Raw genomic sequence first — 144,179 nt, 5'->3', positions numbered from 1 at the left:
GCTGTCATTGTTGTTCTCCAGGTGGAAGTTGAGGTCCCCTAGGAGGATGTAGTCTGGGGAGGTAAGGGCGTGCGGGCTGACGAAGTCTGCGATGGCTTCGCTGAATTGTGTGCATGGTCCAGGGGGTCTGTAGATGAGGGTGCCTCTGAGGGTAGTCCTGGGGTCGGTGTGTATCTGGAAGTGAAGGTGTTCGGCGGCGGTGAGAGTGTTGTCCGAGTTGGTCGTGATGCGGATGGTGTTTCTGTGGGCGATGGCGATGCCTCCTCCGGTCCGGTTGGCGCGCTCCCTCCGGGTGATCTTGTAGCCGTCCGGGATGGCTATGGCAATGTTGGATGGCTGAGGAAGCGTTCATCCAGGTTTCCGTGAGGAAGGCGATGTCTGGTGCTGTTGTGTCCAGGAGGTTCCAGAGTTCGACTGCGTGCCTGTGGACGGAGAGGGTGTTGAGCAGGATGCAATTGAGCTGGCTGTTGCTGGTGGTAGGCTTGGCGGGTGCAGGCCCTGGACGGAGGCAGGTGAATTTGCAATCTTGGCAGGTGAAGGGTCCGTGGGTTCGTTTCGGGGTGGCTCGGTAGCAGGCGGGGTTCCGGCCGGCGTTGAGTGCGTAGAGGGTGGCGGCGTCGTAAGTCCGTCGAGCTCCAGGGTTCCTGGCGCTGGGCGCGGTCCAGGCGCGGAGGGCGTAGACGGGCTTGCCTTTGGCGCGCCTTCGGCGCACATTCGGTGCGCCCGCTGCACGTGAACACTGCATGTACGAGTGGACTCCTCCATAAATGGCAAAGTGGGAGGGAGGAGCAGCTGGGAGGCGGGAGCGGGGTGGCAAATTGGAAGGGGCACTGAGGAGAGGGCGCGAGGCCGCAGGGGAGCAGCGGCGGGGATCGGTGAGCGGGGAAAAAGAGCCGGAACCGGAGGCCAAGGGAGACAATCAAGAGACACGGACAGGGAAAAAGGAATTGAGGCGTAGCACAGAGCAAACCTAGAATCCTCAGCTGCAGGAGCAGTGGTGATTCACGGGCAGGGAGGCGCGCGGACTACAGGACCCAGAGTCCTGCGGGAGCAGCGGCGGACCAGAGAAAGTAGCGGCAGCAGCTAGGGGTACCTGGGAACACTCGTGGGGGAGTCTGCACAGCGTGTGGAGTGACCTGCCCTGAAGCAGGGTCAGGGGTCACAGATCACCGCTGCGTGGACTCCTCCATAAATGGCCAAGTGGGAGGGAGGAGCAGCTGGGAGGCGAGAGCGGGGTGGCGAATGGGAAGGGGCACTGAGGAGAGGGGGCGGGGCCGCAGGGGAGCAGCGTCGGGGATCGGTGAGCGGGGGAAAAAGAGCAGGAACCAGAGGCGAAGGGGTGACAATCAAGAGACACAGGCGGGGAAAAAGGAAGAGAGGCATAGCACAGAGCAAGCCCAGAATCCTCAGTTCCAGGAGCAGCAGCGATTCACAGGCATAAAGTCGCATGGACTACAGGACCCAGAGTCCTGCGGGAGCAGCGGCGGACCAGAGAATGTAGCGGCAGTAGCTGGGGGTACCTGGGCACACTCACGGGGGAGTCTGCGCAGCATGTGGAGTGACCGGCCCTGAAGCAGGGTCAGGGGTCAGCTATCTGTAGGGATCTTGCCCATCTTGCCCAATCTAGTTGATGTGTGATATGCTCTGTGCAGTATCTTAAGCTGAATGATCCTGAATCCCGCTCATATTGCAACCTTGCTTGGGTATCTATTTGCTTCTTTCCAATCTGCGTCCTCAATGATTCCTAAGTTGTGCTGTCTTTTAACTGAACTTAACCATTCAGGGTAAGTCTTGTGTAGATCTGAGCTATTGTGTGTCTATGCAGGGGATGTCAAGATCCTATATTCTAACGGAGTTTTATCAGGCAGTTCTCCCAGGTGTGACGTGTTTGACCAGAGCATGCCTCACCTGGAGATACCTAAATCCCTGGGAGTCCGCTAGGCCGAACTGCTCACGGAGCTCTTCAAATGATAATAAACAGCTCGGGCATTACAAGCCTCCTACCCAGTGCTTAATTTGAGCCAGTGGTGTTGGTGCTCTGCACCTGCACGTAATTGTCAACACCGGCACTTATGTCAGCCTGCCACATGGTGGCACCGTTTATGAAGTTTAGAGATTTGCAGAACAGCAGTTATTTAATGATTCAATATACATTAAAACTACCTATGCCAGCAGCTTCCCTGGGTCCTGCTCACTTTTCTGCTGGGCTCCAAGGCCAAACTATGGCTTACGTCTCATCAGCTCTACGACCTCACCAGCTGACACAGCAACACTTTTTACCCACTCATTTCCTGCTCTTGGGATCATGCCTGGGTCTTCCTTATGCTCTGCGACTGCCGCCAAGCTCCAAGCTCTAGTCACGATGCACTCCTCAGGTTGCTTTGAGTCAGTGGCTTGTGACACTTTCTTGGGCTGGTTTTCCCCATCCGTGCACAGCAACAGTTCTGTAGTGAGCAAGCCGGCCACTACGATACATTGTATGAACACATACCACAGGGGCTGTGCAGAGCTCCGAGGGTATAAATAAAGGTGAGTGGAATCGCTCTGGATTCTGACACGTTACCACCATAGTGGAAAGACAACATGAGAAAAGTAAAAAACAAGAGCAACCACAGAAAGGAGAGAAAGGGGAAGGCATCAGAAAGGCAGCAACAAATAGCAAGAATAAAAAATAAACTAACTTAAAGGAATATTACAAAATCTGACCTTAAGGTACATATCTAGCACAACAAGGACATGCTAGAAGAGAGACAGCAATACTGAGTTGGCCCTAAAATGTCCGTACAGGATGTGGGAGATCAAGTGCAACCCCATGAACAGTGTTCTCAATCATCACTACCTGCACTACCTCCTTTCAGTCAACGCTGACCCTGCCACTGATGCGCCAAGATTGAGAAAGTGGATAGGGAGGCTGGAGAAATACTTTCATGTGGTGCGCGAAACAGATGGCGCTGGGAAGAGGTCAACCATGTTACACATGGGAGGGGATGAACTGTACGACCTCTTCCTTGACGTACTGAATACTGGCGATGATAATGACTTTAATACGATGGTAGGAGCACTCAATCAATACTTTGATCTGCAATTGAATCCAGATTATGAACACTTCAAATCAAGACAAGTTCGCAAGCAGGAAGGGGAATCTGTAGACATGTTTTTTGCGCGTTTGCAAAAATAATCCCGCAGGTGTACCAGCACCAACAAGCAGGTAGAGATAATGGCACAACTGATCCAAGGAAAGAATATAATTAAGCTGATCCTTCGCCAGCCGGGTATTTCACTGGATGAAATCCTGATACTGGGAAGATCTCATGAACTAGCCAACGGGAGGGCGAGAGAAATTGAGTCTGTTCTAGCCCGTAGAGCAGGAACACCATTGCATTCGTGCCCTCTGAAAGTCATAAAGAACGGGTGGACGCTATCCGAAAGGGAACGGGCCAAGGCAGAGGAAAGTACCTGGCCAAAGCTACACAAAAAGTGTTCGGAAGCTATGGGTTCTAAGGTCATCCCCTAAAGAATTGACCAGCAAAAGGAAAGATGAGCCTACAGTGTGGGATACCAGACCATTATGCAAAGGTATGCCCTGGAGATTCAAGACAGATAAGTAGTGGAGGAAAGTTCAAGAGAATCGGGAGAGTCAAATTTGTATCCGGCACAGAAGAAGAGCAGGGTGCAGCGGCCGTGGTGAGCCAACAAATGCAGAATCTTAAAGAGGAGGAGGGCGACAAAGGTGAGGTATTCACCGTATCCTTCTCAGGACGACAAAACCAAAAGAAGAGACATCCACCCATGTGTAGAGTGAGCGTGAGTGTTGTACCAATAACAGCTCCTATTGACACAGGGACATCTATTTACATCTTAGATGCAGAGCAGTATCAGCATCTGGAACTGCATCCGCCCTTGGTTCAGACCAAAGCAAAGATATACAACTACGGAGGGGCTACTCCTAAACCTCTCCAAGGAGTTATAGAGGTGGAAGCGAGTCATTGAACAGCAAAACTGCAAACAAAATTCTAAGTCATGCAGGAGAGTGTAGGCACTTTGATAAGATGTCATACAGCCGAGGACTTAGGGCTAGTGCTATTCGCCAAGCAAGTACACCTGTCTCATGCAGTGGAAATCTTGGCAGAATTCCCAGTTATTCGAAGGATTAGGATGTCTCCAGGGTGAAATTACATATTGACAAAATGTCAAACCAGTGGCCTTGAAACATCAATGGGTATCATTTCACCTGCGGCCGCTGGTTGAAGCAGAGCTGGACTGACTAAAGAAAGCCAGAGTGCTTGGAAAGGTGTCAGGACAGACTCCGTGGGTGTCTCTGTTTGTAATAGCCTCAACATCAAAGCAGCCAGAGGCAATAAGGTTGTGCGTGGACATGCGCCTGCCGAACAAGGTTATAAAAAGAGAGAGAAGCATCACCCCAACAATTGACGAGATCGTGACAGACATCATTGGGCCAAGTGATTTTCGAAGGTGGACTTCAACTCGGGGTACCATCAACTGTTCCTTGACGAGGCCAGTCGATACATAACCACATTTTCCACGCATGTGGGGATGAGGAGGTCCACCTAAACGGAATGTGGGGAATTGATTAATAGACCTGGTCGTAGGCCTATCCAAGAGAAGGAAAGCGCTGGTGTGAAGTCCACTTCTGGGCCACACGTAGCCAGCTGGAACCAAGATGTCATTAGTTGGGCGGGAGCAGAGGGTAGAGCCCTGAGTTGGGAGGAATCATGGGGCAGATAGATGACTTATGGAAGGAAGTACTGGCGACCTGGGAGTGACAGTGAGTGACCCGCACACTCCTACCCAGGAGGTCTAGGTTTAGGAGGGGAGCGGCGGGCATAGATTAGGCTAGCACCAAGAGGGACACGTACACATATTCCTAGATGATGGATAGGTATGCGGCTGATTGGAGATTGGTGATTGGAGATTGGGAACCAATGGGGGAACCCCCTGGGAGACACACACTGCACGGAGTACACTGCTTACTGGTTGAGAAAAATATACACATCCTCAGAATCGATTGCTACACTGCCCCCTATGTACGAAGTTTTGTTTGATTGTTTAAGTTTTATAAAATATGAGTGAAATAGATGACATCACCAAGCCCTGGTACGAGGCTGGAGCCACCCACAGTGACGGGGAAGAGAAGAACAGGATAGGCAGAGTCCAGGGGAGAAGTAAGCAAATTTAGACTACTGGCTGGTAGGCACATTGGAGGTGGGAGTATTTACGCCCAGGGAAGGGATTTGCAATATTATGTTTTGTCTGCAGGTTGAATTGGTATTTGGAGCTGCCTAAGCAATTGATAAGAAATGTAACGTAAATATCTGAATAATGTGTTTGTGCAAATGTGCTAAAAATATAAATGTCAATAAAATATGTTTAAAAAAATATGTGGCATTGAGGAGGGTCAAGAGACTCAGTTTTAGGGTATTCTCCACAGCAGAGGTTTTCCAGGGCCCGATCAGAGAATTGTTGTCCCTGCTTATGGGAGTAATCAATGCCAATGTTGACGTGCTAATATTTTCGGACACATTGGAGAAACATTGCGCCAGGTTGAGAGCCAACTTAAAGCGATTCATTGAACAGGGGCTCACGCTCCACAAGAGTAAATGCTCATTCTACACCAACGAGGTGGAGTTCTTTGGCTATCGATTTTCAAATGGAGTCTTTCAGGTCGACCCATTAAGGTTGAGGCCATTCAAGTAGCTGAGATTCCCGAGAACTCCACGAAAATGTGCAGTTTCCTAGGAATGGTCAACTACTGTGGAAAGTTAATTCCCCAGTTGGCAACACTTTTGGAGCCACTGCGAGCGTTGACCAAGAAAGACACAACGTGGGAATAGACAAGTGCGACAGCCCAGTCATTCAAGGAAGTGAAGGGAGCACTGCTTCGAGGAGCTACTGTAGCATATTTCAAACCGGGAGGTAGGACGGAGCTATTCATTGATGCCAGTCCGGTGGGGCTAGGAGCTGTCCTGCTACAGCAAAATGAAGAAGGAGAGTGGATGTCCATCGAATACGCAAGCAGAGCATTGACGGCGGTGGAAACCCAGTATGCCCAGATTGAACGGGAGGCTCTTGCAATCAGATGGGCGCGTCAGCACTTTTACATCAATCTGTGTGGACTCAAGTTCAACGTGATTACTGATCACAAACCCCTAGTACCATTATTCAGTGATCAGCAAGGAATGGACTGCCTCGAATTGAAAGATGGGAGGCATAACTGCAACAATACAACTCCGATATTTTTTGATCAGCCAGGGGTAAACAATCGGGCTGATTACTTCTCAAGACACCCGCTGGCCGAAGAGCCAAAAATGCAGAAAGAAACGAATGGAGGAACGGAAGACTTTATAGGCCACATCACCGAAAGTGTCTGTCCTCGAGCCCTGTCCATCCCAGAGCTGGTGGAAGCAACTCAACAAGAGAGCTGCAGAAGTAAGGTAAAAGAGGTGCTAAAAGCTAAAAGGTGCTAAAAGGTGGAAGGATTTCTTGAAAGGGGTGAGTGGCCTCATTGATGAGGAGTGAGAAATTTGAATGAACCTGTGGCGATGCTGTGATAATTTGAGCGAGAGCTCGGAAGGACTCTTACATTTTGTAATACTGAGGAGTTTGTGAGGACGTACATTGGAACTGGCCGATCAAGGACATCAGGGCCTAGCAAAGATCAAAGCACAGCTACGGTCGTAAGTCTGGTTTCCAGGAATGGATAGAAATGTGGAAGAAATTGTGAGGGGTTGCCACTCCTTTACGTTCACAGGAGCAGAAGTGGCAGTGACCCCAATCCTCGATGAGGAGCCCTGCGGCAAGCCGTGTTAAATGGTAAACAGGGATTTTGTGAGTTTTCCAGATGGAAGACTAACGCTGGTAGTGATAGACAGCACCACCAAGTTTCCTGCAGTTGAGCTCATCTGGTCTACGGCATTTGAGTGTGTAAGGCCTTCTATAGAAAAGATATTTGAAATGCTGGGTGTCGTGTTAGCAGTGGACACACCAAACTCTGGACACAGGTTAGTGATTGTAATCCTCTTTTTATTGGTTGCACAGGAGCGGTCATCTGCACGTCTGTCCTCTGGTCAGTCCTGGTTCTGTGTGTCGTCCTTCCTGTCCCCTAACCGGATGTGGTGTCCGGTGACCTGGTCACCTCCCTCATGACCCACAGGGTCCTAGCGTCCTCCTGTCCTGTTGCCCTATCTGTCGCCTGTCTGTCGGGTCACGACACTGGGACTGCCAGACGAGATTGAAACTGATAATGGAGCACCATTTCAGGGTCTGAAATTCAAGATATATTTACATCAGCTCAAAATTCGACATAGAAAAATGACTCCCCAGTGGCCTCAGGTCAATGGGGAAGAGGACCGATTCATGAGGATGCTGAACAAAGCTTTAAGAATAGGTGTGGGAGGTGATTTGGAAGTGTGCCTACTCCGGTTTCTGAGTGTGTATCACCAAAGGCCACATTCCACGACAAGATGTGCAATGAGTTAACTCATTATGAAGAGACCGGTGAGGGATTTAGTTTCAGTCAGCTTTGAGTGGTTGCCTGCAACTCTTAACCTGGACGAAGCGCAAAGCAAAAGAAAGGCAACCAATGAGTGTCTTGGAAAAGAAGGAATGCCAAGGATTCTGAAATGTGATTTGGAGATGAAGTTAAACATCCTGGATTGAAATTCAGGACTCCGTTTGAAAGAGAAACATGGGAGGTAGAGGGAATTAAAGCAACCACGATCACAGCCAAGAGGGGTCAATTGTTGCTGTCAAGAAATGCTTTGATAGAGCGCAAACTGAACAAAAATGCACGAGTGCACCATAAGCACATGTTAGTTGCACAAATATAATAAAAGTGCCTGTAAGTGTTGAAGATATATTCGCCTATACTTAGATGTGTGTAGTCAACATAGAAAATTCATATAGAAGTGGGATTGATGCAGAATTGTGTGGAAAATGTATTCTTATTAGACGTGATTAATCATGATCCATGTTATGTAGCTGCTAATAGAAGAATGTCATGCTGCAAGGTATCGAAGGGAGCAGGCCTTATGGCCAGGGCAGAATGGTTTAGAAATGAACGCTCATACATGAACGTGGATTGCACTAATGTTATAGTGATTTTATTTACTCGTTAGATTTATATTTCCTAGAAGTGTTTTCTTATTATTCAAGCATAAGATGCTAACATGTTATTTTAGTTTAACCTCGGAGAAAAGAGTTGTAGGCCTGAAAGGAGAAAAAGGGTTTCTTATTTGCACGTGCTGATACATGTCGAGTTGTATTGAGAAATAAGTTGCAAACTTCTGTTACAAGTCTACGAGAATGGGATTCGAGCTGCGGATGTCTGTCTGCAGGTGCGAGGGGGTTTCGATTAAAAGTTTAATGAATAGAGCTCTGTTCGTGTAGACTGGTACAGACATGGAGGAGGATTCAGGAATGTTTAGGGGGTATCAGCGGGCCGGAGAAGAGCCTGAGAAGCAAGGTCAACGCTGAACACAAGGCCCAGAGGAAGATCATCATGGAAAAAGCCAGAATCGACATCACGTGAGGGGCGTCTCGTGAGGGGCGTTTCAAATGTAAACTGTGTTTTTGTATTAGGGTCAGCACCCCTGGGTGGAGTTAGAGCAGATGCCTGAGGATCCTTCAGAGAGCGGATGGGTAGGCAGAGAAGGGTCATGACTAGAGATCATAGGTTTCACCCAGAGACTAAGAGTGAGTGACCTTCTCAGGAAGTCATTCACAGCTGACACCTTTTGATAGGTTGGGACCTTGTTAAGTAGGGATACCATCTAGTACAGGGTAGGGACAGCCTAACCTGATTCTTTCCTTCCTTTGTAAATGTCGGATAGATCGCAATTCGTGTCTATGCTTGCATCCCTGTTGATCCTAGAGCTAGTTCTAGTAGTGTTCTTTGCTCGCCTAAGAAACTTCAGAGAACACATGTTTATATTGGTGCCCCTATATCTTTTGAATCTCGTTTTGAGATGCCTGTATTTGCAGTTATCAATGACTCTGTAATAAACCTTTAAAACTTAGAAGTAGTCTGTGGTTTGTCAGAGTCGAGCCCATTATTGATTCAACTAACCTGGTATTGATGCACTTTCTTTCCTCAATGACAGGCAATAAAGGTTCAGTCGACCAGAACGGGGTTTAGATCTAGAGTGATAAGCTAGAGATCTAAAATCTCGCCCTTCCAGTTGGTAGCTATAGAGGATGGTTGCCTTCTTGAGGAAGGTGATCTAGGCCAGGTTAGATTACCCCAAGGCCCCTAGTGATCGATGATCGGAAGAACCGCCCGCCGAAGAGGGTGCTGACGGCGCGAGAAAGAAACACAGCAGTAACGGTCGAAAGTGAGTATAAAGGGTCATGCGTGTTAGATTGCGGTGTTTTTGTGTTGCTTCCATGTTGTAATGTTTGGCGGAGTTGAATGCCTGTAGAGTGACTGTGGAACAGGTTGTGAGCGCGCGCAACCGGTGCAAATCTTAAGTTCAGAAGAGAGCTTAAGTGGTTCGGGTGTATCGGACATCCAAAGTAATTGTCAACCAAGTGTGAAGGGGGTCATGAGGTACCATTGATCGCCCGCAGGACCGCGATAGGGGGAACGTAAGAGTGAGCGTGTGAGTAACGGACGCTGGTCGGAAGTTACTGTGTGTAAGTAACCTATCAGAGAGACGATTGCCCGGAAAGGCATTTCGCCAGTTGTGGTGACAATTACAGATAGACTGTGGACGTACAGTCAAGAAAAGTGATCGCTTGGTCGGAAGTAGTCATTTTTCGGTGTATGAATGGGACGCATGCGTGACCGGGAGACGAGCTGAAAAAGGAGGGGAACTGCTGCGAGAGGGAGACGAGTGACGTCAGGAAGTGCCGCGCTGGGATTGGCCGGCAAGGGTGAGACTGCGCCGTAAGACAAGTGACGTCAGCAAGTGCCGCGCTGGGATTGGCCGGTACGGGTGAGACCGCGCTGTGATAGGCCCAGCTAGCGAAGCCGCGCTAGGATTGGTAGATTGTCACCAGGAAGTAAACAGAATAGCGAAGCAGGAAATTGTGCGTTTAATCATGAAATGTTTTAAATGGATAAGAGCGGCGTTTAAGAGAGAGAGGCGGAGATCTTATGATGGGGAAGAAGCCCCGCCGGAGGGTACGCCGGCAGATTATATGGCAACGAGTGTTGGGTTGCATACTATATTGTGGATTTCAAATTGGAGTAAGATTACAGAAGGGAATGAGAAACTGACGTTTCCAAAGTACGGGACGTTTAGATTAGAGGTACTGCATAGATTAAAAACAGTTATGACCGCAATGAGACCTCTGCCTAGACCGACCCAGTTTGAAGCCCTCAATGCATGGATTAGGGCGGCGCACGAGAGAAACCAGAACAGGCGCCAAGAAAGGGTGAAAAGATCGGTGAGAGCAGTACAGGATGCCAAATGGGATGCGGATGCTAAAAGATGGAGAGTGCATAACCTTGTAGTAAACAAACTGTACCCAGTGATAGAGGTGGCGGGAAACAAGAACCCATTCGAGGAAGATGATGAGAGCGAGACAGAGGACAGCGTGATAAATAGGTTGCTAACAGATAGGCCACCCCCGTACAACAGGGAGACAGAAAATGCCGAGCCCAGCAAGGAAGGAGGGGCTGACATAGGGGAGTATAGACCGCTTCCTAGCATGGATTGGGATCCCACTGCAAGTAAAGTATTGCCTCAACCTGGTCCGGTGCAGAGGGTAGTCGGAAGGTTTGTGGTACAAAGGGCGCCAGAAACGGAACGTGCCACATCCTATGCATTACCAGACGCCCTGCAAGTACCTGTCACTATAGGTCCTATAGTATCGATATATGACCCAGAGAGAGCCAGCGGGGAGGAACAGGTACGAGTGGACAGGGAGAGAGCAGAAATGATGAGGAGGGACGAAACGATCAATTCCCCAAGACAGCTGCCAGGACCAAGAGATTGGAGTACCCCAGTACACACAGCAGTAGATCCCACGAGAGATCAGAGGGGCCCGAGGTGGCCGACGGATCTGAGGGGATCAGGACCGAAATCCTTCCAGGAGTTAAGAGAATACCTGAAGGAATGGGATGCGACAGTAGAGGCTCACAAGAGCCTGATAGCAGCGGAAGCTGAAGGGGAAAGCCAAGATAGCAGAATCCGGACTCACTGCGGGGCTGGCGAAAGCAGTCTGGAGTGGGACGGGAGGAGCCAGGAAAATAGAGAAGGTACTTGTCGCTCCAGAAGCGGAGGTAGACCAGTAGTGGAGAACAGGAGCCAGGAGTGCGGGGGGTGTCCTGTCCCATTCTCAGTGAAGGGGATAGGAGAACGCAAGAGTACAGGGACAGCTTTAAGTGTACACCCCATACGTCTGGCAATAGCGGGAAAAATGAAAGTTGCGAGAGGTCTCGCCATGACCCCTGTGATCACGGACATGGGCGTAATCCAGAGGATCTGGGGAGCCGAGAGGGAGCTTACCAGATATTGAGCGACACTAGACAAAGAGGAAACAGCGATAGGCTGGAGAACAGCAGAGAGTCCTATCATGGGGCCAACGAGAACAGACAGGAGGGACAAAATGAAAGTGGGGGAAACAGGGCAGTGTTTCACCACCCTCCAAGGGAAGATGGCCGAGCATGGGACTTAGAAAGATGGGAACAAGGGAGGACTCCCCTTAACGCCCCTGAGCCTAGGCGTAGGACTCGGAGCTGGGATGGGAGGGAGAGCAATGAACACCCTAGGAAAGACACATTGCGAGCCGAGATAAAAGCAAAGAGACTTGATGTCGCCAGTTTAAGAGCAGATCTGGACGACATGGTAGATGGTACCTTGCCTTTGGAGAGAATGGAAATGTATGAACAGGACGAAATACTGTTCATGGCAAAGGACGTCACTAGGAAAGCGAGAGCAGCACATGAGAAATTAGTCGAATCGGCCGGAAAATACATGGTAGACTTGTCAAGGACCAAAGCATTACAGGGTAACCACAGGCTACATTATTCAGATCAGGACCTAGATGAGATAAGGACAATCGGATTAAAAACACACATAAGGGAACTGATCACTGGAATAAGGACATGGAGAGCACTGGATAAATGGGAGGAAAGATGGTCCAAGAAAGGGACCGTCAGGAGGAGCATGCTTGGGATGTCCCCAGAGGGAGGACTGCAGAAGATAGAGGCATGCCCTTTGCGTGAGGTTGCAAACAGGAACTACGTGCATGTGCCCTCGAGTAGGGGGGACTTAGCTGCCTTTACCAACTCTTTTCCTAAGTTAAGGGAGAATCCAGTGGAGTGGTATAAGCAGGTAGAGAGGTTCGTAAAAATCTCCAAAGTACTCTGGATTGACCTGAACACTCTGTTCGATATTGTAGTACCAGGGGACTTGTGGTCAGCATGTAAAGTCAGTGCTGAATGGCCCACATCAGAACCAGAGAGAGATGCACAGACTAATGGGCCGTCTGAGACAGTAATGGCAAAATATGAGAGAGTGATGACGTGGCTGAAGGATAAGGTGCCAATGCAGGACATAGATTGGGTCAAAATAGATCGAACTAGACAGGAACCCAAGGAGACAGTCCATGAATATTACGAAAGGTTGCTGAAGGCGTTTAAACAATATAGCGGGTTGGACGTAATGGATCCTAAAGACATAGGGCAGTTTGTGTCCAAATTTGTTTTGGGCTTAAGGCTGGAAATTTGTTTAATGATTCAGCAACACTTGATTTGTTGGCAAAATAAACCGTTAGATGAAATTCTGAGATATGCTAGGTACTGCAGTGATGAGATAGATTCAAAAGCCAAGAAACTAAAAGAAAAGCTGATGGTGGTCCAGATGCAGTCAGCTGGTAAGGGTGGACAACAGCAACAGGGAACAGGGACTGGGGGCAGGAGACCTAATAACCAGAACAAAGGAAATGAGGAGAACTCTAACTTCAGACCTAGGGTAGATATTGCGACATTGAAAAAGACGACCCGGTGCCATCAATGTAACAAGGTGGGACATTGGAAACGCGAGTGCCCCTACAACGTTGAGATTGGGGAACTAGAAATAGAGGAGGAAGAGGTCCAGCACACTCCAGGAAAAGGGACAACAGCATACCAAGGAAAGGTGGTCAAAGGGGGGACCCCAGCACCACGAGCCCAGTTCCCTCAGCCACCCAGGATAGCGACAGGGGGAAAGACCTATAGACAGATGCCTCTCTTCGTGGGGGGAGAAGAGTGTTACTACGTTGATCCCCTAACGGGACAAAGGGTGGAGAGAGAGGACTGTACCCTCGGGGCCGCCTTAGAAATAGATCAAAGGGGACCATACGTTGAGGCCGAAGTGGCAGGGTGCCCCACGACTTTCTTAGTAGACACCGGGGCCACTCGATCCACGATAAGATCAGCTGTAGTTCCAGGCCTGCCAATGTCCGGAGAAACCATTCAAGTGGTGGGGGTCGCCAACAGGAGAATAACAAGCCCACTGACAGAACCAGTGCTAGTGAAAATAGGGAAATACAGTGATGAGCATCAGTTTGTGGTTTGTGATTCTAGTCCTGTATGTCTGTTAGGAAGGGATCTATTGTGCAAGTTAAATTGTACAATATATTGTACACCGCAGGGAGTGGAGGTGCTGACTAATGATGATGACGCTGACTTTAAAGTCGCAAACTCAAGAACATGCATAGAGCTGTATCCCACTCTGACAGTGGATGAGCTCCCCTGGGACTTAAGGGAGACCGTGATACCAGAAGTATGGGATTTCACTGGGGAAGAGATTGGACTAGTCAAAGGAGTGGACCCAGTGAAAATAATAGTGAAACCAAATGCTGAGTTTCCGAGAACACCTCAATACAAATTGACACCAGAAACGATTGCAGGTATAAAACCCGTGATCGAGTCCATGATTAAGCAGGGAATACTGAAGGAAATCGTGGGTAGTCCATGTAACTCCCCGATTATGGGTTTGCAGAAACCAAGTGGGAAATTCAGAATAGTGCAGGACCTTCGAAAAATCAACAACATAGTTGTCTCATGTTGTCCAATGGTACCGAATCCATCAGTGATATTGTTTCAGATACCGTTCCAAGCCGAATGGTTCACCGTGATAGACCTTTGCCAGGCTTTCTTTTCGATCCCTTTGGACGAGGACAGCCATTTCCTTTTCGCCTTTAAGCTGGAAGGTCGCGTATTAACATGGTGTCGTATCCCACAGGGGTATACAGAGAGCCCATCGATCTTTAACCAGCTTCTGAAGAAGAATCTTGAAAGTCTAGTACTGCCCCAGAATTCGGTTCTGGTCCAGTACATAGACGACCTACTTGTCGCGTCAGAAACTGAAGAAGCTTGCAAGGAGGACTCCATTGCATTGCTAAATCACCTAGCAGTAAACGGACACAAAGTGTCTCCGAGCAAATTACAGTACTGCCTGACAGAAGTGCAGTATTTGGGGCACAGGATCGAAAAAGGAAAGCGGAAGGTGTCACCAGACAGAATAGAGGCGATCATGAAAATGAACGCACCTAAAACCCAGAGAGAGGTCAGGATGTTCCTAGGGATGGTGGGTTATTGCCGACAGTGGATAGCGAACTTTTCACTGAAAGCAAAACCCTTGCAAAAACTGACGCACAAGGAGGTGAGCGATCCGGTACCATGGGACAAAGATTGTTTCATGGCGTTCCTGCAGCTGAGAGAGGACCTGTGTCGTGCTCCTGCTCTGGGAATGCCTGATTACGACAAACCATTCTTGCTTTACTGTTGTGAAAGAGAGGGTTGTGCCTTATCAGTCCTGGTTCAAATCCATGGGAATGCCCGTAGACCAGTTGCCTACTTCTCGGCTACCTTAGACCCAGTAGCCGCAGCGTTGCCCGGATGTCTCAAATCCGTTGCTGCAACGGGTGTCAGCATTGAGCGTTGTGAGAATATAGTCATGGGACACCAGTTAGAGGTGTATGTGCCACACTCTGTTGAACTGTTGATGACCAGGACCAAAACACAGCATCTGACAAATAGCAGGCTCACGCGCTATGAGCAAGTCATTCTTGCTGCAGAGAACGTGACCCTCAAGAGATGCTCTGTTTTGAACCCTGCTACATTGATGCCACTTCCAACTGACATTGATGATGACGAATGTACAGACCACGATTGCCTCGATGTGACTGAACTATGCACCAAACCGAGACCCGACATTGTGGATGAGCCACTGACTGACCCTGATGAAGTTTTCTTTGTTGATGGCTCATGTGTAAGAGACGATGTTGGGCAGTTGAGAGCAGCCTATGCTGTTTGTACAATTACTGGAGTAGTGGAAGCCGCATGCCTGGAAGGAGTACACTCTGCTCAGGTAGCTGAAATTATTGCATTGACGCGTGCCTGCCTGGCAAGCAACCAAATTCGAGTTACCATATACACCGATAGCCAATATGGTTTCGGGGTAGTTCATGATTACGGGCAATTATGGTCTCAAAGGGGTTACATGACCTCGTCAGGTTCCCCCATTCGAAATGGAGAGTTCGTGCGCCTATTGTTAGAAGCTTTGCAATGTCCGGCAGCTATTGCCGTAGTGAAATGTACCGCGCACACAAGAAATCAAGACTTTGTGTCACAGGGCAACAGGTACGCGGATGAGGTGGCACGATACTGTGTCGAGCAGGGATACTCTTTCACGGAGGTGGAAGTGGGTGGAATCAGTGTAAGGACTGAGTTAGCAATGATATTGGAGACTGTAGATACTTGGGACGAGTTAAAATGTGCACAAGAGAATGCACCCGATTTTGAGAGACAATCATGGGAAACTGCAGGATGTGTGGTGGGAGACACAAATTTTGGGGTTTCATCCGATGGAAGAGCAGTGTTGCCAAATGAGTTGGTGAGCCCAATGGCGCGACAAATACATGGTCCAGTACACCTAGGGAGGGACGCTATGCTGAGAGTATTCAGACAAACCTGGTACAACCCTAAGTTCAGAGTAGCAGCCGAAGCAGTGTGCCAGCGTTGTGTGACCTGTCAGCAGCTGAACATAGGGAAAAGAACACCAGTTGCATTGAGTCACATAGGGAGGTCTGGAGGTCCATTCAATCGAATGCAAATCGATTTCATCGAAATGCCAAGGTGCAACCGCCTTCGATACGTGCTGGTGGTTGTTTGCATATTTTCCAGATGGGTCGAGGCATACCCTACACGCAGGTGTGACACCCTCACAGTAGCTAAGTTATTGCTCAGGGAACTCATTCCGCGCTTCGGGGTACCGGCCTCTTTGGAATCAGATAGGGGAACACATTTCAACAGCGAGCTTGTGAAGATGATTTGTGCAGCCCTGAACATAGACCAGAAATTGCATTGTAGCTATCGACCAGAAGCTTCGGGAATTGTGGAGCAGATAAACGGCACCATCAAATCCCGAATTGCCAAAATGTGTTCATCAACGTCTCTGAGTTGGCCCGATGCCTTGCCATTGGTTCTCATGAGCATCCGTAGTACCCCAGACAGAAGAACGGGACTATTGCCACATGAGGTGTTAATGGGGAGGGCAATGAGATTGCCATCAGTACCGACTGCAGCCTTATTGAATATCACAGATGATATGATCCTGGACTACTGTAAGGGTCTGTCTGACGCCATTCATTCTGTGTCCCTTCAGGTGCAGGCTGCCGAGGTCCCGACGAGCCAGGACTTGTGTCATGACTGTGCCCTGGAGATTGGGTACTCATTAAAAAGCACGTCAGAAGAAGCTGCCTAGATGTCCGCTGGCGTGGGCCCTACCAGATCATCCTGATATCGAACACTGCTGTGAAGGTGGGAGGTCTGCCCAACTGGATCCACGCGTCTCATACGCGGAGAGTTCCAGCACCTCTGGAAGAAACAGCTCCTCTCTCGGATGTAAGTCCAGCTGCGGACAGAGAAGCCACAGAGGGGGCCAGTCAAGCTGTAGAGGTGCGAGAAGAAGCTGAGAGTGTGTCTGACCAAGCTGAGGACGGTCAGTACAACAGTGAGACCGACGACGCCACAGAAGGAGGAAGTAGCTGGGAGTACGAATCAGACGCGGGCCAAGCTGAAAGTGAGCCCGAGAGAAGCAGAAGGACAAGGAGCGAAGGGGCAAGGCGTAGAGAGGCTAGTTGGCCCCAGAGGAGGAGGTCAAGTCTGAGGTCAACTCCAGAGAGGACTCTTGCTCCTGTATCCGAAGACTCAGATCCGGACTAAGGTGCCCTGGGCGCTGAAGCAGCAGGTCCAAGAAGGTCGAGGCGAGTACGCGTGCCTAGCAGAAGATACGCCACTCCTGAGTGGACATATCTGGCGACAGATGTCTTGGGAACAAACGACAGGGAGAATTAGGGCGGTGCTAGTGGCCAATGTTGAACCCATCATCACAGTAGAAGTACAGCTGTTGGTGCCTGGAGTCGAAACAGAAGGGTCACTAACGTTCAAAGTCCCCAACCCTCCCTACCTGAGCAAGTTAAAGCACATGTTCTTCACCGAATTGCAATTCCCCGACTTTGGAACAACGATAACAAGTCATGAGGAACACATTCTTCGTTTGGAACTGTTGAACTATGCTATCCAAGCCGCTGGTCCTAGCCTCATTGTAGATGCTTAAAGACTTTGTAAATAAACAAGAAGTAAGAAGATAACCTAGCGCCTAGGAATGCAGAGAAAACTTAGGGGTTTCCTTTAAGTGGACGGAGAAGGGCTAGGGTTGTCTGAGATAAAGCTCAAAAAGACTTTTGCAAAAAGAAGATTGCTAGCTTCCGGTTGTGTGGTTCTAAAGGCTAAAAAAGAAAAAAGACTGTAAAGGAACTCATGAGAAGGAACTTTGTGTTGAAAAAGAGAAAGGAATCATACCGCCTGAGGAACATGGAAGCCGGTAGCCCGAACCGCAGAGCCAAATGTATAAAAGGCACACTAATAGTAGGAGTGATACTTCTTATAGCTTTAGTAGTTACTGTATCATATGTAGTGGGACACGAGAGTGAGGCAGGGGTACCAGACACAAAATCTGCAGTGACACCAAAACCCACTGCTGCTGGTAGGAAAGGCGAAACCGAACAGGAGAAAGCGTTATTAGCAGCAGAGGCCCGCAGGTTACACATGGATGAGTCCCAAGGCGACTATAGGTCAAATGCTTATGCCAAATTATTATATGAGTATGTAAATGCCATGGAAGTCAAAGACTGCTACGCCTGTATGCAGCTGCCTGCGTCTGTAGATGAAGGCATTAGGTATCATCACCTACCCCTGACTTATGGCATCACCTGTAGCTTATTGCTTAGCATATTTTATGGTAGAGATAGTTTTGAGTATTATTTTTCTAATTATGATTCAGTGTTACCTGAGGTCCCCAATTATAAACAAATGAATAAGTGGGACTATTATAAGAGTGAAGACAGATTGGCCAAGTTCTTCATTCCTTGGGATACTCTAGATACTTCACATGCCCGCAGAAATAATCTGACTTGCAAAGTGTCAGAAGTTGAGAAAAAGTTTATAGGGCAAGTGGATGATCGTTACAGAAGGCAAAAGATTCTGAAGAAATCAGGACAGTGGAAGACAGATTGGACCGAGGAGGAGAAGGACCATAAAAGAAAGGGTAGTAGTGGTCCTATAGCTTTAGATAAGACACAGAGAGGGAAGTTATGTCTTCACAGAAGCAAAACGTACTACGAAAATGTATTCGTAGGGGAGGTCAGTTGTGAACATGCTTTTAGATTAGAGTATTATACAAAAGACTTTTTGAAGGGAATGCAAGTGATTCCAAATGTATATTTTGTCTGTGGAAGAAATGCCTACGTGAGACTACCTGACAACTGGTATGGATCATGCTATTTGGCCATTGTCTTCCCCAAAATATACCATGCTCAAGACTTAGAGATCATAGAGGGCAAGGCCTCGACAAGAGGAAGAAGAGACGTAGGGGATGCGGAACTAGTTGGAGATGTATTTGGTGCTGCATTTCCTATTTTAGGACTGATCCTCAATGACGTCAAGATTAGAAGACTGGCTACAGTCGTAGACAGGTTGTCTGCCAGTACTGCTACATCCTTAATGCTGGTGGAAGGCGAGATGCAATCGATAAGGGCCATGGTGCTTCAGAACCGTCTTGCGTTAGACGTTCTGCTAGCAAAAGAGGGCGGAGTCTGTAAGGCTTTGAAGGTCCAGGAATGTTGCACTTACATTCCAGACAATTCGAAACCTCTGGAGAAAGTTATCATGAACATAACTAACATTCACAAAGAGATCGAAGACCTGACGAAAGTAAATGTTTGGGAAAAAGTGGGTCATGGAATGGGTGAAGTTGGAGGTTGGTTCGCCAACATAGGGAAGAGCTTTGTATGGTACATACTGAAACCTATCATCATAATACTGATCTGCGTGATCGTGTTGTGGGGATTGGTGAGGTCGTACCAATGGTACAGATCAAATAGGTTGGAGAGATCCAGGAGAGAACAGGAACGAAGATTAGCTGCTATGCAAGACAATCAGTACAAGAGTCTGAGGGCTCTAGAAATGCTGAAACGAGAGAGGATGGCAACTAGTTCAGTTTGAATTTTTGTGATGACCACGAGAGGTCATCAAAGGGGGGAACTGATAGAGCGCAAACTGAACAAAAATGCACGAGTGCACCATAAGCACATGTTAGTCGCACAAATATAATAAAAGTGCCTGTAAGTGTTGAAGATATATTCGCCTATACTTAGATGTGTGTAGTCAACATAGAAAATTCATATAGAAGTGGGATTGATGCAGAATTGTGTGGAAAATGTATTCTTATTAGACGTGATTAATCATGATCCATGTTATGTAGCTGCTAATAGAAGAATGTCATGCTGCAAGGTATCGAAGGGAGCAGGCCTTATGGCCAGGGCAGAATGGTTTAGAAATGAACGCTCATACATGAACGTGGATTGCACTAATGTTATAGTGATTTTATTTACTCGTTAGATTTATATTTCCTAGAAGTGTTTTCTTATTATTCAAGCATAAGATGCTAACATGTTATTTTAGTTTAACCTCGGAGAAAAGAGTTGTAGGCCTGAAAGGAGAAAAAGGGTTTCTTATTTGCACGTGCTGATACATGTCGAGTTGTATTGAGAAATAAGTTGCAAACTTCTGTTACAAGTCTACGAGAATGGGATTCGAGCTGCGGATGTCTGTCTGCAGGTGCGAGGGGGTTTCGATTAAAAGTTTAATGAATAGAGCTCTGTTCGTGTAGACTGGTACAGACATGGAGGAGGATTCAGGAATGTTTAGGGGGTATCAGCGGGCCGGAGAAGAGCCTGAGAAGCAAGGTCAACGCTGAACACAAGGCCCAGAGGAAGATCATCATGGAAAAAGCCAGAATCGACATCACGTGAGGGGCGTCTCGTGAGGGGCGTTTCAAATGTAAACTGTGTTTTTGTATTAGGGTCAGCACCCCTGGGTGGAGTTAGAGCAGATGCCTGAGGATCCTTCAGAGAGCGGATGGGTAGGCAGAGAGGGGTCATGACTAGAGATCATAGGTTTCACCCAGAGACTAAGAGTGAGTGACCTTCTCAGGAAGTCATTCACAGCTGACACCTTTTGATAGGTTGGGACCTTGTTAAGTAGGGATACCATCTAGTACAGGGTAGGGACAGCCTAACCTGATTCTTTCCTTCCTTTGTAAATGTCGGATAGATCGCAATTCGTGTCTATGCTTGCATCCCTGTTGATCCTAGAGCTAGTTCTAGTAGTGTTCTTTGCTCGCCTAAGAAACTTCAGAGAACACATGTTTATATTGGTGCCCCTATATCTTTTGAATCTCGTTTTGAGATGCCTGTATTTGCAGTTATCAATGACTCTGTAATAAACCTTTAAAACTTAGAAGTAGTCTGTGGTTTGTCAGAGTCGAGCCCATTATTGATTCAACTAACCTGGTATTGATGCACTTTCTTTCCTCAATGACAGGCAATAAAGGTTCAGTCGACCAGAACGGGGTTTAGATCTAGAGTGATAAGCTAGAGATCTAAAATCTCGCCCTTCCAGTTTCATGGTTCAAGAAGGCCAAGAGAATGCCGGATTCAGGTGGCGTTCTGGGGTAATAGATGTGATCAGAAAGTCCAAGCATGTTGAACCCAGAACTGGAGGCCAACGGCGGGGAAGAACACGATGGTGAGAGGGATCTTCAACTCCAACGTGAGCTATCTCACTTGGCCAGAACTGAGGGATCTCTTGAAAATCAATCACCCTCTTGCCATTTACTGTTCTGAAATGCTGTGAGGTCATATAAATAACGGATTTTATGCACATACAATCCAAATTTTATTCTGCAGAAAACTGGTGGTTATCTTTTTTTGCCTAGAGTGAAAAAACACATTTACATCAGATTTTGCTTCACGGCAGCCCCTGTCTAAGCATGTTTCCATCGTAGAAATGTGACTTGCTATGAAAAAAAGCAGTCAATAAAACTCAATCTCAAGCCGCTTGATAGACAATCGGCTCGTGCGGGCACCTGTCAAGTTTCCATCAATGGTGCTTGCTCAGACAGGCTCTCAATTTGATGGTGAGCGTCCCGCGTGCTGGCAGAGATACTGACCGCAGCTGTGTACAACAAGCATAATCCAGCCAGTTCATGTATGCAATACTTAACATTTTATTGACAACAACCCTAGTGAAATCCACATCTCAGCGTCATGGATGCTATTTAATTATACTTAATAGTCAGGATTTCTAATCGAGTCAAACAGTTGTCACAGGCATATCCGCGGATCTGTAATTCACATTTTGGGATCCCCACAAAGCTGTCTCTGCTTTCTATCCTTCGAGGTTTATAAATTAAATACCATTAAATCAGATAATAGCAGCGCCAGTTATTTGTAGTGAATTAAACTGATAGTGTGATATTAATTGCTTTACTAAAACAATGGGGCAGATTTATGTCGGACTTGCGCCACCGTTGCGTCACGCAATGGCGGCGTAAACGTGGCGCATCATTGCGACCCATTTACAACGTGACGCATCTAGGCAGATGCGCCAATTTGTAAAGCCCTGCGCCAAATGTGGGTGTTCCAGCGCAGGGTGGGCGTTCCGGGGCAGGTGCGCCTTCCAAAAGTGCCTGCGTGAAATCTACAAGATTTCACTCAGTCACTTTTAGGCTAATGCTGCGTCAAAACCCTGCGCCTGCTTGAAGCAGGTGTAGGTCTTGACGCAGCATTGTTAAAATGGGGCACCCCCGAGCCTTGCTGGAGCTGCGTCGTGCTTGCGACGCAACTCCAGCAATGCGCCACCTTTACGGCACAGATGCGTCACACATCTGTGCCGTTTTTGCCCCATGGTGCGCCGCATTGTAAATGCGGCGCACCATGGGTGGCGGAGCTGCGGCGCACAATAACTGGTGCATCCCTGGGGATGCGCCAGTTATTGTAAATCTGCCCCTTTATGTTGTTTAGGAGTAGATGGGGACTGCACTTGCCATCCCTGTGCTGCAGCTGGCACCCTAGCTGGACATCTTGAGCGCCTTGAGACCCTCACGGGTGAGTAGCATGCTTTATAAACCCCTGATTGATTGATTGATTGATTAGGTTTGCCACTTTTGTGCCAGCCACACATTACACCAATCCATAACATCTCTTGCAGTGAGTGTGCAACATATTAGTATCTACTTTTCCACCTGTCAAAAAACCTTAGGCAAATAATTCTCAAGATACTTTCTTTTTTATCATAAAATACATTTCAAGCACTCGAGGGTCTATCGCGCTCTCAAATTCTGTGTTTTTTCTCTCAGCCATTCATCTCTTATAGTGTTCTCTTCCCACTTCTCTCTTTGACCCCAGCCCTCTCCTCAGCTAGCAATGCATTTCCTCACGTGTATTATTTCTAGTTGTCCTCTCACCCCCTCCTGCTTGTCTTCTATCAATTCTCCTCTTTTCCTCGACTACATTTCCATTTCATGCTGGCATCTGTTTTGTCATCAGTTTCCTCACTTGTCCTTTTCTTTTTTCCACCTTGCCTTCTCCTTTAGTATTTCTTTACTTGTTTCTGTCACCGTTCATTGTACGTTCTCCTGTTCCTTCTATTTTCTTCATTTTACATCTCTCATTCGCAGCCTTTCCTTGTAACTCCTCCCTCCTCTCTTCTCAGTCGCAGGTTTAATCCTCCCACCCGGCTATGCAAAAGCCTACAAAGAACCACAACATTTATGGTGTACAGGTGTAAATTAGACATGATCGCCTTTTTTTGCGCTGATGCTTAGGGGGTCTGTGCATTTCTTTTTCTCATCTTCAGTGTACACACTAACTCAACAAATCTCTGAGTTGCACCAACATGGTCTGCCTACAGCAGGGCTCCGAAAAACAGGACAGAAATTCCCTCTGTGATTTCTGAGCAGTGCTGTCAGCAGGACATGAACTAACCAGTGCTTTATTTATGCCAGTGGTTTCTAGTGCTTAGGACTGACACTTAGGGACCGAATACAATGTCGGTCAGAAAGGCTCCGACCGACAGTCAGATTCTCCTGAATTGTGTCAAATCCCTTCCGACCTGCTTGGTCGGTTTACATTCAGACAGTCTGATTACAATATTCACGGTCGGAAAGTGAACTGTGTCGGTCGGACCCACATTGTACAGCCCTATGGACAGCGTTTCCGACCTCGGGATTACGATGTCGAGTTCCAACAGCCTTTCTGAGTCGGATTGTCATACACGAAAAGACTATCTGAAAGTGACTTTGGGGGCGTCTGGCAGGGGCCCCCTTCATCCTGAGACCTCCGGTTGGTGGCTGAGGGAGTTGCTAAGGGATCCCCTGCGACAGGGTGTAGGGTTTTCCGCACTCCATTTCCCCATAGGAGCCCGTGTTACAGCTTGTTGTCGGGAAGAACATGAGCTCCCAAAGAAAACAATAGGATTCAAACTGAACAGTGTTCGGTCACATCGTAATCTGTCGGGCAGAACAGCCGACCACGAGTCGGTCGGTCCCGATTCCGAGACGATGTCGGTCGGAGCCTTTCCGACCAACATCATAATCGGCCCCTGAATCATCAACTCCCGTACTTATAGTGCAAACTCAACCCAAAGGTATTGAAGTGCTTTTCATAAGCACCAGTTAAGGACACATTGATTTTTGATAGGCACTGGGATATTAAGTAATTTGCCCAGAATCACTGGAAGTTGAACCTGCGCCAAGACTCGAACCTGGTTGCCCAGCTCCAAAGGCAGCAGCTCTGGCCACTACACCACATCCCCCACCCCAGCTGTAGGGTTTCATGGTTAGTAGTTAGTTCTGGTATAGGTGGTGCTAAGGGGAGCAATGGGCTGGTGCAAGTTTCGTTCCGATGGAAGCACCAGAACTAATTTTTTTTACAAAAACGAACCACTGACTAACTCGAGATTTTTAGAGTTAATGTTTGCGCCGTAGACAGAAAGAAGAAATATAAAGACCCACTCTACATTGGCCCAGCAAATGGGATTGTGTTACAGCCCCTGGATTGCGGACAGTGGGGTTTGGAAATGCATGAATAATGTCAGAATACTTTGGCTGACTACTGTGTGGACGAGAGAAACACCAAGGTAATCTTCTCCCCATCAACCTCAGTAGCTCCACCCACCACCATTCCTCGGGCAGCAGCACTTAGAATAGTGTGCTTGCGGGGTAGCAGGTAGAGGTGGGTGAGCTTGCACAGTACTAGGAAGAGCTGAGCCAGAGCCGAGGCAAGGGTCTGGCTCGGATCTTAGAGCCCGTTCACGAGCCGAACCCTGGAAATGTATGTTATGTAATCATATAACAAACATCATGTAAAATATAAAAACACCTCTTCAAAATTCAAAAAAGTATTTTGGCATGTGAAAGCGTGACTTTAATTTGTCACGTTATAGCATTGTACTGCAAAATACTTATTAAAAACTTTTAAGCATGAACCATTAGTGACCAAAGAGGCAAGACAGTTGTCCTGTAAATGCTGTATGCCGTTACATTAAAGACTATTAAATCAAACACAATCCCCCACATGCATCAAAGTATTTTGGAATCGCAAACGGTGCGATTCCTTAAAATCGGCCGTTTGCGATTCCAAAATAGCTTTTTGGAATGCATCATTCAATTTTAGAATTTGCATCATTTTTGCGATTTCTAAAATTGCATTTGCTTTTAAGAAATCGCAAATATGCGATTTCTTAAAAGCAATGCATGAATATTTTTCAAATTGCGAATTCGCAATTAGGGGGTTAAATTTACCGAGTGGTTGAACCACTCGGTAAATTTGGAAAAAGGTGTAAAAATGCTTAAAAATGCTTTTTTTAAGCAGTCATGTTACGGACACACATGTCCTTAGGACATGTGTGTGTGTAACATGATGCGAAAAATACATTTCAGGGGTGCAGGGGGGGTCCTTTGGACCCCCCCCTGCACCCATGAAATGCATTAACAAATTGCGATTTTCTAAATGAAAATCGCAATTTGTTAAAGCCTTCCCATTGATCCCTATGGGCCTTTTGGCCCATAGGAAACAATGGGAAGTGCGAATTCGCACTTTGGAATTCGCATAATATTTGAGAATCGGTAAAAATTGCGATTTTTACCGATTCTCAAATATTTTGCAAAAATGTACATGCATCCCATTTTGCATTTCCTAATTTGCGATTCCCTAAAAATCGCAAATTAGGAAGTGCAAAATGAAACATTGATGCATGTGGGGGATTAGGTTTTGTAGGACTGGTATTCTTAAATCACAGATTTGAAAGCGCTTATATAAGCAATAAAGAAGAAAAAAGAGTTTTGCTGAAATAAAATATTTACCTAATATCACTCCATTTAAGCGGTAAGCCATGATTCATCCAGGTTTTCTGGTTTCATTTTGTAAAAATCAGCCACTTAATGGGTATCTATTTGTATTTCCTTTTTTATGTAAATGCATTATTTTAACTCTTTGTGCATTTTTTTGCAGGTTTAATATAGCACATACTCGACACGAAGGTATTGTAGCGCTTTACGTGCGCACCAGTTACATTATTCCAGATCACATTAATTTTTTTAAAGGTATGGGAGAGTACATGATTTTGCCCAAAGACTGAGATTTGCACCTGGTTTCCCTGTTCCAAAGTCAGCAGCTCTGGCCATATTGTAACATTTTGGGTAGAGGTAGGGTGGCAGGCAGAAGTCATTTGCAGGCTTGTCTCGTTATGGACTCGAGGTTACAAAAGGAGCCCGAGCTGATCCAAAGCCAGGCTTCACGCTCGAGTCTGGCATGGCCTTTCAGTGGCTCGCCCACCTCTAACAGCAGGAATATTTGCAGTGATTGGAAAGATATAGTTCTCTGGTGAAAACAAAGCTGTACTCCATAATTAGGTAATATCAACTTAGAGGCCCTACTGAAAAGGTCTGAAGAAAAAATCGCATTTAGGAGGGTAGAAGTACATCAATGCAGGTATGATTTCAAGATGAGTCAAAACAGATAGATTCCCTTGCGTTGTATACACAAATAGCTAAAAGTTAGCTATAGCACAGAACAATTTTATATCACACACATTAAGAATATAAACAAAATTAATATTAATAGTATTTAACAGTTTATTATAGTATAAAAATAGCATACGGTACACTTCTAAATAATATCCAAAAACAGATTAAAAACAAATTTGAAATTTTGTGACCTGCACAAAAAATACAAGACAGACAAAACTAAATTGTAAAACGTGGGACTTGAGAGTTTACAGAGCGTATATTCACAGTAGACTTTTCAAACAACCCTGGTGTTATAACCTTACAATCTTATATACATCTGGGAGAGGTGCGTGAATTATACATGGACTTGCGTCGACGCGTTTCGGTGGTTGAGTGTGTGAATGAGTACCACCTTTATCAAGACTGTTGTTTTCGTTGTCTGTCTCACAGATGGATCTTCATCGATCTCCTAAGATAGATATACATGAGATTAGATATCTAATTTTCCAAACAGGGTAACTCTGTCTGGTAGAGAATTAATGCTTATACTCTTATCTAAGCAAACCATGTGATATGGAGAGTAACTGTATACATGCCTAATATCTCAACACATGGAGGATCTCTCTACATCCAAATTCCAAACTGCTTTGTTTGAATGCCACTTTGAAACTTCGTACTAAATAATGTAATCTGTTTAGAATTGGTAGCCCACTAGATATATTCCAGGGCGGAACCAATACTATCTTGAAATTAGACCCTCCTTAGTTAAAGTAGAGTGGCCGGAAGCATGCTGGTTGTTTAGACAAGATGTTGAACCATGTTAGTTCTGACTAGGGTATTTGTTCAAGGATATGGACTGTTTTTTGAGATAGGAAGAGCTAATTACTAAGCTAGCAGGTATAAGCATTGGAATAATGCTAAACAACCAGCATGCTTCCGGCCACTCTACTTTAACTAAGGAGGGTCTAATTTCAAGATAGTATTGGTTCCGCCCTGGAATATATCTAGTGGGCTACCAATTCTAAACAGATTACATTATTTAGTACGAAGTTTCAAAGTGGCATTCAAACAAAGCAGTTTGGAATTTGGATGTAGAGAGATCCTCCATGTGTTGAGATATTAGGCATGTATACAGTTACTCTCCATATCACATGGTTTGCTTAGATAAGAGTATAAGCATTAATTCTCTACCAGACAGAGTTACCCTGTTTGGAAAATTAGATATCTAATCTCATGTATATCTATCTTAGGAGATCGATGAAGATCCATCTGTGAGACAGACAACGAAAACAACAGTCTTGATAAAGGTGGTACTCATTCACACACTCAACCACCGAAACGCGTCGACGCAAGTCCATGTATAATTCACGCACCTCTCCCAGATGTATATAAGATTGTAAGGTTATAACACCAGGGTTGTTTGAAAAGTCTACTGTGAATATACGCTCTGTAAACTCTCAAGTCCCACGTTTTACAATTTAGTTTTGTCTGTCTTGTATTTTTTGTGCAGGTCACAAAATTTCAAATTTGTTTTTAATCTGTTTTTGGATATTATTTAGAAGTGTACCGTATGCTATTTTTATACTATAATAAACTGTTAAATACTTTTAATATTAATTTTGTTTATATTCTTAATGTGTGTGATATAAAATTGTTCTGTGCTATAGCTAACTTTTAGCTATTTGTGTATACAACGCAAGGGAATCTATCTGTTTTGACTCAGGTTTAATACCCTAATTCCCTTGTTCTTCTCAAGGGGTTCCTCTCTCTTCTCATACTATGATTTCAAGATGAAACATGGATATTTAGTTGTGAAAATGAAGCAAAATGAGGATTTAGGCCCATTTACAAATTGCAGGAGGTTGTGTTTGTAAAGTCGTGTGGGCCCTAGGCCCTCATGCTCGCAATCACTGACACAGACACACTGGCTGTATGGTGCAACTGGCCCAGAGCACGTGGGCTCAGCCTCTGTTATTTAACCTGTGTCACCTGACCAGTGACATCAGTGGTGGGTGGGTGTTAAGTGTATTCACATTGTTAGCACTAGAATGCTAACTGCCTCTGGGCACTACATCGTTGATTATTTGTTTTTCCACCTATTGAGCAGTGCCGAAACCTAGTACGTCCTTGTTATTTGTTCACAGTCTTAGGGCCTGATTATGAATTCGGCGGTCCAAAGGACCACCATGCTTACTGTGGCGGTCCGAACACCACCACACTGCGGGCCTACCCGCAGTATTACATGCGCGGTGGGCGGACTGCCACAACACCCCTGCGACCTTCAGATAGCCCGCCACGAAAACAGTGGCAGAGAGTCAACAAAAGAGGCTCTCACATGACCCCCTGGTGCCTCTGGGCCTGGGCGTGCCTGCGGGGTGAACACATGTTGTGCCCCCGTGGATTTGCCCAGTTCCCGCACAGGTGCAGGAAGGTGCAGCTGGTGCTCTGACAATGACAGTGTGCATGTCAGGCTGTTCTGTGAGCCTAACAGAGCGCCGCAGGACTGCCCGCCAGACTAGCATTGAAGTCCTTATCTGGCGGACAGCAGCACCACAAAAACCGCTGGATGACGGCCAGAGTCATAATAAGATCCTAAGTAACTATGATCCGGACAAACATACAGGTGCCAATCTCTTCCTAAGGGTTTTGAATGTGTGAGCACTATGCAATATGCAAATCCAGGCTCAGTGTTTCACCTGTTCAAAAGGTAGAAGGATTCTCTCCAGTCTTACCCAACCACTCCTCTGGCCTGGAGATGTTCCAGGCCCGCTTACTTTTGCATCTGACAGAGTATCCCAGTATAAACCTCCAAACAAGTCCTCCAGTCCAAGGTAACCATTGGTAGGCAGGCCGACTCCCTTAGGTCGGGTTTAGAGGTGGGTACTGGACTGAAGTGAATAATAACAGCCAAGGTAAATGGAAAGACTCAGAGCTAGTTCCTTTTTTTTACTTTAGTTTTCTATTTTGTCCAAATTTAGGGCCACCGCCAGAACATCGCTTGTTGTGACATTCTTTGGCACAGGAGCCTGCTCCATATTTACAAAGCAGCACTAAGCCATTTTTTTGGCTTAATGCTGCCTCGTAAATATCATTCCCTATACATACAAAGAGATAAATACTAACTCATCCTCTTCCTGTGCCCAAAGCTTGCAATTTCTAGCAAAAGCAGGTCCCTAAGATGCCTTTACCTACTTAAACCCAAACCTTGGTATTTGAGAAATACCACTCTCAGAAGGCCCTTTACTGGCAATGTACCAAGGGCTTGGAATGCCCTTCCATATCACACCAGACTCGCTCCTTCCTTTCAGATGTTCACATTTGTCCCCAGACAACACCTTTTAGCCAGCCTCTGGTCTCTCACTTCACTTTTCACCTTTGCCAGTTTCTCTCTCTTCTTGATCACACTCGGTTGACATATCTACCTCTGCCCCATTCCTGCCTCTCTCACCCTTGATCACAACTGTTTAGCAAACATCTGCTTCTTGTTCTTCCAAATAAAGGGACCATGAGTACGTTCCGTGTCAACTGCTGGAGTACATGTATGCAGAGACGTTTTAAGGCATGGGTAAAGTGGCCTCTGACCCAGGGCCCCAGACTTTTAGGGGGCCCGTGATAGAGCTAGCTCTGTTCTACAAAGAGTGTTGCCTGGATGACCTTTAATAATACTGAAACACATTGTTTTAAATTCTGTTTTGCTTTATTTCATACCTAATGTGGGTGATGTTTGAGAGTCTATTACAAACATTTTTTAGAGAAATGTTGAGCTTATGTTTCACTGAACAGCCATAAAAAAAGTTTGTTTTAAATCGAAACTGAACTTCCCATATTAGAAATGAGAGGGTGGCACACATATTATTTGCAGTAATATTGGTGGGTGGCTCCTGCGTTACAGTATTGAAAACACACGTTACTATCTCTGAATATTAGACATAAACACATTTAGAATTTGGATGAGGGTGTCTGTGCATTGCCAGTGACCTGGCTAAAGAGGCCATGAACGAGAGGAAATTGGATCATAAATCCAAAGCTGTCCCAAAAAACGTTTGACCCAAGGCCTCAAAAATCCTTAAGATGTCCCTGCATATATGCTGTTGTCTCATTAACTCCGGCCAATTGCTGTTACCATGGTTTCATGTTTTACTTGTTGTTAACCTTTGTACAGCGCCCTGTTGCCCAGGAGAGGATCTCGAAGCACTATATCAATAATTAAATAAATAATATGTCACTTGGTTAGTATCATCAATCACGTGATTATACTTCCTGTCATGGCACTGCGAGATGTCACTTCCGCTATACCTACGTTCAGCGTGCAGTGTGCTCGCAGCCTATAGTTTCTTTGCATTGGCTCGAGCCGAAACTGCTGCTGGGTGAGTTGAGTGCACAGCTGGGGCTCGCTGCCCACTTACCAGCTCTTAATGCCACATACCAGCGGAGAGCCCCTACCTGTCACTCCGCTCTGCTGCGGGATGGGGGCTGGCACAGCCTGCCCCATTGTTGCCGGTGCCATGGGAACGGGGAAGAAAAATTGCTTGAGGTTTCCATTAAAAATGTAATGGTCTCCACAGAACAGAAAGCAATATCTGTCTGTATGTAAGGCAGACAGGCTGAAATAGAAGATGCGGGCGAGGAATAATGGAGCCGAAGAGATGACACACAGAGATGCTTCTGACATCTATCCCCGAAAGATCTTCTGTCATTATTTGCCAAAAAAACTCAATTTACTGGTTATGTGTTTTTTTTCCTTTGTATAAAAAGTCATGCTTGATTTCTGCAGGGCTGTTTTTCTCCCCTCTGCCAAGGAACACTGTTCTCTGAAAGGCAGTGAAGGAAGATACATTTTAGACACCGAGCCTACAGCTTTGTAGATGTTTTAAGAAGTAGCAAGCAGAGTTTTCCGGGCTGGAAGGCCCGTGCGCTCTCCGCAGTTGATCCTTTGCGTAGACAATGCTTCATGTGGCAGTCAGAGGGGAAAGTCACCTTCCCCTCAGTGCTTATATTGGGACAGGTGGCATCTAGGACAGGCAAACTTTAGAATATCACCACTAAACAAGCAACTAGGATATGAGGTGGGCATTTTCCTAAATCTATTTTGGCATCTGTCTGCACGGAAACCATTCACCCTTTCTCTGTAAAATAAAAAATAGTGAAATGAGAATAGGCGCAAAAGGCATTTTTTGTCTTTTGTTTACTAGAGAGTAAGCTCGTTTTTTTAAACAAAAAAAAGAGTGTTTTCTACATATAGTTACACAGAAAACTGCAACAAAGGCACACATCATTTGTCTGCTTTACGCGAACGACCTCATGCTGCTAAGCCAAAGTCAAAATTGGCCTTCAGCGTCAACCCTGCACCCTACACTCTTACGCTGTAAGGGACAGCCTGGAAATAAACTCTATGTGAACCATGACAGTCAGATTCAGAAAGAAACCAGTAGGTTGTGGTGGGTGGAACCTAAGCGGAGAATGGAACCTCAATGGAGAATGGAACCTCAATGGAGAATGGAACTTCAACGGAGAATGGAACCTCAGCGGAGAATGGAACCTCAGCAGAGAATGGAACCTCAACGGAGAATGGAACCTCAATGGAGAATGGAACCTCAATGGAGAATGGAACCTCAACCGAGAATGGAACCCCAACGGAGAATGGAACCCCAACGGAGAATGGAACTTCAGCGGAGAATGGAACCTCAGCGGAGAATGGAACCTCAACGGAGAATGGAACATCAATGGAGAATGGAACCTCAATGGAGAATGGAACTTCAACGGAGAATGGAACCTCAGCGGAGAATGGAACCTCAACGGAGAATGGAACCTCAACGGAGAATGGAACCTCAACCGAGAATGGAACCCCAACGGAGAATGGAACTTCAGCGGAGAATGGAACCTCAGCGGAGAATGGAACCTCAACAGAGAATGGAACCTCAATGGAGAATGGAACCTCAATGGAGAATGGAACTTCAACGGAGAATGGAACCTCAGCGGAGAATGGAACCTCAACGGAGAATGGAACCTCAATGGAGAATGGAACCTCAACGGAGAATGGAACCTCAACCGAGAATGGAACCCCAACGGAGAATGGAACTTCAACAGAGAATGGAACCCCAACGGAGAATGGAACTTCAACAGAGAATGGAACCTCAATGGAGAATAGAACTTCAACGGAGAATGGAACCTCAGCGGAGAATGGAACCTCAATGGAGAATGGAACCTCAACGGAGAATGGAACCTCAACGGAGAATGGAACCTCAATGGAGAATGAACCTCAATGGAGAATGGCATCTCAATGGGGGAATGGAACCTCAATGGAGAATGGAACTTCAACGGAGAATGGAACATCAGCGGAGAATGGAACCTCAATTGAGAATGGAACCTCAACGGAGAATGGAACCTCAACGGAGAATGGAACCTCAACGGAGAATGGAACCTCAATGGAGAATGGAACCTCAATGGAGAATGAACCTAAATGGAGAATGGCACCTCAACGGGGAATGGAACCTCAACAGGGAATAGAACCTCAATGGAGAATGGAACCTCATCGGAGAATGGAACCTCAACAGAGAATGGAACCTCAATGGAGAATGGAACCTCAACAGGGAATAGAACCTCAATGGAGAATGGCACCTCAACGGGGAATGGAACCTCAACAGGGAATAGAACCTCAATGGAGAATGGAACCTCATCGGAGAATGAAACTTTAACTGAGAATAGAACCTCAATGGGGAATGAAACCTCAACGGAGAATGGAACCTCAACAGAGAATGGAACCTCAATGGAGAATGGCTTCAGCATGGAGCAGAGTATAAATATCTGGGCATCTGTCTGGACAGTCAAGGCACGTTTGAATCTCATTTGCTCTCCCTGATAAACAAAGGCACCAGCCTCATGCTAACTCTCAAAGCAAAGGTCGTTCCCACACTGTCTTATAATAGTGAAATCACTCTGGGTATGAAGGACTGGGCTAATTTAAGGCCCAGCGGTGCCAGGGGACAACACCTGAAACCTTCGTGGGATACCTGTTCCGGCATACAAATTACAGAGACACGGGACACTTCCTTCGGCGTCAAAGATCAGCGTTTATTTACTGCAGGGACACAGAAATCGCTAGAAGTACAACATAGTGTAGGTTCAGAGAGTCTGCTTCGAATTGCAAAAGTGGATCGCTCCTTTTATACACATTTTCGCCATTGCACAACATAACGAACAAAAGGTTACAACTCAGTTCCCACAGTAAACTTCAGAAGGATCGCATTCATGTTTTCAGAAGCCCGGAACATAATTACAGTAACATGTCGGTTCCCAACTGTAAAAGTACGCTATCCCACCATTAGGCACATTCCATTCTAGTTGTAAACGAGCTAAGAGAAGGGACAGAAACAGGTGCAGGAAAAACAAAGACAGACAACAGATTGAAAAGAGTGTGGGGGCAATATCCGAAGCGTGATCACAGGATCAAAGGATTCGAGCCTAACGTATGCAAGGCTGAAACAATAGACAGGCACGGCAAGATGAGCCTCGAGCGGAGCCATCTGCTTCTGCCGTGTCATTCCCCTAATCATAAAGGCACACTCAAAGGAATATGCATCTTCCGCAAGAGCTTGGGAATCCCAGGGTCATCAAGCGGACATCGTCCGTTCGCCGGCTACGTGAGGGCAAGAAACAAAATGGATGCCATATCTAAAATGGAACCCGAAGGTTCAGATGAAAAACCCGTAAATAAGACGAACGCTTCCAAGTAGTGTAGTGAAAACACGTACATCTACTAATCTCGTCATTTACGGTTCGTAGATACCAAACTCATCTATCTATGAACAAGCCCAAAACGTCGTTCCGATTCTTACCGAACCTCAGGTATGTAGGCCACTCTGCCGGATAAATTCAGCAAACATATCTATAACTCTGCAATTCGTCTGCCAAAGAGAGCGTCACCAGCATCAATAAGGCTCGGGTTTATATAACACAGCAGTCCTGGTCCAGAAGCAGTGCATTTCTAATTTTTTTTATAGGTTTCGACTTGCCCCGCATCACACTATGAATGGCTTAATCTGGCGAGAATTAGAAAGCTCAGGATAATTGTACAATCGTTATCTCCAAAACAAATTAAGCAAACTCTCACTCACTGAGGCATCTGGGAAAATCTCCATGCCTCCATGAGCAATCTGGCTTTCAAAAAGCTCACAGCAGCAACTGAAGAAAACCTGTCAAGGCTAGAGGATATGGCACCACTGAGCAAGCGATAACACGCTTGGGCAGTAATCAACTCCTACACCCCCCTGTAATCAGCTGAAATACATCACCTGCACCTATCCGCTGTGGCTAAAACCCAGATCAGTGACACTTAGACTGGGGGAGTGGAATTTGCGGGCTCACCTCCTGGCATGGTGAAACACTGCAACTCAAACAGCAATGTGTTGCCTCTTTGGCTTACGCGAGGAAACCATCACTCACATAATATGCATCTGGCTTTCCTTGCTACAGCTAAGAAAATATCTACTTCAAAGAGAGTTTGTTCGCTTGGGAGTCCGGACCTGCCGTCATTCTGTAATAGCCAGCCTGACTCTGGAGAATACCACACTAAGGGCCAGATGTAGGTATCCAAATACTGGTCGGTAACGGCCGAAAATACCGATTTTCGGCCGTTACCGACCGGTATTTGGATACTGAGATGTAGGGCCACCTAAAATACAGATTCAGTAATTTTACCAAATCGGTAATTTTACTGATTCTGTAAAATTACTGAATAGGTAAAATTACCGAATCTGTATTTTTAGATGTAGGTGGCACTGTAATCAGTGCTACAGGGCTTTAAGAATTCGTTATTTACCACTGTTAGAACTGGCTATTTCTGGTAGGCTAAGGCTGACGCCAAAGCCAGGCAGAAACCACCATTCTAGTCAGGGCAAGGAAGTCACACGCCAAGATAACCTCTGCTCACCCCATTGGTAGCTTGGCTCAAGCAGTAAGGCTAAACTCGGAGGCAATGTGTAAAGCTTTTGCGCCAGCGCACATCAGCAACAACATACTAGGCACACCACAAAAGAGACTCCACACAAGGTTATTATAAAAATAACTTTTGTATTGTAAAAACACATCAGATAAAATCACACATATACATTGTGCCAACTGGCACGGGCAATATTCACAGGGATTATGTACACCAGACAGGGCCACATGGGCGCCTGTCAGAATCAGATATAGTACTTCTAGATAAAATGTAGAATATAAAATCACTTCTAGAATGAAGAATAAATGTAACATAAAATAATAATCAAAGATAACAACCAGTAACTACTGGTAACAGGAACCAGGACCTTACTAGGACCACCTGTACTAGAAAAAGAAGAACCACCTAAGTATCACACAGCATTTAGGGGTCTAAGAAAGAATACATTACTCATGATGTAATAAACCTACATTCAGAGGAGTAGAAAAGACAACCACCTAAGTATCACTCAGCGTTTAGGGGTCTAGGAAAGGAACACATTACCCATGATGCAATAACCTACATTCAGAGGAGTAATAAAGAGAAACACATGATGCCATAAACATTCAGAGGTGTTAAGAATAGAGCACATGATGCAATAAAATACATTCAGGGGTGCAGCGCAAGAAGACACATGATGACTAAACATTCAGAGGTGCAGCGCATGAAAAGAAAGACACATAATGCATAAACCTACACATTCAGAGGTGCCAGAACAGAAGTCAATAGCGCAAACAAAACACACAGTAGGCAATTACTATTAAAAGCATAGAAATCACATTGCGCCAACACTACATAAGCCACCACCTGTGGCAGTCCCTAGGCCAACTGGCCTTGTGGGGCAAAGATGCCCTGAGTCCAATGTCAGGGCGCGCTGCCATGCAGCGCCAGTCCAAAGTACAAAAGCCTAAACGTGGCAGCTGCCCACAAAGTGCTGGGCAACTGGAGACATCACAGAAACTGTGGCAGGGGCTCTGAACTGAAGGGGTGCCCCTTGAGCACAAACTGCGCCACATTGAGCCACACAGGCTCTTAAACAAATATCTCTCTGGAGCCCTCTGACTCCTCAATAAACTGCCCCCCTGAGCCTAGCAGGCTCTGGAACAACTGTGGGGTTTTTGGAGCCCCCTCTGGGGCTCGACGTCATAAAAATGGCCCCCGAGCCTCTCTTGTCTCACACACGTTGGGGCGACCCACTGCCAACCGGGGCCGTCCTTGAAGCCCTCATGGCTTGACTCGCGTTGGGGCGACCCACTGCCAACTGGGGCCGCCCATGAAGCCCTCATGGCTTCCCTCTGACATGAAGCGCGAGCTCGCGCTACTGGGGGGGGGGGGGGGCGGACACCGACAATGTGTCCCGGCGCCCCTCCCCTTCTCCGGCCCCACTCACCGGTCGGTCAGGCGCTCGCCGGTTCTCCTCCTCGGGCTCTCCCTCCAGTCGGGGAGCCTCGCGGTGGGGGCAGGCACCGGCAATGTGCCTCGCGCCCCCTCCGCTCGTGTCTGCAGGCCGCTTCTCTCGCTGCAGGGCTCCCTCCGCTCACGGGAGCCCTGCAGACCAGCCGCCATCACTCGTCCTTCTTTCCCGGGCCGGCCTCATATTCTGCCTAGCCAGCCAATCCCGTCGCGGCCCCTGGGACGAGCCACCAGCAGCACCCGGGGGTCAGCCACTCACAGCGCAGCTCCCGGGACAGCTTTCGATGACGCGGCGGCACTTCCTCCAATGGATGCGCAGCTCACCAGAACAGGCCCACAGCAGCGGCCAATCACAGGGCGTCTTCTTCGACGAGCCTCCAGGCAGCAACCAATCAGGTCGCGGCCCCTTCGTGATTCTACCCGCAGCCTCTGGTCACCTTCAGGCCCCCGGGCAGCAGCAATCACGGCGTGGGCAGCCGAAGTTAAATGAAATTAAAAATAAGCGAGGTGGGCACTCGCCAGGGCGGGCAAGGCGCTCCTCAGCTCTATAATCAAAATAAAGCGCTCTAAAGCGCTATGGGGCAATAAAGCGCTCCCAAAGCGCTAGGAAGTCCAGATAAAAGCGCTCTCAAGCGCTTGGGGAAAATAAAGCGCTCCAAAGCGCTAGAAAACAGGCAGAGCGCTCCCAGGCGCTCAGGGGGAAGCACAGCGCTTCCAGGCGCTAGAAATCCAACACAAGCGCCCTCCACAGGAAAATGCAGCTTCTCCATGCTGCAAAGGTCCCAGAGATTCCCAGGGGTAAAGCAAAGTCCCCCCCATCAGCCCAGCAAGGCAGAGGGGTCCCCCAGGAGTCCAGGAAAGTCCATCAGAGGTCCAGGAGCTGGGCAGGGCCCAGGGATTCCCCTGAGCCCCAGCAGCAGCATGCCCCTGGCAGATTCAAGTCAGAAACAAGAACATTTTGGAAGGGGACACAGCCCCTTCTTATACACAGAAAATCCTTTGAAATCCTTTGAAGTCCTTTGAAGCAGGCAGTGTGAGAACCAGCTAGACTGGTTTAGAGGGAAGTCCTGTCAGTATCAGGGACAGAGGTGACAGTCACCCAGCGGGAGGTGGAGCCAGCTTTGTAGTCACACAGGAACAGCCCTTCACTATCAGGTGATAATCTCCTCCCACTTCCTTGGCAGCAGATGCTGCCTTTCATCCACGGGCTGACTCAGAAAACCATCTGGGCTCTCCAGCCCCTGTCATCCTCAAACCAGACAGTCAATCCACAAGCAGGCCCAGGCACTCTGGGCCAGGCTCACCAGCCAATCACACGCCAGCAACAACTTACACAAATATGCCCACTTCTAAAAGTAGTACTTCTAGACTAGACACAGTCATGCCGCATACATCATTTTGCAGCATTCACTCTCACGAGTTCATACATACCAAAATCGCCCCTGCACTCCCCACACATCAGGAACTACTATGGGCATACATATTCCCCATTCATTCCTATGGAAGGGAAGGTCACTCACCACACATACAGAGAGCTCAAGCACTTTACACTGTACCACAGTGAAAAAGTGCGCAGAGGCCTAAAATCACCAACACCAGGTTCCATAAACAGGCTAGGAAAAAGCAAAAAAGTCTAGGGGTGAACCTGCCCAACGGGCCGGGTCCAACACAACCCCCTTCCAGCCAAAACGCAGGGTAGACCAATCACTCCACTGATGGGCTTCCTTGCTTTGGGCGACAAAAACACGGACACGGACCCGCACAGCAGGGACACCTTCCGGTTTTACGCCACTCTGAACCCACCTGGTTACCTCCAAACAATAACTCTCTGACACAACTAGGATACCCCACTGGTACTCACTAGTCATCCACAGCCAAGACCATCCAAATATCACAGGTACTAACCAATCCACAGAGCGGGGGGTAGTAACCCCTGGCATACAATAGCCATTCTCCACTCTCTCTCTCAGTGTAGCTACAACTACCACTGATCCAACAACCTAGGGACCATACCCTCAGGCTGACCAGAGGTCACGGGCAAGAATGCCCCACCCTACCTCTACTTCTGGGTTTCCGCACCCTCACAGAAAAGCACTTCACCAGAACACAATTCTCCTACCAGATCAGGACCTCACTCCATCACTGGTCTACCACCTGGAAACTATTCTACTTCTGAGGTACAAAGCACACAGCACAGTCCCTCTTCAAGCAGGTGGGGGGACACAGCACTCAGCAAAGCCCCCTTTCCTCTACCTTGGTGGAAACATCAAACTGCAGGTGAGCCCCAGAACACACAGCAAGGGCAGCCCCCTCAGTCTCTTCAGCTGATCCACTTTGGCAGAGATTCCTCTTGGCCTAGAAGTTTCTTAATCTCCCAACCTAAGATCTAAACCCTCAGGTTACACCGGGGTCAGAAGTAAGGACACCGTCCCTCTGCACCCCCTTCCAGTTCCAGTATGTCTCAGGCTAGACAGAGCACAAGCCAGCGGCGTATCAGCGACACACTCTCCTCCAGTACTCCCTATCACAGGGTGATTCTCAGTATGTCCCAGGCTAGACAGAGCACACGCCAGCGGCGTATCAGTGACACACTTTCCTCCAGTACTCCTTCCAGGTCAGGCCACAACCCCAACCCGGCTTTCCCCCTTCCTCGGGGAACGACCTCCAGAGGCCCCACAAATGGTCAAGCACTCTAGACGGTCAAATGCTCAGCGAGCCAGGACTTCTGCACCCTCCACTAGGAGTGGTGCTGCCCAACACTAGGACCGCCGGAGTTCTGGTTACAGACACTCCCCGTCCTCTAGACACAGGAAGATCCTCCTCAAATGACCTATGTACAGCTTAGGCCCCTGACTTGGCGCTCCCTTAGGGAACCCTCCAGGCCCTGAGATAGGGTTTCAGGCCAACGTGGGACACACCGTCCCACACTCACTCCGCCTCCACTGAGACAGGGCGTGAGCCCCTACACCCCTACCATACTACTGGGACCTAGCTGGGTTACACATGAACCTCTTCCCCTTCACAGGATCATCAGATACACAAGCCACTCCTTTTAGAATCACTCCCTAATGCCTCTGCAAGACATCTAGCACACCGCCAGACATCCACCTTCCTGTCCAGTGCCTCTGCAGGACCTCCTGCACACCACCAGAGGTACACCTCTCATGCAAGCTCTTTAACAAAAAGAAAACTCACACCAACTCCTCCAGTTCAGCACATCATTCATTCGCACACTCCCCCCCTCGGACTGGTAAGGCAGTTTCTACCACCCCTGATCACTCAACCTGACCACACGTGACGCAGGTACCAAACTCTGGGAGCGGGGAATGGGAATTAACACACTGGACACATTTAAGCTGCCACCACTGGATCCTATCACACTGGGGAATCCAGACACACACACTACACTCAGGGAACAACCACCCTCCTGAGCTAGTCATTTCTCCTCACACTCCCTCTCTTCCATCTACCCACACAGGGACAGGATTTGGGATTGTACACGGGACCAGCAAGGGATTCCTAATCTATGGGAACCTCCCCCTCTACTGGCGTCCCGCCCTGTCACTTTCTCTCATCTGCCACTAAACATAAAGCGCAGAAACACATTTGAAAATGACACTTTTGAGGAAAAAAAATCAAAAACAATAATCCCAAACATGTGACTATCTGAAAAAAAACAATTGCAGAGTTTTGTAATGTAGCCAGTTGTCGCTATGGCACTGCGCAAACACAAGTCCAAAATCCGCACCGCTGACCAACAATGTTAGAACTGGCTATTTCTGGTAGGCTAAGGCTGACGCCAAAGCCAGGCAGAAACCACCATTCTAGTCAGGGCAAGGAAGTCACACGCCAAGATAACCTCTGCTCACCCCCTTGGTAGCTTGGCTCAAGCAGTAAGGCTAAACTCGGAGGCAATGTGTAAAGCTTTTGCGCCAGCGCACATCAGCAACACATACTAGGCACACCACAAAAGAGACTCCACACAAGGTTATTATAAAAATAACTTTTGTATTGTAAAAACACATCAGATAAAATCACACATATACATTGTGCCAACTGGCACGGGCAATATTCACAGGGATTATGTACACCAGACAGGGCCACATGGGCGCCTGTCAGAATCAGATATAGTACTTCTAGATAAAATGTAGAATATAAAATCACTTCTAGAATGAAGAATAAATGTAACATAAAATAATAATCAAAGATAACAACCAGTAACCACTGGTAACAGGAACCAGGACCTTACTAGGACCACCTGTACTAGAAAAAGAAGAACCACCTAAGTATCACACAGCATTTAGGGGTCTAAGAAAGAATACATTACTCATGATGTAATAAACCTACATTCAGAGGAGTAGAAAAGACAACCACCTAAGTATCACTCAGCGTTTAGGGGTCTAGGAAAAGAACACATTACCCATGATGCAATAACCTACATTCAGAGGAGTAATAAAGAGAAACACGTGATGCAATAAACATTCAGAGGTGTTAAGAATAGAGCACATGATGCAATAAAATACATTCAGGGGTGCAGCGCAAGAAGACACATGATGACTAAACATTCAGAGGTGCAGCGCATGAAAAGAAAGACACATAATGCATAAACCTACACATTCAGAGGTGCCAGAATAGAAGTCAATAGCGCAAACAAAACACACAGTAGGCAATTACTATTAAAAGCATAGAAATCACATTGCGCCAACACTACATAAGCCACCACCTGTGGCAGTCCCTAGGCCAACTGGCCTTGTGGGGCAAAGATGCCCTGAGTCCAATGTCAGGGCGCGCTGCCATGCAGCGCCAGTCCAAAGTACAAAAGCCTAAACGTGGCAGCTGCCCACAAAGTGCTGGGCAACTGGAGACATCACAGAAACTGTGGCAGGGGCTCTGAACTGAAGGGGTGCCCCTTGAGCACAAACTGCGCCACATTGAGCCACACAGGCTCTTGAACAAATATCTCTCTGGAGCCCTCTGACTCCTCAATAAACTGCCCCCCTGAGCCTAGCAGGCTCTGGAACAACTGTGGGGTCGTTGGAGCCCCCTCTGGGGCTCGACGTCATAAAAATGGCCCCCGAGCCTCTCTTGTCTCACACACGTTGGGGCGACCCACTGCCAACCGGGGCCGCCCTTGAAGCCCTCATGGCTTGACTCGCGTTGGGGCGACCCACTGCCAACTGGGGCCGCCCATGAAGCCCTCATGGCTTCCCTCTGACATGAAGCGCGAGCTCGCGCTACTGGGGGGGGGCGGACACCGACAATGTGTCCCGGCGCCCCTCCCCTTCTCCGGCCCCACTCACCGGTCGGTCAGGCGCTCGCCGGTTCTCCTCCTCGGGCTCTCCCTCCAGTCGGGGAGCCTCGCGGTGGGGGCAGGCACCGGCAATGTGCCTCGCGCCCCCTCCGCTCGTGTCTGCAGGCCGCTCCTCTCGCTGCAGGGCTCCCTCCGCTCACGGGAGCCCTGCAGACCAGCCGCCATCACTCGTCCTTCTTCCCCGTGCCGGCCTAATCTTCTGCCTAGCCAGCCAATCCCGTCGCGGCCCCTGGGACGAGCCTCCAACAGCACCCGGGGGGCAGCCACTCACAGCGCGGCTCCCGGGACAGCTTTCGATGACGCGGCGGCACTTCCTCCAATGGATGCGCAGCTCACCAGAACAGGCCCACAGCAGCGGCCAATCACAGCGCGTCTTCTTCGACGAGCCTCCAGGCAGCAACCAATCAGGTCGCGGCCCCTTCGTGATTCTCCCCGCAGCCTCTGGTCACCTTCAGGCCCCCGGGCAGCAGCAATCACGGCGTGGGCAGCCGAAGTTAAATGAAATTAAAAATAAGCGAGGTGGGCACTCGCCAGGGCGGGCAAAGCGCTCCTCAGCTCTATAATCAAAATAAAGCGCTCTAAAGCGCTATGGGGCAATAAAGCGCTCCCAAAGCGCTAGGAAGTCCAGATAAAAGCGCTCTCAAGCGCTTGGGGAAAATAAAGCGCTCCAAAGCGCTAGAAAACAGGCAGAGTGCTCCCAGGCGCTCAGGGGGAAGCACATCGCTTCCAGGCGCTAGAAATCCAACACAAGTGCCCTCCACAGGAAAATGCAGCTTCTCCATGCTGCAAAGGTCCCAGAGATTCCCAGGGGTAAAGCAAAGTCCCCCCATCAGCCCAGCAAGGCAGAGGGGTCCCCCAGGAGTCCAGGAAAGTCCATCAGAGATCCAGGAGCTGGGCAGGGCCCAGGGATTCCCCTGAGCCCCAGCAGCAGCATGCCCCTGGCAGATTCAAGTCAGAAACAAGAACATTTTGGAAGGGGACACAGCCCCTTCTTATACACAGAAAATCCTTTGAAGTCCTTTGAAGTCCTTTGAAGCAGGCAGTGTGAGAACCAGCTAGACTGGTTTAGAGGGAAGTCCTGTCAGTATCAGGGACAGAGGTGACAGTCACCCAGCGGGAGGTGGAGCCAGCTTTGTAGTCACACAGGAACAGCCCTTCACTATCAGGTGCTAATCTCCTCCCACTTCCTTGGCAGCAGATGCTGCCTTTCATCCACGGGGGGCTGACTCAGACAACCATCTGGGCTCTCCAGCCCCTGTCATCCTCAAACCAGACAGTCAATCCACAAGCAGGCCCAGGCACTCTGGGCCAGGCTCACCAGCCAATCACACGCCAGCAACAACTTACACAAATATGCCCACTTCTAAAAGTAGTACTTCTAGACTAGACACAGTCATGCCGCATACATCATTTTGCAGCATTCACTCTCACGAGTTCATACATACCAAAATCGCCCCTGCACTCCCCACACATCAGGAACTACCATGGGCATACATATTCCCCATTCATTCCTATGGGAGGGCAGGTCACTCACCACACATACAGAGAGCTCAAGCACTTTACACTGTACCACAGTGAAAAAGTGCGCAGAGGCCTAAAATCACCAACACCAGGTTCCATAAACAGGCTAGGAAAAAGCAAAAAGTCTAGGGGTGAACCTGCCCAACGGGCCGGGTCCAACAACCACCAACTAGAAGTTGGTGGTAAAGTTGGTGGTAAATAATGAAAAGCCTTGAAAAAGCATTTATTTTGCTTTTCAAACGCTGCAATGTTGCAGACATGTATGTATTGCAGACATACATGCCCTTAGGGCATGTAGGTCTGCAACATGTGCACCCATACACGATTGAGGGGTGCAACAGGGTGTCAAAGTGACACCCTGCCACCTTTCAATGTTTCCCCCAATTACTGAATCGGTATTTACCGATTCGATAATTGACATTCATTCCTATGGGCTTCCAGGCCCATAGGAATGAATGGCAATTACCGAATCGGTAAATACCGATTCGGTAATTACCAATTCTTACCGATTCGGTAATTTCAAAAGTGAAATTACCTACATCCCATTTACCTACTCCTAAATACCGAATTGGTATGATTCAGTATTTAAGAGTAGGTAAATCGAGATTACCTACATCTGGCCCTAAATGTCAAAAACTGTTAAATTCCTTTAGATGGATGTAGCAAAACGGGGCTCACAAACATCACCTTTGCTGCAGAATTCGGTCCTTAACACTGTTCTCCTCATTACACAGCTGCTATTGAACATTTGAAGCATCCCAGGGATAATTCATTGTTCAATTGCACTTTGCACTTTCAACTTGCTTGAGCCCTCAAGAGGAATGCTATGAGGAACATTGTTGTACAGTCGCTACTAAACATCAAACACCTGCAGCAAGCTTGGGGCAACTTGAGCTGCCTTTGCATCTGCACTTTCCATATCTGCTGTGGTCATCAAAATGATCATTTAAAGAACGCTCAGAGTGAACACCTGAAGCAACCTTGGGTTAGCTGTTTGCTTCCTCGGACTAAACACTTTTTATATCTGTCTAACAATGAATGAAATGGGGAATGCTTAAGCCACTTATAACAACCTGTGACAAGACTCAAATGTCGTTTCTGCACTTAGCACTTTCTCTTGCACTCTTTGGGACTTTGCTCCTTCATCTTCTCTGCTGCTAAGTATCTGACTAAAAAGGATTGCTTCTCCTACTCTGTTGCTATGTTTCTGTCTATAAAAATCTTGTCTTGGACTTTTGCCTCTTTTAAGGCCTATTGTAATGCACTTTTAACAGTGGTTCACGTTCTGTTTTAAACTGTTGTCCTGAATATATTCCATGAGATGCATGCTTGTAAAGGTTTTAATTAACTGTACAAATAAACTTGCATACTACACAATGCTATTCACTGATCTACATGTGGAACCTCCACCTATGCCTGCATCTCTCCTAACTTTTCTATGATGACCTCTCTCCACAGGTACACCTGTGTTTTTGAAGTAAATGTGTGAAGCATAGGGACTTGCTGGGTAATGTGGAATTCTACTACAAAATGGAGTAAGAAGGGGTTCGGGAAGGGTTAAGGGGGGGTTAGAGACAGACACCCACCCACAAACGAATACGCCCATTGCTATTCACAAACTGCACTTCTATTGTCACAACAGCTAAAAAGGTCTAAAAACAGTCGTAAATGTACTTCAATTTCAACCTGTAGTAAGTCTAGCACCATACATGGCCAACCTCTGGAACTGCAACACCTTAGGGGAAATATTGTTCTATCAAATAGAATGTTATCGGCTTTTGAAAAATGTTTGTACAGTTTATTTAGGGGCCGCTTCCGATTCGGTAAACCAATCGTACGACCGAATCGAATTCGTAGCCCTTTCCGTACGACTCGTACAATTCCGTCCGAATCGCGTAGTACGATGCGTTCAAAAGATATACGACCGAATCGTTGCGAACTGTACGAAAAGCAAGGGAAAATCCGTCTGACACGGACCCTCACAGTGAACCGTACGAATCGTAAACATGCTGTACGACCCGACAAGTACGATCCGGACTGGGGAATGAGAACGCCATTTGTACGGAAAACGTTGCATATGACCGATTCGTTCGGAGAGCCACACAATCACATACGCACCGTACCCCTGCAATCATGGGGTGTTCCCACCATAACCCTACGCACCGTACCCTTGCAATCATGGGGTGTACGCACCGTACCCGGGGGGGGGGGTCCGTTTCGTACGCGGTTCGAGTCAAAATCTGCTTTTCCGGACGTTTTGAGCTCCTGTAGAAAAAGAATCGTACAGAGTGTTGACGAGACGAATCGTACTTGCTGGTCAGAAAATTCTGCTTCGATCCGTACGGACGTCACGTACTGCGTGTTCCGAATGAAATTCGTACGGATTTTTAAGTCGTATGGTCTTTCGTACGATTCATATGTAGATCTGCTTTGGGTCCGAATCATACTTCATTGTACGTACGGGGACGTTTAGGGTACGATTCGTACGGGAAATATGCTCCGTACGGCTATTTGTAAGGGATTTTACCGAATCGGAATCGGCCCCTTAATGTTAAGAAATAATATAACTAAAGTAAGTATTTTTTTATGATAGATTTTTAAATAAACTTGTTAAAATGTAAAAATATATTTACTTTTTTGTAAAAAATGTAAGTTAAACATAATTCTATATATTACTGTTAGTAATTTTTGCTACAGATTAAATAAACTTAAACAATTTACTATAGATGGGATTTTGTAAAGACATCTCTAAATGAATAATTATACATTACTTGAATATACTTACATTAATTACCTTTTAATAAATTTTTAAGATAATAGAGCTGTAAATTTGATCTGGTGTATCTTTTACAATAATATTTAACAATAAAATATTTTTGCTATAATATTTTAAGTTTTAATATGTTATTTACTTTTCCCTATGCTTTACAATAGGAATATCGCCACAACCAGTAGCAGACGCAGTACAAGCGGTCCAAAGGGATCTTACTATAAAAAGGGCTAGTGCTTATGCTAACATTGCCGATCAAATTGCTGAAAAGTATGTCCAATACAGAGAAACAGTATATGAGTTTGGAGAAAAAACCGGTAGAGTGCTGGCAAAAAGGGCAAGGGAGAAAGCTGTTTACAGCGATATTCCTAGAATTACAGATCTAAAGGGGTTTTTGCAAGAGACTAAGGAAGGCGTCTTGACTTCCTTTCAAGAGTTCTATCAATTGTTATATAGTGATGAGACCGGTCGGTTGGAAGCCGGTGAATACTTAAAGGATGTGATCCCTGCAACATTGTCGGAAGCACAAAAAATGATTTTGTTGGCACCACCAGATTGGTGTGAAATTGAATTAGCAATATTAGGCTTTGCTACGGGCAAGGCCATGGGCCTGGATAATATCCCTCTGGAATTTTATAGGACCTTTAGGAACATGATGAAAGGGGAATTGGTAGAAGTATGTCAGCAAGCCTTTTTGGGGATGACCCCTCCGTCATGGTCTAATGCTACGATTGAGGTGTTCAAAAAGAAAGGCAAAAAGGATACTGAAATGGGGTCTTATAGACCCATTTCATTATTAAACTCAGATAGTAAAATTTATTCTAAACTTATTGCTAATAGGCTAAATGATTTGATGCCAGGTTTAGTCTCTTTAAGACAACACAGATTCATACAGCATAGAGGTACTACAGATCATATAAGGCGGATAATATCTTTGTTGGACTGGGCGCAGGGTACTCATTCACCTGTTGGTGTGGCCCTGTTGGACGCTGAAAAAGCGTTCAACAGGGTCTCATGGAGCTTTATGTGGTCTGTCCTTGCAAGGAAGGGGTTTCCAACGAAATTTGTCAGAGCTATTCAGACATTGTACTCACATCCATCTGCAGTTATCAGGGTTTCTGGGTAAACATCAGGGAAGGTATTGATAGCAAGGGGGACGAGACAGGGTTGTCCCTGTTCCCCCTTGCTCTTTGCATTATATATTGACCTGTTTATCGTTACCTTGGAGAGGAATGGTTTAATCAAACCTGTGCAGATACTCAATCAGGATTTTAAAGTTTGTGCGTATGCAGACGACATCGCGGTATTGACATCAGATATCAGCACTGCATTACCTAACATTATAGCGGAAGCTGAAGAGTTCGTCCGGTTATCCGGTTATAACTTAAACTTTGAAAAGACACAACTTATTCACTCAGAGGCCGGCCGTCCAGAGAACATTTGGATTGAAAAGGAGGCTATCTATTTAGGCATAAAGATTACAACTAATATGGAGGATATTATTTCTGAAAACTTGGATCCAGTCATAATTTCTTCTAATAAAATATTAGATAGAATAAATAATCTAAAGCTCTCACTCTTTGGCCGTAGTAATGTTTTAAAAATGCTCATCTTTCCTAGGTTTTTGTATTTATTTCGGGCTATCCCCTTTCTCATACCTACTTTTTACTTTTCCCGAATGGAGAGAATGTGCTTGTGATTTCTTTGGGGGTACCATCGGGCTCGGAGAGCATTTAAGAGATGTACGCTGTCTAGAGAGAGAGGAGGTTGGGGTATTCCAAATTTTCAGAGGTATCATTGGATTGCGATATTACAGCATATGGGTGTACTTATATTACCGGAAGATCCAACTGAGGATTTTGCTGCTCCATCTATTTATGAGATGTTATTGGGTGCCGAGGCAAAACAATGTTTAAATCGTATTATTGAACCAAGTTATTATAAGAAAACCAAATTTAAGATTCTTTATTCTGCTTATGTTATATGGAGGAAAACTAAAAAGAGATTAGGAATAGGCCCAAATATTAAATCATATACTCCTCTCCAAAACTGTTCCCTTTTACCTGATATATTTAATGACCAGGTGATGTCAAGGTGGCATAACTTGGGAATTCGCAAACTTGGGGATCTGTTTCAGGGGAATCATTTCGCTTCTTTTGATCATTTAAGGGAGGTGTATAGGTTGCAACGTACGGATTTTTTAAAATACCTTCAAGTACGTAGCTTTTGTGATCAGAAAATATCAAAGAATTTGATTGTATTAGGAAAAATTGCGATTTTTGAAGCGATTAAGGATAGGCAAAAATGGGGTTTTTGTATCAATTACTGCGAGAGAAGATAGCGGACGACTTAGAGGCCAGGGAAGTCAAATGGCAAAATAAATTGAGCATTGAGCGTGTCGATTTGGAGAGAAGTATAGAAATGGCCACTAATCTATCACTGAACGGATCATTGATAAGCCAACATTTTATGTCAGTTTTTGAACTGTACTATACGCCAGGTAAATTGGCTAAATGGAACTCCGGGCGGGGGACAAACTGTAACCGTTGTGGCTTATACGCAGCCGATGCTGCCCATATGTTTTTTTTTGTCCTAAATTCCTTCACTTTATTTCTGATGTAGAGTTTTACTTAAAGAATAGCCTCGGCATCCAAGCTAAGTTAACGGCACCATTGGTTATTTTTGGATGTGAAGAGATCAATACCCATAAGATTTCAGCTGCTGAGGAAGGCTTTATTTTTATATGTATGGCTGTATATCGTTCATGTATCACATCTCAATGGGTAGATGAGGAATCACCAAATTTTATCAAGCGGCAAACTTAATTACTGTCTATTTACCATCTTGAGATTGCACTGTACAAAATTAAGGGTATAAGGAAGAAAACGTTTGGGTATAAATTATGGTCTCCTATTATCAACTGGATAGGATCTTAAGGGAAATTACTAAACATCTCTGTTATTGTATTCGGCTATTCCAGTTTTTCCTTTTTTTGTCTGTTATTAGTTTTGTCAATTTGATTTTGGAGATCTGTTTTGTTTAAAGTGACCTTATGATGTAAGTTTACGAATGTATTCAGAGCAAAGCTGGGGTTTGCCTATTGATATGTAAGATGTTCCCTTTTTTTGTTGTTCTTTTTTCTCTGTCTGTCTGCTGTCATAAAATTCAATAAAAAAAAAAGAATATCGCCACAACAACGGCAGAGACCTGCGCTTGCGTGTGAACGGTTACTGGTACTAACTTTACACAATCGGAAATGGTGAATAGCTAAAAAGAGTAAAGTTATTACAAAGTATAAGTGTGGGACTTAATCCTCTCTTCAAGGTTACCCCCAAACCTTTTGCCTTGACCCCTCCTGTTTTCTGAACCTGTTTTCGTTGGCTGTAGGACTCTGTGTTGATGTGCTTTTGCCCTTCCCCCAAATTATGGAACAAATGGCTTACAACTGATTGGTACATTTAATTTACTTGTAAGTCCTTGGTATATAGCACCACGGGTACCCAAGGCCTGTAAATTAAATGCTACTAGAGGGCAGCAGCACTCAATATGCCACCCATTAAAAGTATCCTTGTAAAACTCAGCCTGTAATGCAGTTTTCAACTGTCAATTCGATCTGGCAAAATAAACCTTTGGCCTAAACCTCCCATTTTTACACATATAAGTGGCCTCTATGGTAGGCCCATCTGACCGGAAAGTTTGAAATTGTACACCTATTGTGGTTTTATTGAAAAAAGATAAATAAAGGTTTTTAAAAATATATGTTGTTCATTGTTTTGTCCCCAAGCAATTTCCTTTTCCAACCAGCCCATGGTGATGTTCGCATAACTTGGGGAAATGGAAATGTCCATGGCAGTTCCACACTTTTGAGGAAACAGTGTTTGGTTGAACCAAAAGATGTTTTGTTGAAACTTATTTCCATCATTTTCAAGAGCATTTGAGAATGTAGAAGTTCACCCACATTTCAAGAAGTAGGCACATGCCTGTAGACCCACTGTGTGTTCTGCAGAGGTATGCAATGCCACTACATCAATTGCTAAAAGGGGATAATCAGTGTTCCAAGTCGTGTTCACAAGTGTTTTCAGAAAATCTTCTGTGTCTTTTATATAAGAACTCAGAGCCCCTTTCACAAAGGCAAATTGAGACGAAAGACTAACTTTACGACTTTTTTTATTCATGCAGAGCATTTACAAACGGTAAAGTTCGACTCTTGTCTCCGTTAAACTTACATTTTTGTCTTAAGTTTAACTGAGACCAAAACTGAGACAAACGTCTAACTTTACTACTCGTAAATGTCCTTCGGAAACACGGAAAGTAGTAAAGTTAGACTTTCCTCTCAGTTTGAAAAGTATTTATCCATATATATATTGATATTTTTTCATATAGTGAATTGCAGGCTCAACCTGTAGGTCTACCTAGAGTGAAATCCAATGTTTTCTGTATTATCGGAAGAAAGTACATTGTTGGCATTGTTGGGTATGTAACTACCAGATTCTTGTATTGATCATCATTTATTAAATCTTCTTGGAGCCATTCTTTCAAATATTCTTGTAATTCTGTTGCCATTTTACCTATAGGATTATGATCTAATTTAATGTAGCTTGTTTCATCATTTTGTTGTCGCATGGCTTCTTTGACATTGTCCTCTGTATTGAGTAATACCATATTATTCCCCTCCTGCTCTAGTTTAGTATGTTATTTTCATTTTCCATAAGATTTTTCAAGGCCAGTCTTTCATGTGTGCTTAAGTTTTCTTTCTTTCCTGATTGTGACCGATTTTGTAATTCTTCTAATCCTCAGTTACTAGCTCATGGAACACATCTATCTTTTTACCTGAAGATAATGTTGGACAGAAGTTTCACTTTGGCTTTAAGTCACTATGTTGATGTCCATTGATAGCGATGCCAAGTTCATTTAAAACATCAAATTCTGTGATATCAACATCTTCCATCTCAACCATTACTTCAAGCAGATTTTTTAACCCTAAATTTGATCAATGTTAATATCCACACCATCGTCACTTTGTGGTGCTTATTTTCAAAGTGTGTCAGTACGTTGTTTCATAGCAAAAAAACATTTTTTGTTTCAGCTTTCTAATAAACTTATATGTGCCTATGCGGGTCTCCACACAGTTGACATGGGCCTCTGAGCAGAATATTAGTCCTTACTTAGAAGCGTTTGTTCATCTTTCACGAGTACATGTGAGGATAGATTGAATATCAAATTTGTTTTTGCTAAATTTACTTAGTTCATTGTTCCTTTCAATTACGAAGAGGATATTGTTTTCTTCCCACTACCTCTTCCGGTTTTTCTCTTTCTCTTCATTGGCCTCTGCCTCTGCCTCTGCTCCTGCCTAGTCCTCAGCTGTGTCCTTTTGGGGTCCGTTGATCCATGTAGATCATTTTAATCTTCTCTAAAAATAGTTGTCTTTATTGAGCATGTTGATTGTTTAACAATCAATACTTTTTTAATATTTTTTTTAACCATTTAAAATGTGTACATTACCATACTAAGAGGGTCATTAGGATGGTGGACGGAAACGTGTTCCGTTCGCCATGGTCGCGGCAAAAATACTCCCGACTGCTCCGCGCATAATCCGCGGTAGCGATTAGGATATTACTGACAGCAAACTCCGACCGCGGTGGACGAATAACATTAAACATCGACCGCGGCGGACGGATCATATGAAAGACCGCTGCAAGCGGACGTTACCACAGAAAGACCCTCCGCCGCGGACGCATTCACCGCGGAAACAGGCCCAACCGCCACAAGACCTGCGGAGGGTCCGGCTGCACGATTAGGATAACCCCGCCATCCCAACGGAACTCACCACCGCCCACGACCGCAGCGGAATCATCGACAAACAGAGCATGATTGGGGGAGGACCAAACGAACATCACCCCTGCCGTCAAACCGATTAAAAAATGGCGGACGGAAGTAAATAGAAAATACACAAAACAGGACACACACACACCTGAAACACCCACCCCCAACAACTACACGCCCCAATGATACCTCCCCCCAGCACAAACAAGAGCACCCAAGTCACCACACCCACAGAACACCTGACTGGCAATAACCATCGGTACACCATAACCACACAGAGTATAAAATGAATCTCTCCCATTACCACAATCCTTTGCATCACAGCACAGCTGGAAGAAAGAGGCAGAATAGCACAAACAGCAGACACACACAAACACACATACAACCTGCACACCAACACACCAACCACACAAACCCCCACAACACCATCCCTACATACCACACACCTGCACACCCCACCCCACCCCACCCCACCAACACCTTGCACATGACACACCATTGCACCCAAGAAAAACCCCAAGTTCACAGAGACTGAGTTGAAGGTCATGGTGGATGAAATCATCCGTGTCGAACCACATCTGTTCGGTAACCTAGTCCAGCAGACCACCTTGGCAACCAAAACCAACATGTGGAACAGGATAGTGACCAGAGTGAAGGCTTCAGGGACTGTGCCACGTACCAAACACGAGATCCAGAGGCGGTGGCACGACCTCAAGGCAAGGGTGAAAGGCATCAGGGCCAAGAACCACCAGCGGGCACACCACACTGGCGGCGGCACTCCCCCAGAGCCCATACCCTTTGCCGAATGGGAGGAGAAGGTGCTGGACATACTGCACCCTGAGAGCCTGGAAGGAATAGAAGAGGGACTTGAGGCTGGTAAGTACAAACCAATGACCACTATCACACTGTCATGGTCTGCCTTGCACAACTCCCAACAGGCCCCCATGTCTACAGGGAGGGTGAGGGTGCGTGGGGGCATGGGTCCAGCACTACAACTCCCAACAGGCCCCCATGTCCCATCCCAGAGCAAGATGAGTCCGCCCACCATTTGCTGACCAGTGCATCTCCTCCTTCAAACCTAAAGGTAGGTAGCCATCTTCACAGGGGCACCATCCAATAGCAGGACCAGACCACACGTATCCAAGTATTGTCTCCCCACCTCCACACCACCATAACGCCCAGTACTGTCTCCCACACCAACATGATGACACCAACAACCATGTCCTGATTCCATAGTAATGTGTAATGTAACAACAACAAACCTGTCATGTCCACAGCATTGATTGTTAAATTCTTGTGCCTCAGGTGATCGCAACTTGACAGGCGAAACCAGCAACCTCCAGCACCAGTCGCCCCCCTCACAGCCAGGATTCTCTGGAGAAGAATCCATGGACACCTCGGGAGCAGAGGACGATGCTGGCCTAAGCACCCTCCCAGGGCCATCAGACTCCCAGGACATCCCTGCCTCCACCTCCTTGGCAAGTGTCACAACACCAACACCTGCCATTGTGAGCTGTGCAGCTACCACCACCACCACCACCACCACTCCTGCCTGTGCCACAATGCCTGACCCATCGTCCCATGATGGGCCATCAACATCTCAGGCTAGCAGGGAGAGTGGACGGGGGAGGACACAGCACCACAACTCCCAACAGGCCCCCATGTCCTGCCTGTGCCACCATGCCTGACCCATCGTCCCATGATGGGCCATTGACATCTCAGGCTAGCAGGGAGAGTGGACGGGAAGGACACAGGTGATGCCACAGGTCACAAACAGGAGTGCAGGTGCAAGGCAAGGTCGGGAACAACACCCAGCCCATCCTGGAACCGAGACCCTGGATGTCATTGCCAGAGTGGAAGCCTCCTACGAGCGGTCGCAGGAACAGGCGGATCGGGCACAACAACACTCGCTACAGACCTGCCAGCTGTTGCGGTCTGTGGACACCCGATTGGGACAAATTGTTGACCTCATGGGGCAGCAAACAGCTCTTTGGAGGGAGTGGATATCCCACGCCACACCACCTCCCCCTCCTCCAAGTGGCCAGTGGGACAGGGCACCAACACCACCTCTCCCTCCCCCAAGTAGCCAGCGGGACAGGGCACCAACTCATCGCCACCATCACCTGAGGCCACTGACAGGGATGTCGTCACTGAACAACCTGCCCCCACAGCTGGTCCCGCTCCGGCTCCAAGACGGAGGGGCCATCCGAGGCTGGATCCAGCTGAGAGCAGTGGCAATGCACCATCCACCCGCTCGAAGAGGGGCCGCCACTGACTTCACCCTTCCTTGAGCCTGGCATTCATTCTGCAAACTATCTTGCCCCACAATGCCAAGCATTGGCACATATCTGTTGGACTAGGTGTACATCACACAATGTGATGTCCCCACTGTGTTTTCATCTGACATGACCTTCAACTCTCACTTCCCCCCAACACCTATTTGTAAATATGCACAAACAGTAATCCACACCCTGTAAATAAACACCACGTAAACACTCAATGCTGTGTGACCTCCATGTTTCAATCACAGGTTTGTCTCAGTACTTGTCATTACCAGGTGCATGGATCAATGTTCTTGAGATTCATGCCTCTGTGGGAGTGACCTAGGGATACTGAGAGAACAACAAGCACAGGTCAGGAAACTGAATCACACCCATCATACCACACCATTCAGCAACATCCCACAAACCACACTCATCACTAATTAAGCGGATCACAGGACACACATCAGGGAGCATTGCATGTACACCATCTTCCACACCCATTTGCGAACAGAACATACCAGAACAGGCAGCATCCACACACCACATCCACACATCACCAGCAAACATACATCACGCTTTGAACACCAGCACAAGAGGTAGTTACTCACATTCAAGGAAAGTAGCGAGCAATGAGCTGAAGCCTCTGGTCCACACCTTCTTCCTCCCCACTCTCCTCATCACTGGACATGGGTGGTATGGGAGGCGGAGCAACCTGTTGGTCTGCAGGGTCCATGATCAGTGCAATATTATTGCGGAAGGCCAGGTTGTGGAGCATGCAGCAGGCAATCACGATTTTGCATACTTTTCCTGGTGAGTATTGTAGGGCCCCTCCGGTTCTATCCAGGCAGCAAAACCTAGACTCCAGCAGTCCAAATGTACGTTCCACCACCCGACGTGTCCTCCCATGGGCCTCATTAAAGCGCATTTCACCTGGGGTAGTCGGATTCCGTAGGGGGCTCAGCGGCCACGGTCAGTTTGGGTACGCAGAGGTGGGGGATGACAGACACATACATCATTCATTACCAGGATTGGTGGTAACTAAGCATGGGCGAATTTTGCGAATCTCGCGTTCGCGAATTTTGCGGATTTGCGAACTCGCAAATCCGCAAAATCCGCGAATTCTCGCGAATTTGCGGATTTTTTTTTTTGTGTTTGCGCGGGTTTCTGCGAGTTCGCGAGGGTTTTGTACAATGTCGCAAATTGCGAACTTACCTGTCGGGTCGCAAGTTTCGCGAACTTGTTGTTTCTACGTGTCCAGCCTGTTTGGGACACTCTTCTTCATCACTGCCACTCTCTGTCACCACTGCCACTCTCTGACTACTCATGCCACCCTCTGGCCCACCCATGCCACCCTCTGTTTCATCACAGCACCCTCTGGTTGTCCAGTCAGTGTACATTATTGTGGCAACAAGCACACCTTCCCTGCCTCAAGTGACCTGAATTAATTTGGGGCTGATTAATGTGTCACAGAATATTTTTTTAGCTGGCACCTGCTTCCTTAGTGCTTCCTGATAAGTGATCTTTTGAACTTGCTAAGTGCTTTCATTGTTGCAAAATTAGTTACAACACCTGCCCTGCCCCAACTGACAATAATGAATTAGGGGCTGATTAATGGATTTGAACCTCCAGCCTGGCTCCTGCTTGTCTCCCTTAGCTGTAATTCAGGACCTTTGTGGCATATGTGTAACTATTCTGAGGTTCAGAGCAGGGTCACATAATAGTTGCAACTGGCAACTGAACTCTGGAGGGGCCCCTCAGGAAGCACTACAGGAAATGGCTACTAATGATGAGCCTGAACTTTTGAACCTGGTAAGTAGTTTCAGTTTTGCTAAAATCGTATTTCTGCAATTTTGCACTTATTCGCGGGGCGCAAAGTTGTACTGGGAAGCCGCGAACTCACGCGAACAGTGCGAGCAAAATCCGCTGCTCGCGGATTTGCGGATTTTGCGGGAGATTCGCGAATCTCGCGGATTGCGAATTTACCGAAAATCCGCAAAATCCGCGAGCGAAACGGATTTTCCGCCCATGCTTAGTGGTAACAGCATGGCACACATACAACACAGTAGTCATCACAGCACACTCACCTACAAGACACGCATGTTCTTGATGCAAATTATCCATCAGTTGGGGGACAATGCTGCTCCGCAGGATGTGGGAGTCATGTGCGGACCCAGGAAATCTTGCACACACATGGGAGATGATGCTGTCAGCCAGGGACACCACTTACACATTGATGGAATGGTAGTGCTTCCGATTGCGATAGACGGCTTCACGTGCCTGGGGTGGAATCAGACCAATATGTGTCCCATCAATGGCACCCACGACGTGTGGGATCTGGCCCAGGGCATAGAAGTCATCTTTCACTGCAGCCAGCTCTGCCGGCCGTGGGAAATGGATGTAATCATCCTTGTAACGCATCATGGCATCCAGCACATCCTGCAGTACCATGCTGAACATGGATTGGGACATCCCCCCGGCATGACCAACTGTGTACTGGAAAGTGCCTGTTGCGAAGAAGTGAAGTGCCGCTATCACCTTTGCTGTGGGTGTAATTGCTCCTGGATATGGCCTGCGTGGCTGCAGATGAGGTGACAATTGGGCTACAAGGTCCTGCAATCTCCGTCTGTCCAGCCGGAATTTGCAGATTACCTCCTCTTCAACCATGTCCTCCAGCACAGTGTATGGTCGATGCACATTTGGAGCCCTCCTGTGTGGGAGTAGATGGGAGCAGGTGTCAATTGACCAACAACGCACAGCTGGGCCACACTATCACATCTTAACCAGCACAATACAAATAATACATGTTGCAGACACTGATTGTATGTGTGACGTGACCGAAATATGAGGCACTACAACTGACTACACACACAATGTACACCCACAAACAACATCCTGTGTGCAAACATGTCCAATGTTACGTGCACACATGTTGAAAGAACAGCCAACATCACATGACTGAGTGCCCAGGTGTGGACAAGCGTCCCCACAGACACACACGGACGTGCACACACATGGACCAAACCCTCCTTGTCATCATGCACCCATGACCCCACCTACAAAGCTCTGCATCCTCACATGACAGGCATGGCATACAACAGGCGACACACATACGCATACACAGTATGCATGTATACCCCTATCAATGCTACTTGCACACACAAACCACACACTCACGACAGCTTCAGAATGTGGGTACACAGCCTTGATGTACTGTGTAGATGTGTAGCAATAGAAATGTGTGTCCTCAAAACCAAGACGTCAACACATAGCCATCCACATCTGATGCAACTTGGGCTCACATCACTGGCCTTTGTTCACCACTGGCAAGGTCAATAGTATGGCCACACATGTAAGCAATGGACATAAATGAGACACGTGTACACGGGCCATTGACATTACATAATGATCCTTGACGCATTCTGGACATGTCCTGACACACATGTACAACTATGAACATTACATGTATACACATGTATACACACGACCATCCGGGTACGCCTTCCCCCAACACATAAGATGATCCTCGATTCTGCAATAGTGCATAACATTTGCTGCCTGGTCAAGGACCATCATGGTCACACCCCGCAAACCGCATGTGCGCACTACCGCGACGGTGCATCTTTTGAAAATCATCACTCACTAGCATCGCAATGGCGGAGCACTGATTCCACGTGGGCGGGCAGGCTAACACATACATTTGAATGTACAAGTTGTAATGCCAGTTGGTATCCCCCCTTTCAGTCACATAGCAGCACCCACTGCAGACCGCCGGGTGCGGGTGCCCACTCACCGCCGGGTGCGGGCGGTGGGTGACCGCCGGGTGCGGGCGGTGGGTGACCGCCCTGTGTATTGATGTCAGCCTGGCATGGTTGGCCCTGGCCGGTCACCCACCGCCGGGTGCAGGCAGTGGGTGACCACTGGGTGCAGGCAGAGGTGACCACCAGGTGCGGACGGTGGGTGACCGCCCTGTGTATTGATGTCAGCCTGGCATGGTTGGCCCTGGCCGGTCACTCACCACCAGGTGCAGGCGGTGGGTGACCGCTGGGTGCGGCGGTGGGTGACCACTGGGTGCGGGCGGTGGGTGACCGCCCTGTGTATTGATGTCAGCCTGGCATGGTTTGCCCTGGCCGGTCACCCACCGCCGGGCCTGGCCGGTCACCCACTGTCATGTCTGGCTGGTCACCCACTGCCCACACCCGGCGGTCACCGACCACCCGCACCCGTTGGTCACCCACCGCCCGCACCCGGCGGTGGGTGACCGGCCAGGGCCAACCATGCCAGGCTGACATCAATACACAGGGCGGTCACCCACCGCCCGCAACTGACGGTGGGTGACCAGCCAGGGCCAACCATGCCAGGTTGACATCAATACAGAGGACGGTCACCCACCACCCGCACCCAGCGGTCACCCACCGCCCGCAACCGGCCATGAGTGACTGGCCAGGCCCAGCGGTGGGTGACCGGCCAGGTCCGGCAGTCTGCGGTGGGTGCTGAAATGTGACTGAAAGGGGGGGGGTACCAACTGTCATTCCCACTTGCACATTCAAATGTATGTGTTAACCTGCCCCACCCCCGCGGAATGCGTGCTCCGCCATTGCGACACTAGTGAGTGTTGAATTTCAAATGATGCACCATCGCGGTAGAGCGCACATGCGGTTGCCGGTGTGTGACCGTGACGGTCCTTGCACATGGAGCCAATGGAAACAGGTAACGCGGGGCGCGTAAGCGAATTCAAAAATAGCGGAAGCCGTGCACCACCACAGCAGGGCCAGTCATTGGCTCATTTTGAATGAGGCAGCCTGGGAAAACCAATTGCTGCAGACGTGTGCCACTGATATCAGCTCAGGGCCCTATAAATGTGTGAATTTCTGCAGCACACATCCACTGCTTCCAGCCACTGCTGCCTGCACCCATCACCTCTACCTGCTGCTGCTGAGCAATACACCAACTGCTGCCTGCACCCATCACCTCTACCTGTTGCTGCTGAGCAATTCACCAACTGCTGCCTGCACCCATCACCTCTACCTGCTGCTGCTGCTGAGCAATCCATCAACTGCTGCCTGCACCCATCACCTCTACCTGCTGCTGCTGAGCAATCCACCAACTGCTGCTGTTGTGCCACAGTCCTGGACATTGCCATGTCGAGAGTGCGAGAGTTCCGGTCTCGTCCCTTCACCGCAGCGGAGCTGGATGTCCTTGTGGACGGTGTGCTCCGCCACTATGAACGGCTCTACGGTGCCCCCGGACAGATGGTAAGTGCAGTGGGGGACATGTTGGTGTGTATGAGGTGGTCACTGACTCCTGGCTTCTGCAATCTTGGCGGTGTGCTGTGGCACCTTCACATGTGCTGTACCGTGCATGGCTGCTGAAGGATACATGTTGCTCCTATCTGTGTGAATGGCCAAATGTCCACTGACTTTCCCCTTTTGTCTCCCATCATGGTAGGTCAAGCTGCACCTTCGCAAGGCCCATAGCACGTGACGTACGGGCAGTGGGGGTGTGCAATAGACGACACACACACACTGCCACAAGCGCTGGGACGACATCTCCAGGCTCAGCAAGAATGTGGCAGAGATGACACTGGGGCAGATTCCACGATCATCCTGCCTTGCACGACGCACCATGACCCCTCTAATGCTCCGTATTATTGCTGCGACGCATCCTGACCTGTCCGCCCGGTTGAGAGGGGAGCAGCGGCAAATGAGGTTTAAGTACACTGAATGTGTTTGTGACTTGTGAGTGCATGCATGTTGTTGGACTTGGCCCTTCTGGCAGGTTCACCCCTGAACTTTTTGCCTAGTGACTTCTGGTCTTTGCGCACTTTGACACTGTGGCGCAGTGTAAAGTGCGTGCGCTCCCTGAGTGCGTGTGTGAGACTGGCCCGCTCTCCCATAGGAATGCATGGGGAATGTCTGTGTCCCTGGTAGTTCCTGATGCGTGAGGCGTGCATGCTCAAGTTTGGTATGTGCACACTCGTGTGATTGAATGCTTCGCAATGGTATGTGTGGCGTGCATGTGTCTTGTGCGGAAGCGCCACTTCTAGGAGTTGGCATATTAGTGTAAAATATGCCTGGCGTGTGATTGGCTGGAGCTGGCTGGGATGCCAGGCTCCAGGAAGTCTGTGTGGGTCTGCCCCGGTGGTGAATGGAGAGATTAGCATGCTGATGTGAGGGAGGGGCTGCACCTGTGTCCTGAATGAGGCTGGGTTTTCCCCACACAATGCTGGCTCCGCCCCCTGTGGTGCGACTGATGAACCTAGCCTGCCTGATGAATGAAAGGGGTGGTTGAGCCATCAACAGTGCTCACAGACCAGCTACGACTGGTTCTGTACCCACCCTGCACCTACAGACAAAAGAAAAGGTGTATAAAAGAGGGGCTGTGACCCCATGAAAATGTTCTTGTTCTCAACTTGAATCCGACCAGGGGCATGCTGCTGCTGGGGCCCGGGGGAAGGCTTGCCTCCCTGGGCCCTGCCCAGCCCCTGGACTTCTAAAGGACTTTGCTGGACTATGGAATCCCCTAAAGCGCCTGGGAGCGCTTGTTCTTTGCTCTAGCGCTGTGGAGCCCTTTCTGTCTGCCCTTCTAGCGCCTGGGAGCGCTGGATTGCCTAATAAGCGCTTGGGAGCGCTTCCTGTCTGCTGCAGCACGCTGAGAGCGCTTTTACTTGTCCAGCCGGTGCCCACCCGACATTTGTGGAGTTCTGTTGCACTCGTTGTGTGGTTACCAGTGCCCACCTCGCTTTATTGTCATTTTAAAGCCGGTGCCCACCCGGCATTGCCCCGCTGGAGTGCCACCTCGTGCCAGTTATTTTAAAGGAAAGCCGGTGCCCACCGGGCATTTGCTGCTGTTTACTGCCGGGCCGCCGCTCTGCCTGCGACGACCCGGAAGCGGTTGGGCAGCCGGCCAATCCCGGCGCGGCCCCAACCGGAAGTCCCGCCTGCCGCCACCGGCAGGAGAAAGAAGCCGAGTGATGGCCGCCCGGGGCTCCCGTGAGCTGGGGTGAGCCCCGGGCCCGCCAGGAAGCAGCCGCCGGATGTCACGGGGCTCCCAGGACCAGGAGGGAGCCCCGGTGGGAGAGCGAGAGGAGGCCGGCGTAGCAGAGGAGACCGGTGAGTGACCCGGTGAGTGCCCTGAGGGAGAGGAGGGGCATCGGGGCACATTGCCGGTGCCCGCCCCTCCCCTCCAGTGCGAGCGCCTGAGTGCTCAGAGGCCCGTGGGGCCTCCCCTGATGCCGAGTCCCCCGGAGGAACTCCGCCTAGTTGATTCGAGCCCACGAGAGGCTCAGAGGCAGTTCAGAGTTCGAGAGCCCAGCGAGGCTCCAAAGGGCCCACTCATTTATTGAGCCTGTGAGGCTCCCACATCGTGGTTGCCCCATCATCTCCAGCTGCCCAGAACTTTGTGGGCAGCTGCCACGTTTAGGTCTTGGCGCAGTGGCGCAACCTGGACCCTGGACTTTGATGTAAGTTCTATGCTAATGTGATTTATGCGAAGTGTTCTTTGCTGCACCTCTGAATGTATTGTAGATGCATCATGTGCCTTGTTCCTTACACCGCTGAACGTGTGTTGATGCGTCATGTGTTCTTTACACCGCTGAATGTGTTGTTGATACATCATGTGTTTTCCTTCCCAGGTCTATACCCCTAAATGTAGGGTGATATTTAGTTGGTTGTTCTTGCTAGTACAGGTAGTGCTAGTGAGGTCCTGGTTCCCTGCGTGACCTGTTCCTAGGGTGGTTAGGATTGCGTAGGTGGTACATACCTGATTACCAGTAGTTACTTGTTTTGTGCTACAGTAATTTTCTGTTATGCTCTAAGTGATATTCCAAGGGCTTGATACTGAGCTCGCCCCCTGACCAGAGTCCCAGGACCAGTGGACTCTATTGTGCCTTCCCTGACAAATTGCGGGGACTTGTCTGATCTCCCTTGGGCCCCTGGGGCCTCGCTGAAATGTGCCTCGCTCATTCCCCTCGGCAGCTCGTGCACGGCAGCCCGTCCAAGCCTCGAGCGGCGCCGCTCTCCCCTGAGCCGCGCCGCTCCGCTGGGTCGCCCGCATCCTGCATTCCCCTACTCTTCTGAGCCGCACACATTGGTCGCCCCACAGAAACGCTTGTACCTTGCCGGCCGCCCGCTCAAGCCTCGAGCCGCACCACTCTCCCCTGAGTCGTGCCGCTTCGCTGGGCCGCCCGCTCAAGTTTACTAAGGAGGTCACTCGCATTATCCCTGCAACCAGGTCGGGAGGTATTGTCCGTTAGGCTCTATGTTCTAAGTTCTAGGCCTACAAGTATTGTATTCTAAGTTCTAAAAGTGTGGATTCCTGACAGTGGTCCAGGTGGCCCTGTCTTGTACATATCCCTTGTAAATTCTGCCCGTGCCTGTTGGCACAGTGTAAAGTGTGTGTTTTATCTAATGTGTTTTGGTGTAATACAAAGGCTATTTTTATATATAACCTTGTGTGGAGTTTCCTTTGTGGTGGGCCTTGGGTGTTGTTGCTGGGGTGCGTGCGCAAATACTTAACTCATATCGCCTCCAAGTTTAGCCTTGCTGCTCGCGCCACGTTACCTAGAGGGTGAGCAGGGGTTATCTTGGTGTGTAACTCCCTTGCCCTGACTTAGGAGTGGTGGTCTCTGACTGACTTTGGCGCAAGCCCTGGCCAGCCAGGGATCCCATTTCTAACACATGTATTGCTTTTCAGACACAGTAGTGACATCCGTGGTGTGTATGTTGTGCTGCAATTGCATGTTGGTGCCATTAGCGGAGTGAGCGTTGGCATCCATGTCAGCCAGGTGGACATACCAGTTGCATTGTAGTGCAGGGTCCCAGGACATGCCCTTGAGGTCTGTGTTCCCATGGCACCATATGTGTGGTGGTTTGTATGCACTTGCCCTGTTTGTTTGATGTACTTGTTTCACAGGCACCCCCGGTTCTTTGACATGAGGATGTCTGGTAGGGGTGGTTCGTGTGCAGGATGGGTGCTACATGTTGGTCAGCACTCAAGGAAGTTTTGGTTTTGTAATTTGCAGTACGTGAGTGTGGCACTTAGGTATACCTCTTTTCTCTCTCTTTCAGCTTTGGCCGAGGGCACTGACCCACAGACGACAGAGCTCAGTGGTGGCAATGCATCCAGATCCAAGATCACACACACGCAGACTGAGACTGAAGAGAGCAGCCCCGGAGAGGGGGACAGAACTGTCCCTGAGGACTCACATGTGGAGACACCATCGTCCTCATCTTCAGACAGTGTTGGTGAGTCAGCACTGTTGGTAGACACAGGGAGTGGGCAATCTACACCTTCAGTCGATACACAGCACACAGGGCCCACACTGCCACCAACTGCAACAAGTACTGCTCGTGCTCGCCAGAGTAGGGGGAGCAGAGTGGCCTTCGGTGCAGGCACCGCTGCCCCTGCCCCTGTGACACAAAGTGCCCTTTGTGCTGAGGCGGTTGATCTACTGCGACAGCTGTGTGTAGGGCAGACTAACATGATCAATGCATTCCTAGACCACGATAGGAAGTTGGGGCAGGTGGTAGCATTCATGGAGGGGATGCATGGCGATGTTGCTGGTCTCCACAGAACAGTTCAGTCATTATCCAACACAGTGTCTGCAGCCATTCAAAAGTCGCATGGACAAGGTTCTACTTCAGTTCCCCCATCCACACCACTTGATGTCTCAGCGGAGAGTGACATTTCTGATCAGGCCTCATTTTCGGGGTATTGCACTAGAAGCAGCCACAGGCAGCAAGGCAGGGCACGGAGGGCACAGACACCATCCCCTAGGACAGGGAAATCTTTCACAGAACACGACATCAGCTACCCTGGAGTTGACACACAGGATCCTCAAGGGGTGTTGGGGGACAGGGATTCACATGTAACACAGGCATCCCCCTCAAAAGGTACTCCCAAGGCAAGGGCACCTCCCAAGGCCAGGGACACTCCCAAGGACAAGGACACTACAAAGGAAAGGGCACCTCCCAAGGCCAGGGACACTCCCAAGGACAAGGACACTGCAAAGGAAAGGGCACCTCCCAAGGCCAGGGACACTCCCAAGGACAAGGACACTGCAAATGAAAGGGAACCTCCCAAGGCCAGGGACACTCCCAAGGACAAGGACACTGCAAAGGAAAGGGCACCTCCCAAGGCCAGGGACACTCCCAAGGACAAGGACACTGCAAATGAAAGGGCACCTCCCAAGGCCAGGGACACTCACAAGGACAGGGACACTACAAAGGAAAGGGATACTACAATGGACAGGGACACTACAAAGGACAAGCCAACTCCCAGGGACAGGGCACCGCCCACGGATCAGGCACATTCCAGAGACAGGACACCTCCTACGGCCAAGGCACCTCCCAGGGCCAAGGGTTCTCCCATGGACACGAGCTCCATCAAGGACAGGCATACATCACCCCTGCATGCCCTGAGGCTGATGTTGGTGAAGGAACGTAAAACACATGTGTCAGCGCTGGAGTCCCCCCATACCTCTACTCCCATCCGCACCCCACTGAAGCAGAGGAAGGAGTACACTGTTGTTGCATCCCCCATTACACATGATGCAGAGGGCAGAAGGCAGGGCCACAGCAAACGTCAAGCAGGGTCCAGCACGTCCCCAGAGAGCAGACCCACACCAGCACATCATCCACCTTTGATGGGTGATGTTTCTGATGAGCCCACACCACTTACCAGTCCAGTCATGTCCAGGGTGCCCTTTCATATCCCAAAGAAACAGAGACACACACCAGGACACCTGCCCACCCCAATGTCGCTCCAGTACAGCTGTCCCCAGCTCCCAGAGCAACCCTGCCTCCTGGACCATACAGCCCTGTGGCTCATCATTTCAGTGGTCCTAGTGGGTCAGCTGCAGTTCACTCTCATGTGTCAGATAGTGGCACTGTGTCTGTTGTTCGCTGTCATGCCTCATGTAGTAGCACTGTGTCAGTTGTGCCCTCTCCTGTTTCAGGTACTGCCAATGTGTGTGTCCGCCACTCTCATGTCTCAGATGCTGGCATGGTATTTGTTGGTCACTGTACACGGACATGTCCTGGCAGTGTGTCTGGGTCTATGGCTCATGTGTCAGTCACTAGAGCTGTGGCTGTGTCTCACACTCCTGTATCTGGTGCTGGCAGTGTGTCTTAGTCTATGGCTCATGTGTCAGTCACTACATCTGTGGCTGTGTCTCACACTCCTGTTTCTGGTGCTGGCAGTGTGTCTGGGTCTATGGCTCATGTGTCAGCCACTAGAGCTGTGGGTGTGTCTCACACTCCTGTTTATGGTGATGGCAGTGTGTCTGGGTCTATGGCTCATGTGCCAGTCACTAGAGCTGTGGCTGTGTCTCACACTCCTGTTTCAGGTGCTGGCAGTGTGTCTGGGTCTATGGCTCATGTGTCAGTCACTGGAGCTGTGGCTGTGTCTCACACTCCTGTTTCAGGTGCTGGCAGTGTGTCTGGGTCTATGGCTCATGTGTCAGTCACTAGAGCTATGGCTGTTTCCCCCAATGCGGTATCAGATCCTGCCACTGTGTCCGAGGCTACTAGGTCAAGCAGTTAACCAGATTCTGTGCTGTGAGGTGTAGTTCCCTTCACTCACATGTCATTGTACTTGGTGTGCAGATAGTCCATTGTAACCACCCTTGCATTATTAATGTCCATGGGACGGGGCGCTTCACACACATCCTTGTGCTGCCTCAGATGTACCTGTTCTGTTATGAACACTGCCCTGTTGCTGTTAGGATGCTGCATTGTGCTCTCTCATGTGCAGCCTCTGATGTACCTGTTCTTTTATGAACACTGCCCTGTTGCTGTTAGGATGCTGCATTGTGCCCTCTCATGTGCTGCCTCTAATGTACCTGCTCTATGCCTTGCCATGGACTGTTGATGAACTTAGCCCCTCTCATGTGCTGCCTCTGATGTACCTGCTCTGTGCCTTGCCATGGACTGTTGATGCTCTGTGCCCCTCTCATGTGCTACCTCAGATGTACCTGCTCTGTTATGAACACTGCCCTGTTGCTGTTAGGATGCTGCATTGTGCCCTCTCATGTGCTGCCTCTGATGTACCTGCTCTGTTAGGGACACTGCCCTGTTGCTGTTATGATACTGCATTGTGCCCTCTACCTCAGATGTACCTTTTCTGTTGTATCCAGTGCCCATGCTCCTGCCTACTCTAGGAGTCATTTACTAATATGTGCAATAAAACAAGTTATTTGTGTGTAGTGGTTTCAGTGTCATTCCTGGTTGTCTCCTTGCATTGTTGATATATTGGAGCTATCGTAAATGCTGTTTCCCCAGCATGCACCTCCCCCTCCCCAAGTCACAGCCCCGGCAGGTACTCCCCTTCAGGCAGCTATTGGTGTGTTTGCGTACCTGCGTCGTTGTCGGCGGCGGTCCATGACTTGCTGGTGGTGGAGCACGAAGAGGATCGGAAATGCGTTCAGAGCTGGGTCCATGACGGCGATCTGCCTGTGGTGGATATCTCTCTGCAATGTTTTGCCTCTCCACTGTGGTGAATCCGCCATGTTCAGGCTGGTGGTTTTTCCGCTGCGATTTGCTCTGTCTTATCCGCTATCGTGATTACATGGACGGTCGGAGACGTCATTCCGTACGGCGGTGTCTCTGGTTGGTTACGTCCGCCGCGGGGTCGGGTGTATTTACGCGGTGGTGCTTGTTCTTCCGCGGCGTACGGAAATTTGACAGTGCTTCCCATCCTAATATGGCAGACGGACTGGCCGCGGCTGGCGGACTGAAAAAAGGCATTTTCCGCCTACTTCAGGCCGGCGGTCGTCCTTCCGTCTGCCATCCTAATCGACCCTTTAGTTTTTTGCAACCTGGCCTATATCATAAATTTTAGTACCTTTAGAAAGAAAATACACAGTGAGTCTCAACTAATAAAATAGTAATTCTTACCTCAACACATACTCAACTTAAAAAACTTATGGCACAATGACTGTCGTTTCAAATTAGAAATCCTGCTTCTCTGGGGCCATAACTAAGGACAAGTCATACTTTGTAACCAAGAAACAAATCTATTCTCCTACACCTCTGTGCACTTTCCTCATGGCATTTGTATAAATAGTGAATGAAAGGCGAATTTTCTTTTTCATCTCCCCATTTTGGTTACCTCATAGCAGGTGCTGGATACTGACTGTGGAGAGGGGATTGGGGTGGGTAAACATTTTTCTTTCTCATTGGTTAAACTTCTGGGTTAGTAGTAGGCAGTAGCTGTAAAACAATGACTATTTCTATTACAACTAGTACTTAGCTGAAGACATTATCTGGACAGTTTGTTGGTGGCCTAATTTATATTCCTACTCCTCAGAGTACTTACCTCAGGGTAAATGCAGGGAAGTGACTGTGTTCAAAAATAGTACTCCTGCTCCACTGTGTACATACATACCTCGGGGAATGTGCTTGACAATGACTGGAGACCAAATTACTATTACTACTATAAAGAGTACTTACCACAGATCGAGTGATAGATGGTAACTGCAGTCAAAATTTCAAATATTATTTCACAAGGTACTTACCTCTGCGCAGATGCTGGACAGTGACAGCCCCATAATCATTATTATTTCCACATCATGTGCTTGCAAGAAAAGTGTTAGTGGAAAGAGAATGAATCTGTTGTCATAAAACAAATTATTTACTGTACTCATTTTTTAATTTGTGTTACAGTCTTTCAGATTTTATCCCGGAAGATTCATTTGGAGTTCCTTGACAAAAATCCTGTAATAAACCTATGTAAATCTACTAAATTACAAAGAAAGTACTGAAAAATCATCATAGTAAATGTAACCAATAACAGCACCATATATCACGAAACATTTACTTCAGCTTACTTCAGATTTCTCTTTTTTGTGAACAGTTTTTTAAAACTCAGAAGTCCCTGATTTTTTAATTACTCACCAATATGCAAGGTTCAACATCTAATTAACCATTCCACCACCCTATACCCACAAAGAAATCTTTTCAGCCACAAGTAAATGAAAATAGTTTTACAATAACAAACTTTAACCCATTCTTTAATAGAACTGTTATGTTTCATATAGGTACCCTAATATTGGCCCGGGTGACATCATACACTTTCACTTACATCACCTCCCCTAAACTACACAGTATTGAGCCTTTTAGGATTGAACCTTTCCTAGTTCTAGACCTGGGCACAGAAGGAGGGTTTCCCTGAACAATGGCATTCAATTACTTCATCTTTAAACTGACACAGTATGAATCAATCAATCAATCAATCATGGAATTTATAGAGCGCGCTACTCACCTGTTAGGGTCTCAAGGCGCTGGGAGGCTGGGTGCTGCTACTGCTCGAAGAGCCAGGTCTTGAGGTGCCTCCTGAAGCTGAGGTTGTCCTGGGTCAGTCATAGGTGCGTGGGGAGGGAGTTCCAGGTTTTTGCTGCAAGGTAGGAGAAAGATCTTCCTCCTGTGGTGGCTCTGTGGATCCGTGGGATGACGACGAGGGCGAGGTTGGTGGAGCGGAGCCGGCGGGTGGGGACGTAGAACGTGAGTTGGTTGTTGAGGTATACTGGGCCCATGTTGCGGAGTGCTTTGTGTGCGTGAGTGAGTAGTCTGAACGTGATTCTCTTGCTGACGGGGAGCCAGTGGAGATTTCTCAGGTGGGGAGAGATGTGGTCGTGTCTGGGGATGTTGAGGATGAGTCGTGCGGAGGTGTTTTGTATGCGTTGGAGACGGTTCTGGAGTTTGGCGGTTGTTCCGGCGTAGAGGGCGTTCCCGTAGTCCAGTCGGCTGGTGACGAGGGCCTGGGTTACTGATCTTCTGGTTTCGGTGGGGATCCAGCGGAAGATCTTTCAGAGCATGCGTAGGGTGTTGAAGCAAGATGAGGAGACGGCGTTGACTTGTTTGGTCATTGTGAGCGATGAGTCGAGGATGAAGCCTAGGTTGTGTGCGTGGTCAGTGGGTGTTGGTGCGGAACCCAGCATCTGGGGCCACCAGGAGTTGTCCCATGGTGAGGGGGATTGTCCGAGGATAAGGACCTCCGTCTTGTCCGAGTTGAGTTTGAGGCAGCTCTGCTTCATCCAGTCTGCTACTTCTTTCATCCCTGCCTGGAAGTTTGCTTTGGCGGTGGCTGGGTCCTTGGTGAGGGAGAGTATCAGTTGTGTGTCGTCGGCATAGGAGATGATGTTGATGTTGTGCTTTCGTACGATGGTTGCGAGGGGGCTCATGTAGATATTGAAGAGTGTTGGGCTGAGTGAGTCTCCTTGGGGTACGCCGCAGATGATTTCAGGTGCCGAGGAGCGGAAGGGGGGGGAGGCGAACTCTCTGGGTTCTGCCGGTGAGAAATGAGGAGACCCAATCCAGGGCCTTTCCCTGGATGCCTATGTTGTTGAGGCGGTGTACTAGGGGGCGGTGGCAGACGGTTCCAAAGGCTGCTGAGAAGTCTAGGAGGATGAGGGCGGCTGTTTCCCCGCTGTCCATCATGGTTCTGATGTCGTCTGTGGCTGCGATGAGGGAGGTCTCGGTGCTGTGGTTTGCCCAAAATCCAGACTGGGAGGGGTCGAGCGCTTTGTTGTCCTCGAGGATGGTTGTCAGCTGTTTGTTGACGGTCTTCTCAATGACTTTAGCCAGGAAGGGGAGAAGTGAGATGGGCCGGAAGTTCTTGAGGTCCCTGGGATCTGCAGTGGTTTTTTTTCAGGAGGGCGTTGATCTCTGCGTGCTTCCAGCTCTCAGGGAAGGTCGCTGACGCGAAGGAGCTGTTGATGATGTTCTGTAGGTGGGGTGCGAGGGTGGTATCGGCCTTGTTGAAGATGTGGTAAGGGCAAGGGTCGGAGGGGGAGCGGGAGTGGATGGTGTTCATGACGTGGATGGTGTCTTCGCTGCTGATGGGGGTCCAGGAGTTGATGGTGGTGGCGGTGGTCGCTGGGTTGGTGTCCGGAGGTGGAGGTTGGGGTCCGAAGCTGTCGTGTATGTCCGCGATCTTGCGGTGGAAGAATGTTGCAAGCGAGTTGCAGAAGTCTTGCGTAGGGGTGATATCGTCAGGGTTGGAGAACTCTTTGATGATGCTGAAGAGTTCATTGCTGTTGCGGGTTTTGTTGTCAAGACGTTCCTTGAGTGAGGTTCTCTTGGTGTTCCGGATCTGCTGGTGGTATTCTTGGGTGGCGGCTTTGAGGGCAGTCAGGTTTTCTGTAGTCGGTTCTTTGCACCAGGTCTTTTCGAGATTACGGCAGGATTTCTTAGCGACTTTGAGGGCGTCTGTGTACCATGAAGGTTTTCTGGAGGTGGTCTTGCGGTGGGTGTTCTTTAGTGGGGCGAGGTTGTCGGCGCAGTTGGTGATCCAGTGTGTGAGGTTGAGCGCTGCGGAGTTGGTGTCGGGTATGTTGGTGTCAGCGGGTGTGTTCTTGCTCAGTGACGGGGTGAGCTGATCCACGGTGATTTTGCTCCAGCATCTGTGGGGGATCCGGAGTGTGGGCTGGCGGGATGCCGTCCTCTTGAATGTGAAGTGTACGCAACTGTGATCAGTCCAGTGTAGTCCTGTGGCGTGGTTGAAGGTGATGTTGTTACTGGCTGAGAAGATGGCGTCGAGGGTGTGGCTGGCGAGGTGAGTGGGGGCTTCCACTAGTTGCTTGAGTCCGAGGCTGGCGAGGTTGTCGAGTATGGTGGCGCTGGCGTTGTTGTTGTTGTTTTCCAGATGGAAGTTCAGGTCTCCCAGGAGGATGTATTCAGGGGAGGCTAGGGCGTGCAGGCTGATGAGGTTGGCTAAGGTTTCGCTGAATTGTGTGCGTGGGCCCGGGGGTCTGTAGACGAGTGTTCCTCTGAGGGTGGTCTGAGGGTCGGTGTGGATCTGGAAGTGTAGGAGTTCAACGGTGGGGGTGGTGTGTTTGGTGTTGGGCCTGACGCAGATGGTGTCCATGTAGATGATGGCGGTCCATCCTCCTACTTTGTTGGTGCAGTCCTTCCGGGTGATTTTGTAGCCGTCCGGGATGGCTACGGTGATGTCAGGGGCTGAGGAGGCGTTCATCCAGGTTTCCGTGAGGAAGGCGACGTCGGATGCTGTTGTGTCGAGGAGGTCCCAGAGTTCGATGGCGTGCTTGTGGACGGAGCGGGTGTTGAGGAGGATGCACTTGAAGTGGTTGATGTTGCTGCCCGGTTTGGCAGGTGTGGGGCGGGTTTGGAGGCTGGTGAATTTGCAGGCTTGACAGGTGAAGGGGCCGTGGGTGCGCTTGGGGGTGGCTTGATAGCAGGCGGGCGTCCAGTGTTGAGTGCGTTGAGGGCGGCGGTGTCGTATCTCAGTCGGGTGGTCTGGGTCCGGCGAGGTCCAGGGGTCCTGGTGCTGGGCGCGGTCCAGGCGTGGATGGGCGTAGACGGGCTTGCCTTTGGCGAGAAATCGGCACTCCCGCTGCGCGTACGCGTGGACTCCGCCATAAATGGCGAGGTGGGAGGGAGGATCAGCTGGGAGGCGGGAGCAGGGTGGCGAATGTGAAGGGTACAGAAGGAAAAAGGGACAGGCCCCAGGTGAGCAGCGGCAGGGAGCGGGGAGCGGTGAGACGAGCGGGAAACGGTCCCAAGGGCGGCGAAAACAGTGGGAAAACAGTGGCAACAACAGGGCACAAATACAGATTCAGTCACAAAATAAACAGAAAAATACAGTGAAAATAAACACCTCGAGAACAGGGGCCGCGGCGAACTCGCAGTGGCAGCGGGGGAGACCGGGCGCACTCAGAGGGAGCCACGCGGTGCGAGGATCGATCGGCCCTGGGGACAGGGTCAGGTCACAGCTCTCCGCCGCGTGGACAGTGCTTTAAATGGCCGGTGGGAGGGAGGATCAGCTGGGAGGCGGGAGCGGGGTGGCGAATGGGAAGGGTACAGAAGGAAAAAGGGGCGGGCCGCAGAGGAGCAGGGGCAGGGAGCGGTGAGACGGGCGGGAAGCGGTCCTAAGGGCGCCGAAAACAGTGGGAAATCAGTGGCAACAACAGGTCACAAATACAGATTCAGTCACAAAATAAACAAAAAAAATACAGTGAAAAGAAACACCTCGAGACCAGGGGCCGCGGTGAACTCGCAGTGGCAGTGGGGGAGACCGGGCGCACTCAGAGGGAGCCACGCGGTGCGAGGAGCCATCGGCCCTCGGGACAGGGTCAGGTCACAGCTCTCCGCCACGCGGACAGCGCTATAAATGGCCGGTGGGAGGAAGGATCAGCTGGGAGGCGGGAGCGGGGTGGGGAATGGGAAGGGTACAGAAGGAAAAAGGGGCGGGCCGCAGGGGAGCAGCGGCTGGGAGCGGGGAGCGGTGAGACGAGCCGGAAACGGCCCATAGGGCGGCAAAAACAGTGGGAAAACAGTGGCAACAACAGGGCACAAATACAGATTCAGTCACAAAATAAACAGAAAAATACAGTGAAAAGAAACACCTCGAGAACAGGGGCCACGGCGAACTCGCAGTGGCAGCTGGGGAGACCGGGCGCACTCAGAGGGAGACACGCAGTGCGAGGAGCGATCGGCCCTGGGGAATGATTATTCAGAAGGTTTCTTGAAAAACAGGCTGAAGCTACATCAACCTGCATAATATCTACGTACAAGGTTCCTCCCATACGTCATCCTCAAACCCAACAATTGCTAATACAAGAAACAAGGGACAAAGAAACTCTAGATATCTTTCTATATAAATACAACACCTCTAGCAAGTATTAGTTAGAGGGAACCAAGACTTCCAGGCCGACACACTGACCGGAGACGCTGAGGCTCCTGCATGCAGACACTCCAGCTGCCAGCGGTCTAAACATACCTTGCGGGGTGTCCAACTCGAGACCAGGATGGGGTCCCACACTCTCTTGCTGCAGGTAATGAGGTTAGACTAAACCAAGAGGGATGCTTGGCTCCACACCTACTCACATGCTAGGTACACTTAGGTGCATCTAGATAGGCATCGTACAAGTACGCACGCTTTTTTTTATCATGCATTTTATATCCATGTATTTGTTCATGACTATTGCAAAATGGTAGAACTGTACTATCTTTTTATATTCACTGTACTGCTGATCATATATCTCTGCTACTGTCTAACGGTTGTCGCAGCACATCTATTTTACATAAAAAGAACACCTGTGCAATAAATACTTATTGTAACACACCCGACTGTTTCTTTTGTGTAACTCTCTGAAACTAAGTAAGTGAGCACGAGTGATGGAGCAAAAGGTGGTACATTGTTTCCACGATCCTGGGGGATCAGTGTTGTCATGTTCTAAGGTTGCCAGAAACTATTCTATCCCCGATAAGAGGAGATTCTAGTGGCACTGTGAGCTAGCTAATGCACACAGGCTAACATACGCGGTAGGGGTGCTCAGAGTTGGTCTTCCACCAATCCTACAGTTTATGTTATGCAAACGTGCTGGTCCTGTATGGGTACTATAGGAACTACACAACAGAACTTAAACTGATTTAAAACTATGGCGATTAGAATTACTATTTCAACTCCACCTGGTACTTTGAGCAGGTGCTGGATGGTGATAGCAAGGCAAATTTCCAAATCCTACTGCACTTACCTCAGGGCAGGTGCTGGACATTGACTGAGGGGCTAAATTTCTATTTCCACTCCACAAGGAACTTACTTTAGGGTGGGTGCTGGACAGTAACTGTCAGTGCATAATTACTACTCTAATTTCACCAAGTATTTGCTTCAGGGCAGGTACAGGATAGTGATGATGGGTACAATTACTATTCATACTCCACTGACTAGTTATGTTTGGGCAGATGCTGGATAGTGACAGCAGGCCAAATTTACTATTCCTACTCCACCGGGTGCCTACCTTAGGGCAGGTGATAGACATTGACTGGGAAGCAAAATTTCTATTCCGACTCTGCCAGGTGCTTAGCTAAGGGCATGTGCAGGACAGTCACTGGCAGTGCGTAATTAGCATTCAAACTCCACCATGTTTTTGCTTCAGGGCAGGTACAGGATAGCGACAGCACGTAAAATTACTATTCCTACTCCACCAGTTACTTACTTTCGGGCAGGTGCTGGAAAGTGATGGGAGGCATGTTTACAATTCCTACTCCACTGGATACTTATCTCAGGGCAGGTCCTAGACATTGATTAAGGGGCTACATTTCTATTCCCTCTTCCACAGGGGACTTGCCTCAAAGCAGGTGAAGGACAGTCATTGGCAGTGCATAGTTAGTATTCTAACTCCACCAGGCGTTTGCTTCAGGACAGGTGCAGGATAGTGATGCCAGATACAATTCCTAGTCCTACTCCACCAGGTACTTATGTTTGGGCTGGTGGTGTACAGTGACAGCAGGGTACATTTACTAATCCTACTCCACCGGGTACTTACCTCAGGGCAGGTGCTGGACACTGAGTGGGGGGGCTAAATTTATATGCCCATTTCATTGGGTACTTACCGCAGGATAGGTGCAGGAGAGTCACAGGCAGTGCATAATTACTATTCTAAGTCCACCAGGTATTTGCTTCAGGGCAGATGCAGGATAGTGATGATGGGTAAAATTGCTATTCCTACTCGATCAGATTGTCATATGGATACTTCGTTACATATATTGCGTTAAGTTAGCATGAGTGCATTACATGTTTAAACAGCCTTTTTTCCTTCGGCTTCAGTTTTGCACACGACACATACTTGTTGTTGTCGCCTTCACCCTAGAAGCGGTGAGGTGGTTTATTTGAGAATAATATGTTATTTCTATGCTATCAGCTTTGCCTGGTACACTTGGTACAATTGTCTGCACACTGAGAGCTGCACACTCTAAAATTAACCTAACACAAGGTTGCTGGGAGGCTTGATCCTCGCACCACATTAGACATAACACAAATAATGTTGATGCCAACATTTTGGGCTCTACGCGGGTTTAAGATAGAGTTACACGGAATGAACGTACACACTTGGTGCTGCGCATGAAGAGAGCTGGTAGCTGTTGATGTGATCTGCTCCTACTGACATTGAGAGGTATGGGGCCGCCCTGCTAAAGCCCGAATGAGACCTTCTTAGATATAAAATAATATGCTAGATAGGGTGCGCGAAATATAGGTGATATAGATTTCTATAGAAATTGCATTATAACATGCTAGCACCTTTTGCTTACTATGGATTAGTGACTATGCTGCTGACTCTGATTTTTATAATCTGCATTTTGGTATTATACAAGATACTGCGTTTGAGAACTTTGCATTGAATAATAAATATTTCAAACTTGCACTTGTGTTCTTTGACTCTCAGTTTTGGTTTGAAATGATTATATAACGAAAGAGTGTTCATGTGTTCCACGATTCCTGAGGTATTCTAAAGATCATGTTCTGGTTTGTCTAAGACATGGATCATTCCATAATGATCCATGAGATACTGTAGCTAGCTAGGTAAGGAGATTTCTGACACTGAGATGAGTTTTTGGATCATCCTAACTCACTGAGGTTCTAGATCTCTATGCACAGTTCTGTGGGAGAACGGAAACCCTGCTACATGGCGCCCAACGGATTGGTTGGCCGTATTTCATGACACTCGAGTAGTATATCATTCAAACCTTAACACCTTCATTCCCGTTTCCGGTAAACGGTGGTGTCGGAAAAACCTACCTATTTTTGAAATAGGTCTTTTTCAAGCTTGAATTCTTCTGAAAACGGTTTCTTTGAATTACTACCCAGTTGTGCAACAAACTGTTCTTTGTCTCTTTTCACTTCCTGTGCTAACATGGCCGTGGACATAGCGCAGCATAGCCGCGTCGCGGTTCGCGACCACTTGCGGGGTTATAATGTACCTGCAGAAGGCTTGGCTGTGGTTCTAGTGGCGAGTGCGGAACATGCGTACCCGTACGAATTGTTTTATTCCTGGGTAACATTTCCGGCTTTGGACGCTAATTCGGGTGTCTATCATTCATACACTGCCACGGATGTACCGGCGGCTTATGCTCCGTACAGGGCACTGGAAGTACCTATTGACGCTTGGCAGCACGGAGTTTGGTTTGGTGGCGCCCTACCCCATTCTTTAACAGCTCCGAGGTTAGGTCCTTTGTCCATTCCGGGCACAAATTGGCCCGCTTTGGGTGGATTTACTCCTCATCCTAATCGCGCCACTTGTAACGTGGGTGACCTGCGGCGTCTTCATGAGGTCGCGGTTGGAGTGATTAGAGCGCTTGTTCATTACATTGGTCGTAATATTCATGGCGCAGCCCCCGCAGGTGCGCAGCTTCGGGCAGAACAGGCTGGTTTGAAAATCAGTCCTGTCTTGGTGAATTCCGTTATGGGCAGAAAGCCAGAGAATAAGGATGATTTTCCTTGCTGGCTTGCCGAGAAATTCGACCAGCTGGAGGCTGTGTTTCCTAATACGACTCCGGGTGAAAAACACCGGATTCTTACGCTTAGTTTACCGAAAGATTTAGCCCCTGAACTTGCTGACTGTGAAACATGGGGTAAGACTTTTGCAGCGGTTTACTCGAGGTGCTATGGCACCCCGTCTGTGTCAAACCTTTCTGAGGTCCTTAAACGTGTTCAGGATGATCACGGACCGGAGTCGGCGGTCGAATTGGGTATGCGCCTGAGCGGCTCATTTGAGACGGTTTGCGGTCTTATCCTTGCAAATGTCAAGGGGGATGCAGTGAACTTTCAGGTGGCCAATGCTCTGGCGTTAATTCCCGAGGCCGAGAAACCCCGTCAGCTGGCAAGAATTATTGTGGCGGCTTATAAAATGGTTGGCCGCACTTCTAAGGGTTTGAAAGCTTTTTCTGAAAAAGAGAGGAAGCAGCCCCAGGGACAGTCTTCGGAAACGGGTGGACAACCCAAGTCCAAAAAACAAAATTGGCCTAAAAAGCAGAAGCAGGGTAAGCAACAACAACAGCAGACATAGGTTTCTGGTCCTGCACCTTCGCAGCCTGCGCAGTCAGATCGAGTTTATGATTTGCGCGATCGCGCGATGATTAAAACGCCAGAGAGATATCAGGCTTCTGACCAACGCTCTCCTCGTTCCTTTCAGGACTCATCGGCTCCCTCGACCGGTGGTGGAGGGGGCGGCAGGGGCAGGGGTGGCCAGCAAGGACGTGGCCAGCCCCGCACGCGAAGTGAAGGGGATCAGCGGGACGACTCTACGCCTAAGAGACCGCAGTTTGCCAAGAAGAAAGTCGCTGCCTTAACGGCGCATCGATATGCCCCAGATAGTGAGAACGCGGCTTCGGAATCTGACTTGGGCTCTGACCTTGCTGGACAGCGCGGCGGAGATTACCATAGTGAGAGAGGCCCTCCGTCCACTGTTGAAGGTGACAGCGACTGAGACTTTTATTGTAATTGAAACAGCTGATACACATGTTGCTCCCCCTGAAAGACTTTTTGAAATTGTCCTGTTGATTGAAGGTGACATGCAGCGAACTGTAAAAGGGGTATTTTGGGAGAATCTTTCGGATACGTATGACATTTTGCTTTCGGAGGCTGACTGGCCCCCACCTTTTGTTCTCGCAGCTCCGCGAGGGGAGGAGGTAATCCTCCCCAGTTTCGCGCACACTGTACCGAGAGTGGAAGCGCTGCATTTTGCAGAAGAGTGGGCTCTGGCGCTTGCGCCGGCTGTGTACCGAAATCAGTGTGGCTGGGATAAATTGTCCCCTAGCCATGAGATTCCTTTACGGTCACAGCCGCAGCCACAACCCCAGTATCCCATACGGCGTGAAGCTAAAGCTTCGGTCGCGGCTATCCTTGAACAATTGGAATATCAAGGTGTAATTGAAACGTGTGTGTCACCAATGAATAATCCCCTTTTTACTGTTAACAAACCGGACGGCTCGTATCGTCTAGTTTTGGATTACCGGCATTTGAACTCGCATTGCCGTAACTGTGCAGTACAGAATACTCACGGCTCTGCCCTAGTAAATAGTCTTGAGCGTAAACGGTTCAAAACCACGCTTGACATTTCCAATGGTTTTTATGCACATAGATTAGATGGTCTAAGTTCCCAATGGACCAGTTTTACGTGCGGCGGCGTACAAAAAATGTTTAAACGACTCCCAATGGGATATAAAAATAGTCCTGGAGTGTTTTCCGCCCGCATAGTCTCTCTTTTGGAGAGTTTCGATCCAGTTGCATGTTCATATGTGGATGACATTTATCTCACAGACGACGAGCTTTGGGTGCATCTGTGTCGAGTAAACAGCATAATTTGTAACTTTGCAGACATGGGTTACAAGTTTAACTTTGCAAAATCACACATTGCGGAGTACACAGTGTTGTTTCTAGGTTATGAACTTAACCATGAAGGAAAGGGATTGGCTCCTCACTTCCTGGAGAAGTGCGCGCAGTTGCGCTCTCCGACAACGCTGAAAAAATTACAGTCTTTACTGGGTTTTTTAAATTTCGGTAGAACATACATTCCGGAATATGCCCAGCGTATCAAGCCTTTATATGCCTTGGTACAACCATCTTTTTCCAAATCATGCTGGCTGCCTGAGCATTCAGCCATTCTGCAGTCTTTGCAGGCTGATTTGCTCACTTCTGACTACTTACAGACCCGTGATAACCAGACCAACCTGGTGATAAGAATTATCCCTGGGACGGTGGGTTTCACATACCTTACTTTTAATGAGGGGGATACTGTACCTATTGCTTACAAGTCACACTTGTACACTTCGGCTGAACTGCGTTTTTCCACTGTGGAGAAAGTTTTAACGGCTGTGCAGATGGCAATTCTTAAAGAACGTGCCCTGTCGCAGGGAAAGCGCATGTTGGTTGTTACCCCGTGTCCTGCCTTGGAGGCGGTCACGAAAGCCAGTGTACCGAATTCTAAAGCTTTGCACCCTCGGTGGATTCAGTGGGCTACATCCTTGACGTCTCAGGATGTCACGTTTATTTTTGACGCCGCTTTACGGTCGCAGGAATATTTACAGTATGAATTTGTTCATCCTGCTCCTTTAGCAATGCGGCCGTTGTAGGATTTCCATTGTATCATTTACACGGATGGTTCGGCGCAGGTTGCGCATGGCTCTAAACATGCCTACGTTTCCGCTTGCGCCATTGTGGTCGGTGCCATGGTGAACGATGAGTTCAAGTCCAGTGTCGTGCACACGCAGACGCTTGGGGACTGCACCGCACAATTAGCTGAGCTGCGTGCTCTGATGCTTGCATTGGAGTACGCTGATCCTTGTGTGACGACTTTAATCGTAAGTGATTCTTACTACTGTGTCCAGTCTTACAATGAGAACTTGTTCTTTTGGATTCAGAATGATTTTCATGATTCCAGGGGTAGCACAATAAAACATAAAATGATCTGGGTCCGAGTGGCAGAACTTAAAGAGAAACTGCCGCTCGTGTTTGTGATTCATACTCTCGGCCACCAGCGCGTGGGGGTCCACGCTGTTGGCAACTCGCTTGCTGATGAAGCAGCGAAGTCAGCGGTATCAAAATACTTAGTTGCAGCAGTCACGAGGTCCAAAAGCAAAATAGATGATGTCATCTTGGCAGCTGTGGCTGCCACGGAGAAGGGAGGTAAATATCCTGCGGGGTTCCCTTCGAAGTACACATACCACTTAAGTCCCGATAAGGTTCCTTATGTGAAAATACCTGAAGTTGGAGAGCGTCTGGTTCCCAACTCGGATCGCAGAGCTTCTCTGATTACAGCGGCTCATGAAGGTGTGGCGTCTGCGCATGCGGGCGTCTCAGCCACTGTATCTCAGCTACAACAGAGGTTCTGGTGGCGGGGACTGTACAAACAGACGCGCGATTATGTCCTTATGTGTGACATTTGTCAGCAGATCAAGCCTTCTACTGCTGCGCGTCCGCCTCAGACACAGTTGTACATCTCTAATAAACCACTTGGATGTGTTTATTTGGATCACTGCGGTCCTTTTTCTTCTGATACTGCGTATAAATACATCTTAGTAGCAGTTGACTCATGCACACGCTTTGTATGGGTATGGCCGCATCGAAGCGCTGATTCGCGAACTGTCATTAAGGATTTGCGTGTCTTTGTGGGAATCTTTGCTTGTGGTGCTTTCCATTCGGACCAGGGTCCGGCTTTCGCCTCTAAGGCGTATAAGGATGCTATGGTTTCGTTGGGAGTGCAGGTGAAGTTTTCAAGTCCCTACAGGCCTGAGGGCAATTCTGTAGTAGAAAGAATGAACCGCGACTTAAAGCAATCTTTGACAGCCCGTGTTATAGGCACTGGTAGAAACTGGCTGACCCACCTCTATGGCGTGCAGCGTGCGCTTAATAATCTCCCTAGAAGGTCTCTGGGTGGGCGGACCCCATACGAAATGCTCTTTGGTATCAAGATGTACGTCCCTGACCTTGATGGTGCAGACTGCCAGGCCCAGGCCGCGGCCTTTGACGTAGATGAACATTGCAATGTTTTACAGGATCTACAAAAGACCAGAGACAGTCTTGCAAAGGAACACTTGCCCTCCACGTCGGATGATGCGTTGCAGATCCCGGTAGTTGGCTGGCTACCCCAAGTTGGAGAACTGGTTCGAGAGAAGATCGGTAACAAGAAAGAGTTTGGTCCCTCATATCGAGCGCCGGTTCGAGTCCTTGGAGTGAAGGGCACAAGAACAGTCATTTTACCACCACTTCCAGGTCGTAAAGAAAACAGATTTATTTCTATTGACAATGTCAAGACACACAGGGTGGCCGATTCTTCATAGCATGACACCGGCTGTATCCTGTCCTTCCATGGTGAGGCACTCTGTGCTGGCTATTACATCTGGTGCAGATCAGGAGGTGTCCCTCGAGATGCCTGCCATATCAAGTCCTTTATTAAATACTATTCCTGTTACTAACATTGATGAGGTGACCTATGCAGATCCTGCTGATTTATCTATGTCCGATTTACATGCTCGTTTGGCTAACCAGTCCAGATTCTCTTTTGACTCTGATTCGGAACTTTCAAAGAAACCATCGACTATTGCAAAATATGCCACGTTGTTTAAAAAACATTTTTTAATTCCACCTTGGACATACATTTGGCTGATACTATTTTCATTTTATCTTTTTATGTCAATTGGTTTTGTGTTTTATTTTTTCCGCCTGATCGATGGCCATTATGTGAAAGAAAGAACAGGAATTCGGTACCTTAATGGAACATTGGCCCCTCTTTCCTCCTCACATTCAGCACACAGACTAAAAAGAGACTTACATTCAGTAGAGATTACTGCTTGGCCTGTCCTTGATGGGATTGTGTGGGATGCGGTTAGGTTTCAGATACATGGCCCCACAGAAGTTATTAATGTTCCTAATGTGCTTAGAGTAAACATGGGAGATGTGATTAAGCAAAATATTCGTTCTGATGATTGGGATCTTCAGGCCGTAGAAGCATTGTTCTCTGATTTGAAATATTATGCGGCCTTTGATGATGAGGATTTGTATTTAGATTCTGTCAATTATGGTGATTTGTTTTGTTACCAACATTATGGAAATCATTTCTTGCACAAGACAAGTTCCAGGCGGGTTCCTGTGAATTACACTCAGTGGGAACATTGCCCTACTCCTTTACAGGGGAGCTCAAGTACGTTTCTGGGAAAATACTCTTACTTTACAGATTTTAATCAATCAAATCCTGAGTCGTTTTATTTTAAAGTGAACCAGAAATTCATGCCCAAAGTTAGACTAACTGACACAAAATTGTTGTATTCAAAGTCCTTTCTAGAAAGGTTATCTGTGGATGGCTATGAGTTATGGAAGGATTCTATTGACCTTAAATCGATTTGGGGTACCAAAGATTGGCAGGTACAAGGCACTGAGGCTTTGCATCGTGCATGTCTCATCCCGAATCACATGTTGTTTTTAAATTCGACTATTTCCCAAACAACATGTTTTGGATTGGCTACATCTAAAAAATTAAATACCCCTACCATCCCTGATTTGGAAGAATATTCAGGTTGGAGTAATTTCACTACATTATCCATAAGTGGGATACAAGCACTTTTGCAGAATTCCTCCTTTAATATTTCCAGTTTTGATCCAGATGGGTGGCTTTTATGGCAAAGAAGCTCTGATTCTTGCCAACGTCGTTTTTTGGGTTTGTCTGAAGGATTTACAAACATCAGGCCAGATCCCAGGTTTGACACAGATCACACTGTTACAACTTATTCAGTAGGCAAATTGTGTCAGAACTGGTTACAACATTCCACTTTAGCTGCAGTTAAACTGCATCTGTCCCAGTTGAATGAGAATATAGAGTTAAATGATTTTATAAAAGGACCGACTATGGGTAGGTCTAAACGCTTTTATTTATGCTGTTTACAATGAAATTTGGAAATTTTCACAGGTCGAAGCAGCTAAACGCCTGAGGGCTATTGATCAAGCCAATTTGGAAAAAGTGCTTGCAGTGGTCGATAACAGTATTAACATGCTTTCTTCTAGAATATACACATTGGATAATATTGTTTCTTCTGTTGTTGATATTGTACATGATGAAGTGTCCACGTTATACCATGGTCAAAATCAATTGCGTTCTGTAATGCAGTTTGCATGGACTCTACAGACAATTAAGGCTGGTCGAGTTCCCTGGACCTCATTGAACGTTTCATCCCTTTTCGCCCCTTTTAATCTTACTGAAAAACAGCGCATGCTTTCAATGCGTGATGCATCATTTTCTATGTTACATATTGAGAAGCTAGAATCATTGCCTTTTTCTGTTGCTGAAACCACTACTGCCACATGGCTTATTCATGGTTTAATTACATTACCGTTTCCTTTATATAAATTTACTAACTGTATGCAGTATATTGCTATAGGACGATATGAACCACTAGGCAATGCATTCCTACATGAGGCATGGTCATTACCATACACATACAGATGTCTGAAGGATGGGAAAGAAGTGAATCTTAATGGTGAGGAATGCACACAGTCACCTGACCATTCATTAATATGCAGACACATTCAGTTACACGGTTCTTGTAATCAGGACCGCCCAAATTTAGCATGTGTTTTAAAAGGCACGCCAGTTCCAGCAGTGGTTCCCACATTCACATTATTAGCTAATGGTAGTTATTTGCTTTTAAACAACGAATTATGTTGTGGTTTATTAATTGGTGTGGCTTATGTGGTAACTGTATCAGAGCGTGTGGTGTGCTGCAAGAACGTTCTATACCCACCCACGCATGGGTCTTTAGATGTCTCCATCTGGCCACGGATTCCAACCTTGGAAGCAAAATTCAATGGTTTAAGCAGAATAAGGGCCCTTTTGTCTCAAAAACAAGTGACCCTGAGTTCGGCCCGGGAAACTTATGTCCTTCACATAGCCAACACCCGCACAGAGGTGCAGGCGCTTTTAAATACTGATTTGCCGTTTCATTTCTGCGAGCTGGTACACCAGATATTTAATGCTTCTTCAACGACTGGGCTGGCACATTTTTTCAAGTTAGTCAGCAGTGGCCTCGTGACTACGTTTGAAAAGGTTTTTGGTATCATTCCCACGTTTTTCCACACTATTTTTTCGAGTTTGTTTGGTGGACTACCTGTGTTACTGGCTGTAGCCGCAGGCATTCTGTTGGTGTTTTTCTTCATAAAACATGGATGCCCATCCTGCGCAAGACGCCGTTCAACGCCTCCTGACACTGTGCCGTAATCGGATGCTCAATTACTATGGAACATTGCCGCTTGCAGCATTAAGCACGGCCTATAGATTGTCATTTCGGTTCACCGACTTCACGTGTGTCCAACCTGTGTTTCACTGCCTGAGCTGCGAGTTCGATTGGGCCATTGATTTGTGCCTATGCTTGAGGACTGCTCCTGACGTCGATTTTGATCAACTAATGCGTCCCGTGGTGGCTCATGAGCTGATCTGTTCTGGCGAAAGAGTTATGGCCTTGGCAGCGATAAATGGAGTTTTGGGCCAATGGGAGATCTCTGCAGCGGCGGATGCCTTTCTGACACACAGCGATCTGGTGAACCCACCGAGTTGTCCTCTGGCGTTACAGGAGGATCCGATGCTGGAGGAGCACGTATGTTCTTTCCCATTGCTGAATTGGATTGCTGAACTATTTTCGGATGATGGCAGTGATTTCATACTGGAGGCTGTTGCAACTTTCTTTGCATATACTTTCCATTCATGACATGCCTGGGAGGAGTGCTTTGTTGTGAAATATGACTTTCCCCTCGCTGACTTGGAGAAATGGAGTGTGTTCAGCTGATGGAGAATTCAATCACGTGATGTCGCTGAGGATAACGTCATTGTGGCACATGACTTTGGATATCGGATAAGTGCCTTGTTTTTTCTCTTACAGACATTTGGATTGATAAGGCCTGGTCCTACTTTCATATTTTTGAGACCTGGCGAATAACTTTTGGTTCGAAAGTTTTGTTTTTATTTTTAGACTTGAGGCCACTGTAGGCATTCATACATATTCATTCATACATATTTTTAGCTTATTTTAGCTCAAGATTATTGAACTTTGCTTTCAATTTTTGTATCTGATTTAGTATTGCCTTTTCCCTTATGTTTGACGGTGCTCGGACCAATGGGGGGGTGTCATATGGATACTTCGTTACATATATTGCGTTAAGTTAGCATGAGTGCATTACATGTTTAAACAGCCTTTTTTCCTTCGGCTTCAGTTTTGCACACGACACATACTTGTTGTTGTCGCCTTCACCCTAGAAGCGGTGAGGTGGTTTATTTGAGAATAATATGTTATTTCTATGCTATCAGCTTTGCCTGGTACACTTGGTACAATTGTCTGCACACTGAGAGCTGCACACTCTAAAATTAACCTAACACAAGGTTGCTGGGAGGCTTGATCCTCGCACCACATTAGACATAACACAAATAATGTTGATGCCAACATTTTGGGCTCTACGCGGGTTTAAGATAGAGTTACACGGAATGAACGTACACACTTGGTGCTGCGCATGAAGAGAGCTGGTAGCTGTTGATGTGATCTGCTCCTACTGACATTGAGAGGTATGGGGCCGCCCTGCTAAAGCCCGAATGAGACCTTCTTAGATATAAAATAATATGCTAGATAGGGTGCGCGAAATATAGGTGATATAGATTTCTATAGAAATTGCATTATAACATGCTAGCACCTTTTGCTTACTATGGATTAGTGACTATGCTGCTGACTCTGATTTTTATAATCTGCATTTTGGTATTATACAAGATACTGCGTTTGAGAACTTTGCATTGAATAATAAATATTTCAAACTTGCACTTGTGTTCTTTGACTCTCAGTTTTGGTTTGAAATGATTATATAACGAAAGAGTGTTCATGTGTTCCACGATTCCTGAGGTATTCTAAAGATCATGTTCTGGTTTGTCTAAGACATGGATCATTCCATAATGATCCATGAGACACTGTAGCTAGCTAGGTAAGGAGATTTCTGACACTGAGATGAGTTTTTGGATCATCCTAACTCACTGAGGTTCTAGATCTCTATGCACAGTTCTGTGGGAGAACGGAAACCCTGCTACAAGATACTTACCTTTGGGCAGGTGCTGGATAGTGAAAGCAGGGCAAATTTACTATTCCTACTCCCCTGGGTATTTACCCCAGAGCAGGTGCTGGGCATTGACGGGGGCTACATTTCTATTTCCACTCCACCGGGAACGTACCTCAAGGCAGGTGCTGGACAGTCACTGGCAGTGCATAAATAGTATTCTAACTCCACCGGATATTTTTTAGAAGGCAGGTACTGGTTAGTATCTGTGTGCAAAATTACTATTCCTACTTCACTGGACACCTACCTCCGGCCAGGTGTATGACAGTGATGGGCGGCAAATGTACTATTCCTACTCAAACACGTACTTGCCCCAGGACAGGTGCTGGACAGTTACTGGGAGACTAACTTTATATTCCTACTCTACCGGGTACCTTCTTCAACAGCTTTATACTGCTATACATTTTCTTAAAATAACATCTGCTTTATATCTTTTCAAACCAGAATTTTTGGAATTTATAACGGCCTGAATCTTCAACTTCTCAACAATTGGCAAATTCCAATACCATTTTACAATTCCTCCATCTAACACCAATCAAAAAAACCTTTTCAACCAGAGGTAACTTAAAACTGTATTAAAATATTACACTTTATGATTTTTATGTTTAAAAACACCTTTTCAGTGAAATGTAATTACTATTTTAACTCCACCAGGCACCTATCAATAGGTAGGTGTGGGACAGTGACAAGTGGCTAACTTACTTTACCTACTCCTCCAGGTACAAGAGCAGCTGGTAGACCATGAATCGGGACACATTTACCATTCCTACTGCACCAGATACTTACCTCGTTACAGGTGCTGAACAGTAACTAAGTGCAACAGTACTATTCCAACTAAACCTGGTACTTACCTGAGGAAACTATGGAGTATAACATGTCTAATCCATCTCCAACAGGTACTTACCTTATGGCAGGTGCTGGACAGTGACTTTCAAGTTAAATTACTATTACTACCTCAGGCACTTACCTCAGGCCGGGTGCTGGTCAATAACTAGGGGTTAAATTAGTAATCCTACTCACTTGGAAATTGCCTCAGGGCAGGTGCACGATAGTGACAGCATGTCAAAATTACTATTCCTACTACACTGGGTACTTACCTAAGGGAAGATGCTTGACAGTGACTGTAGGGTGTAAAATTGCTAATCCATCTCCAACAGTTAGTTACCTCATAGGATGTGCTGGACAGTGATTTAGAAACCAAAATGACTAGAACTACTCCATGAGTACATAGCTCTAGACAGTCATTTTGTGATTAAGGGGCTGATTATGACTTTGGTGGTGCTGTGCCAGCTGTGCACCAGCTCAGCACCGCCAAAGCTGTGCAGGGACAGCCTGCCAACTCGTTTCTGGTGGGCTTTTTTTGTCCTTTCTACTGCCATCCCTACAGTGGTGCCCTGAAAACTCGCACCGCAATGGGAACGCAAAAGAAGTTCCAGCAGGGCATCGACTCGGAAGTCCATGCTGTGCTGGAACTTGCAGTCCAGAAACAGGGGGGCACATGTTGTACCCCCTGAATGCGACCCCATGGTAGGGGGGGGCATTTGGGCCCTGTAGGGCCCCCTTTGTTTCCACTCTTCCAGCCTTTTCATAAACTCATAATATGCTCGGCAGACCACGGCGGTTTAGCCTTGCATATTATATAGACCTGTGCGCTGAACAACTGCCAAGGAACGTGGTTCCCTAGCACAGCCGGTGCAGCGGTTGATTGTCCAAAAAGTCGCCCCGAAATAGGGATGATGCAGGACCACCACTCCTGCACCACCGTGACTACTACAGTACCACCATACTGATAATTTTCTATTCCTACTCCTTTGGTTACTTACTTCAGGACATGTACTAGACAGAGACTATGCCCCAATTTACTATTCCTACTCCACCAGGTTCTTACCTCAGAGCTGTAGCTAGACAGTGACTGGAGATAAATTAATGATCCTACTAGGGGCGGCTACTCCATTGGGGCAGAGGAGCGTCGCCCCACTGCTTTCTCGCAGTGCGAGAAGCAGAAACATAAAATGGTATTTTAAATACCATTTAATATTTCTTCTTCTTGCACTGCGAGAAAGCAGAAGGGTATGTCTAGTTGGGGCGTGGGTGGGTAGGTCGGGAGGAGAGACTTGCCCAATGTTGTGGGCCCTGACTGTTTGGTCAGCCCTCTGGGGCCGACCAAACCAGTCATGCACACTCTGACTTTTCTCTATATAGGCTGCATGTAGCCTACATAGAGAAAATGGCCTCCCCATTGGCGCTGGGCTGGGTGCCGTTCCCACCAATCACAACGCTGACTTGGCAGGGTTGTGATTGGCTTAGGGGAGGGGAGGGAGGCTTCCTGCTTCCTGTTCAGCAGGAGAGCAGGAGAACTGGCCAATTGGAAGCAAATGTATTAAACAATCAAAGTAATGAATACAACTAATTTTCTCAAGTTTGCCATTTACACTAATAGGTCATACTTTTTGCAAGAAGAAATAGGATTTCTTTCCACCCTAGCCACTGTAAAGTCTAGAGAAAAGTTGAATATAATGAAATACATTTTGACATAACAAATTCTATGTGCCCCTAAACAAAACAACTGTATGATAGTATGCATTCTCAAATGTATATCCATCTCTCTCTTTTCATGCAGATTGAAATTACTACTAAAATTCTGAAAACCTTAATCCAGTAAACAATTTTCTATAGCAAAAATAGATATCTACCTTTTATAGTAAGCAAACACCATACCAACATCAGATAACTTGCAACTTTTTTGACAATCTAAACCTTTACGTACACTGTGAAGTAATACCAAATGTAATCTGCTGTTCATTAAATATTTGTTTCCAGTACGTTTATAACTGTGCCCTCTCTCCATAGGATACATCAAATAACTACATCTGGTTTTCTTTTCACATAAATAAATTAAACTGAAAAATTGCCAACACACATTTTATTTACCATATATTTTTTCTTTCTCCCACAGAATTAACAGTAATAGATTTTTCTAAACAAGCCAATTACGTTAAATCAAGGACAGGCAACACATCTTTGAAAATGATGGCTATCTATTTGAAAGAGAGATTTACGGAACCCAGGAGTCATTGGAGGTGTGTGCAATATTTCTCTGCCCATTGCACAGGCAGAGCAGTTGCTCTGGAAGATACCATGGTTAGGACAACAGAGCATAACCACTCTGTCTCTGCAATGTAAATAGAAGTAAGAAAAAATGTTCAACAAATTAAGCTTCTTGGTCACAACTCCAATGAACCCTGAGGTGCCATTCTACGAGAGGTTGCCCAAAACATTCCAGTTCATGTTGCCAGTAGTGTGCCCTCCATCCCCAAACTTGGGAGGATGGTTCGAAGGCAAAACCTGGCAAGTGCAATATCCAATACTTTTGAAGACATTAACATTCCCAATGAACATTTTCTCCTGCATGACAATGAAAACCTTCTTAAAAGAATAAAACATTTTTAGGACTACCTATAACCTTGTAACTTTGGAGAATAGTCCAATTTGGATGATGGATGGGATATTTAAATCAACACCCCATCCATTCTCCCACATTTATACTATTAATTCTAACAGGAATAAAACAACTGTCCCACCATTGTATGCTTTGCTCCCTGACAAACATATTTCAACGTACACTAAATTTGTAACAGTGATCAAATCCTAAACTTTGAAAAAAAGTCCTGGAAAAGTAATTATAGATTTTGAATTGACAATGAATAACACATTAACCAAACCCTGATACCCAAATTCAAGGTTGTTTTTTTCACTTTTCCCAGGCATATTGGCTAAAAATTCAAAAAGCGTCCTTTGTTGAGGACTATTTGCCACGCAGCAAACTACAATTGGAATCGCGTAAACTAACAGCATTATGTTTCGTACCATCTGACAGGGTAGATGAGTTCACACCTCCATTACAAATTCTGACTATTTTACCCAAAACAAAAAGAAATTGGCCCCTTTACTAAATTTCTTTAAGGATAGATGGATTGGCCGTCTAAGCAGTTTGGGTCGCAAGAAGAAGCCAAGGTAGTCCATTAAATGGTGGAACTGCTATGTGACCTGCTTAGAAGGTGGTGATAAAACTAACAATTCCATTGAGGGGTGGCACAATTCCTTTTACAAGTCAATGGGCAAACATCACCCAGATCGCTATAATTTTCAGAAAATCCTGAAGAAGGAACAGAATTTCCAGGAAATGAGGCTTGTGCAATCACTGTCAGCAAGCCTGAACCCAAGGATCTCTAAAGAAAAGTAAAGAAATGTCTGCTAGACTATTAGATAAACTTGAACAAGTTATGTTGATGGTGGCTTCTGATGACCTTGACAGTATAGCATACATATTACACTTCTAAAACTTTCCGACCTCCTAACTACATTACTTGCCAGTTTTTATATTCTAAATAATTAGTTTGAAAATGTTGCAATTTGTTTTCTAACTTCTAGGAAAGTTTGGATTCCTAGCTGTTTAGTCTTCTTTTTTTCAATGCATGGTAACTTTTTACGCTCCACATTTCACCTTGAGTCTCCAATTCTTGGAAGATGCAAAGTTACTCCACAAGTCAATCCATAGTTACCTGTTTTGAAAAACCCACAGATGTTTTTCTTTTTAAAGGCAACTATATTAGCCTTACTCCAATGCAGCATGTTGTTTTCTGCAAATGAAAACCAAGTCCACTCCTATCTAAAAAATAAAAGAAAAAAACCCTTTTTATCAGGCAACTGCATTAGCCTTAAACCCAATCAGCCACAAGCTGTTCATGGAAAGTTCCAGTGTCTTGTCCAAAATACACAATGTTGATAAAGGCAGCTACATTAGCCTTATTCCTCAAAAGCAACGTCTTTTCTTAATAGAAAATTTGTTCATGCAACTTTATTAGCCTTAATCCAATGCAGCCTTGTGCTCTTCTCCTATTGTTCTCAAATTGTCTTCTATTCCTAAAAAATAATATTCTAAGGCAACTCTGTTAACCTTAATCTTCAGAAGCCACGTGGTCTCCATCCAATGTTCTTGTGTCTTTTCTATGAATCTTCTTTTTTTTAAAAAGGCAACTACATTGGCCTAATTCCCCTCAGCGACGTCTTCTCCCATAAAAAGTCAACTTTTTCAAGGCAACTAAATTTGCCTTATTCTACTCAACCACATGCTATTCTTCCATAAGAGTCAAATCCTCCTCTGGTGTTAAATCCATTTTTCGAAGGCAAATTTGTTAGCCTCAATTCCCAACTGCTACACAGTCTTTCTCCAAAGTTGTTCTATTGTCTTCTTTAGAAATTCACAGAGTGAAAAAGACAACTCCATTACCCTTTTTCCCGCTCGCCACGTGTTCTTCGATGAAAGCTTCTGGTGAATTTAAAAAATGGCAAGCAGAAAAAGCAAAATGTTTTTTGAAATGAAAACAGATTTAAAATAGTATGATAAAATCTTAACATCTACCATTTTAAACCTTTGTTTTAAATAAAACAAATATCCTGAGGAGGTCACATCAAATCAACCTGAAATGGATTGAATTTTAAGTTAAATTAACAACATTAATCAAACTGAGTTATCCCACCTAGAACGAAGATAGTTAGGCAACAATCTAGACTCCAGGGCCACCAACTGCTCAAATGCGGGAAAGGAAGCAATTCCTTTTTGTTAAATAACCCTCACACACTCTGGTAGTGCCATGCTTCCTCATCGGGTTCACCCTGACTCCTAAAGGTCAGGGTGGGCGCAACCATATTTCAGGGAGCATTTATGAGAAGGAGGTCAGGGGGTTTAAAGATTAAAAATCCTCCTACAACTCCAGGTATTTCTTTATTAGCGGAATCGTAGGGGATACTAAAAATAGGAAAAAGGCTGCAATCTCCCCCCCTGTGGGACTCATACCTGCTGGGCACCCTTCGGAAAACCAAGGCCTTTGATAGATGGGACCTAATAGGGCTCTCTAAGGTGGGTAATCTGTGGAGAGGGGGCAAAGTGATGGAGTTTTCCATGTTGCAGCAAGAATATGACCTGGCGGGATCAGAAATATTTAGATACTATCAAGTTAGGCACGCTCTTTACTCGTGCCTCCCGGCTGGAGAGTTGCTTCCTGAAGCAACACCGCTAGAAGACAGACACCTTGACACCTTGATGGGTACATACCCAGCAAGTCAATTTCACTCACCTACCATAAACTAATTAGCAGTGCTTCCGAACCCCTTCTAAGGCACCAAAATAAATGGACAGATGAAGAGTGGATGGAGGCGCTCTCCTCTACCCGGGAGGTTGCAATCTCATCGCGACTCAAACTAGTGCAGTTAAAAATCCTACACAGAACACATTATTCAAGTTCGGCCTTGGCTCGGATGGGATACGTGGAAGGCTCAAGTTGCAGATGTAATTGTGGGCAGGATGGCACTTTTATGCACATCCTGTGGGAATGCATCAATATTCATAAATATTGGATGAGGGTTCTCGGATGTATGACCGAGGTGCTAGGACGGGATCTGACCCTGGAGGCTAGACGGTGCTTGCTTAATGTGTGGGAGCAGACAGACTTGAACAATAAGGAGAAAATATGGGCAGTCCTGGGAAACATAATAGATAAGCGCAACATTGCTAGGATGTGGGGGGGCGAGGGAGACCCTGGGTCTCAACTCATGGAAATAGGGCATGGATTGGTGCATGTTTCGTGAAAAGACTCCATATGTTTCCATGGGTTGTCCGAAAAAATGGTCACACATATTGTCTAAATAGAATGAATATCGCAGAAACATCTGTACTCCCCCCGTAGCCCCTGACCCTCCCCCCCTCAATGAACCTGTGAATACTGCTCCAGGCAAACCCTAAATGTATATGAATTATGTTTGTACCTCTCACATACTGTTCATAAATGTGTGGCTTATGCTGAAACCCAACAAAGCACCAATTATGCTTAAGTGTTTGTTTTCAATAATAATAATAAAAAAAAAAAAAATATATATATATATATATACTAGCATCCCGTCAAAACGTTGTCCGGGTATGAATTGCTGCCGGCCAGTAGTATATTGTTTTGTAGGATTTCGTTTTGATAGCATTTCTTATCTGTGACAGGCCTGTGAAACGCTCTGATTCACAGTGCACTGCTGATGCACTTAAGAGTGCGCGTTTAGTAGTGTGTGAACTCGAGTTTCCCTACTTTATTTTTCCTTGCAATATTACATAGCACGAACTCGACAACATGGCATGAGCACAATTTACATTACAGAAGGACACATTCATTTGTGGTAGGCACGGGGAGACAAAGGGATTTGCCTGGAATCACAGGATGTTGAGCTGATGCTGAGATTAGAACGTAGCTCCCCAGCTCTAAAGCTCGCAATTCTAGAACTTGTGGCGGGAGGTGTGTCTAATAGTGTATGTCGGTGCTGGCCATCAATGAAAGAGACCTGTGCATTTTTCAAATTAGTGGTGAAAAAATATGACTATGTTGCTGGTGATGTGGGCCGCCGTGCCACCAATGTAATTACCGGGGAGGGTAAACACCCATTATTCCGCAACTTTCTTTCCGCATACCCTCACTCCGCATACTTTCATTACGAAAGTACCATGACTCCGCAATGCCATTATTACACATGGCATTACATTTTATATGCGTTTACCATTCATACATTTACCACGAAATTCGTTGTAAATGTATGAATGGTAAAAGCATGTTTTTTTTAAATCTTTGATAAGGTAAGCATGGGTATAGGGGTATATGTTTTGGGGTACTGAGGTATATGTTTTGGGGTATTTTAAGGGTTCAGATATAGTTTTGGGTTATGGGGTACAGGGGTAGTTTTAGCGTTTAGGGATAGGTATGGGTTTTGGGGGTATTTTTAGGGTTCAGGGCTAAGTTAGGGTGTTGGGGTATAGGGCTATTTTTAGGGTTCAGGGGTAGGTTTGGGTTTTGGGGTATAGGGGTATTTTAAAGGTTCAGGGCTAGGTTTGGGTTTTGAGGTACAGGGGTATTTTTAGGGTTCAGGGGTAGGTTTGGGTTTTGGGGTACAGGGGTATTTTAAGGGTTCATGGCTAGGTTTGGGTTTTGGGTACAGGGGTATTTTAGGGTTAAGGGGTAGGTTTGGGTTTTGGGGTACAGTGGTATTTTTGGGGTTCAGGGCTAGGTTTGGGTTTTGGGGTACAGGGGCATTTTTAGGGTTCAGGGGTAGGTTTGGGTTTTGAGGTACAGGGGTATTTATGGGGTTCAGGGCTAGGTTTGGGTTTTGGAGTACAGGGGTATTTTTAGGGTTTAGGGATAGGTTTGGTTTTGGGGTACAGGGTATATTTATAGGGTTAAGATGGGTTAGTGTTTAAGGGTGTTGTATTTTAAGGAGTAAGGGTGGGTTATGATTATGGGGTGCAGGGGTATTTAAAGGGAGCAGGGTTGGATTAGCACACGATATGAGACATGGCATGAAATGCGGAACATACCACACGCCCCCACCGTTTGTCACACCCCCAGCACATGCCCACAGCACAACGCAGACACGCCCACAGGGACTACTTTGCTGGCACGGTTCTTTTACCTTTTAAAAGTATATGGTGGGCGTATGCATAGCCTAGGTCCTTCTGCTGCATCTGCCCTTTCTAACGCTCTATTGGGTGTTGTGATTGGTGCTGTGGTTCCTGAGATTACCTGCCTCAAAGGTTTGGGCTCTCTCTTTATTATATTAGTATGGATATATATATATATATATATATATATATATATATATATATATATATATATAATTCAAAAAGAGCTTGCAACTTGTGGAAAGAGCCTCTCTGGTAAGTTATCGTCCCTCAACAGAAGATGCAGCATGAAGGGCAGCAATCATAACCCTTATTTGAATGTTTTTTATCGGAAATCACACGGAGCCCACTTGGGAAAGACATTGAAAAACCACCAAGACCAGAATGCCCGAAGGCCTGTAGGCAGGGCTTATTATCAAAATAAAGATGGTGGTTTTCACGAACATTGTGTGAGATTCTGTTTGCCAGTGAACAAGGGAGATCATCCTGAAACGCGTATGGCTTGAAAATCAGGGCTATGATTGCTGCCCTTCATGCTGCACCTTCCGTTGAGGGACGATAACTTACCAGAGAGGCTCTTTGCACAAGGTGCAAGCTCTTTTTGGATGGAATTCAGCGGCTCGCCCTGGTCGCGGAAATTGCCCGCCACGGAACAGCGGATCAAGAAGTGCACGAACTCGAGCACTTGAGACTGGTGGGGTCCCCTCCGGAATAAAAGGATATTAGCAACATGATGGCACAGTAATTCACTGCCGACCCACTGTGGTAATTTGAATGCGTTTTATCGGAAATCACACGGAGCCCACTTGGGAAAGACATTGAAAAACCACCAAGACCAGAATGCCCGGAGGCCTCTGGGCGGGGCTTATTATGAAAATAAAGATGGTGGTTTTCACGAACATTGTGTGAGATTCTGTTTGCCAGTGAAGAAGGGAGAACATCCTGAAACGCGTATGGCTTGAAAATCAGGACTATGGTTGCTGCCCTTAATGCTGCACCTTCTGTTGAGGGACGATAACTTACCAGAGAGGCTCTTTCCACAAGGTACAAGCTCTTTTTGGATGGAATTTAGCGGCCCACCCTGGTCGTGAAAAATTGCCCTCCGCGGAACAGCGGATCAAGAAGTGCACGACCTCAAGCACTTGAGACTGATGGGATCCCCTCCGGAATGAAAGGATATTAGCAACATGATGGCGCAGTAATTCACTGCCGACCCACTGTGGTAATTTGAATGCTTTTTATCGGAAATCGGACGGCGCCCATTTGGGAAAGACATTGAAAAACCACCAAGACCAGAATGCCCAGAGGCCTGTGGGCGGGGCTTATTATGAAAATAAAGATGGTGGTTTTCACGAACATTGTGTGAGATTCTGTTTGCCAGGGAAAAAGGGAGAACATCCTGAAACGCTTATGGCTTGAAAATCAGGGCTATGATTGCTGCCCTTCATGCTGCACCTTCCATTGAGGGACGATAACTTACCAGAGAGGCTCTTTCCACAAGGTGCAAGCTCTTTTTGGATGCAATTTAGCAGCCCACCCCGGTCGCGGAAATTGCCCGCCGCGGAACAGCAGATCGAAAAGTGCACGACCTCGAGCACTTGAGACTGGTGGGGTCCCCTCCTGAATAAAAGGATATTAGCAACATGATGGCACAGTAATTCACTGGCGACCCACTGTGGTAATTTGAATGTTTTTTATCGGAAATCACCTGGAGCCCACTTGGGAAAGACATTGAAAAACCACCAAGACCAGAATGCCCAGAGGCCTGTGGGCGGGGCTTATTATGAAAATAAAGATGGTGGGATGTGAGGCTATGATTGCTGCCCTTCATGCTGCACCTTCCGTTGAAGGACGATAACCTACCAGAGAGGCTCTTTCCACAAGGTGCAACCTCTTTTTGGATGAGATATACATATATATATGTGTATATATATATTACCTACTGGCGGTCGCCAGTAGGTATATATAGTTAGGATTTTTTCTCTATGGGATTTTTGAAAATTCTATGTCTAATAACTTTGGCGTTTGTGGACGGAATTGGCTGAAATTTTCAGGAAAATGGAACATTTTGTTTCTGAGCAGCCCCTGACAATTTGGGGGGGTTTCATCAAGGGGGGGCCGAGAAAAAAGGGGGGTCCCAAAACGCGTTTTTCCCATGTTAATTTCCATAGGGCGGTTGGCCTCACTTTTAGCTCGAACGGCTGAATGGATTTGCACGAAACTTGGCAAAATTGTAGGGACTGTTAGCCCGATGTGCCTTTGCTAGGTCTCAATATATGTGCTCCAGTGGATTTTGAGTAATTTAGGTTCAAAAAAAGATATATATCTGGGCGGAGCCTAACCACACATCTGATCTGATTGGCTGTCAGCACTTCATCCAAGAAGTGTTGGCAGCCATCTTGGGACCAATATACATGATAGCACCTCATTAAAAAGCATTGTAGTTAATAGAGGGTTTTAGGACTTTAGTTACATTATAAATCATTTGTCGATGGTACCATACTCGTTTTAGGAATTGTGGTGGGTTCTAAGGTGATTTTACCATGTGAAAAAACCTTCTGCTGTGATATCATGAATATTGTTTGAAAGAAAACTAATATCTCATGATTTTCCCACAGTGGTTTGGAAGGGGATCTATAAGCTAAACTGAAAGCATATTTTCTGTAAATTCACATTATCTTTCTCAGTCATGTGAAAATGAAGTCTGACATTCTCAGTAAAACATGTACATCCAACAAGGACAGAGACTGTCAGTTGATTCCTTTGTGTTCTACTGCAGCCTCCTAGAGTGTTCTAAAGAACAACTAGAGCGCTAACAGTCCTACTTATTACAAAGGTATGGCACACCTGAAGCCACCTTGATTGGAATAAAGTGGTAACTCTTAAAACATTTAATTTAAAAAGAAACAACATGAGGGGGTATATTTTGCCATAGAAAGTATGATTAGTGCTGCAGAATGAAAAATTAGGGCACATTTTGAGTGACTTCTCAAATCCTTTTCTATTTCATTAAAACATTCTGACATGCAGTCTCCCAAAATGGCCACCAGAGACAAAAGAGCCCAAATGTAGCCCAAATATCACCCAGATGTAGCCCAAGTATAGCCCAATGACAGAATGTCCCAGAGTGTTCTAAAGAACAACTAGAGCGCTAACAGTCCTACTTATTACAAAGGTATGGCACACCTGAAGCCATCTTGATTGGAATAAAGTGGTAACTCTTAAAACATTTAATTTAAAAAGAAACAACATGAGGGGGTATATTTTGCCATAGAAAGTATGATTAGTGCTGCAGAATGAAAAATTAGGGCACATTTTGAGTGACTTCTCAAATCCTTTTCTATTTAATTAAAACATTCTGACATGCAGTCTCCCAAAATGGCCACCAGAGACAAAAGAGCCCAAATGTAGCCCAAATATCACCCAGATGTAGCCCAAGTATAGCCCAATGACAGAATGTCCCAGAGTGTTCTAAAGAACAACTAGAGCGCTAACAGTCCTACTTATTACAAAGGTATAGCACACCTGGAGCCATCGTGATGGGAATAAAGTGGTAACTCTTAAAACATTTAATTTAAAAAGGAACAAAATAAGGGGGTATATTATGCAATAGAAGGTATTATTAGTGCTGCAGAAAGAAAAATTCGGGCACATTTTGAGTGACTTTTCAAATCCTCTTCTATTTCATTAAAAAATTCTGACATGCAGTCTCCCAAAATGGCCACCAGAGACAAAAGAGCCCAAATGTAGCCCAAATATCACCCAGATGTAGCCCAAGTATAGCCCAATGACAGAATGTCCCAGAGTGTTCTAAAGAACAACTAGAGCGCTAACAGTCCTACTTATTACAAAGGTATGGCACACCTGAAGCCATCTTGATTGGAATAAAGTGGTAACTCTTAAAACATTTAATTTAAAAAGGAACAAAATGAGGGGGTATATTTTGCCATATGAATTATGATTAGTGCTGCAGAAAGAAAAATTAGGGCACATTTTGAGTGACTTCTCAAACCCTCTTCAATTTCATTAAAAAATTCTGACATACAGTCTCCCAAGATGGCCACCAGAGACAAAAGAGCCTAAATGTAGCCCAAATATCACCCAGATGTACCCCAAGTATAGCCCAATGACAGAATGTCCCAGAGTGTTCTAAAGAACAACTAGAGCGCTAACAGTCTTACTTATGACAAAAGTATGGCACACCAGAAGCCATCTTGATTGGAATGAAGTGGTAAGTCTGAAAACACTCAATTTAAAAAGGAACAACATGAGGGGGTTAATTTTGCCATAGAAAGTATGATTAGTGCTTCAAAAAGAAAAATTAGGGATCATTTTGAGTGACTTCTCAAATCCTCTTCTATTTCATTAAAAAAATTCTGACATGCAGACTGAAACATGCACTTTGAATACCAGCAGCAGACGTCCCTGGTGAGCAGTAGCTTTACTACAGTGATCTAATGTGCAACTAGCGTGCTAACATTCAGAATTTATGGCAAATGTGTGACACATCTGAATGCCTTCTTGATGGAACCAAAGTAAACAAGCATTGAAAATGCAATAGATCTCGCCCTCGTTTAAGTTAAAGCCATTCTGTTTGTAATGAGGTGGCTTTTTAGCTTTGCTTTTATTAGTGTTTTTTCAACTTTCATGTAAATAACATGCATCTGTATGCATATAAGTATATGTATGCATGCATTTATGTTTGTATTTATATAGATATACAGATGATATATGTTTATATATGTATGTATATATATATATTCACTGAAAAAACCATAGGCTATAGACCATATATAGTTAGGAATTAGCATTTACAAAACCGTGAAGATTCACTGAAAAAACCATAGGTTATAGACCATATATAGTTAGGAATTAGCATTTACAAAACCTTGAAAATTCACTGAAAAAACCATAGGTTATAGACCATATATAGTTAGGAATTTGCATTTACAAAACCTTATTTTACTCACACAAAACCATTGAAATTCCATATATAGTTAGTTGCACTAACTATATATCGCGCACCCGCAATCCACTGCTGATGATGTCACATATTACATCATTCATGACATGGTCAGTGACATCACTGATGACATCACTGATGACATCTCAAATGACATCACTGATGACATCACTGATGACAACATCCAGTGACTGTATGTTTCTGTAAAGTTAAAATATGTCTTACATATTGAAGAATGAGTGGATGTATAAGTGTCTGGATGAAGGATTTAGTAGGTGCATGACTGACTGTATGAGTGAGTGATTAAATGTGTCTCACTGAGTGCATGGGTTAGTGACTAAACTGTCTTAATTTGTGCATCATTATGTCTGTTGTTCTGTAAACTGTTGCATGTGTTGATAAGTAGCTATATGAGTAACTATATGGGTTATTGATTGGTTGCCCAAGTATTTGTATGGGAGACTGAGTGTGTGTGTGGGTGGCTGGGAGGTGTATGACTCTGTGCATAGATGTGTGAGCAGTTGATTCACTAGATGTATGGTTTCAAAAGTGCATGTGGAAACAGCTGTATGGGCGGTTGACTGTGTGCATGAGTGTATTGATGAGTGAATGGATATCTCAGTGCTACATGTCAAAGTAAGTACATATGTAAAACACAGTACATGTGAGAGTTGACATATATAAATAACTGTGCATAAGAGCCAGTGAATGTGTGAGTGGCTGTATGGATCATTGTGAACTTGTATCAGGGATTGTATAAGAGAGTAAATATGTGTTAGTATATGTTTGAATAAGTAAAGTTTGTATAACTGTATAGTTGAGGAAATGGAGGTGTGATTGATTCTTTGCATGACTGACTAGGTGTGTGAGTAACTCCATGGATGAGTGACTAACGGGGTCCCACCCGGATAGCCGAATGCTATGCGGGTGTGCTGCGAAACCTGACTACACTGGAGCGGGTTTGTTTTTTGATTTTAAGTGTATAAGTGAAGAAAAGGTGGTTTAAAAGTTGGCCAGTTTAAAACTCTCTAAAAAAGCCTCTTTATTCTGGAGTAACTGAGCAACAATAAAAAAAATGTGGGACACCATGCCAGATTAGGTTGGCTTGTGGTATCAGAAGTGAAGAGAGGAATAAAAATGGTCTACATGTTTCAACCTCTTGAATGACTATTAGGTTTTCGTCAGGACCAATGGAGATAACCCGGGTGGTATACACATGCTAAGGTGTACCCTACCCTTGGCTACTCTGGAACCCCACCTAGTACTCACAGTGGTAGTTAATGTTTCCTTTCCTGGTTTCTATAAAGAGAAATCTTGCAGTCATTTGAGATGTCATCAGAGATGTCACTGACCATGTCATGAATGATGTAATATGTGATGTCATCAGCAGTGCATTGCAGGGGCGCGAGTTATAGTTAGGTGAACTAACTAAAACTGCTGAATTTCCCTGGTTTGTACGAGTGAAATGTACAGCTAACTATAACGTCTCTGAAACGTATGTTTTTTTCAGTGAAAATCTAAGGTTTGTTAAATGCTAATTTCTAACTATAACGCCCCTGATTTAAATATTTTTGTTTGCATTGAGTTATGTTATTGTTAGCTACATTTTGCGGAAGTTGCATCGTGTGCGCATTTAGTATGCGATGGTTGCGCAGTGCCTGGCCGCGTGTAACATCATATACGTATGGGATCGCGTCATGTGTGCGTTTGGTATGCAACGAGTGCGCAGTGCCGGGACCCGTGTAATGTCATATGTTGGTGTTTGCTAGTAAAGTATAGAAATGGCTTCTTCAAATCCGGATCCAGAACTTCCATCTGATGATAAAGATATCGAAGAACCACCTCCCAAAAAATGACCTGAATACATTGTCTGGAAGATTTTCACCATACCAGCTGGTGAAAGGAAAGTTAATGCTCGGAAGGTTAGCTGTACTATATGTCCTCGGATTTTGTCAAGAGGAACTGACAAAAAGTATGTACAAACACCTGCAGACAATCCATCCGAGACATCTTGCATGAGAACAGCTGCGATGTGCACAAGAAAACATGCAGCAACCTGACCAGGGAGCTGGTCCCAGTGCTTCTGGAGCCTCAAACACCTCGTCACGAGGTCCGGACATTCGCTCCGAGTTTGCCAACTTGGAACAGCATTGCATAAAATGCAAAGTCATATTACGTTGTGGTGAACAATCTGCTGATGCTGTTTGTTCTGCAGCAAGGAATCATTGCTTCATTTTTTTTGTTTTTTTGTATTGGAATAAGTTTATAATTCCAAAAGTTAAGACTTTAGCCTGTTGCTTTTTTGAGTTTTCCAAAAACACGTAAAACATTTATGAAATAGTTAAAAAAACGCACAAAAATTAAAAACAAAATAGTTATTTTCAGAACTACCTTTATCTAGTTAAAAAAGAAAAATAATTGCATGCTAATGTCTGGGTGATTGCATTAGTACATGTGTAGAGCATGACTGATTCATAGAGTGCATGGGAAGTGCACAGGTGATTGTAGCACTGCATGTGTTAGTGCCTGGGTCATTGCATGGGTACATGGGTAGTGACTAGATGATTAGAGTACTGCAAAGAGAGTGCATGGCAAATTTATAAGTGCTTGGGTTTTGGCAGAGTGATTGGATAAGTACATGGTGCTGGCTGGCTGTTTGGAGCAGTGCATGGATAGTGACAGAGTGATTGCTGGACTGCATGGGTACTACCTGTATAATTGAAGGTGTGAATGAGCAGTGTCTATGCGGTTAGAGGATTGTATGGGAAGTGCACAGGTGATTGTAGCAGTGCATGTGTTAGTGCCTGGGTCATTACATGAGTACATGGGTAGTGACTGGATGATTACAGTACTACAAGGAGAGTGCATGGCGAATTTATAAGTGCTTGGGAATTGGCGGAGTGATTGCATTAGTACATGGTACTGGGTGGGTAATTGGAGGAGTGCATGGGTAGTGACAGGTTGATTGCTGAACTGCATGGGTACTACATGGGTAATTAAAGGTGTGACTGAATAGTTTCTAGGCGGTTAGACGATTGTACGGGATGTGCACATGTGATTGTAGCAGTGCATGGTTACTGTCTGGGTCATTGAATGAGTACATGGGTAGTGACTGGATGATTAAAGTACTGCAAAGAGAGTACATGGTGAATTTATAAGTGCTTGAGTATTGGCAGAGTGATTGGATAAGTACATGGTGCTGGATGGGTGATTGGAGGAGTGCATGGGGAGTGACAGGGAGATTGCTGAACTGCATGGGTACTACCTGGGTAATTAAATGTGTGAATGAGTAGTGTGTAGGTGGTTAGAGGACTGCATGAGTAGAGCACAGGTGATTGTAGCAGTGCATGTGTTAGTGCCTGGGTCATTGTATGAGTACATGGATACTAACTGGATGATTAAAGTACTGCAAGGAGAGTGCATGGAGAATTTATAAGTGCTTGGGTTTTGGCGGAGTGCTTGGATAAGAACATGGTACTGGCTGGGTCATTGGAAGAGTGCATAGGGAGTGATAGGGGGATTGCTGGACTGCATGTGTACTACCTTGGTAATTGAAGAAGCGAATGAGTAGTGTCTTTGTGGTGCAAGGGTAGTGCTCAGGGGATTGTAGCAGTGCATGTGTTAGTGCCTGGGTCATTGTATGAGTACATGGATACTAACTGGATGATTAAAGTACTGCAAGGAGAGTGCATGGTGAATTTATAAGCGCTTGTGAATTGGCAGAGTGATTGGTCAAGTACATAGTACTGGCTGGGTGAATGAAGGAGTGCATGGGTAGTGACAGGGTGATTGCTGGACTGCATGGGTACTACCTGGGTAATTGAAGGAGTGAATCAGTAGTATGTAGGTTGTTAGAAGACTGAATGGGTAGTGCACAAAGGAATGTAGCACTGCATGTGTAGTGCCTGGGTACTGAGTGAATGATTAGAGTACTGCAAGGAGAGTACATGGTGAATTTATAAGTGCTTGGTTTATTGCATGGATACATGGGTAGTGCTTGGCTGATTGGGAGAGTGCATTTGTAGTGCCTGGGTGATTTCATAAGTGTTTGGGTACTGGCAGAGTGATTTCATGAGTATTTGGATACTAACTGGGTGATTGCAGAATATGGAATCAATCAATCATTACTCATGTAGTTTTAAAATCACATAGACACTACCTTTGCACTTCTCTAATCAATCAGGCACCTCTCAATAGTTCACTAAGCATACATATAACTGTATAATTACAATCTGAACACATAGATGAGTAATTACATACTTTTTTTAAAACCACAATTTTATTGTACATCTTCACCTTTATATCTAAAATTATATGGCATCATTCAACGCTACCTTTGTTCAGACTACAAAAAGAAGCCTAATTAACAGCACCTTATTTCACCATTCTATCTTTAAATATATGGCATCATTTAACTTTAACTTTTGTACAAACTAATAAAAGGAACCTCATTATTAACACTTTATATGATCATCTTTCAGACAGCACAGTTATGCTGCATCTTTACCAAACTATCCATAATTATGCAGTATTGTTCAACTATACCTTTGTAGAGACAACAAAAAATGAAGCCTAATAAACTACACCTTATATGAACATCTTTCAAACTACACATTTCTACTGCATCTTCAACCAACTTTCTAAAAATATGTGGCATCATTCAACTATACCTTTGTACAGACTTAAAAAACAGGCTTAATTAATAACATCAGTAATCATCTTAAAAATACACATATTACTGTACAGACTTAGGTAGAATGATCTGAAATAAAATACAGGATTGGGAGTGAGAGCAGAATGGAAAGGGGCGACCACTCGGTCCCCCCGAACGTATGGTTGGGTGCCTCGATCCTCCCGGGAAACCATTTTGGGCGGGGGGCGTGTCTCGGCTGGTATGCCCGAAGCGGCGTAGCCGGGGCGCGCTTTTTCCCGCCCAAGAGGGGTTGTCCTAGACACCTACACCGATGACCACGCCCAGTAGGCGTTCCGGAGGAGGGTACACGCCCTCCCGCAGAAGAATAAATAGAGCGGAAATCTGAAGAAGCGTCCTCTTGTTCCTGTGCTCTGAAGGCTGCACCCACTCGTTGCTCGTGAGCCCTCGACGGAACAAGCAGCAATTTTGAGAACTTGTAATCTTGTTGTTTTTCTTTCAGTTACTCAAAGGCGAAGAGTCCAGGACCTCGTTTCTCGTCTAAGGAGCCGATAATCGAAACCATGGCTGGCAAGAAAGCAGGAAAGGGTTCCGAGACGGATAAGGTGCTACGCCTGTTGATGAACCGAATGGCTGGCATGGAGCGGAAACTCGGACAAGTCCCGTCGGTCGGTCGAGGCCTGGCGGACGTCAAAAAGCAACTGGCTGCACTGAGCAATCCTGGTAACCCTAAGAAGGTAATAGGCCCGGCCTTGCCGGGAATCGTCCCCGAGGGTGGAAGGAAACGGGTCAAAAGGAGGGCGGTTTCAGGGGAGGTCCCGGTCCCTGCGGTGCCCCCGGCCACCCCGGTCACACCAGCTGACGGCCCGGTACCAATCCCAGACGCGGGTCAACCGATCCCGGTTGTGATTACCCCCGCTAACGAGGAGGATATGCCTCCTGAATTGGCCACCCAGTTGGCCGCATGGCTCAATCAGAAAGCAGGGCGTGCCAAGGCGCCCGGAGACACGGCCGAAGAGGCCAAGTTACTAATACAGCAGTTGCGGCAGTCGCGAGATGCCGCGAAGGCGAATCTTCCTCTTGTTTCCCCACAGGTGACACCGGTAGGACCGGCAGTTGGTCTCGAGAAAACAGCGGGAACAACGACCGAACCGGGTAAGCTCGCTTTGCCAATGGCGGGGGAGAGCTCATTACCCTCAAGGCGGGAGAGGGTGGCACAGCACATCCCTATGGCCACAAAAGAGTTGATATGGGGGGACAAGTATGTCAATATGTTTTCGTTATTAACTAACCATCGCGAAATGGAATATGCCAAAACCCAGAAAGATTTGCGGCACCCGAGCGTGTGGCGCGCCAAGATGGCGGAGTTCAGGGTGGATGAAACGATAACGAATTGGGCGAAGGCCTTTGCAATATTTACTGCAGTTATGGGGGAACGTAAACCCGAAGTATTAACCGAACTGTCTTGCTATCAAACTCGTATTATGGATTTCTATGCAATGTATGAGGGAGACGAATGGAAAGGTTACGACATGAAATTCCGGAAAGCAAAAGAATATGATGCCTCTCTGACATGGGACTGCCTCGACTCGGTCTCATGGCATAAGCAGCTCCTGCCGGGGGCGGCAGGTACATCCTCGCCGGGCGGGAGTGGGTCAGGGGTTTCCCGCCTAAAGCCCGCGGTGCCCTTTCGAGCAGGCGCCGGTGGCGACCACCAGCCGAAAACCGGCGGGAATGGTGGAAAGCGGGGGGTCTGTTGGGGCTTCAATCGAGGCAACTGTAACAGACCGCAAGGAACATGTAGGTTCAAGCATGTGTGTGCGGACTGTGGGAATTCCTCACACCCGGAGAGTTCATGTAGATCGAAAAATAACGGGGCGGGAGGAAAGGGAGGGTCCAAGCAGGAGTGAGGTAGATCGTTGTGACCAATTGCCTACACCCGTTGATCTCATGGCTATGACTCCTTGGTTAAACAAATACCCTGATTATGTCTCCGCTGGGGTGTTGAGGAAGGGATTCTTGCACGGCTTCCGCATCCCGGCGGGGGATTTTCGAGGGGACTCCTTTTGTAAAAACCAGTTATCGGCGCAACATAATCCAAGTGTGGTAGAGAGAAAAATTGCGAAAGAAGTCAGCTTGGGGCGAGTGGCAGGGCCTTTTCATCGCCCACCGGTGGCAGATTTCATCTGTTCCCCGTTAGGGGTGGTCCCGAAGAAAGACCCGGGGGAGTTTAGGCTTATCCATAACCTGTCTGCTCCAAGGGGTTCCTCGGTGAACGAGGCCATTGACCCAGAAGTCTGTTCAGTACGGTACGCATCGTTCGATGAGGCCGTGGCCATGTTGAATCGCCTGGGCCCGGGGCGCTGATGGCGAAATCAGATATTGAATCGGCGTTCCGGTTGCTCCCGGTACACCCACAGGATCAGCGCTTGCTAGGTTTTGCATTTCAAGGAAGTTATTACATGGATAAATGCATGCCTATGGGTTGTTCCATTTCTTGGGCCTATTTTGAAATGTTCAGTTGTTTTTTAGAGTGGGCATTCACCGAGGCCACAGGGCATAGGCATGCTATGCACTATCTCGATGACTTCCTGTTCTTGGGGGCAGCCGGCGATACGAAATGTGCGCAGGCGCTGCACGACTTCTGCATCCTCATGAGGGAGTTTGGAGTCCCACTGGCGCCAGGTAAGACGGTTGGACCATCTACTTCACTGGAGTTTCTGGGAATTGAGCTTGATTCTGTGGAGGGATGTTTCCGTTTACCGATGGAAAAGGTGGCCAAGTTTAGGGCTTCCTTGATGCAATGCCTGGGTAAAGAGAAAGTGACCCTGCACCAGTTACAGCAAACAGTGGGTCAGCTTAACTTTGCTTTGAGGGTAATACCTATGGCCCGCCCCTTCTCATGCTCTATTGCACAAGCTATGGTCGGTCTCAAAGAGGGGCACCACCGTATGAGACTGTCGGCAGAGGTTCGCCAGGATATGCGCATTTGGTTGGCATTTCTGGCGGACTTCAACGGTCGAGTCGTGTGGAACAAGCCGCCAGTGTCGTCAGATGAACTAGGTCTGTGGACTGACTCGGCGGGGAGCGTGGGATTTGACGCCATCTTAGGTAATCGATGGTCGGCGCAAACATGGCCGGCCTGGTGGCACTCCAGCGGTCTCACAGGTAACATTGGGTTCTTGGAGTTATTCCCCATTTGGGTTGCTCTGATGGCATGGCCGGACAACTTCAGGGACCGCGCAGTGGTGTTTTGGTCTGATAATATGACTGTGGTCGAATGCATTAACCAACAGGCAGCACGCTGCAAATGGATCTTGAGATTGTTGAAGGAAGTTGTGCTGCTTTGCATGAGACTGAATGTACAGTTTAGGGCGAAACATGTGCCAGGCGTACTGAATCATGCAGCTGATGCACTCTCTCGTTCACATATGCAGGCGTTCAGGGGTTATCTGCCTACAGCGGACCTAGTGGCGGCACCATTCCCCGAAGCACTTTGGCTAATCGGTGCCCCGGATTACAAGACCTCGTGGCAGCAAGCTTAGCCCCCAGGACGAGGAAAGCATACGAAGGAGCGTTTCGTTCCTATTGCACATTTTTGGGTCCGACAGGGAATCAGAACTGGGGTCAGGAGGAATCCTTCCTGGGGTTCTTGGTAGAGCTACACAGAGAAGGCCGATCAGCGGCAACGGCCAATAGGCATAGGGCGGCCATTTCATTCATGGCGCAGGTGCATGGCATAAAAGACCCAACAGGTTCCTTTTTGGTGAAAAAAGCCCTTCGCGGCTGGCAGCGCCTCGAGGGTCGCAAGCAAGATGAGAGGCGCCCGATTGGCTTAGAAAGGTTGTCCATACTCATGGCGAAACTAGTCGAGACATGCTCTTCCCAGTACGAGCAGTTCTGTTCCGGGCAGCTTTCGCATTAGCGTTCCATGGGGCTATGCGGGTGAGCGAACTGGTCGCAAGGAATAAGAAAGACGTTGAGGGAGGCTTGTGCAGGGATCACATCCTAATTAGGGGTGATTCGATGGTAGTCACGATAGCCAGGTCCAAGACCGACCAGGGGGCTACGGGAAATAGTGTTGTTGTGCAGCGCATGCGAGGGTCCCCCACGTGCCCGATAATGTGTACAGAGGAATACTTGGCACTAAGGGCGGATTCATGGGGGGGGAGTTTGCTGAGGCACAATGATGGCACCCCACTGACGAGGTTTCAGTTCCAGAGGGTGCTAGCACTGACAATCGCTCGCTGCGGGCATGGACCCGGGCGATTTTGGGACCCACTCCTTTAGGATAGGGGCTGCTACTGAGGCTGCAGCCAGGGGTCAGAGTGCGGATGAAGTGAAACAGTTGGGACGATGGTCCTCGAATTGCTTCAGAAGGTATGTGCGATTGCACATGTTGTAAAGTCAATTGACATGCACTCACGCTTCTTGTCTTTTGTTTGAATTACAGTTTCGCGAGCCTGTCACGCGGGGCGGAATTTGCAGTCGACCCAGTACCAGGAGACCAGCGGTCATGGATCACTGTCTAGAGAGAGAGTGGTATGGGTCGTGGGCCACTCATACGTGAGGCGCGCCGGGGACGTATTCAAAGCAGATGACGCGACTTGCGCAGCTGGGGAATACGGGTACAGAGTGACCTTCCATGGGAAGGGCGGGCTCTGTTTTGACCAATTCGAGTCATTTGTTGAGGGTCTCTTAGGGCGGCAAAGGTCACCGCCATCTGTAGTCATAGTACACCTGGGGGGCAATGACTTGGTGACACTGGGTAGACGAGTGTTGTTTGAACAAGTTTAGTCTGCTGTTAGCTGGTTGGCAAAAAGAATCCCGGGGTGCACGATTGCCTGGTCCCACATGATTCCCAGGAAAGTATGGCGGGGGGGCCTTTCGGTGTCTGCACTGAACCATTCGGTGAAGAAGGTAAACAATAAAATTGGTAGATTGTTTCGCTCTGCGCAGTTGCATAGCATTCCTCATGGGTGTATTCGGGGTGATCACATGTATCTGAATGATGGGGTTCACCTGTCCCGGGAGGGGAATGTTTTACTCATAGGAGACTTCATAGCATGGCTAAGGGGTTTGAGGAAGCATGACCTTTAGGAGGAGTTGGGGGGGCCGGATAGTCGGTCAACTATCCGGCCTGTGGCGGTAAGGTCATGATCGGTGAGCAGTAATTTCAAGGTCCCTAGAGGGGGCGCCACCCAGAATGGATGGGAGCGCCCGGGGGGAGGCGGCCATTGGCCCCTCCCACGGGGAGGCGGCACCCACTAAGGAAGGGTCGCCTAAGGGGAGACGGCCATAGGCCCCTCCCAGGGGAGGAGGCGGCTATATGCCCCTACTACTAATTTCCCGGGGGCCGGATATCCGCGACGGCGGATAGAGAGTGTGGGGATGGGTGGGAGTCCACGCTGTCCTTCCTACAGATACCTCACACGGGAACTCGGACGACCTTTAAGATGGCGTCGAGTGGAAAGGGGGCCCCCACCACGACAAGGGAAATTACAGTTGGCAATGAGGGTACAGTCCTCTGCGCATGCGCCACTCACACCGTGAGGGCAAGAGTTTTGGTAGTAGGGATCTGACACCGGTTAAGACCTTGCCGTTGGCCCTTAATGCTAGGATGTACAATTTTAATTTAGAATGTATGCTTTTGCAGGATGTTAGACTCGGTTAGGAAACCTTTGTATTAGAGATCTGTTAAGGTTAGCCAAAGAACATGTCTTCATCGAAATGTAATAAATGTAAAATTGTACATGATTATGAAACTTTTATTTAATGTTTTAAATTTTGTTTCATATATTAATAAATACGGCCGGGAGCAGAACATTCTATCGCACCTCCAGGCAGGATTTAGGGCTTGCACAAGCACTGTTGATCAAGTACTACATTTTGCAATGCTCCACTGGAAGACAGTGCAATTAGATAAGGGTGGTTTACATGCTGCCTTTATTGATTTAAGGGCAGCCTTCGACCTTGTTCCACGCTCTACATTGTGGTTGGTCTTACATGATTTGGTATGCCTTGTGCCCTTCTAACACTGATCATGAGACTCCACGAGCACAATTATGTACAGATTAGGTGGGGTTCCCCTGGAAATGTTACCAGCCAGTTTCCAGTATAGAGAGGGGTACGCCAGGATGCGTCCTAGCTCCCACCTTGTTTTCTTTGTATATTATCAATGTAGGCAAATTAATGATCACAGCCAATATTGACGCCCCAATTTTAGCTGGTGCGAAAGTACCCATCTTAATGTTTGCAGATGATACCCTAGTTATTTCAAAGACCCCAAGTGGATTGCAGAAAGCACTAGCCATTTTTGAAGAATTCTGTACCACACAAGGCCTTGAAGTAAATGTGTTAAAATCTAAATTCATGACTTTTAATCAGCATAAAACTTTTAAGGGAAACTTTTTATGAATAACTTACCGCTTGAACAAGTGAGGGCATTTAGCTATCTGGGTGTAAATATTCAATACGACTTGCATTGGAACCAGCAGAAAGAGCTGGCAACGCTTAAACATTGTCAATTGGCTGGAGCCTTGCATTCTGAGCATGCTAAATCATACACCAAGCCAATTGCTCCAGTCCTCCGAGTCTATGGTGCAAAGGTAGTTAGTTCTGCCCTCTATGGTGTTAGAGATTTGGGGATTTGAGAATCTAACAAAAATGTCTCACATGTGTCCCCTCTTCCATGATTTAGGAATGAGGCCAATTAATTTTGTTGCTAATTTACGTCCGGTATTATACTGGAGCTGCCTGTGGACAACTCCTGAATTAAGAACATATGCCACAGGCCTTATGGACATTATCAAGTGTGACACCTTTCATAAAATCAAATGGTTATCTGGCATTAGGGGCATTCTTGGAGAACTAGGAATGCAAGCACTCTAGGATAATCCTCTTAACGTTAGCTTTCCATTTAAGAGGGTTCTCAAGGACAAATATTGGGAGATCGTTGCATTTAAGACTTTTAGGGCAAGTGCCCCACTTTCACTCACAGGGATTTTTTTTTACTTTAAAGACGTGATTGGCCTAGAAGCATATTGGGATGACATAATGATGGAAAGCTCTATTTTCAGCGTAGAATTATCTGCACGAGTACCATTCCTTTTATTTACATATCAGTGGCAAAGTTTCTTGGGTGGTCTTGGACTCTAAGGACCAAAATGATCAGCGGTTGATTTGGTTAGATATGGTTTTTATATCCCGTTTTTTGTATTATAGTTATCGTGAAATTATCGCATCTGCATTTTTATAATATGAAGTTTTTATTGATTAATGTTATAGATTTTCTTTTAAAGCAAGGGAACACAAACTTTTATGACTAAATGCATGTATTGTGCTTTTATGACAATTGTCGAATAAAGCTTGCTAAAAAAAAACTAAAAAAACAAACTGTATACTCTTTTTTAAACAACAATCAAGTACAATGATATAAATTCCAATATACATATCTACATTTAATAATATAGTCCAAACAACACAGTTTTAGAATAATGTCAATATTTTAAATAAACCACACAAATATATAACTCCTCTTGCAAATAAATATGTTGCATGAAAAATCTCACAAACTATGACAGGATTTTCTTTTACACACAATCAATATAATGCACCAGACTCAGCATGGTAAAACCAGTAATGGCAAGATTTCCCTCTCTCTCTCCATACAAATACACATAAGCAACAAATACCTTTGGTTACACTTAATAACCCTTAGCAACTGACTTCTTCACCCTTTCTGCTTAATGCCAGTCTCCATAGTAACAGTTCATGGAACATTCAACTTAACTGACAGGTCACAAGTTCACCATATTTTCAAGTTCACCACACAATGTTGCAAATGCAAACAGCAGGTGTGATTGGCTTTGCAAAACATGATCTTAACCTTTCTACTGTACCTTACAAATTTTTTTTACTAACCAATAAGAAACATGCTTTTTGAACGAAGTAAAATGCACCCTATTTTTAAATGTACAATGTTCTTAAACAGCCAATCTAGTCTCTACTTTCTTAATAACAGCTCCTTCTTCACCATTTTAGATACCTCTCATTCTACCAACTGACTACCTCAGCCACAGACATCTTTTGATTACTTACAGACATCCCTTCAAGATGCTTTCTATGTGGATTGTTGGGCAGAGCTATGTTTTCTGGTGCAAAAGGTATGCTGAGCACAGATGTATTGACAAAGATCTAGCTTTGCAAAATGTAGACATTAAATGGATTGGACAGAGAGGATTAAAGTGGCATCAATGAATGTCTTTGGTTAAAACCTGTTTGCACATCCAACCCCCTGACCTCATGATTGTGCACTGTGATGGCAATGACCTGGCACATTGACTGGGGTAGGTCTGGAAATGCTAATGAAGGACACTGTTAGACCAGGCATCCTTGGCGTGGTTTCCCCTGATTTTTTACCTCTACTTCCTACATTTTTGACACTGTGATGGATTTTGTTTTTGCTAGTTTAGATGCTTTGGGCACTTTGCCACTGCTGATCAGTGCCAAAGTGCAAGTGCTCCCTGGTTAAATTATTATTGTGATTGGTTATCCATGATTGGCATATTTGTTTTACAATAGGTCCCTAGTAAAGTGCACTGAGTGTGCCAGGGCAGGTGATTCAAATGCTACTAGTGGGCCTGCAGCACTGATTGTGCCACCCACATGAGTACCCCTAAAATGGTGTCTCAGGCCTGCCGCCGCAGTGCCTGTGTGCAGTCTGGGAACTGCCATATTGTCCTGGCCAGTGTACACTGACCAGGCCTGACTCTTCCCTTTTTCTTACACATTGGACACCCCTATGGTAGGCCCAAGGTACCCCTCTGGGCAGGGTGCAGTGTAGGTGAAAGGTGGGCTATGTACTAATGTGGGTAACATGTCCTTATAGTGAAATATTGCCAATTATGTTTTTCACTATTGAAAGGCTAACTTGCCCATAGGTTAGAATGGGAAATGCTGTGTATCATATTCACCTGCATACCTTCCCATAGAGGCAAGATAGACATATGGAGTCTGATATCCCTGAACTCAGAATTTGATAACACATCTTTTAGGAAAGATGGTTTTTAAATTCCGTGTTTGAAAATAGCACTTTTAGAAAGTGGCTATTTTCCTGTTCAACCTTTCCGTGTGCCTCTGCCTGTTTGTGTATTGACTGTTTGGTTTGTGAGTGACAGGAGCTGGGGGTGGCTGTAGGAGGCTGGGTGAGTCAGCACTGGGCTGAAGAGACCTATCTGCACTTAGAGTGGTGGAAGCAGTTGTACCTGGGACTGAATAAAGCTGTGCCTGCCTTCCACAATGCTGGAACCACCCCCAGCGGTGTGTCTGATGGCCCTGGCCTCCCCTCACAAAGAAAGAAGACATACCCTGGCAGGGGGCAGCAAGAACTGGTTTAGACTGAATCCTGGACCCCTCAAACATGTAAGAACAAAGACTTTTGGGGTATAAGAAGCTGCGCTGAAACCCCAGTAAAATTAGACTACTTTTGGTCTCAAGAGGACTCTCCGCCAAACAAGGTCAGCTGAAGAGACTGGGGAAAAGTACTGCCCTTGCTGTGCGAACTGGGTCTGACTCGCAGTTTGCTGTGATTACTAAGGAAGTGATCTGAGGAACTTTGCTGTGTGCTGTGTGACCCTCCTGCTTTCAGAAAGGACTTTGCTGCGTGCTGTGTCCTACCACATCTCCAAAGGGCCTGAGATGAGCTGGCCTTCTGTTGAAACTCAGGGACAAAAAGTTTATTAAGGATCTCTAAGGACTCCCTCTGTCTCGTGTAGTCTACCTGACTGACACAGTAAATTGGTTCTCCAGGTGCCAAGAACGAGGGCCGGCGCATGCTTCCACCAGCCCTCGCCCTTGACATCGTGCCAATCTTAATTGAGGCTGTAATCACAGCCGCTGGCCCGGGGAACGCGGGAGCTCAAGGTCTAGCCCCTGTCGCCCATGTGCCCTGTTTACTTTGTCTGGCACCGTTCACCGCCGCCAGCCCAGGAAGACACAGAATCCCTGAATCAGCAGTCACCAGCAGCCCCTGACTCGGAGTCCGTTAACGTCATCACCCGCCGCGCTGGTATTGGCCCAGCCATAGTGGATACCCGGCAACACAAGGAAGCTTCTGCTAGAGTCACCGCCTTGGCCGGGTTTGCACGAGAGTGAAGCCGGAAGGGTCGCCTAGGTAATGGGGATGCCTGAGTTGAAGTCACCACTATGAGCAGAGGAGGCCGCCGGATGAGAAGAGCTTCTGCGGAGAAGCGGAGGAAGGAAGTCCCAGCTCAGCTTATGCCGCACTTCAAGAGGCCCGTCTCCGTGGGAGCTGTATCGCCGGTGGAGAAGTGCTCCCATTGGAAGCCCACTGAGGAGGAGGAGACATTGCAAGAGCAGCCCCAGGTAAACGCTTCCAGCCGCGCGGTGTCTGTGCGAGGCCGGGAGCGGGTGGAGAACAGGCGGGGGCAGCGAGGGTGTGAGAGGGCGCACAGCGTCCTTTTGATTTAAAGACACGGGGGAAACCTGTCAGGCCAAGCGTCCTTTTAAGGATTACAAGATATGGGGGAGACCATGCAGGACAAGCGTCATTTTGACGATTACATGTAATGGGGGCAACATTGCAGGACAAGCGTCCATTTGGTGAATTACAAGTACAGCGGGGGCATTCATTGGATAAAGGCACTATTTATGGGGGTGACTTTCCACCCGTTGCCCCTACATTTACAAAAATATTCTGTTTATAAGAGACCATTTCTAAAGAAGGAGTAATTTATGTATGTGCATTTTTGGATGTTTTTGATATGACCTAAACTATATAAAGAAATTATGTTTCTTCAATAACTGGTGTAGTGTCCATTTGTGGTGATTCACTGTATTACTGTGAGTGGTGGTGCAAATACTTAATACATTGCCTTGGAGATAAGCCTGCTCGTGCCAAGCTACCAAGGGGGTGAGCAGGGGTTATCAACAGTGTGTACCCCCTTACCCTGACTAGACGCAAGGGTCCCTATTTGTCAAAGGTACCTACCTCTGCCAACTAGAGACCCCCAAATCAGACATACACCTTTACAGAATTTATGTTGCTTTTCCCCCTACTATACTCTAACATATGCCAAAGACAGAAATGGATTGTGGTCCAATAAATGTTGTCTTTACATTGAGAAAGCTAGAAAAAATGTCAGTAAAGCTGTTCCTGCTTACCTCAGAGACCATAGGATGGGCTCCATCTATAACAACAATCTACGTTTCCATACAGAAGTGATGGAGTACATTTCACTGATCAAGGCAACAGAGTATTTCTCAACAACCTGAAGCTCTGCATCTGTACTTACATGTAGCTACAACAATGTCCCAATGCAAACAAGGGCTCTTTTTAGAGCCACCCAATAACCCAATATATAACCTAGGTTTATAAAAAAAAATCGTAATTATTTTTGCTTGAAGGCGCAAACCCATTGCGACTGACGAAGCCGCGAACCCATCACATTTATTTACACTAGGGGGCCAAGCTGTGAGCCGTGCACCCATTGCGTTCACACTAGGGGGCCGCGCTGAGCGCTGGGCACCCATCGTGTTCGCATTAGGGGGTTGCGCTGAGCTCCGCTCTAGGGTCGTGTCTCCAAACTTTGGTGAAAAAAAAACATCCACTTCCATTAATTTATATTTGCCCTGGGAACCCCATCCCCGTGGCATGCCCAAATATATATTTTATTTTTTTTAAAGGGAGGGGGAATGCGTGACCCCCTTCCTGGGCCATTTTTTTCCCCAGGGACCCCATCCCCCGGGGCATGGCCTCACAGATGGGGACCGTGGAGGGATCCCCAATGTCCCCATGGACCCGTCGGCTGCCCGCCTTCTGCGAGAGCCGGCATTGTTTTTGAGCAAGGGGAGCTGCTGACATGCAGCTCCCCTTGCCCAACAGCAATCCTGCTTTACTTCATTGAAGCAAGAGCAGGTTTTCCTGCTCTCACATCAATAAAGCAAAGCAGAGTTTGCTATGGCAGGGCTGGAGCTGCACAGCTCCTGCCCTACCATAGCAAACAGCAGTGTTCCGGAGGTGGGCACCGTCGGCTGCCCGCCTTCTGCGAGAGCCGGCATTGTTTTTGAGCAAGGGGAGCTGCTGACATGCAGCTCCCCTTGCCCAACAGCAATCCTGCTTTACTTCATTGAAGCAAGAGCAGGTTTCCCTGCTCTCACATCAATAAAGCAAAGCAGAGTTTGCTATGGCAGGGCTGGAGCTGCACAGCTCCTGCCCTACCATAGCAAACAGCAGTGTTTCGGAGGTGGGCACCCTGGGACATTGCAGGAGCCAGCCCTGGGGGGTGGTGGTCCCCAGGGCCACCAAGAGCTCCAAGAGGGGGGCCCTTCCTCCATATCAAAGCCCCAGGGAGGTTGTGGTCCCCGGGGGTCTTCAATGGACCCCCGTATTTAAATATTAGGTGCCCCGGGGAGGTGGTGGTCCCCGGGGCAGTGTGGGGGGGGCTTGACCCTCCACACCACTAATTTTGTGTAGCCCCGGGGAGGTGGTGGTCCCTGGGGTTCGGGGAGTGCGCGAGGCCCCCACCCCTTTTTATAAATGCCCTGGGGAGGTGGCAGTCCCCGAGGCTGCGTGGTGGGGATTTGGCCCTCCATGCATTTATTTTTACAGCTCCGGGTAGGTGGCATCTGACATTTGAGATGTCATGAGTGATGTCATGAGTGATGTCACTGACCATGTCAAGAGTGATGTAATATGTGACGTCATCAGCAGTGCATTGCGGGCGCGCGATTTATAGTTAGCTGAACTAACTATAACGGTGGAATTTCAATGGTTTTGTATGAGTGAAACATCCAGCTAACTATAACATGTGTGAAACCTATGGTTTTTTCTATGAATTTCTAAGGTTTTTTTAATGCTAATTCCTAACTATAACGAGGCTAAAACCTATGGTTTTTTCACTGAATTTGCAAGGTTTTTAAATACTAATTACTAACTATAAGATGCCTAAAACCTAGGTTTTTTCAGTGAAAAAATAAATAAATAAATATATATATATATATATATAAATATATATATATATATATATATATATATATATATATATATATATATATATATATATATATATATATATATATATATATATATATATTACCTACTGGCGGTCGCCAGTAGGTATATATAGTTAGGATTTTTTCTCTATGGGATTTTTGAAAATTCTATGTCTAATAACTTTGGCGTTTGTGGATGGAATTGGCTGAAATTTTAAGGAAAATGGAACATTTTGTTTCTGAGCAGCCCCTGACAATTTGGGGGGGTTTCATCAAGGGGGGGCCGAGAAAAAAGGGGGGTCCCAAAACGCGTTTTTCCCATGTTAATTTCCATAGGGCGGTTGGCCTCACTTTTAGCTCGAACGGCTGAATGGATTTGCACGAAACTTGGCAAAATTGTAGGGACTGTTAGCCCGATGTGCCTTTGCTAGGTCTCAATATATGTGCTCCAGTGGATTTTGAGTAATTTAGGTTCAAAAAAAGATATATATCTGGGCGGAGCCTAACCACACATCTGATCTGATTGGCTGTCAGCACTTCATCCAAGAAGTGTTGGCAGCCATCTTGGGACCAATATACATGATAGCACCTCATTAAAAAGCATTGTAGTTAATAGAGGGTTTTAGGACTTTAGTTACATTATAAATCATTTGTTGATGGTACCATACTCGTTTTAGGAATTGTGGTGGGTTCTAAGGTGATTTTACCATGTGAAAAAACCTTCTGCTGTGATATCATGAATATTGTTTGAAAGAAAACTAATATCTCATGATTTTCCCACAGCGGTTTGGAAGGGGATCTATAAGCTAAACTGAAAGCATATTTTCTGTAAATTCACATTATCTTTCTCAGTCATGTGAAAATGAAGTCTGACATTCTCAGTAAAACATGTACATCCAACAAGGACAGAGACTGTCAGTTGATTCCTTTGTATTCTACTGCAGCCTCCTAGAGTGTTCTAAAGAACAACTAGAGCGCTAACAGTCCTACTTATTACAAAGGTATGGCACAACTGAAGCCATCTTGATTGGAATAAAGTGGTAACTCTTAAAACATTTAATTTAAAAAGAAACAACATGAGGGGGTATATTTTGCCATAGAAAGTATGATTAGTGCTGCAGAATGAAAAATTAGGGCACATTTTGAGTGACTTCTCAAATCCTTTTCTATTTCATTAAAACATTCTGACATGCAGTCTCCCAAAATGGCCACCAGAGACAAAAGAGCCCAAATGTAGCCCAAATATCACCCAGATGTAGCCCAAGTATAGCCCAATGACAGAATGTCCCAGAGTGTTCTAAAGAACAACTAGAGCGCTAACAGTCCTACTTATTACAAAGGTATGGCACACCTGAAGCCATCTTGATTGGAATAAAGTGGTAACTCTTAAAACATTTAATTTAAAAAGAAACAACATGAGGGGGTATATTTTGCCATAGAAAGTATGATTAGTGCTGCAGAATGAAAAATTAGGGCACATTTTGAGTGACTTCTCAAATCCTTTTCTATTTCATTAAAACATTCTGACATGCAGTCTCCCAAAATGGCCACCAGAGACAAAAGAGCCCAAATGTAGCCCAAATATCACCCAGATGTAGCCCAAGTATAGCCCAATGACAGAATGTCCCAGAGTGTTCTAAAGAACAACTAGAGCGCTAACAGTCCTACTTATTACAAAGGTATAGCACACCTGGAGCCATCGTGATGGGAATAAAGTGGTAACTCTTAAAACATTTAATTTAAAAAGGAACAAAATGAGGGGGTATATTATGCAATAGAAGGTATTATTAGTGCTGCAGAAAGAAAAATTAGGGCACATTTTGAGTGACTTTTCAAATCCTCTTCTATTTCATTAAAAAATTCTGACATGCAGTCTCCCAAAATGGCCACCAGAGACAAAAGAGCCCAAATGTAGCCCACATATCACCCAGATGTAGCCCAAGTATAGCCCAATGACAGAATGTCCCAGAGTGTTCTAAAGAACAACTAGAGCGCTAACAGTCCTACTTATTACAAAGGTATGGCACACCTGAAGCCATCTTGATTGGAATAAAGTGGTAACTCTTAAAACATTTAATTTAAAAAGAAACAACATGAGGGGGTATATTTTGCCATAGAAAGTATGATTAGTGCTGCAGAATGAAAAATTAGCGCACATTTTGAGTGACTTCTCAAATCCTTTTCTATTTCATTAAAACATTCTGACATGCAGTCTCCCAAAATGGCCACCAGAGACAAAAGAGCCCAAATGTAGCCCAAATATCACCCAGATGTAGCCCAAGTATAGCCCAATGACAGAATGTCCCAGAGTGTTCTAAAGAACAACTAGAGCGCTAACAGTCTTACTTATGACAAAAGTATGGCAAACCAGAAGCCATCTTGATTGGAATGAAGTGGTAAGTCTGAAAACACTCAATTTAAAAAGGAACAACATGAGGGGGTTAATTTTGCCATAGAAAGTATGATTAGTGCTTCAGAAAGAAAAAATAGGGATCATTTTGAGTGACTTCTCAAATCCTCTTCTATTTCATTAAAAAAATTCTGACATGCAGACTGAAACATGCACTTTGAATACCAGCAGCAGACGTCCCTGGTGAGCAGTAGCTTTACTACAGTGATCTAATGTGCAACTAGAGTGATAACATTCAGAATGTATGGCAAATGTGTGACACATCTGAATGCCTTCTTGATGGAACCAAAGTAAACAAGCATTGAAAATGCAATAGATCTCGCCCTCGTTTAAGTTAAAGCCATTCTGTTTGTAATGAGGTGGCTTTTTAGCTTTGCTTTTATTAGTGTTTTTTCAACTTTCATGTAAATAACATGCATCTGTATGCATATAAGTATATGTATATTTACAACAAGGGGTGGTGAGGGACAGAGTCTCTGAATTAAGCAGAAAGCTCTCACCCAGTCAAGAGATCAGGGCTAGATCCAACACCGTTTTTTAGCTCACTGCACCATCCCAGTTTCAGAACCTGGCTGTATGCAAATTAGTCTGTTCCTGTCCCAGTGCATGATGGGAACAGGGCAAACCAAACTACAAAAGCCAATTCTTACACTGGGAAGGAAACAAGCTCCCGGGGACCGGTTTCTGGCATTACAGCCGTCTTCGGCCCGGTTTGCTTGAATCCTGATGGTGCAATGAGCAAGGGTCTCACATCTGAGAATACCCTTCCACGCTTAGGGTGGACAAAAATATTTACAACAAGGGGTGGTGAGGGACAGAGTCTCTGAATTAAGCAGAAAGCTCTCACCCAGTCAAGAGATCAGGGCTAGATCCAACACCGTTTTTTAGCTCACTGCACCATCCCAGTTTCAGAACCTGGCTGTATGCAAATTAGTCTGTTCCTGTCCCAGTGCATGATGGGAACAGGGCAAACCAAACTACAAAAGCCAATTCTTACACTGGGAAGGAAACAAGCTCCCGGGGACCGGTTTCTGGCATTACAGCCGTCTTCGGCCCGGTTTGCTTGAATCCTGATGGTGCAATGAGCAAGGGTCTCACATCTGAGAATACCCTTCCACGCTTAGGGTGGACAAAAATATTTACAACAAGGGGTGGTGAGGGACAGAGTCTCTGAATTAAGCAGAAAGCTCTCACCCAGTCAAGAGATCAGGGCTAGATCCAACACCGTTTTTTAGCTCACTGCACCATCCCAGTTTCAGAACCTGGCTGTATGCAAATTAGTCTGTTCCTGTCCCAGTGCATGATGGGAACAGGGCAAACCAAACTACAAAAGCCAATTCTTACACTGGGAAGGAAACAAGCTCCCGGGGACCGGTTTCTGGCATTACAGCCGTCTTCGGCCCGGTTTGCTTGAATCCTGATGGTGCAATGAGCAAGGGTCTCACATCTGAGAATACCCTTCCACGCTTAGGGTGGACAAAAATATTTACAACAAGGGGTGGTGAGGGACAGAGTCTCTGAATTAAGCAGAAAGCTCTCACCCAGTCAAGAGATCAGGGCTAGATCCAACACCGTTTTTTAGCTCACTGCACCATCACAGTTTCAGAACCTGGCTGTATGCAAATTAGTCTGTTCCTGTCCCAGTGCATGATGGGAACAGGGCAAACCAAACTACAAAAGCCAATTCTTACACTGGGAAGGAAACAAGCTCCCGGGGACCGGTTTCTGGCATTACAGCCGTCTTCGGCCCGGTTTGCTTGAATCCTGATGGTGCAATGAGCAAGGGTCTCACATCTGGGAATACCCTTCCACGCTTAGGGTGGACAAAAATATTTACAACAAGGGGTGGTGAGGGACAGAGTCTCTGAATTAAGCAGAAAGCTCTCACCCAGTCAAGAGATCAGGGCTAGATCCAACACCGTTTTTTAGCTCACTGCACCATCCCAGTTTCAGAACCTGGCTGTATGCAAATTAGTCTGTTCCTGTCCCAGTGCATGATGGGAACAGGGCAAACCAAACTACAAAAGCCAATTCTTACACTGGGAAGGAAACAAGCTCCCGGGGACCGGTTTCTGGCATTACAGCCGTCTTCGGCCCGGTTTGCTTGAATCCTGATGGTGCAATGAGCAAGGGTCTCACATCTGAGAATACCCTTCCACGCTTAGGGTGGACAAAAATATTTACAACAAGGGGTGGTGAGGGACAGAGTCTCTGAATTAAGCAGAAAGCTCTCACCCAGTCAAGAGATCAGGGCTAGATCCAACACCGTTTTTTAGCTCACTGCACCATCCCAGTTTCAGAACCTGGCTGTATGCAAATTAGTCTGTTCCTGTCCCAGTGCATGATGGGAACAGGGCAAACCAAACTACAAAAGCCAATTCTTACACTGGGAAGGAAACAAGCTCCCGGGGACCGGTTTCTGGCATTACAGCCGTCTTCGGCCCGGTTTGCTTGAATCCTGATGGTGCAATGAGCAAGGGTCTCACATCTGAGAATACCCTTCCACGCTTAGGGTGGACAAAAATATTTACAACAAGGGGTGGTGAGGGACAGAGTCTCTGAATTAAGCAGAAAGCTCTCACCCAGTCAAGAGATCAGGGCTAGATCCAACACCGTTTTTTAGCTCACTGCACCATCCCAGTTTCAGAACCTGGCTGTATGCAAATTAGTCTGTTCCTGTCCCAGTGCATGATGGGAACAGGGCAAACCAAACTACAAAAGCCAATTCTTACACTGGGAAGGAAACAAGCTCCCGGGGACCGGTTTCTGGCATTACAGCCGTCTTTGGCCCGGTTTGCTTGAATCCTGATGGTGCAATGAGCAAGGGTCTCACATCTGAGAATACCCTTCCACGCTTAGGGTGGACAAAAATATTTACAACAAGGGGTGGTGAGGGACAGAGTCTCTGAATTAAGCAGAAAGCTCTCACCCAGTCAAGAGATCAGGGCTAGATCCAACACCGTTTTTTAGCTCACTGCACCATCCCAGTTTCAGAACCTGGCTGTATGCAAATTAGTCTGTTCCTGTCCCAGTGCATGATGGGAACAGGGCAAACCAAACTACAAAAGCCAATTCTTACACTGGGAAGGAAACAAGCTCCCGGGGACCGGTTTCTGGCATTACAGCCGTCTTCGGCCCGGTTTGCTTGAATCCTGATGGTGCAATGAGCAAGGGTCTCACATCTGAGAATACCCTTCCACGCTTAGGGTGGACAAAAATATTTACAACAAGGGGTGGTGAGGGACAGAGTCTCTGAATTAAGCAGAAAGCTCTCACCCAGTCAAGAGATCAGGGCTAGATCCAACACCGTTTTTTAGCTCACTGCACCATCCCAGTTTCAGAACCTGGCTGTATGCAAATTAGTCTGTTCCTGTCCCAGTGCATGATGGGAACAGGGCAAACCAAACTACAAAAGCCAATTCTTACACTGGGAAGGAAACAAGCTCCCGGGGAACGGTTTCTGGCATTACAGCCTGGTGAAGAATTGGCTTGGTAGTTTAGTCTGCCCTGTTCCCATGATGCACTGGGCCAGGGACAGACTGATTTGCATATAGCCAGGTTCTGAGCTGGGATGGGGCAGTGAGATAAATAACGGTGATGGATCAAGCCCTGATCTTTGGACTGGGTAAGAGTGGTCTGTTTAACTCAGACACTCTGTTCATCACCACCCCCTTTTTGTAAATCGTTTTTTGCCACTATAGGTGTGGCAGGGTATACTCAGACATGAGTCCCTTTCTCACTGCTCCATCAGGATTCAAGCAAGCCGGGCCGAAGAAGGCTGAAATGCCAGAAACCGGTCCCCGGTAGCTTGTCTCCTTTCTGGTGAAGAATTGGCTTGGTAGTTTAGTCTGCCCTGTTCCCATGATGCACTGGGCCAGGGACAGACTGATTTGCATATAGCCAGGTTCTGAGCTGGGATGGGGCAGTGAGATAAATAACGGTGATGGATCAAGCCCTGATCTTTGGACTGGGTAAGAGTGGTCTGTTCAACTCAGACACTCTGTTCATCACCACCCCCTTTTTGTAAATCGTTTTTGGCCACTATAGGTGTGGCAGGGTATACTCAGACATGAGTCCCTTTCTCACTGCTCCATCAGGGTTCAAGCAAGCCGGGCCGAAGAAGGCTGAAATGCCAGAAACCGGTCCCCGGTAGCTTGTCTCCTTTCTGGTGAAGAATTGGCTTGGTAGTTTAGTCTGCCCTGTTCCCATGATGCACTGGGCCAGGGACAGACTGATTTGCATATAGCCAGGTTCTGAGCTGGGATGGGGCAGTGAGATAAATAACGGTGATGGATCAAGCCCTGATCTTTGGACTGGGTAAGAGTGGTCTGTTTAACTCAGACACTCTGTTCATCACCACCCCCTTTTTGTAAATCGTATAAGTATATGTATGCATGCATTTATGTTTGTATTTATATAGATATACAGATGATATATGTTTATATATGTATATTATGGGGCAATAATAGACTGGATGGTCGGATGCGCTGTGGGCAGCCCTCCTGAAGCGCCTGGCGCATTGCTTTTTCATTTGTCTCCGGTCTGCCATGACCGTGGGAGGGGCTCCACCTCGTCGGATGCTCAAGCCTCTGAAGTCGGGGACTGGAGCGAGGAAACCCTTCCTCGCTCATTCAGCACAGCACATCGCTTTTACTAATCGTCAGCTTCACAACCCACCTCCGACCCACAAACCACAGGGTAGTGAAACAAGATGACTTACTGGACAATAATGCACAGCCTACTCAAGGTAATACTACAACACTCGCCTACAGACTACAGCTACCAGCATGCTGTGTAGCATGATGTGAAGAGCAACGCCCACTTAGGGCTGCCGGATTTAAATAAACCGCATTTAAATCAGTATGGTGGGTGGAGTGTGCTTATTGAAGCAGTCCATGAGGAAGGGGCGTGTCTGCCCCGAAACGCGTCGGACTTCCTTGTTAACTCTCAGGAGGAGAGCTGTGCAGCTGATGGGGCAATAATAGACTGGATGGTCGGATGCGCTGTGGGCAGCCCTCCTGAAGCGCCTGGCGCATTGCTTTTTCATTTGTCTCCGGTCTGCCATGACCGTGGGAGGGGCTCCACCTCGTCGGATGCTCAAGCCTCTGAAGTCGGGGACTGGAGCGAGGAAACCCTTCCTCGCTCATTCAGCACAGCACATCGCTTTTACTAATCGTCAGCTTCACAACCCACCTCCGACCCACAAACCACAGGGTAGTGAAACAAGATGACTTACTGGACAATAATGCACAGCCTACTCAAGGTAATACTACAACACTCGCCTACAGACTACAGCTACCAGCATGCTGTGTAGCATGATGTGAAGAGCAACGCCCACTTAGGGCTGCCGGATTTAAATAAACCGCATTTAAATCAGTATGGTGGGTGGAGTGTGCTTATTGAAGCAGTCCATGAGGAAGGGGCGTGTCTGCCCCGAAACTCGTCGGACTTCCTTGTTAACTCTCAGGAGGAGAGCTGTGCAGCTGATGGGGCAATAATAGACTGGATGGTCGGATGCGCTGTGGGCAGCCCTCCTGAAGCGCCTGGCGCATTGCTTTTTCATTTGTCTCCGGTCTGCCATGACCGTGGGAGGGGCTCCACCTCGTCGGATGCTCAAGCCTCTGAAGTCGGGGACTGGAGCGAGGAAACCCTTCCTCGCTCATTCAGCACAGCACATCGCTTTTACTAATCGTCAGCTTCACAACCCACCTCCGACCCACAAACCACAGGGTAGTGAAACAAGATGACTTACTGGACAATAATGCACAGCCTACTCAAGGTAATACTACAACACTCGCCTACAGACTACAGCTACCAGCATGCTGTGTAGCATGATGTGAAGAGCAACGCCCACTTAGGGCTGCCGGATTTAAATAAACCGCATTTAAATCAGTATGGTGGGTGGAGTGTGCTTATTGAAGCAGTCCATGAGGAAGGGGCGTGTCTGCCCCGAAACTCGTCGGACTTCCTTGTTAACTCTCAGGAGGAGAGCTGTGCAGCTGATGGGGCAATAATAGACTGGATGGTCGGATGCGCTGTGGGCAGCCCTCCTGAAGCGCCTGGCGCATTGCTTTTTCATTTGTCTCCGGTCTGCCATGACCGTGGGAGGGGCTCCACCTCGTCGGATGCTCAAGCCTCTGAAGTCGGGGACTGGAGCGAGGAAACCCTTCCTCGCTCATTCAGCACAGCACATCGCTTTTACTAATCGTCAGCTTCACAACCCACCTCCGACCCACAAACCACAGGGTAGTGAAACAAGATGACTTACTGGACAATAATGCACAGCCTACTCAAGGTAATACTACAACACTCGCCTACAGACTACAGCTACCAGCATGCTGTGTAGCATGATGTGAAGAGCAACGCCCACTTAGGGCTGCCGGATTTAAATAAACCGCATTTAAATCAGTATGGTGGGTGGAGTGTGCTTATTGAAGCAGTCCATGAGGAAGGGGCGTGTCTGCCCAGAAACGCGTCGGACTTCCTTGTTAACTCTCAGGAGGAGAGCTGTGCAGCTGATGGGGCAATAATAGACTGGATGGTCGGATGCGCTGTGGGCAGCCCTCCTGAAGCGCCTGGCGCATTGCTTTTTCATTTGTCTCCGGTCTGCCATGACCGTGGGAGGGGCTCCACCTCGTCGGATGCTCAAGCCTCTGAAGTCGGGGACTGGAGCGAGGAAACCCTTCCTCGCTCATTCAGCACAGCACATCGCTTTTACTAATCGTCAGCTTCACAACCCACCTCCGACCCACAAACCACAGGGTAGTGAAACAAGATGACTTACTGGACAATAATGCACAGCCTACTCAAGGTAATACTACAACACTCGCCTACAGACTACAGCTACCAGCATGCTGTGTAGCATGATGTGAAGAGCAACGCCCACTTAGGGCTGCCGGATTTAAATAAACCGCATTTAAATCAGTATGGTGGGTGGAGTGTGCTTATTGAAGCAGTCCATGAGGAAGGGGCGTGTCTGCCCCGAAACGCGTCGGACTTCCTTGTTAACTCTCAGGAGGAGAGCTGTGCAGCTGATGGGGCAATAATAGACTGGATGGTCGGATGCGCTGTGGGCAGCCCTCCTGAAGCGCCTGGCGCATTGCTTTTTCATATGTATGTATATATATATATTCACTGAAAAAACCATAGGTTATAGACCATATATAGTTAGGAATTAGCATTTACAAAACCTTGAAAATTCACTGAAAAAACCATAGGTTATAGACCATATATAGTTAGGAATTAGCATTTACAAAACCTTGAAAATTCACTGAAAAAACCATAGGTTATAGACCATATATAGTTAGGAATTCGCATTTACAAAACCTTATTTTACTCACACAAAACCATTGAAATTCCATATATAGTTAGTTGCACTAACTATATATCGCGCACCCGCAATCCACTGCTGATGATGTCACATATTACATCATTCATGACATGGTCAGTGACATCACTGATGACATCACTGATGACATCTCAAATGACATCACTGATGACATCACTGATGACAACATCCAGTGACTGTATGTTTCTGTAAAGTTAAAATATGTCTTACATATTGAAGAATGAGTGGATGTATAAGTGTCTGGATGAAGGATTTAGTAGGTGCATGACTGACTGTATGAGTGAGTGATTAAATGTGTCTCACTGAGTGCATGGGTTAGTGACTAAACTGTCTTAATTTGTGCATCATTATGTCTGTTGTTCTGTAAACTGTTGCATGTGTTGATAAGTAGCTATATGAGTAACTATATGGGTTATTGATTGGTTGCCCAAGTATTTGTATGGGAGACTGAGTGTGTGTGTGGGTGGCTGGGAGGTGTATGACTCTGTGCATAGATGTGTGAGCAGTTGATTCACTAGATGTATGGTTTCAAAAGTGCATGTGGAAGCAGCTGTATGGGCGGTTGACTGTGTGCATGAGTGTATTGGTGAGTGAATGGATATCTCAGTGCTACATGTCAAAGTAAGTACATATGTAAAACACAGTACATGTGAGAGTTGACATATATAAATAACTGTGCATAAGAGCCAGTGAATGTGTGAGTGGCTGTATGGATCATTGTGAACTTGTATCAGGGATTGTATAAGAGAGTAAATATGTGTTAGTATATGTTTGAATAAGTAAAGTTTGTATAACTGTATAGTTGAGGAAATGGAGGTGTGATTGATTCTTTGCATGACTGACTAGGTGTGTGAGTAACTCCATGGATGAGTGACAGTCTGTGAGTGTCTGTTTACACTGATTGTATCTAAGGTTATATTAGAGTCTGAAGAGGTTCATCGTATTATCACATGAATGATATCATCAGTGATGTGATCAGTAATGTCAAATGAGATGTCATCAGTGATGTCATTTGAGATGTCATCAGTGATGTCATTTGAGATGTCATCAGTGATGTCATCAGTGATGTCACTGACCATGTCATGAATGATGTAATATGTGACATCATCAGCAGTGGATTGCGGGTGCGCGATATATAGTTAGTGCAACTAACTATATATGGAATTTCAATGGTTTTGTGTGAGTAAAATAAGGTTTTGTAAATGCGAATTCCTAACTATATATGGTCTATAACCTATGGTTTTTTCAGTGAATATATATATATATATATAACCTACTGGCAATAGCCAGTAGGTATATATAGTTAGGACCTAGTTACCATAGGAAATGCCGAACATTCTATTGGGAACAACTTTGGCGCTGATTGAGGGATCTGCCTGTAATTTTCCTTAAATTTGCTTCGCTGAGTTCCGCTCCTTCCCTGAAAGTTTCGGGGGGATTCGTCAAGCGGGGGCCGAGAAAAAAGGGGGGTCCCAAAACATGTTTTCCCCATGTTAATTTCCATAGGGACATTCTGACTAGGCTACAGCTCGAACGGCTGAACGGAATTACACCAGATTTGGCAAAATGGTAGGGACTGGTATGGAGCAGTGCCTTTTGTATGTTTGGTGTAAATCCCTCCAGTAGTTTATGAGAAAATTGAATGTGAAATTGAGTCCAATGCAATTTTCCATAGGACCTTTAGGCACAGCTACAGCCCGAACGGCTGAATGGAATTACTGCAAACTTGGCAAAAAGGTAGAGCCTGGTATGCAGAAGTGCCTTTTGTGTATTTGGTGAAAATCCCTTCAGTAATTGTTGAGAAAATCACCTTTTTTCAAATTACCTTAGCGTGCGCGAGCTGCATGCTGATTGGCTGCCAATGTCTGTCAACACTCCAAAACAGAAATTGTTGGCAGCCATCTTGTGCCTCGGTAGACTGAGGCACAGGAAAGCAGAAAAACAAACATGTAGAACTCAAAAAGGGGGCAGGATAGAAGTACTCTGACCCCCTAGGCCTGCTCAGGGGGTCCCACAAGGACCCCCAAGCCCCCCCCCCCAATTTTTTTTGGGGAAAAATCGCGGGGTCTGCGATTTAAAAAAAACAAAAACCTTTTTTAAAAAAAATTGGGGGGGGGGCCTGGGGGTTCCTTGTGGGACCCCCTGAGCAGGCCTAGTGGGTCAGGGTGCTTCTACCCTGCCCCCTTTGCGTGTTTTGCACCTTTGTTTCACTGCTTTCTTGTGCCTTGGTTCTACCGAGTCACAAGATGGCTGCCAACACTTCCTGATTTGGAGTGTTGACAGACAGTGGTAGCCAATCAGCATGCCTTTCACAGGAAAGCAGCATGCTCATTGGCTGTCAACACTTCTAACCAGGAAGTGTTGGCATTCATCTTGTGCTAGGTAGACCGAGGCACAAAAGAAGCAGAAAAACAAACTTTGTGCCTTGGTTCTACCGAGTCACAAGATGGCTGCCAACACTTCCTGATTTGGAGTGTTGACAGACAGTGGCAGCCATTCAGCATGCCTTTCACAGGAAAGCAGCATGCTCATTGGCTGTCAACACTTCTAACCAGGAAGTGTTGGCATTCATCTTGTGCTAGGTAGACCGAGGCACAAAAGAAGCAGAAAAACAAACGTGTAGAACGCAAAAAGGGGGCAGGGTAGAAACACCCTGACCCCCTAGGGCTGCTCAGGTGGTCCCAGAAGGATATTTACATATTTAAACGTTATCCGCTAATAGAATTAGCATTTAGAAAACCTTTGAAATTTATTGAAAAAAACTATAGGTTTCACGTCTGACATAGTTAGGAATTAGCATTTAAAACGTGGTCCCAGAAGGATATTAACATATTTAAACATTATCCGCTAATAGAATTAGTATTTAAAAAACCTTGCAAATTCACTTAAAAAAAATAGGTTTCAGGTCCTATATAGTTAGGAATTAGCATTTTAAAAACCTTGCAAATTCACTTAAAAAAACCATAGGTTTCAGGTCATATATAGTTAGGAGTTAGCATTTAAAAAACCTTTGAAATTCACTGAAAAAACTATAGGTTTCAGTCCTTATATAGTTAGGAATTAGCATTTAAAAACCCATTGAAATTGCTCCTATATAGTTAGTTGTACTAACTATATTTCGCGCACCCGCAATCCACTGCTGATGAGGTCACATATTACATCATTCATGACATGGTCAGTGACATCACTGATGACATCTCAAATGACATCAATGATGACATCACTGATGACATCTTCCACGTGACAATCACATACACCTTTTCATACACTAATAAAATCTTTCATCACTCTTTGTAAAATACAGAGTATCATATTTGAATCCATTGACACAGCAATACAAGTATCTAAAAACCCACTCATTGATTCCTAGATGTATACACACATCTAATCACTTACCTGTAGATTTACTCATACATGCTGTCAATGATCAATAGAACACTATCAAAAATACTTATACACCTATATCAACATTACACACCAAAAACACAACGTATTCACATATGAAGTTATCCTACTCATTTATGCAAACAATGGATCATACTTATATACTTACTTAGCTACACACTTATACAAACCCCACTTCATCTATTTATTTAGATAGTAAGTCAAATTTAGTGTAGAATAAAATCATTATTAGAAGTATACAGTTATCCATACAGTCACACACACAATCATTGAGTCTTATGTATACTTATTTATATACAACAATTGACACATACACTGCCTTTAATTTTTCTAGTTTATCTACTGAATCAACTATTCACACATCTTTGGGCAGTCACACACCCTCCACCGAACCACACACACATTCACTCTCCCATACAAATACTTAGTTAACTAATCAATAACTAATATTGACTTTCACATAGCTAGTAACCACCTGGAGAACCAGTTTACACAACAACTGACAAAGTGATACAGATATTCACACAGTTTAGTCACTATCCACTATATTTAGTGAGACACTATAAATTGTTAAAGTCCTCCATCCAAATATATATTTTTATATATCCACTCATACTTCAATGCAAATTGCTATATATATATAATGCATATTTAAATAACGAAGCAAACCACATTCACTGGATGATGTCATCAGTGATGTCATCATTGATGTCTGAGATGTCATCAGTGATGTCACTGACCATGTCATGAATGATGTAATATGTGACATCATCAGCAGTGGATTGTGGGTGCGCGAAATATAGTTAGTACAACTAACTATATGGGAGCAATTTCAATGGTTTTTTAAATGCTAATTCCTAACTATATAAGGCCTGAAACCTATGGTTTTTTCAGTGAATATATATATATATATATATATATATATATATATATATATATATATATATATATATATATATATATATATATATTCCGCTCAATCAACACATCATTCACAAATACACACGCCTACTTACTGCCTTTCTTGCTTTCTTAGCTGGCCTTATCAATTATTCTTCTTTAATTCAAATTCAAAGTTCAGGCCCTTTATTCAGCCTTCTTCGTAACTACTACCCATCAATAGCAGTGGGTAATTTCCACACTTCCGTCCTTTCTTGCGTCCTTACTACTGCACACTATGTGTACTTTATGCACTAGCTTGCTTCCTTAGATGTGCTACTCGTTTCTCTTGCTCACATTGCGGAATCCAACATCCTATCTGTGTAATGAGCTGGAAATCCAAAGATTCTCTTCACTGACAAGGCAGTGGGTAGTTTGTGTGTCTCCAACCTTTCTCATTTTTCACCTTTTTCATCTTCCACTCAATAAAAACATCATCCACACATACACACAACTGCATACCTTAGCTGTGATTATCAACTATACTTCTATTTCATATTCCTATTCAAAGTGCAGGCCTTTATCGAACATTTTTATTGTAACAAGTACCCCAGCCAAAGACATTGTAAATTTGCACACTTGCTCCCTTTCTTGGCTGGAGTTATCAATTATTCTTCAATTTCATATTCTGATTCAAACTCAAGGCCCTTTATCGAGCCTTTTTGTTGTAACTACTGTTGCAGGAATTCTGCTCCTACACAGAACTGTGCATAAAAACTTATGACCTCAATGAATTACGGTGTACCAAAACCCACCTTAGTACCCAAACCCCCTACCAGACTAGCAATCAGTGACTCATTGGTTCTTCGTCCTATAGCAAAAACACCAATGACTAGTCAACCCAGAACATGCGACTTAGATTACCTCAAGTAAGGTAGATAAAAAGAGCACTCTTTCGTTATAGTCTTACACCAGTCCAAAACAAGGAATAAATAAAGACACATGCAAGTTTGAAATGTTTATTTCTACGCCGTAATCTCATGCACAGTACCTTAGATAATACAACCAAACATATTATCAGAAACAAGGTTGTCAGCATTGTTACTATTCCATAAAATACAAATGGAGAGGGCATCTTATATTGCTAACGGGAAACAGGTTTAAAATATACCTACATTTCACCCTCGCTACCTACGAGGTTAGTTTATAACTACCGAAGGTCTGATAGGATTACATGGACGGCCCCATACCTCTGGTACTCAGCAGTAGTGGATCACATTGAGTTCTGCACAAACTGTCAGGATACCAATGTTCTCCAACTGTGTCTAATTATGCCTCCACAATACATTATTAAACGCGCCAGTATCAGACGTGGCCACAGCTGCATATGTGTTATAGGTCGAACGTGCGACTATCATTCCGAATAACAGACACAGTATCCAAGATAACCTTGATGTTCCATGCTCTCACTATACACACTAAACTAGCGAGGCAGTCTAGAAATGTAGCATAACAAATTATTCTCATGTGAAACAAAATACTCAGCCTTCTATAAACAATATTAAAATTGCGTGTCGTGTGCAAAGCAGAGCAGGAAAGCAAAAATGGCTTTTAAGCTTCTAATAAACCCATGCTAACTTAACACGGTGTGAGTGCAAGGCTCAGCACATGACACCCTCCCTCGATAGAACCACGTGATATAAACGTGGGCGAACTAGGAACACAGAGTCCAAGCCTGAAAAGCAGAGTCAAGTTCAAATTTGCATAAAAAATTATTCGCTGTTTGATAGAAAACAGTAACTAAATAATAAAGAATAGGTAGAAAAATCTAAGAGTCTTAATCCAACAGCGTATAAGCACAGTATGTAGCAACAGCCTCTAAGAGGAAGTCATTGTTCCTATCTGAAAACATTTCAGCCATCCAATTCAATAGTGGGAATGGACATACATGTTCCACAATGACCGGAGCCTCTATCACCATCGGAGGAAATCTCGGGTCATCTTCAATGTAACTGTGTGCCAAGAAGTAATGCGCCACTGCAAAAACATTCCAACGTCCGATTATTCCATGTATCGCTGCTAAACCATAATCCCGCCACCAGAACAGAGCAAGTCATTAACCACTAAGGGGCTCATCAGCTGGTCATAATCCGCGTTGGGAGACACCGTACCGCAGAGACACAAATCCAGGGCCGAGTCCAAATCACAGCTCAGGCAATGGAAGACAGGTTGAACGCATGTGAAAAAGGAAAATCTAAACGATAATCCATAAACTGCACTCAATGTAGCCAGAGGCAGCGCTCCGTAATAACTAAGCATTCGGTTGCGGAGCAGCAACAGTAGAGAAATATTGTTGTGTGCTGCAGGATGTGCATCCATATTTAAGTAAACAAATTAATAGAAGCACACCGGCAACTAATGCGAGCATTAAGGAGAATCCACCAAAGATGCTAGAAAAAATCGAATGAAAAAATGCTGAGAAGACACCAAATATAGTTTGAAAAGAAGTCACAAGACCACTGCTTCTAACTTTAAAAAAGTATGGTAACCCCGTAGTTAAGGACGCTTTAAAGATACTCTGAATCAACTCCTCAAACTACAGAGGCACGTCTGTATTTAATAAATCATACACTACTGTGCGGGTGTTTGCTACATGAAGGACAAATGTTTCTCTAGCAGATGTAAGAGCGACCTCTTTTTGAGACAATAGCGCTCTTATAGGGCTCACTTGGTTGACTCTTCTTTCAAGGTCGGAATCGATGGCCAGATGGAAACATCCAGCTTCCCATGCAGAGGAGTAAACACAACTTTTTTATAGCAAACCACAGGCTCAGTTACCGTAATCATGTAACCAATGCCTGGTAACATTGCACAACAATCTGCATTATTTCAAATTAAATAACTCACGTTTCCAGTAAACTGAACGTTGGTATGATAGCAGGTGTCGCAGTGCCTTTCAAAACTCACACCAAATTAGGCGCATCTTGATTACAAGAGCCATGCAATTGTATGTGTCTACAAATTAAGGATGATGTGGTGCTATTGTGCAATCCTCGCCATTCACATAGACTTCTTTTCCCTCCCTCAGACACCTATATGTACATGATAATAACCAAGCTTCATGGAAGTAGGCGTTGCCTAAACATCCATATCTGACTATAGCATAGTATTACATGCAAACCTCAAACTTAAACAGGCTAAAAAGTAACGTTATGATACCGTGGATAAGCCACACAGCTGAATCGGATTTCCAATGAGTGACCATTTGTAACCATTCTCATAGCGCGCCCTGTGCTCTGATTTGACAGTGAGAGAGTGATCGCACCATAGTTTGTACTGCTAATCATTCTCAGCATACGCTACGAGTACGCTTTCACGTTAAACGTCGCATGAAAGCTTCCGTGTGATGTCATGTACGGCACCCCGTACGCAAAGACGCAAATGTTTTTAATTGTTTAAAAACATATATTTATGTATTTATTGAACATACTAACAGAACACATTATCTAGGATAATTATGGGAAAAACATTTTTTAAGTTCCAATAATCCTACATTACTTCTAAAAGCAATTACACCAATCGCGGTGAAACGTCATGCGTACTCGCATCCTAAGAACCCCGTAATAACAGCGTAACCGTACGCAAAGCCATGTGACTTTAAAAGAAAAAATTTGGTTGGTTCATAACACTTCCTATTACAACTTCCATCCCATTTTAATAATTCTACTTTGACTTTCTAAAAAGAAGCCTCTCTTCTGAGAATCTTGTCAAATAGAACGAAGTTTACAATAATAACAGCAATGGACTCATCTTCCAGCTATTCTTCGGAAGAATATTTAATTCCTAAAGAACATCCAAAGAAGAGAAAAGAAGCTCTAATTTGGCAGTTTTTTACTTTTCCAGAAGGGTAAAAAAAGGTTAATGCTCCAAAAGTAACCTGTAAAATTTTCCAAACTCTTTCAAGGGGTGATCCATCTCAAAAATACTCCTTTAGCACAGCAAATATGGAGCGACACGTGAGGAAGATACACCCGAACAACTTTGCTCGAGCTCCAACACAGAGGTTGAAGGACAACCCACCTGCTAAAGCAGCAAGCACATCAACTGCTGCACCAGCATTTTCAGCAAATAGTCCACACACACAAATTCATCCTGATTTTGCTCAAGTTAAAATTCTATACATTTATTGCAATAAACTTTTGTGGTATGGGAAACAGTCTATTGACCTGAAAAAACGCAGGAAGCAGGAGCATCACTGTCCTCAACATTACTTTTTTTTCATTCTTTTCTTCCTGTTTAATGCGTACATGAGACCGCTGGCTGAGATCGTCCGTCCCTATGGTATTAAGATCATCTTTTACGCGGACGATACTCAGCTAGTGGTCTCTCTTGCGCAAAAGAACTGCCATCAGCCACAAGCCAGCTTGACAACCAGCCTAGAATAGATCAAGCACTGGATGACGCAGTTGTGCCTCAAACTTAACGGTGATAAGACCGAGCTAATGCTTATGGGTCCATCAGCTCCCTCCAATTTGGAGCTGTTATGGCCCGTTAGTTTGGGCACGCCCCCCACACCCAGAGACAATATAAAAAGTCTCGGGGTGTGGCTGGACAAAACCCTGACCTTTAACATCCAAGCAACTAAATTGTCTGCGACTTGCTTTGGTCTCATCAGGATGGTGAAAAAAATCCTCCCGCTCCTTCCCTTTGAGGCCAAGCAGGTAGTTATGCAGGGTCTCATCCAGTCTCATCTGGACTTCAGTAACGCCCTGTATCTAGGGGCGCCTGAATACTGCCTGCAAAAACTCCAGTGGATCCAGAACTGTGCAGCACGCACATTGCTTGGCCTGCCACGTAGACCATCAGTGAAGCCTGGACTGAGAACCCTGCATTAGCTCCCTTTTGGGGAGAGAATTGAGTTTAAACCTATGTGCATCTCCCATCAAGCATATTAGAAATCCGGCCCAGTAATTAACACGCTGATCATCCCTTATCGACCCAAAAAACAGCTCAGTTCTCTCCACGCCTTTCTGGCGGCAGTCCCTCGGATTCGGAGATCCAGAGCTGGAGGCTGGTCATTTTCTTACAATGCAGCCAAGTTATGGAACTCACTCCACCTTCATCTAAGATCCAATCCAAATTTGACGAACTTCCGCAAACAGCTTAAAACTTTTCTTTTTCATAAATCAGGTTAACCCCCTGCTTGTTCTTTACTGGAGGGTATTGACTCAGTCTGTTAGCGCCTGGCGCCTCAGGGCTGCAGCCGCGCTTAATAAAACTCTTTTTTTCATTTCATTTCATTTCTGTTGGACACTTCCAAAGCCCCCCATTATAGAAAAAAATTGCCCCCGGGATTTGGCCCCCCAGGAGCTAATTAGGAATAAAACAAACTTCTATTTTTTTTCCTTTTCCACGGCGTACGAGTACAATACACGTACAACGCGTTTTTGAGAAAAAAAAACAAAAAAAACAATTTTTGCGCCTAAAAATCCATGTGAGACCCCCTGAGCAGGCCTAGAGGGTCAACATGTTTCTACCCTACCCCCTTTCCTTATTTTTCAACTTTGTTTTACTGTTTTCTTGTGACTCAGTGCTACCGAGGCACAAGATGACTGCCAACACTTCCTGGTTTGGAGTGTTGACAGACAGTTGACATCCAATCAGCATGCAGCTCGTGCTCATAATTGTACGGATTTCCGTACGCGTTCTGTACTTCGTCTCTAGATTGCGTTATGATTTTACTTTTAATTTTCTCAGGAACTACTGAGCGGATTTCCACCACTTAACAAAAAGCACAATCTGAGAACCGAACTCAAATTCGGTTCGCCGTTCGGGCTGTAGCTCTGGCTAAAGGTCCCTATGGAAAATTGCATGGGGAAAACACGTTTTAGGAACCCCCTTTTTTCTTGGCCCCCACTTGACGAATCACCCCCAAACTTTCAGGGAAGGAGCGGAGCAGGCCATTTTCTTGGAGAAATTCGCGAAGATTCGTCCACCGGCCCCAAAGTTATTCCAAATAGAATGTTGTGGATTTCCTATGGAAACTAGGTCCCAACTTTAACTACCTACTGGCGACCGCCAGTAGGTGATATAACATTTAAAATCACAATTTATGGTGAAGCTGGATTTAAAGTTCTAGTTTAGCTCATGCCACTTTAGAAATTTGGCTTTTGGGGCCATTTCTATGAAGCACAAATGCGTTCACAAACGCAGCAATTCGCAGAATTTCGGCGTTTGCGAACGCATTATTGCTAAATGGTATGTATCAAGCAAATCTGCGTTTAAAATAAGGAATCGCAAAATTTGCGATTCCTTATTTTGCAATAGCATTTAAGGAATCACAAATTTTGCGAATCCTGAAATGCAATGTAAGAAGCACAAAAAAGTGCAATTTCGCCTTAAGGAATCGCAAATTACCACCAACCTCAAGTTGGTGGTAATTTGCAAATTCTTTGCCTTTTTTTAAAGTGCCATGTGACGCACATACATGCCCTTAGGGCATGTATGTGTGCCACATGTGCACCCATGCCTATTTCAGGGGTGCAACAGGGTGTCCTTTTGACACCCCTGCACCCTTGAAATTGCATTCTCAATTTGCGATTCGCTAATTGCTAATTGCAAATTGAGAATGTCTTCCCATTCATTCCTATGGGCCTCTAGGCCCATAGGAATGAATGGTGAGGTATTCCTTAATTGCGAATCACAATTTGAGATTCGCAATTAAGGAATATGTAGGATTCGCAAAATGTATTGCAAATCCTACATACATAGCATTTTGCGATTCTAAAATAGCGATTCGCAAAAAATCGCTATTTGAGAATCGCAAACTGACTTCTTGATACATATGGCCCTTGGTCCCTTATGCCTGTCTCTGAAATACACATCTGCAGTGGGTGACAGCAGGCTTCCTGTATTCCCTCTAAACAGTAACACATAAAGGAAGCATAGGTGTGCCAGAGTGGTCATCTATATGCAGATGGGCCATCCTGGGTAGGATGGGAGCGAGAAGCTGATACTTACGCCAGAAAGGGTTTTGTGTTGTCCTCACACAAAGGATTGATTACATCCCTGTAGTGTGTCTTGAGCAAGGACAGGCTGTACACCTCAAAGCGTTCTTTGAAGTCTCCTCCACTTCAAAGGCAACAATGGGTGTAGGTACTGGACCTCTGACACTACCAAATCAGTACACTTCTGGACCTGGAACTACTCTGCCAGGAAGAAGAGTTGCTATGTTGCTGGAAGGACTGCCACTCTGCTGGACTGCTGCTTTGCTGGACTCTCCCTTGCAGTGTTCTTGCCTTTCTAAGCTGCCCTTCAGCCTGCCGGTCTACTGACTAAGTGAGAAGGACCAGACTTGCATCACTTGTACCCAGAGTGATTTTGAGGGCTTGCTGGCTTGTCTCCTGTTCCCAAGTCTCAGGGATCTCAAAGACTTGAACCACCTGCACCTGCACCCGGACTCTACAAGCTGTGAGTTTGCCCTGCCAAGAGGTGGCACCCCAGACCTGGACCCATGAAAGTGAGGCCTAAGGTGCTCTACATCCAGAACCCACACATCCTCATCAAAACCAGTGCATTTCCGCTTTTGCATGAGTCGGCACCAGCACGCCCTTGTTGTTGCGGGGAGCGAACCCAGTGCATCGCCTTCAGCATTGATGCATTGTCTACTGCCGGAGCAGCAACCACGCTTCACATCCAGAACCAGTGTTTGCACTTGGAACCAATGCATCGCTGCAGTTACGTAGAGAAAATCGACACATCTTGTCCACTGTGGGGCTAAACACCAACGCATGACCTTGGCTGCACCTCACATCCTCGTCGAGGACACTGCCTCCCAGATCAAGGTACTTTGGTTCGTCTGGCACATGTGGGTCCCTTTTATGTGGCCAGCACTCCATTGCAGTTTGCCTGAACTTTTGACTTTGCCCTGGTCTAGAGCTACCAGATAACATATGGAACCGCTTAGTGCATCTACCCTTTATTTTTACATTGAGGGCCTGATTACAATGTCAGTCGGAGTTAGCTCTGACCTACAACATCTCGGTGAGGGAACCGCCGACCATAGTTAGGCAGTTCCGCCACCGAATTAGGATGCGACCGTACAAGGTGTAGTCGCAAACTGCCATTTCTCTATGAGAGCTTGTGTGGCTGCTGGAAACCTCCAGCAGCACAAGCTCCTATTCAGAAATGGGAGTTTGTGAAAATCCCTGCCCCATGAAGTGCCTGCCACACGGTGCAGGGATTTTCAAGGGCCCCTAAGCGGAGGGGTAGGGGGGCCCTGCTACGGGCCCCCAATGTTGCTTTTTCGACAACCTTTCCAAGTCGGAAAGGCCGACATGGGAAGGCTGTCTGATACCATTATAATCCAGCTGGCGGAAACGCCGTCCCTAAAAGATTATGAGGCCAATCCGACTGGCTGACAAGCTCCTTGAGCCTGTCCGAACTGCTTTGGATCCCCATGGTTTAAACGCCGACTGCCGACATTGTAATACGGCAGTTGGACTTTAGACCTATCATGTAGGCCAGAAAGCCTTGTACCGCTGGACATCGTAATCAGGCCGTAATTCTTTAAAAATGCATATGTCAAATTCCATTTGATGGACTTTGTTTTCTTATTCTTGTTTTATTTATATAAAATCCTAATTGATTTTTCTAACTTGGTGTGGATTCTTTTTGTGGTGTTTTAACTGGGTTAATGTAGAGGTGTTGCACAAATCCACCATAAACCATTTAGTCCCTTTGGAACCCCAATCAAACTCCAACAAATGCACACACACCACATGGTACTTCCCTACCCTTGGAACAGAAAAAAGCCTCTGCTAATAATTAGAACGTCTTTGACGCCTTTCACAAGACTCACTAGATAAAAAACGATTCAAAAGCGCATTAGCGACTTACCATAAAAACTTGAAATCGGCTCGCAAATCACACATCACACTACAGATTGATAAAGCAGAAAATTCTCCCTGCACACTGTTCCAGATATTAAATTCATGTACCAACCCAAGAGCATGCAATACAGAAGAGGCCCCATCTCAAAGCCTCAGCAACAACATCGTGAACTACCTCTCTCAGAAAATTGAAAAAATATACAAAAAAATTACCTCCGTCTCCGCTCGCCATTCAGACCCTCACATAGATCCTACACCAATCGTAACTGACACTCTTACCCTTGAAATCTTCCCAGCCCTTACTACTACTGAAGCAGACACTCTCCTAAAAACAGTCAAATCTGGATCTCCATTAGATCCCCTACCTGCCAAGACCTCTGCCATTTTATCTAATACTCTTGCGACGCCAATCTGTTCAATCCTCAACAGCTCCATGGAGGAAGGTATCCTCCCCACTGAGTGGAAAGCAGCACAGATTATCCCTATAAGGAAAAATCCAAAAGTCACACCTGAGGATATCAACAACTATCGCCCCATTTCTCTGCTTCTCCTATACAGCAAAGTTCTTGAAAAGCATATAAACAAACATTTATCTGAGTTCGACGAATCTGCTAATCGCCTTGACCAATCACAGTCTGGCTTTCGCCCAAAGCACAGCACTGAGTTGACATTGATGGGGGTTACTGATAACATCCGAATGGCAGCTGACTGCGGTCAGACAGTGCTTCTGGTGCTGCTCGACCTGTCTGCTGCCTTTCGACACCATCTCACACCAGGTCCTGCTCAAACATCTTAAGGATATAGGCATCCAGGGTAAAGCTTTAAACTGGCTGACCGACTTCTTAACCAACAGAACACTAACAGTCAACCTTGGCCCCTACCGCTCCCAGACCACCACAGTTACCAAGGGGGTTCCACAGGGCTCTTGTTTGAGCCCCACACTATTCAATATCTATGTCAGCCCCTTGGCAGGGCTACTGAGGAAACTAGGCTTCATTCCCATCTCCTACGCCGATGACACACAAATTCTCCTTTCCTTTGATAAATCAGACCTGCATATCCAAGACACCTTCTCGGAAGGGATGAAAGGCATCGCTCAGTGGATGAGGGACACTTCCTCCAATCGAACATTGAAAAGTCTGAGATCATGTTATTCAGAGAAGCAAAATTGAGATGGCCCCCCAATTGTTGGCCAGGGGAATTAGGACCTGCCCCGCCCCAAAACCAGACAGTTAAAAACCTAGGAGTGCAAATTGATCAGGAACTAACGTTAGAGGAACACATAAAGATTACAGCCAGGACATGCTTTCACACTCTTGGCATCCTCCGAAGGGTTTTTCCCTTGCTGCCATTAGTTACCCAAATAACCCTTATCCAGGCACTGATAATCCACCACCTAGATTATTCCAATGCTCTGCTGATTTCTGCTAAAGAAAAATCTTTAAATAAACTGCAAATTGTGCAGAACACTGCTGCTCGCCTAGTGAGCAATGTCCCTTCCAGAACCCCCTCTGCTCCACTCCTCCGTAAACTCCATTGGCTGCCAATAAAAAAGAGAATCTAGGTCAAAATTTGCTGTATGGTGTACAAATAACTACACAACATGGGCCCCAGCTATCTTGTCCAAAAGTTGGTCAGATATACACCGGCCAGGCTCCTGAGGCCGAGCCGTCAAGCACTTCTTCGCATTCCCCGTGTCAAACTGGCAGGCACGGGGGCAAAGCCTTCACCCATCTGGCCCCCGTTTACTGGAACCAACTCCCCATACAGATGCGACAGTGCACAAACTTCTTGGTCTTCAGAAACTGCTGAAAAATGAACTGTTCTAATCTTCCTCAGTAGAGCCAAAAGCAGTCTCAGCATGGAAATACCCCTTATGGGGTATTTCAGGCACTATATAAGTCGCAAAAATAAAAATAAAATATATAAAATAATTTACACATTGTCTTTTGAGTTAAGCCTGACTACTCTGTGCCAATCTACCAGAGGTTGAACAAAGGATAGTTGAAGGTGTGTTGTGACTTACCCTGACTAAGAATTGTGGTTCCTTCTTGGAGGGACAGGGTACATACCTCTGCCAAGCAAAAACCCAATTTCTATCATGATGCAACTCTGAACATATGCTATTGATTAAGGGCAAGTAAGTAATGAGGTAAGCATATTTATTTAAGTAAAGGACAACACCACCTTGGGAGCTTCACCCCAACTTTATCTCCAACCGCCACCCCTCGTATCCCTCCTTACATTCCCCATGACATAATCACATGACTCATTAATGAGTGATGGGGCAAACAAGGCTGTGCTTCTGAGAGGTTATGGTCCAAATCTGAAACACGAGAATCACAGTCACTTATAAAATAGCCAAACTTATAGGCATTGACAATGCTTGTGTTTATGTGCATATACTTCCTACACACCAAAGCCATTCTTGTGATGGCATTCATAGTTCCCTACCAGGACTGGGATCCAGAGCACTTTTATGAATGACCCCTGCAGAACTATTAGTGTCTGTGGATCTGCACAACAGGCTACATATCAAAGGAGGTCACTCGCCCTTGTCCTCCAAGAGGAGTATGTTCTCTGCTTGACCATCTCAAGGAGCACTCAGGAGCATCAAATGATTTCCTTGTTTGCACTGTGACAATGCCCTGTTGCTCATGACACAGTGTCCACTTACCATTGATCGGAGTATAACTTGGCTCCTGTGCAGTACTCAAAATGTGTACTTTGTAATTTGTATTTGTCAAGCCCGAATATATCACCCCCTTAAGAGTTTCAATGCGCTGGGGGCCGTCAGGGAGATTAGTGAGCTATTGCCCAGAGTCATATGGTGCTGAGCTGAGCTGCCACCGGTGATTGAACCATGAACCCCACACTCCGGACTCAGGCGCTGTGGCCTCTACACCACCCCTCTCCCTCTAGAGAGAGACTTGTAGCCAACGCTCCGTCTTTTACAAGAACTGGCAATGCTTATAGGTCTTGACTTGGAAAGTCTGTGATTTTTTTGTTGTTTTTCCTGCAAACATATGCAAGTGCATAAAAGACTAAAAGTAATTTAAAAATTAAAAATACTGCAGTCTTAGGGTGGTGTGCATATATTTGGAAAAAGTGAGTAGAAAGGGTCTCATCACCAATATAAATGTACATAAGACATGAAATGAAAGCAAAAATAAAGCAGAAATTGACCTACCAGCCCTGTGTTTGAAAAGGACTACTTTCTGGCGCATGTGCATTCACAAATTCCATCACTCTCTGAACTGGGTTGACCCACTGCACCTGCTGTTTGGTGGACGGAAGCAAAATGCGAATGTGATTTAACTGTACAAATGAATGAAAAGGACTGATAGAAAGCCACTATGTACATACAGATGTATGTTTTTTTTATTATTATGTTTTATGTTTAACTATGAGGCTGATCAATAGCTAAAGTTGTCTTCAGGCCAGCTCCAATAACTTGCCTTGGGAGCGTCGATCCTGTGCAATCATAGTAGATATTAGTCCGAAACAATCTCCATAAATCCCTCAATGCACTGGACAGAAAAATTGGGCTTGAAATACTGGCTATTAGCTTTGAATGACAACAGAGATAAAGGCGGCAATCGACAATCTGTCTTAGGACACCTGCTCCTGCCTGCCTCCGCTCGTCCTCCTGCAGGCGACAGACACAAGGCGCTCTTTGATGGAAGGCTAATGATGAGCGGCCATTGCTGCCTCTCCACCGAGCGGGCCCGGGAGAGGCGCGCGGAGCTCTGCAGGGCACGCGCCGACGCGCCTCTGCGAGGAGACGTGCGGTGGCGGAACGTAAAGCGGCTCCTCTTGTGCTCGACGTTACAGTTCAACTGTCAGTTCAGCAACAGAACAACGGCGACTCTTAGATGGACCGATGTACCCGCTGTAAACACTGTTGTATTTGAGTTTCAATTTTTGACTACTGCTAAAAACCTCATGTGATCGCCTGGTAGTTGAAAGCAAGTGAGGCACAGCTGATGTAAAACGCACAATGAAAAAAGCAATTTGTTGATGGAATCCTGCAAAACGAATGAGATGTTTATATTTGCATTCTCCTACTCTGGTGACTCATGGCACCCACGCACACTCAACAACGGTAATCGACAACATATTACACTCTGCACTTCTGTATATGTTCATGGCTTTTTATTTGTTCTTAAAAATAGCTATTTAACAAAAGAGAGAACATTTGTGCAGTAAGGTAAAATCACATTGAAAACACCCTTTGACAACCAGGAGAGCTGCTTCCCTTCCTAAATTCACAGCAACTCAAACACTGTTTTTCTCATGCCATTTGTGTTGTTA

Source organism: Lissotriton vulgaris, chromosome 6 (assembly GCF_964263255.1).
Source record: "Lissotriton vulgaris chromosome 6, aLisVul1.2, whole genome shotgun sequence".
Classification (NCBI taxonomy): domain Eukaryota; kingdom Metazoa; phylum Chordata; class Amphibia; order Caudata; family Salamandridae; genus Lissotriton; species Lissotriton vulgaris.
Note: the sequence above shows the minus strand (reverse complement) of the source record.